The following is a 129,312-nucleotide window of genomic DNA, read 5'->3' on the forward strand; positions in this document are numbered from 1 at the left end:
TGTTAAAGCTCAGGCCTTTCTGAAGTGTGTTTCAGATCTAGAGCTTTCAGGGGTAATTGTACCAGTTCCGCTTCTGGAGCAGTATCTGGGTTTTTATTTAAATTTATTCATTGTCCCAAAGAAGGAAAATTCTTTCAGACCAGTTCTGGATCTGAAATTTTTGAATCAATTTGTAAGGGTCCCAAATTTGAAGATGGTGACTATAAGTACTATTCTGCCTTTTGTTCAGCAAGGTCATTACAGGTCACATTCCGATTCATCCAGACCACTATCGGTTTCTGAGATTCTCTTTTCTAGAAAAGCATTACCAGTTTGTTGCTCTTACATTTGCCCTGGCAACAGCTCCAAGAATATTTTCGAAGGTTCTCAGTGCCCTTCTATCTGTAATCAGAGAGCAGGGTATTGCGGTGTTTCCTTATTTGGACGATATCTTGGTACTAGCTCAGTCTTTTCATTTAGCAGAATCTCACACGAATCAACTTGTGTTGTTTCTTCAAAAATATGGTTGGAGGATCAATTTACCAAAGAGTTTCTTGATTCCTCAGACAATGTTCACCTTTTTAGGTTTCCAGATAGATTCAGTGTCCATGACTCTGTCTTTAACAGACAAGAGACGAATGAAATTGGTTTCTGCCTGTCAAAACCTTCAGTCTCGATCATTCCCTTCAGTGGCTATGTGCATGGAAGTTTTAGGTCTTATGACTGCAGCTTCGGATGCGATCCCCTTTGCTCGTTTTCATATGAGACCTCTGCAGCTTTGCATGCTGAATCAATGGTGCAGGGATTATACTCGGATATCACAATTGATATACTTAAATCCCAACATTCAACTCTCTCTGTCCTGGTGGTTGGACCATCATCGGATTATTCTAAGGGTCTCTTTTGTTAGACCTTCCTGGACTGTGATTTCAACAGACACAAGTTTCACAGGTTGGGGAGCTGTCTGGGGGTCTCTGACAGCACAAGGAGTTTGGAATCCTCAAGAGGCGAGGTTACCAATCAATATTTTAGAAATCTGTAAAATTTTCAGGGCTCTTCAGGCTTGGCCTCTATTAAAGAGAGAATCATTCATTCGTTTTCAGACAGACAATTTCACAACTGTGGCATATGTCAATCATCAGGGTGGGACTCGTAGTCCTTTAGCGATGAAAGAAGTATCTCGGATACTTTTCTGGGTGGAATCCAACTCCTGTCTAATTTCTGCGATACATATCCCTGGTGTAAACAATTAAGAAGCGGATTATCTCAGTCGTCAGTCTTTACATCCACGGGAGTGGTCTCTCCATCCAGATGTATTTTGTCCCGAAATAGATCTGATGGCTTCTCATCTAAACAAGAAACTTCCCAGATACCTATCCAGGTCCAGGGAACCTCAGGCGGAGATGGTGGATGCATTAGCAGTTCCTCAGTTTTACCAACCTGCTTATATTTTTCCGCCTCTAGTTCTTCTTCCAAGGGTGATCTCCAAGATCATAATGGAACAATTGCATGTGTTTCTGATAGCACCAGCATGGCCTCACAGATTTTGGTATGCGGATCTTGTCCGGATGTCCAGTTGTCAACCTTGGCCACTTCCTTTAAGGCCAGACCTTCTGTCTCAAGGGCCGTTTTTCTATCAGGATCTCAAATCACTAAATTTGAAGGTATGGTGCTTAGTCATAGAGGTTTCTCTGACTCAGTGATTAATACTATGCTACAGGCTCGTAAGTCTGTTTCAAGGAAGATTTATTATCGGGTTTGGAAAACCTATATTTCATGGTGTTTTTCTCATAAATTCTCTTGGCATTCTTTTAGAATTCCTAGAATTTTACAGTTTCTTCAGAATGGTTTGGATAAAGGTTTGTCTGCAAGTACTTTGAAGGGACAAATCTCTGCTCTTTCTGTTTTATTTCATAGAAATATTGCTAAACTTCCTGATATTCACTCTTTTGTTCAAGCTTTGGTTCGTATCATGCCTGTTATTAAATCAATCTCTCCTTCTTGGAGTCTTAATTTGGTTTTGAAGGCTTTACAGGCTCTCTCTTGTGAGTTTCCTTTTCTGATTTTCCATCAGGATAAGGCTGTTCTGCAGACTTCCTTTAAATTTTGACCTAAGGTTGTGAATTAGAACAACATTAGTAGGAAAATTGTTGTTCGTTCCTTGTGTCCTAATCCTAAGAATACTCTTGAAAGATCTTTACATTCTTTGGATGTTGTAAGAGCTTTGAAATATTATGTTGAAGCTACCAAAGATTTCAGGAAGACTTCTAGTCTATTTGTTGTTGTTTTTTCTGGTCCTAGGAAAGGTCAGAAAGCCTCTGCCATTTCTTTGGCATCTTGGTTAAAACTTTTGATTCACAAGGCTTATTTGGATACGGGACAGTCTCCGCCTCTGAGAATTACAGCTCATTCTACTAGATCAGTTGCCACTTCTTGGGCTTTTAAGAATAAAGCTTTGGTTGATCAGATTTGCAAAGCAGCAACTTGGTCTTCTTTGCATACATTTACTAAATTTTACCATTTTGATGTATTTGCTTCTTCTGAAGCAGTCTTTGGTAGAAAAGTTGTTCAGGCAGCTGTTTCAGTTTGATTCTTCTGCTTATGATTTAAGTTTTTTTCTTCAAGTTATGTTAAATTTATGAGAGAGAATTATTTTTTTGTGGATTAAATTTTTTCAGCGGAAATAGCTGTTTTTATTTTATCCCTCCCTCTCTAGTGACTCTTCTGTGGACTTCCAGATCTTGGGTATTTCTATCCCATACGTCACTAGCTCATGGACTCTTGCCAATTACATGAAAGAAAACATCATTTATGTAATAACCTACCTGATAAATTAATTTCTTTCATATTGGCAAGAGTCCATGAGGCACACTTATTTTTCCAGTTCCTCTTTTTGTATTCTTTTTTACTTCTTATTTTATCACCCCACTACTTGGCTTTTCGTTAAACTGAATTGTGGGTGTGGTAAGGGGTGTATTTATAGGCATTTTGAGGTTTGGGAAACTTTGCCCCTCCTGGTAGGATTGTATATCCCATATGTCACTAGCTCATGGACTCTTGCCAATATGAAAGAAATTAAGTTATCAGGTAAGTTCTTACATAAATTATGTTTTTTTGCTTTATTAGTAAAGGCACATAGGGGTGTAACTTTGTACATTTGGTCCAATTATCAACCGGTAAACAATCACCTGTCCCTTTAATCTGTAAGATCTACATGTCAGTTTAAAAGTATACATAGTAATCAGTATAAAAGTTCCCTTTATTTGTATGTATTTTTAAGGTTATTTATTTCATATAATGAAATAGAGGATTGTAACATCCATTAAACAGATAGAGTGTGTACCTAAATGCTGTAAGCGCCCTCTCCAAAAAAAAACATTTGTAAATTAAATATTCCAGACAGGAGGTACAAGGACACGGTATACAACTAGTATGCCTAATTATCATTATGCCTCCCTAGTAACACACAAGGTCACTTTTGGGCCTCAGTAGGAAATATCCACACTGTTGAAGGTCAACTGCAGTAAAGGAGATCACTTTTGGGTCTCAGATGACAAACCTCATTTTTAAAGGGACACTTAACACCTGATAAAAATAATTAAAAAGAATGTTTTCTTATGAATTCAAATCAAGTAACCACTACTGTCTGCTTTATTTGTTCAGCTTACCCCAAAGTGTTGAAAATAATTGATTTGTAGATGAATGCTAATAAGGTGCTTGATTGTCCCATGTAAGGTGCCATATTAGAACGCACGTTACACTGGGGCACAACAGTCATGTGACTCAATGCAGAGTCACATGGCACGCACTTCATATCTCCCTATAATGTATGCATGCATATAGGAAACACAGCAGCAGCAGCACTCAATATTATGCAGACAGAGCTTGTGCTGCAGTTTAGTTACTGAAATAAAACATTTTATTATTATGCTTTTCTATGTAAAAAAAAGCTTACTTTTCAAACATTACCACTCTGACATTCCTAAGTGTGCACTGTGAATGAACGGCACTCGGCAGGGTTATAAATGTAATTCTGACAAGCTCCGGTCTGGAGAGGGAGGGGCCGAGGGGGGAGAGAGAGCAGAGAGACTCCAGTCCGTGGGAGAAAAGACTGAATAACTCATGAGGCAAATACTTTTTCCTGGAGATTTGTTCAATACAATATTTTATTTTCATACATCTACATTACAAATATACAGTAATATATGTATATTTGTAATGTAGATGTATGAAAATAAAACTAAAAATTGTATTGAACAAATCTCCAGGAAAAAGTATTTACAGCATGAGTTATTCAGTCTTTTCTCCCACGGACTGGAGTCTCTCTGCTCTCTCTCCCCCCTCGGCCCCTCCCTCTCCAGACCGGAGCTTGTCAGAATTACATTTATAACCCTGCCGAGTGCCGTTCATTCACAGTGCACACTTAGGAATGTCAGAGTGGTAATGTTTGAAAAGTAAGCTTTTTTTTACATAGAAAAGCATAATAATAAAATGTTTTATTTCAGTAACTAAACTGCAGCACAAGCTCTGTCTGCATAATATTGAGTGCTGCTGCTGTGCTTTTTTTATGCATACATTATAGGGAGATACAGTATGAAAAGCGTGTCATGTGACTCCTGTGCTGGTAAAATATGGCGGCATACATAGCTGCATCAAGCCCTGAATATGTATACTATTAGAAACAATTTTCTTGAAATGTTTTGTGTAAGCTGAAGCTACAGCATAAAGAGCTGTACTCGGTTTTTTATTATTATTCAGTAGAAGTTAGTTTAAATGATTTTTTGCAGTCAAGTGTTTAATGTCCCTTTAAAGTGATAGTATAAGTTTTATACGTTTTATCACAAAAAAACCTAAAATATGCAAAAATAAGGATGAAGCATACCCCAACTGAAAATTGGTGGCCACTCTTGGACCACAGGTGTTGAAAATAAATACGGGGTAAATTTAGGGGGTTATAGCTGCAGTGGCCCTCTAGAACTCAACATATTAGTGAGGTTCTATATAAACATTAGTGTTGGTTATATGGACCACTTTTGAAACTATGGGAAAACATGCTAAAACTATTGTACATAGGGGGCGGAGCCTGGCTGCTGCCATGATAGCACTAAGCGCATAAACGAGTATCACAACATTTTATTTCTTTGGGAAGAATACTTAAATAGCTAAGTGGCTTGCTATGCATTAAACAGCACCGTTGCTGTATATAGATATAGAAAATTATCTCCTATCATACGCCTAGATTTAGAGTTCTGCAGCCAAAGGGGTGCGTTAGCTACTCGTGCTTTTTTTCCCCCGCACCTTTTAAATACCGCTGGTATTTAGAGTTCACAGAAGGGCTGCGTTAAGCTCCAAAAAGGGAGCATACAGGCATATTTACCGCCACTGCAACTCTAAATACCAGCGGTGCTTACGGACGCGGCCAGCTTCAAAAACGTGCTCGTGCACGATTCCCCCATAGGAAACAATGGGGCCGTTTGAGCTGAAAAAAAAACCTAACACCTGCAAAAAAGCAGCGTTCAGCTCCTAACGCAGCCCTATTGTTTCCTATGGGGAAACACTCTCTAAGTCTGCACCTAACACCCTAACATGAACCCCGAGTCTAACCACCCCTAACCTTACACTTATTAACCCCTAATCTGCTGCCCCCGCTATCACTGACCCCTGCATTATATTATTAACCCCTAATCTGCTGATCCGGACACTGCCGCAACCTACATTATCCCTATGTACCCCTAATCTGCTGCCCCTAACAACGCCGACCCCTATATTATATTTATTAACCCCTAATCTGCCGCCCCCAACGTCGCCGCCACCTACCTACAATTATTAACCCCTAATCTGCCGACCGGACCTCACCGCTACTATAATAAAGTTATTAACCCCTAATCCGCCTCACTCCCGCCTCAAAAACCCTATAATAAATAGTATTAACCCCTAATCCACCCTCCCTAACATCACCGACACCTAACTTCAAGTATTAACCCCTAATCTGCCGACCGGACCTCGCCGCTACTCTAATAAATGTATTAACCCCTAAAGCTAAGTCTAACACTAACACCCCCCTAAGTTAAATATAATTTAAATCTAACGAAATAAATTAACTCTTATTAAATAAATTAATCCTATTTAAAACTAAATACTTACCTGTAAAATAAACCCTAATATAGCTACAATGTAAATAATAATTATATTTTAGCTATTTTAGGATTAATATTTATTTTACAGGCAACTTTGTATTTATTTTAACTAGGTACAATAGCTATTAAATAGTTAATAACTATTTAATAGCTACCTAGTTAAAATAATTACAAAATTACCTGTAAAATAAATCCTAACCTAAGTTACAATTAAACCTAACACTACACTATCAATAAATTAATTAAATAAACTACCTACAATTATCTACAATTAAACCTAACACTACACTATCAATAAATTAATTACATACAAATACCTACAAATATATACAATTAAATAAACTAACTAAAGTACAAAAAATAAAAAAAGAACTAAGTTACAAAAAATAAAAAAATAATTTACAAACATTATAAAAATATTACAACAATTTTAAGCTAATTACACCTACTCTAAGCCCCCTAATAAAATAACAAAGCCCCCCAAAATAAAAAAATGCCCTACCCTATTCGAAAATAAAAATTGAAAAGCTCTTTTACCTTACCAGCCCTTTAAAGGGCCTTTTGCGGGGCATGCCCCAAAGAATTCTGCTCTTTTGCCTGTAAAAAAAACCATACAATACCCCCCCCCCCAACATTACAACCCACCACCCACATACCCCTAATCTAACCCAAACCCCCCTTAAATAAACCTAACACTAAGCCCCTGAAGATCTTTCTACCTTATCTTCACCACGCCGGGTATCACCGATCCGTCCAGAAGAGGGTCCAAAGTCTTCCTCCTATCCGGGCGATGTCTTCATCCAAGCGGGGGCTGAAGAGGTCCATCATCGGGCTGAAGTCTTCATCCAAGCGGGGGCTGAAGAGGTCCATCATCGGGCGGAAGTCTTCATCCAAGCGGGGGCTGAAGATGTCCATCATCCGGCTGAAGTCTTCTATCAAGCGGCATCTTCAATCTTCTTTCTTCCGGCTCCATCTTCATCCCACCGACGCGGAACATCCATCCTGGCCGACGACTTCCCGACGAATGATGGTTCCTTTAAGGGACGTCATCCAAGATGGCGTCCCTCGAATTCCGATTGGCTGATAGGATTCTATCAGCCAATCGGAAATTAAGGTAGGAGGGGGATCTGCGGTATGGAAAAGTCACGGCTGGAAAGTGAGCGTTAGACCCTTTCCTGACTGACTCTAAATACCAGCGGCGGCAAAAACCAGCATTAAGACCCCCTAACGCTGGTTTTGACGGCTAACGCAGAACTCTAAATATAGGCGATAGTTAGTATTGCATTTGTGGCATGTATTTAGACTGTAAGACTGTGCATCTAAGGTTTCAATTACATATGTATTCAGTTATCTTGCATTGTAAACTCATCCACATTGTTTAGTCTGTATTGATCTCATATTGTAAACCTTCAATTTATTTCAATAAAAAATTTAAAATGGAAAAAAAAAACAAAAAAACTATTGTACATAATGCTGTAATAATTAGCACACTTCTAAACATAGAAAAACTTGTATAGATTGATTGGAATAGAGAGCATGAACTTATAGCTATTGTAATTGTAACACAACAATCATTCTGCGTTTTTCTAATTGCTATAAAAAAAATAATATATCAGTGCAATAAATATCACCCTAAACAAACATGCACATAATCGTGATGTACCTTCATGTATAAACTTGTCCAACAGTGGCTAGTATATATGATAAAGAACATTTTACTATAAGAGTATATTAGGACTGAGAACGACTTGTAATCATATGCTAAATTTTAATGCACACTCCAGATCTTCTTGATATAGCCTCTGCCTCTGATCCTAACATATCTAATAGAGGATGTGTCTCTTCCCTTAGACCACAGAATAGACTGCTAATAATACTGCCAGATGGACAGCCCTGGACACAAACACTTAGAAATAATACTCAGGGTCGATACAATGGTGTTTACAGTATAAGTCATCCACCCAGGTATACTGAACTCGCACAGCTGTATACTAGTAATTGTCAGAAAGGGTACACCACACAGTAAACACATTATCATTTTTAAAGTATAGTATTCAGCATCAGACTAATAAGTCATCATTAAAAGCAGTGACTCTACCAGGCTAAATCATAGGACATGGACTCGTCTAAACCAGATTGCAATTGTCTCCACACTTATCCAATGCCAGAACGCTGATGTAGGAGGACACTACAAACAAATCCAGGCAAGCCTCGTGCACCATAACTCACACTGTTGTACGAGGCCCTAAATCCTTGAAAATCACTGATCATTCCACTCTCCCACGGACAAGAGATCAGAGCATTTAGAGAAGTCGCCATCTCAGCATTTGCTATCAGGTCCCCTAGGTTAGTTATAGAGACAACAGGGTTGCACGCACAGGAGCCGGCCGCTCTCCCCCGCACGACCACATGTAACGAGATACTCATGTCCTGGTAACCTTTGAAAGAGCAACTGCTGAAAGCGCTGTCTGGCAGGCATTGATCAGCAAAGGACCCCCGGTCTCCTCCTGTATGTAGCACGGGTATAGATAAATCTCTGCTGAAAGAAGAAGAGTGCACCTCATAGTGTATTACAGATGGTTAAAAGTGTCACGAAATAAGAGAGTAAATGCTCACCAGATGTAGTTGCACCGTACTGTGACTGGTGCTGGAACGCAGGCTAGCCCTTAATACAGCGGCTAGTAAACTATCAGCTAGTCCCTTAGCTGAAAGCAGGAAGGAATATCCCACTTCAGGTATTCAAATGCAGGTATTACTGCCAATCCCAGGCTGCTAGGCTTTAAGCCGATCTGGATGCAATGTTTACACACCGGTAATGGTTTGTGTATAAAGAACAACTTCCCAGATTATTAAAAGAACAACTCTAATGTCTCTTTGGATGCAACGCGTTTCTCAACCGTTCAAGGGTCGTTTCCTCAGGCAAATGTAAAAAGACAGATACAAACATGCTTTATTAGCCTCATTAAGTACACAGTTGCGCTAAAACAGGAAGTTGTCAAATCAGAATGGAACCAATAGGCATATACATTGTCATCTCTAAAAATGTGTTACATTATATCAATTACTAACCATTTAAAACAGCCAATGGACCTGTATACAATACCGATTTATGCAAGACAATTGTAAGACTATACTTCAACTATATAACTGTTATAACCCTAATTTCACTATTCAACTATGACAGATGAGTAGCAATGGTGCCCAGCTCCTCCATGATAGTAGATACTAGCAAACGATTAGGCAGGTATATAGTGGACCACAAAGTTGAAAACTGTTTCCTGTTTATACAGATAGAGCAACACTGTTCGTTATATAGAATCTTGCAGTTACTACCTAAAACCGCGTTACAGCAAGCATCTAAAGACACCTGCTGGGGGGTAAGTGGAAGGGACCGAGGCCCCAAAGTAATCTCCGGTATACTCAAATAACGTAACACACAGCTCAATTGACACAGGACCCTCTCACAACTTAGTCTGGTCACTATTTGGATCCAAGAGGAGTAGGATATAAAGAAATTCTCTTATGAGCCGGAGCAGCTCTGAATATTGCGACATCAGATGGACGCTGCCCGGAAGTCCCCCCGACTTTCTCTGTTTTGTCAAGCTTGGATACGAGATGTCCCAGATCCTTGGGCTGTGGACATAGTATCTCAGGGTTACCAATTAAAATTCAAGACTTTTCCTCCCAGGGGCAGATTTCACCTCTCAAGATTATCTGCAGACCAGGTAAAAGGGAGGCATTCTTGAACTGTGTTCAGGACCTTTTTGATTGTTCTAGTTCCACTTAAGGAACAGGGTCTAGGATTTTATTCAAATCTGCTTATGGTTCCCAAAAAAGAGGGAACTTTTCGATCTATTTTAGACCTAAGGTGTCTCAACAAATTTCTCAGGATACCATCCTTCAAAATAGAAACCATTCGTTCTATTCTTCCTTTGGTTCAAGAGGGTCAGTTTATGACGACTATAGACCTGAAGGATGCATTTTTTCATGTTCCCATCCACAGGGATCATCACACGTTCCTGAGATTCGCCTTTCTAGACAAACACTTTCAGTTTGTGGCTCTTCTGTTTGGCTTTGCCACAGCTCCCAGAATTTTCTCAAAGTTTCTAGGGGCTCTTTTGGCAGTGATCAGGTCTCGGGGAATTGCAGTGGCACCATACCTGGCTGATATATTGATTCAGGTGCCATCTTTTCAACAAGCAAACTCTCATACAGAGACCTTGTTGTCTTTTCTACGTTCCCACGGATGGAAAGTGAATCTGGAAAAGAGTTCCCTTGTTCCAGCTACAAGGGTAGATTTCTTAGGGACCATAATAGATTCCCTATCTATGAATTTTTTTCTGACAGAGGTCAGAAAATCCAAAATTCTCTCCTCTTGCCTCTCTCTCCTCTACAGTCTACTGTTCGGCCATCAGTAGCTCAATATATGGAGGTAATTGGTCTTATGGTCGCCTCCATCGACATTATTCCCTTTGCTCAATTCTATTTGAGAGCTCTGCAGTTATGCATGCTCAAACAATGGAATGCTTCTGGAGACCTTCCTGGGTGATCGTGACCATGGGCGCCAGCCTGCTCGGCTGGGGAGCAGTCTGGGACTCGTTAAAGGCGCAGGCACTATGGACTCGGAGGAGTCTGCTCTCCCCATAAACATCTTACAGTTGAGAGCGATTTACAATGCTCTGTTGGCTTTGCCGCAATTGTCCTTAGCCCGGTTTATCAGATTCCAGTTGGACAACATCACCTCAGTGGCTTACATCAACCACCAGGGTAGGACTCAGAGTACCTTAGCCATGAAGGTGGTGGCTCAGATTATTCAGTGGGCAGATGCTCATAAGTGTTGTCTAACTGTCATCCACATTCCAGGAGTGGACAACTAGGAGGCGGATTTCCTGAGCAGACAGACATTTCATCCTGGGGAGTGGGCTCTCCATCCGGAGGTGTTCTCCAGGTTAACCCTCAGTTGGGGGGTACCGGAGTTGGATCTGATGGCATCTCGGCAAAACGCCAAACTTCCAAGGTTCAAGGTCTAGAGATCCTCAGGCTGCCCTGATAGATGCTCTGGCGGTTCTTTGGGTTTTCGGTCTAGCATACTTGTTTCCTTTTCCGTTTGCGCTCCTTCCACGAGTCATTGCTCGTATCAAGCAGGAGAGAGCATTGGTAATTCTAATAGCTCCTGCATGACCTTGCAAGATCTGGTATGCAGACCTAGTGAAGATATCATCTCTGCCACCTTGGAGATTGCCTCTTAGGAAGGACCTTCTAACTCAGGGTCCATTCCCCCATCCAAATCTTGTTTCTCTGAAGCTGACTGCTTGGAGATTGAATGCTTAGTTCTGAGACCATGATTCAGGCTCGCAAGCCTCTTACCCATAAAATATACCATAAGGTATGGCGTAAATACCTTTATTGGTGTGAAAGGGCTACTCTTGGAGTAGGGTCAGGATTCCTAGAATTTTGTCTTTTCTCCAGGAAGGTCTTTTCTCCTGGAATTATACCCCTTCAGTGGAAGGGGTTTAATTGGAGTTCTAACATGGGCATATAACAGGGGCTTCAGTGGGAGGGGTTATAATTGGAGTTCTAACATGGGCATAAAACAGGGGCTTCAGTGGTTTGGGCTATAATTGGGGTTCTAACATGGGCCAATAACATGAGCTTCAGTGGAAGGGGTATAATTGGAGTTCTAACATGGGCATATAACAGGGGCTTCAGTGGGAGGGGCTATAATTGGAGTTCTAACATGGGCCTATAACATGGGCTTCAGTGGAAGGGGTATAATTGGAGTTCTAACATGGGCATATAATAGGGGCTTCAGTGGGAGGGGCTATAATTGGAGTTCTAACATGGGCATATAACAGGGGCTTCAGTGGAAGGGGTATAATTGGAGTTCTAACATGGGCATATAACAGGGGCTTCAGTGGGAGGAGTTAAAATTCTAGCTTTGATGTGGGCATATAACTAACAGAGGCTTTAGTGGGAGGGGTATAATTTATGTTTAAATATTTTTATTAAGTTTTTTTCCAACATGAATATAACAACAAGTGCAAGTACATCAAAACCCCAGTAATTGGGGGGTAACTTGTATCACATGTTCATATGAATGCCTCTCAATATAACGTAGAAAAAGGGAAAGACAAAAAATAAAAAAAATAAAATAAAAAGAAGGAATGGGAAAGGTAAGGGAGTTGCCCTGAGGTTTCAAAAAAGGTTAAAATTAAATAACATATAGGCAGGATTGGACACATATCTTTAAAAATAAAGAGATATAGACAAAAAAAAAAAAAAAAAAAAAAGAAAATAAAAATAGACTTCAAAAGTAGTAGGGGGGGGGAGAACAGGTTTTGTACTCACATCAAAGTAATATGCAACACTATCATGTATCTCATTTTGCAAAAGAAAGAAGCATTTAGAAATTATTCTGTAGAAGTTAGTTCCTCTCGAGCCAACACACCGCTGCTATTGTATATATGTTTTCTATCGATCCAACACCCAAATCAGGCCTCCACACTATATAGTGGTTAAGTGGTAGTGGAGTTATTCAGGACCCAATAGAACCACACCTTCTCAAATGACTCTCTGGTATTCATGATACATGAGGCAGATTCGTACATTCTAAACATGTTATTTATTTTATTCCTCACCTCCATCCATGTTGGTACCCCCGTTTTCCAGTGGTATGCTATTGCTATTCTTGTGGTCATGGATAAAATTCTAATAAAGGCATTCATTTCTTTATTAGATTTTTTAAAACCTGTGTGTAATAAAGCTTGAGAAATATCAAGCTCTATCTCTTCCCCTAGGATCGAGCTAAGTAAAGTGGAAAGGGAATGCCATATCTGTTTTACTCCATCACAGTCCCACCACATATGTCTAAAGGTGCCTATATTCCCACATCCCCTGTAGCATAGATTGGATGCCGCCTGTGACATGTGAGAGGTAACATTTGGTGTTAGATACCAGCGAAATGCAATCTTGAGGGTATTTTCACGTAAATCTGCACTGATCAACCCTCTTCCCATGGAGCTAAATATATTCTCCCACGTATGTCTATCATAAGTAACATTAATGTCACCTTCCCACCTGCGCATCAGAGTTGTTTTAGGGGCATTGTGGTCTTTCTGTATAGCAATATATAGTATAGAGATTGTATGTTTAGGTCTAGAGGTTTGTGAGTATATACTTTCCAGTGTTGTGGGGGGAAGAGGCCCTAGCACTGCCCATGTATTTACGAATGGAGGTGGACAACTGTAGATATTGAAACCACCTTATCTTCATCGGGGTCAGTTTATCTTGAATCTGAGTGTAGGTCATCAGTGTGTTATTAAGTAAGGCGTCCGCCACCCTATAGAGCCCTTTATTGGCCCATTTATCTATAGAGGTATGAAGCTCTTGAGGCATAATTTTCCTGAGTGGAATCATCACTGATCTCGGATGTAGCATGTTGTGGTGGTCTGCTATCCATTTTTTAACTTGTTTGGTGGATGCATAAATTGGTGATCTAAATATATTTGTATTGTTTGTTTGGTTATTCCATAACACATCGTCTGCATGTGGTAGTCCCTCTATCCCTGCTTCTATTTTGGGCCAGATAATGTCCTCTAGTCTCCTCCCCATTAGAGTTGTTTGTGAAATTCTGGCTGCCTTGTAGTAGTCAATTAGGTTTGGGACACCCACCCCCCCTAAAGTTTTATGTTGTGTCAAAACCACTGAAGGGATTTTTGCTACCCCTAACATAGGCTATTAGTTCCTTTTGTAATGTAGATAGTTCCAGAATCGGAATTGGTATAGGTAGTGTGCGGAATAGGTAAAGTAAACGTGGGAAAACATTCATTTTGACTGCGGAAAGTCGGCCATACCAAGAAAAGGAATGTCTCTTCCAACTCTGGAGGTCTTTTCTTATAGTTTTAAATAACGGCGTGTAATTATATTTATATAGTTGGTGATATTGAGCTGACAGCTGGATCCCCAGGTATCTAAGTGAGTGTTTCACCCATTTAAACTCAAAATTAAGCTCTATGGTTTTCTTTGTATGAGGGGGTAAAGCCATTGGTAATGCCTCACATTTCTCAAGATTGATTTTATATCCCGATATCTGTGAAAATTTATTGAGAAGGTTGTATAAATTCGGGAGAGACAACAGGGGTTTCGTAACTGTAACCAAAATATAATCCGCAAAGAGGGTGAGCTTGTATTCATGGTTAGCTATTGTGGCGCCTGTAATGTCTGGAGACAGTCTTATTCTAGCTGCTAGGGGCTCTATGCAGAGAGCAAATATCAGGGGAGACAGAGGGCACCCCTGTCTTGTCCCATTCCTTATGGGAAAAGGCCTAGACCTATATCCTGCCGATACTACCTGTGCAGTGGGATTAGAATAAATCGCTTGGATTGCTTTAATAAAGGGACCATCAAACCCCATATGCCGCAGTACCATCAACATGTAGCCCCAATCTACTCTATCAAACTCCTTCTCTGCATCCAAAGATAGGAGCAGAGAAGGTGTTTCCCCTCTTCCCAGATGTTCTATGATATTTATCATTCTTCTTATGTTATCCGGGGCCTCTCTATTTGCTACAAAACCCACCTGGTCCGGATGGATAAGTGAGGGTAATATAGTTTTTAAGCGATTGGCCAATATTTTGGTGAATATCTTTAGATCCTGGTTTATGAGCGATATAGGGCGATAACTGGCGCAAAGTTAGGGATTTTTCCCTGCTTTAGGAATGACCACAATTTTAGCCCCTAATAATTCCTGCGGTATTTCCCGGACCTCTAAAAAATGATTACAAAATTTTGTGAGATGAGCCAATAGTGTTGTACGAAATAACTTATAATAATCTCCCGGGAAGCCGTCTGGTCCCGCTGCCTTTCCCACTTTCAATTCTTTTATAACCTGTATAACCTCTATTGAAGATACGGGGGCATTTAGGATATTTTTATCTTCGTCTGAGATAACTGAGAGATGAGCGTCAATTAAAAAGTTATGTGTGTCTTTTTCAATGGCTGGTGAGTGTTCAGTTTTGTGTCCATCATAAAGTTGGCCATAGTATCTTGCAAACTCATCTACTATCTCTTGGGGAGATGCTGTTGTTTCTCCATTAGCTAACTGTAAAGAGGGAATAGTCATGACCCTATTTCTCTCCTGTAATTTATGCGCCAGATATCTGTCTGGTTTATTGGCAAATATGAAATATTGTACTTTTAGTTTGTGTAGTGTTTTAGTTGCATTGGTAGTCAGTAAGTTAGCTAATGTGGTTCTTTTTGTCTGTAAGGTTCTCAAAGTAGTCTCATTATGTGTAAGTCTGTGTGACTTCTCTAAGGTGGCTATCTCTTGGTGGAGTGTAGATATCTGTTTTCGAAGTTGTCTGATATGTGCCGCTTTCCCTTGCATTAACATTCCCCTTAGATATGCTTTATGAGCCGCCCATGTATATAAAGGGTTGGAGGTGGTATCTACATTTATGTCCCAGTATTCTTTAAGATATTTTAGAATATGGTCCTGTGCCAGGGGCTGCTTAAAGTATTGTGGGTCATAAGACCACGATTTTTCCCGTTTATGATCTTATACCCCATCTAATGCTAACGTCAGTATAGAGTGGTCAGACCACACGCAGGGGTGAATCTCAGAGGATAGTAGGATCGGGTGAAAGATTTGGCTGGTATAGATATAATCAATTCTTGTATAAGATTTAATAAGCAGAATAATAGGTAGTGTCGTTTGTAGTTCCATATAAGGCCTGCCAGGTATCTAAAGAGTGTGGGACGCCAGGTGTTCCTGAATGTGTTTTATGTCCCGATTGTGTTGCTGTTTCTTATGTGACAAAGTCTCTCGTTTGGGTGTCTGGATCGGAGACAAATTAATGTTAAAATCTCCAGCTACTATGATCCTATTTTGGGACCACTGAGTTAGAAGATATGATATATGGGCAAAGAATTCTGTCTGTTTTGTATTAGGTGCATATACATTGCAGAATACTATGTCTGTGTTATCAATTTGACCTTTAACTATTAAATATCTTCCTTCCTCATCTGTGATTATAGATTCAAGTTCAAAGTTAAGGGCCGAGTGAATTAAGATGGACACTCCTCTTTTTTTGGTAGAGGCTGTGGCATGGTAGTGTTGTTGAAAGTGTCTGGACCAATATTTAGGAACCTGATTATTAAGAAAGTGAGTCTCCTGTAGGAAGAGAATATTAGCTTTGATATTTATATATTGGTTCATTGCCACTCGTCTCTTCACATCAGTGTTGAGGCCTCTCACATTGTGAGAAATTAATTTAATTTTTGGGGCCATCTAAGTGGGTGTAAGACGTACCATAAATATATTAGAACACAGATTAAGAAGGTGTGTGCATCCAAGCTCTCCTGACCAGAGTAAGCTTCCATCCATTCTATGACTAGTTCATGTGGGCTTGTGTGGTGTGTTACAACAATATGTGGCTCTAAGAGGAGGGTATAGTAAGTAGTGTGAGTACAATAACAAAGTAAGAAGTTAACCACAAAAAAAAACATGATAATTCCCTCTGACGAGGGCAAGATAATAAGACAAATAACCTTAACATTTTAAATTTAAATAACTGTGCAAGTGCTATATCTATGCGATAGAGAACAAAAACAACGGGCGTAAGCCCTATCTCTTCTACAGGCATATGGTAACTGCAGTTCATCTCTCTCCCAACTCCCTGCTTTACCCCATTACCTGCATATATCTTCATATATAACCTGAAGGTCCATACAGGGAGTCCCGTATCATAACTATTAAACTTACAAAACTTCCATAGCAGGTTTCAAAGTTACCACCTACTCATTAGAGAGTCACATTAAAGGATGGTTCATGGTATATCGCTATGCTCCTCCTGCTTTTGTAACCCTGTGCTTTTCATTTCTTTAACTTCCAGAACAATTTTCCACCTGAAGAGAAACTGTATTTCACTTATTCTTAGAACGTTTTCTACTGACTGTTTTCCATCTAGGAATGGTGTTTGATTTCAGAGATGCCTGGGGTTCCAGCTGTAGGGCCGAGACCGGCAGGTCAGGCATTTTTGGTGTTTTGAGCCCCAGTCTTTGGCATAGGTCAGGGATGTCGGCAGCTTCCTTGATAGTCACAGTCAAATTATCCTTCAAGATATATAGAGCGAAGGGGAACCCCCATTTGTATTGAATCTGTTGTTTTCTCAATAGCTGAGTTAAGGGACGAAAAGAATTCTGTCTTTGGAGAGTTCTAAAGGATAGATCTTGATAGAATTGAACAACTGACCCCTGGAATTTGAAAGTAGGAGCATTTCTAGCTGCCGAGAGTATTAATTCTTTGTCCTGGAAGAGTAGCATCTTCACTATCACATCTTGTGGTGGAGCCTCCCCCTTAGGTTTAGCCCTCAGAGCTCTGTGAGCTCTTTCCATTGTAAAATCACTGTCTCCTCGATTTCCTGTTATGCTTCTGAAGAGTTGTTGTAGATAAGTGGGTAGTTCCTTACCATCTACTGTCTCCGGAATACCTTTTAGTCTCAGGTTGCTTCTTCTACTCCTGTTCTCTAGGTCTTCAATCTTGTCTTGCATCTCTATGAACAGTTGGTGATGTGAGGCAATAGTTTGTGAAAGTCCATTCACATCCTCAGTAATTGCTTCTGTATGTTCTTCGATTGTATCCATTCTTCCTCCTAGTTCTGCAATGTCAGACCTGATCTCTGTTAGACTAGCTGTAACTGCCGTGTGCATAGAATACATTTTAGACCATAGTTTATCAAAGCTAGTTGAGATGTCTTGTTTTGAAACTAAGAATTGCAAGTCTGCTTTAGTTACTGGGGTCTGATCTGTGTTTGATACTGCAGACTCTGAATCTGAGTCCATATCATCTGGGTTTTCAGTATCTGGTTGGTCTGTCTGTTTCATTGTTTTGGAAGACTTGAAGTATGTGTTCAAGGACGTAGATTTACTTCTTTTGTCCATAGAGGGTTTCCTGGCAGACATTTCGGGAGACCTGTGAAAACCCCTAGGTTCCCTCTATGAAGTACTGTCGTGAGTCAGGGAGCAGATGTCAATGGGAGTATGATCCGTTTGGTGCAAAAAAGGAAACTTGTGAGGTTCTTAAAGGTTGGAGGGGAAGGCTCCCACCGCACTGTCGCTATCTAGAGACGCATAAGGATTATAAAGGTGGTCTTGGTGTAATGTTGATGTTCTCTACCCCGCTATGGGTACTATATTCCGGGACACATGTCCCCAGATACTTTCGTATGACTCATGTTAACAGGCTAGCAGGGTATCCGTCCACACTTGCACAGCATAAGGTCAGCAGCTAAGCGTTCAGCATATTATTAGACTTTAGTCACACCGCCTCTGTAAGAATTCACCCCGCTCCCGGCCTATCTCTACTCCCCAGGGGCACTGTCCTCACAGGACGATCACGGAAAAAGGGCTGCAGGATATGACCCACCACCACAAAGGATGGCAGGAAAAGGGAGGGGAGAGAGTAGTACCGTGCTGGTATTAATTTATTGCTGCTCAGATGAGACTTCTAGGGCTCCGGCTGTTCTGTGTCAGATTTAATGTGCAAAACCAGATTGGGGGTCAGCAGTTTCTGCTTCACACAGTCGTGTGTGTTGATAGCTGCAAATTATTTGGAAAAGGAGAAAAATAAACAGCAATATAGGCTCTCAGTTCTCTGCAGCTTGTTTGAAAATCAACTGAGTAAATGAAGGCTGCACTATTTAAAAGAGATTGCTGTTCTATAGCAAAGGCTGCAAGATAAGATGGCCTCCTTTCCCGCCACTGGCCGTCCTGCTAAACTGTAGTGTGAGTCCTTCAAGTGGCCTTATAAACCCCAAAAAAGTTATATTTCATCAGCAAAGTGTCCCAAAGTGTAAGGTTAGTTATCTGAACGTGTGGAGCTAATGTCCTCCTGTTATGTAATGGGAGATAGGTCCCGGAGTGTTTAAAACTGGTTGCTGTCAATAAATGCGTTCAATCTCACCATTTGTAGTCTCCTGGGGTCCTTCTCTATTGCATCCCTGTAATCAGGTGGGTCACTCGCTTCTTTGAGCCCCTTTTCAGGACCGGAGGATCCGGAGTAGGCCGCAGCCGCGGCCTTTCCTAGAAATCTGCTGGTTCTCGTTTGCGGGTATACCGGAAATCGGCAGGGATCCACTCCAAAGTTACATCAGATAATCTCTATGAGTGCATCTATCATCTAGAGGGCTTTTTAGGGTGATATTCCGCCAGAAAAGGCGTAAAACCAGTGTTATTTATCACTTTCTATGCAGAGCTAAACAGAAGTGCTGCCACTCTCTTTGCTGGCAAGCTCCGCCCTCGGAGGGGTATAATTTAAAGGAACATTCCGGTCATCATTTAAATGCACATAGATTAATTACATCTTTGAATAGAAACATATTTGTAATATATAAATGTATTGTCAAAAATGCTTCTAGTAAAAGTTATCACAGTTTTAGTGTTAGAATTTTTTTCTCCACGTGCATATGAAGCATAGCTAGATATTCTTAGTGCACCAGCATTTTAAATACTGCAGCTGCACAGAGCACCAGTGGAGTTTGTATAATGTCAGAAATGTACCTTTTTTTTTTTTTTTTTTTTTTTTTTACCTTTCCCCAGTTTTGCTTTACCAACACTGTCATATTTATATACTTGTTACCTCTATGATTACCTTGTATCCAAGCTTCTGCAGATGGCCTCCTTATATCAGCTCTTTTGACAAACTTACATTTCAGGCAATTAGTGCTGACTCTTAAATAACTCCACTGGGGTGAGCACAATGTTATCTATATGGCACACATGAACAAACAGTACATGTTATTAGCTATTCACAGCCAGACTGTGAGATAAGAGGTGGACTGCTGAGTCTTAGAAATAAGCCTATAATCCTACCTAGGTTTAGCCTTAACAAAAATACCAAGAGAAAAAAAGCAAATTTGATGATAAAAGTAAATTGGAAAGTTGTTTAAAAGGACATGTCCTATCTGAATCATGAAAGTTTAATATTCAGTTTACTGTACATATTGAATATATCATTCAAATATTCACAGTATATGTTGGAAAAAGTATGGAAAGTACGGAAAACCCTAGGCTAATGACTACAACAAAAGCTAATTAGCTTTGGAAAGTGGCATACCTGGTATCCAATAAATGAGATTGGATGTGGGGGTTAAAGCTACTTTGACTTTGATGTGAACCATGCCTTTTCAAAAAAAGAGCTCTCAGAAGACCTGCGATGAAGAATTTTTGAGTTGCATAATGCTGGAAAGGGTACAAAGTTATCTCAAAGAGCTTAGATATTAACCTGTCCACTGTTAGACAAATTGTCTATAAATGGAGAAGATTTAGTACTGTGGCTACTCTCCCTAGAAGTAGCCGTCTTGCCAAGATGACTTAAAGGGCACATCGCACAATTCTTAATGAGGTTAAAAAAGAACCCTAGAGTGACAACTAAAAACTTGAAGAAATAATTGGAACTGGTTACCATTTCTTATGGAAAACAGTCATACGGCAGGACACCACGAACAAAGCTGCTTTCCCAAAAATACATTGCTGCACGCCTGAAGTTTGCCAAAGACCACCATAACACTACACCATGTTACTGGAAAAATGTTTTGTGGACTGATTAACCTAAGGTTGAGTGGTTTGGGAAGAACACACAGCACTATGTATGGCGTAAAAAGGGCTCCACATACCATCTTGAAAATATCACCTCAACGGTTATGTATGACGGAGGGAGCATCACAATTTAGGCTGCTTTGGGGCCTGGACCACTTGCCATAATTGAGGGAAGAATGAATTCCAAAGTTTATCAAGATATCCTACAGGATAATATCAGACTGGGGGTGCACCAGTTGAAGCTCAACAGATGGGTGATTCAGCAGGGCAATGGTCCTAAACATCAAAGTAAATAAACTACAGAATAGCTTTAAAAAAAGAAAATCTGCCTTTTGGAGTGGACCTTAACCCATAAAGATGCTGTAGAATGACCTCAAGAAAGCTGTTCACACCAAACATTCTAATAATATGGCTGAGCTGAAGCAGTTCTGTAAGGAAGACTGGTCCAAAATTCTTCCTGAGCGTTGTGCAGATCTAATCCGCAGCTACTGGAAACGCTTGTTTGACGTTATTGCTACCAAAGGAGGATCAACTAGCTATTAAATCCAAGTGTTCACTTACATTTTCCACAGCAGTATTAATGATTAATGGGATGTGTTCAATAAAGACATGAAAGATTAGAATTGCTTGTGTGTTGTTAGCTTAAGCCCATTGTGTTTGTCTATACTTGTGACTTTGATAAAGATGAGAGGACATTTTATGACCAATTTATGCAGAAAGCCAACTAATTAAAAAGTGTTTACATACTTTTTTCTTGTCACTGTGTGTATATATATATATATATATATATATATATATATATATATATACATACACTCACCGGACACATTTTTAGGTACACATGTTCAATTGATTGGTAACACATATTGCTAATCAACCAATCACATGGCAGTAACTCAATGCATTTAGGCATCTAGACATGGTGAAGATGACTTGCTGAAGTTCAAACAGAGCATCAGAATGGGAAAGAAAGGGGATTTAAGTGACTTTGAACGTGGCATGGTTGTTGGTGCCAGACAGGCTGGTTTGAGTATTTCAAAAACTGCTGATCTACTGGGATTTTCACGCTCAACCATCTCTAGGGTTTACAGAGAATGGTCAGAAAAACAGAAAATATCCAGTGAGTGGCAGTTGTGTGGATGGAAATGCCTTGTTGATGTCAGAGGGCAGACTGGTTCGAGATGATAGAAAGGCAACAGTAACTCAAATAACCACTCGTTACAACCAAGGTATACAGAATACCATCTCTGAAAGCACAACATGTTGAACCTTGAAGCAGATGGGCTACAGCCGCAGGAGTCCACACCGGGTGACACTCCTATCAGCTAAGAACAGGAAACTAAGGCTACAATTTGCACAGGCTCACCAAACTTGGACAATAGAAAACTGAAAAAACGTTGCCTGGTCTGGCGAGTCTCGATTTCAGCTGCAACATTCAGATGGTAGGGTCAGTATTCGGTGTAAACAACATGAAAGCATGGATCCATCTTGCTTTGTATCAACGGCTCAGGTTGGTGGTGGTGGTGTAATGGTGTGGGGGATATTTTCTTGGCACACTTTGGGCCCCTTAGTACCAATTGAGCATTGTTTAAACACCACGGCCTTCCTGTGTATTGTTGCTGACCATGTCCATCCCTTTATGACTACAGTGTATTCATCTTCTGATGGCTACTTCCAGCAGGATAATGCACCATGTAACAAAGCTCAAATCAACTCAAAATGGTTTCTTGAGCATGACAATGAGTTCACTGTACTCGAATGGCCTCCACAGTCACCAGATCTCAATCCAATAGAGCACCTTTGGGATGTGGTGGAATGGGAGATTCACATCATGGATGTGCAGATGACAAATCTGCAGCAAGATGCTATCATGTCAATATGGACTAAAATCTCTGAGGAATGTTTCCAACACCTTGTTGAATCTATGCCATGAAGTATTAAGGCAGTTCTGAAGGCAAAAAAGGGTCCAACCCGGTACTAACAAGGTGTACCTAATAAAGTGTCCGGTGAGTGTGTGTATATATATATACCAATCATCAAAGAAAAGCACTCACCAGATTTTCATCAAGATTAAATGTAGCCTTTATTGCTCACATATTAAAATCATATACCCATCTCCAAAAGTTTTGGTGTCTAACGGACTCCTTTTTCAATGGTAATATAGCGTAGACAGCAGTATGAGTTGTGTATATAGGTATAGGGAAATAAGAGAGGGGAGCGCCAACTTAGGCTAAGGTAATATAAGGTAGATAAAATATCTACCTTATATTACCTTAGCCTAAGTTGGCGCTCCCCTCTCTTATTTACCTATTAATTTTTTGGGGGGTTCACTAGGGAACCCTCTGAGGAGAGCTAGAGGTACTTCCTTCTTTTGCGCAGGGTACACTCCTTTTATATATGTATAGGGACCATGGTATTAGTGGGACAGTGCTAGGGAGCATGATATTAGAAAGAAATGGTGCTAGGGACCTTAGCATTAATATGACAGTGTTAGGGAGCATGATAGTAGAAAGAAATGGTACTAGGGACCTTAGCATTAATATGACAGTGTTAGGGAGCATGCCACTTTAAATTAAAAGGACAATGTACAGGTGGCCCTCGTTTTACAACGGTTCAATTTACACCGTTTCAGAATAACAACCTTTTTTTCCAGTCATGTGACTGCTATTGAAAAGCATTGAGAAGCAGTGCATTGATTAAAATACCCAGTAGGTGGAGCTGTCTCCTTGTGTTGCAGCAAAGCCAAGCAAGCTGAAATTAATCAGTTTAACCAGACCTGAGCTATCGAGCAGATTTCAAAGGAAATCAGTCCAGATTGGAATGCACAGAAAGAACTGTTTGCAGAAAAATGCAAGTGAAGTCTGTGTTGTGTGATTATTTTATTAGGTTTATAATGCTGTTTAGCAAATGTTTTTGTTCATTTAACTTAGTTTAATTATATATTCTGTGTTGTGTGATTATTTTATTAGGTTTATAATGCTGTTTAGCATTTAAAGTCTTCATTTCAAAGCTTTAAAAATAATGTATTAGGTGTTACTTATGACAATTTTGAGAGGGGCCTGGAACCTATCTCCCTCACTTCCCATTGACTTACATTATAAACTGGGTTTCAATTTACAACGGTTTCGATTTACAACCATTCCTTCTGGAACCTAACCCCGGCGTAAACTGAGGGCTACCTGTACTGTGAATTTTTTCTCTCTTTTTTAATAAGTTCCCAATGATCAAATTTACCTGCTGAGGTTAAATTGTTAACAAATAGCTACTTTGCTATTATTTTGTCATTTGAAATAGCTGATTTTTCCTGTTTTACCCCAGCTATACTGAAAATTGCAGTGCTTAAAGGGACAGTCTACACCAGAATTTTTATTGTTTTAAAAGATAGATAATCCCTTTATTACCCATTCCCCAGTTTTGCATAACCAACACGGTTATATTAATATACTTTTAACCTCTGTGATTATCTTGTATCTAAGCCTCTCAAAACTGCCCCTTTATTTCAGTTCTTTTGACAGACTTGCAGTTTAGCCAATCAGTGCCTGCTCCCAGATAACTTCACGTGCACGAGCACAGTGTTATCTATATGAAATATGTGAACTAAAACCCTCTAGTGGTGAAAAACTGTTAAAATGCAATCGGAAAGAGGTGGGCTTCAAGGTCTAAGAAATTAGCATATGAACCTCCTAGGTTAAGCTTTCAACTAAGAATACCAAGAGAACAAAGCAAAATTGTTGATAAAAGTAAATTGAAAAATTGTTTAAAATTACATGCCTTATCTGAATCATGAAAGTTTATTTTGGCCTAGACTGTCCCTTTAAGTACAGTGCTGGTTATAGAAAAACGATGTAAGCAAAGTTTTAATAGAATCATGCTCCCAGTGGGAGTGTGACACAGAAATACTAAAATGTTAATTTTCCATTATTCTTAACAAGCTTTTGGTCTTTGAGTAAGTAAGATAAGGGGGTCTGCTCTCCCTGCAAGCTCAGGCTATTTTATTTGGTTTGTGGTTTCAATGAGCAGAACTAGCTATTTCATTTACAAAAATAAACATAAAGAACAATTTCCCCCATACATTTTAAACTCTGCAGCTGGTATAACAAATCAATTTAAACAAGCGATGGGGAATCCAATTTTTCAGTACTCTGTCCATTTAATTTGCATGATATTGATCAGTGGGTGCATGCATTTCACAGTGATTTGACTCATTTGTTAACATTCAAATGAACGCAGGCCTCCCCTTAATTAATGTGTGCTGTTTAAACTATAGCAATGAGGGCAAGTGCTGGGCTGTCACCAAAAGCATAATGGTTGTTTTTTTATTAGTATCCTTTAAAGGGGCATAACACCTGAATTTCTTTCTTTCATGATTCAGATAGAGTGTACCATTTTAAATAACTTTCCAAATGTATTTCTATGATCTCATTTGTTTTGTTTTCTTTGTATCCTTTGTTGAAAAGTATACCTAGGTAGAATAAGAAGCTGCTGATTGGTGGCTGCATATATATGCCTCTTGTCATTGGCTTCCAGCTAGCTCCCAGTAGTGCATTATTGCTCCTTCAACAAAGGATACCAAGAAAATGAAGCAAATTAGATAATAGAAGTAAATTGGAAAGGTAATTAACATTGTATTCTCTGAATCATGAAAGAAAATAAATGGGTTTCATGCTCCTTTAAATGTACAGATTGATTAAAGGGACACTGAACTCAAATGTTTTCTTTCATGATTAAGATAGAGCATGCAATTTTAAGCAACTTTCTAATTTACTCGTTATCAAATTTTCTTAATTCTCTTGGTATGTTTCTTTGAAAAGCAAGAATGTTTAGATGCCGGCCCATTTCTGGTGAAGAACCTGGGTTGTCCTTGCAGATTGGACAGCACCAATAAACAAGTGCTGTCCATGGTTCTGAACCAAACATTTGCTGGCTTCTTAGCTTAGATTCTTTCTTTTTCAAATAAGGATAGCAAGAGAATGAAGAAAATTTGCTAATAGGAGTAAATTAGAAAGTTGCTTAAAATTGCATTCTCTATCTGAATCATGAAAGAAACAGTGTCCCTTTAAATTATCTGTTACACTTACATTATTTATTTCTTATTATTTTTTGGTAATTGTCAAGATCTCATGTGTTTATTGCATGGCAGATTGGAAGAGAGTAATTTTTCCTGAATGTTTTTGCTGCCCAATTTCAGTATTTTTACTTACATATATATATATATATATATATATATATATATATATATATATATATATATATATATATATATATTTCCCACTGCTAGTGGCTAAATGTTTTTCTAAGAGACTCTTTAGAATAGTTTCTAGGTGGTTAACTGGTTAATGGATTGATTTTAAAACATAGAGCGTTAACTGGCTGCAGATATCAGGATTATTCTTATTGTCTAACCTAACTGCCCTTTGTTGCTATTAGAAGATTTGGCATTTGCTTGATAGACAGATTTTAGAGCAAGCTTGGATGTAGGCATTCCAATGCAAATGTCATATTGCACAGCACTGACCTACAGAGAGCTTTATCGGTATGTGGGGGAAGTTTGTTGTATGTAAATATGGGATACGACAAAGCTCTAAGAGTTCTTTTTAAAAAGCAGATACAAATGATCTGTGACTTGTTATTTCTTCACAGTCGCACCACACAGTGAGGTAGCTGCTAAAGACTCTGTGTCTTTAAATGCAGCGAAGGATGCAGCGGTTGGAATGGTGGGGGGTGTGAGCAGTGGAGGGGGGACACAGCTTTAAATACAGAGAGGGGAGATAACCAAGAAGAGAAATTGAAAGGAAGAATGGAGAGAGGAAATAGGAAAAGGAAGATGGGGAATATAAGATAGATCGTAGACAGAGAACATACAGAGCAACTAGGAAGTAACAGACCAAATAAAAAGGAAGAAATGAAATAAAAGCTTTTAGCAGCAGAAGAGGATCTGTAAAGATAAAGAGAGGCACAGAATTTTGAGCTTAACATTTTAGTCTGTGCTATGTTGCTGTTAGAAGCTCATTTCCTGGATTTTCTGTGACCCCCATGTTAGGACTGGCCATTTGGGCTGAATACTGGATTGTAAGCAGCTGAGAGTGGTGTTACATGCAGAAACTGTAACCCAGCAGCAGGCTGCAACTGGGAAACTCATTACCATGGAGAAAGAATTGTCACCCCGACAGAAAGAGTTAATTCGGGAAAGCTGGCAAATAGTGAGCCAGGACCAGCTACATCATGGCACTGTGCTGTTTACCAGGTGAGACTGGCATCAAAGAGGTCCTACAAGTACCCCATTATTTACTAGTATAGAGTGTGGCACCATTATGTTCAACAGGTTATAAACTGGCACCATTTTGTTTGCCTGGAAAAAGAATTGCACTGGTTTTCAACAGGTTAGGCACTGGCATGGGGCAGACAGGTAAGTGACCAGTACTATTTTATTTAGTAGGTTAAAGTGCAGTACTGTTCTATATATTAGCACCATAATGATTAACCAATGGGCAGCAGTCACCAATATGATTGTTCAGTAAAACTGGCACTGAGCTATTTACAAGATAATGCCACTTTACTTTTAAGCTGGTGAAAACCTTATTTACCAGGTAAGAAGCTGTGCTGTGTAACACATGAAAGGCTCACAGTACCGTTCAGTAGTTCACTCCATTCTTTGTCAGTGTGCTGTAGACTTGGTATTGTACTGGCACTATGGTGGGCAACAGGTTAGAGACCAAAACACCCAACATATGAGAGCTGTTATATAGGGAAAGCACTGGTACCATATAAGATACGTGGTTAGAAACTTGTGCGCTGCTCAGAAGGTGGGAGGATGGCATGCTCTGGCATATGGGTAACTGCTCAGTAATTCTTAAACGTAGCTAGAAGGGAACAAATGATGGTTCTCACTGTGCATATAAGCAATTGAGCACCTAATGCCATTGTACTGCTCCATTAATAAGCATAACATATGTGTTTAGCAGTAAGTTCTGCCCCTCTATAGTGACGCATTCTATAAACTATCCCTATATGGGGGTTAAGATGTCTCTTTGTCAGTGTTTGATCTCTATAGGTCTGTCGGAAATGTTGGAGACTTCATGGGTATATCTGTTTCTGGTAATCTCGCAGGCCTGGCTCTGTCTCTTTGGTAATATCTCCCTGGTCCTGCTACCATATGTGGGTATATAGCTCTGAGTCTCTCTATAAAACACTTTTAGAACCTACAGTCTCTTTCTGGGCATCAAATATTGTACATTGTTCTTTCTTTGCTGGGAATCCTGTCTTAAAGGTCTCTGACATGTTTTTTTCTCTTTCTCAGGCTGTTTGAGTTGGAGCCAGAGCTAGTCTTCCTCTTTCAGTACAACTCTGCACAGTTCTCTGAAGTTCAGAAATGTTTGCACTCTCCAGAATTCATGGAGCACATCCGCAAAGTGAGTGTGTGATTCCAAATGTGCATAATTAGTGTGAGATCACATGTGCACAATGTGTGACAAAGTAAGATGTACAACCTGATTTGAGGAGACTCAGGAGAGCCATGGGCATTTGTTAATTAGCTGTGTCAATCAGAATGACCACAAAATGACATACAGCAGCCAGTCATCAACACACACACCATCACATACAGCAGCCAGTCATCAACACACACAGCATCACATACAGCAGCCAGTCATCAACACACACAGCATCACATACAGCAGACAGTCAGTAACACACACAGCATCACATACAGCAGACAGTCAGTAACACACACAACATCACATACACCAGACAGTCAGTAACACACACAGCATCACATACAGCAGACAGTCAGTAACACACAACATCACATACAGCAGACAGTCAGTAACACACACAACATCACATACAGCAGAGAGTAGACTATACACAACATCACATACAGCAGACTGTAAGCAACACACACAGCATCACATACAGCAGACAGTAAGCAGCACATACATCACATACATCAGACAATAAGCAACACACACAGCATCACATACAGCAGACAGTAAGCAACACACACACAGCATCACATACAGCAGACAGTAAGTAATACACACACAGCATCACATAAGCAGACAGTAAGCAACACACACAGCATCACATACAGCAGTCAGTAACCAACACACACACAGCATCATATACAGCAGACAGTAAGCAACACATACATCATCACATACAGCAGACAGTAAGCAGCACATACATCACATACAGCAGACAATAAGAAACACACACAGCATCACATACAGCAGACAGTAAGCAACACACACACAGCATCACATACAGGAGACAGTAAGCAACACACACAACATCACATACAGCAGCCAGTAAGCAACACACACATACAATATTACATACAGCAGAGAGTTAACTACACAAAACATCACATACAGTAGACAGTAAGCAACACACACAAAATCACATACAGCAGACAGTAAGCTACACACAGCATCACATACAGCAGACAGTAAGCAACACACACAGCATCACATACAGCAGACAGTAAGCAACACACACACAGCAGACAGTAGGCAACACACACAGCATCACATACAGCAGACAGTAATCAACACACATGCAGCATCACATACAGCAGACTGTAAGCAACACACACACAGCATCACATACAGCAGACAGTAAGCAACACACACAGCATTACATACAGCAGATAGTAAGCAACACACACAGCATCACATACAGCAGACATTAAGCAAGACACACAGCATCACATACATCAGACAGTAAACTACACACAGCATCACATACAGCAGACAGTAAGCAACACTCACACACCATCACATAAGCAGACAGTAAGCAACACACACAGCATCACATACAGCAGTCAGCAACACACACAACATCACATGCAGCAGACAGTAAACTACACACAGCATCACATACAGCAGACAGTAAAAAACACACACACTGCATCACATACAGCAGACAGTAAGCAACACACACTGCATAACATACAGCAGACAGTAAGCAACACACACACAGCATCACATACAGCAGACCGTAAGCAACACACACACAGCATCAGATACAGCAGACAGTAAGCAACACACACACAGCAGACAGTAAGCAACATGCAGCATCACATACAACAGACTGTAAGCAACACACACACAGCATCACATACAGCAGACAGTAAGCAACACACACAGCATCACATACAGCAGATAGTAAGCAACACACACAGCATCACATACAGCAGACATTAAGCAACACACACAGCATCACATAAGCAGACAGTAAGCAACACACACAGCATCACATACAGCAGTCAGTAACCAACACACACACAGCATCATATACAGCAGACAGTAAGCAACACATACATCATCACATACAGCAGACAGTAAGCAGCACATACATCACATACAGCAGACAATAAGAAACACACACAGCATCACATACAGCAGACAGTAAGCAACACACACACAGCATCACATACAGGAGACAGTAAGCAACACACACAACATCACATACAGCAGCCAGTAAGCAACACACACATACAATATTACATACAGCAGAGAGTTAACTACACAAAACATCACATACAGTAGACAGTAAGCAACACACACAAAATCACATACAGCAGACAGTAAGCTATACACAGCATCACATACAGCAGACAGTAAGCAACACACACACAGCAGACAGTAAGCAACACACACACAGCAGACAGTAGGCAACACACACAGCATCACATACAGCAGACAGTAATCAACACACATGCAGCATCACATACAGCAGACTGTAAGCAACACACACACAGCATCACATACAGCAGACAGTAAGCAACACACACAGCATCACATACAGCAGATAGTAAGCAACACACACAGCATCACATACAGCAGACATTAAGCAAGACACACAGCATCACATACAGCAGACAGTAAACTACACACAGCATCACATACAGCAGACAGTAAGCAACACTCACACACCATCACATAAGCAGACAGTAAGCAACACACACAGCATCACATACAGCAGCCAGCAACACACACAACATCACATGCAGCAGACAGTAAACTACACACAGCATCACATACAGCAGACAGTAAAAAACACACACACTGCATAACATACAGCAGACAGTAAGCAACACACACACATCATCACATACAGTAGACCGTAAGCAACACATACACAGCATCAGATACAGCAGACAGTAAGCAACACACACACAGCAGACAGTAAGCAACATGCAGCATCACATACAACAGACTGTAAGCAACACACACACAGCATCACATACAGCAGACAGTAAGCAACACACACAGCATCACATACAGCAGATAGTAAGCAACACACACAGCATCACATACAGCAGACATTAAGCAACACACACAGCATCACATACAGCAGACAGTAAACTACACACAACATCACATACAGCAGACATTAAGCAACACTCACACAGCATCACATAAGCAGATAGTAAGCAACAAACACCACATCACATACAGCAGTCAGTAACCAACACACACACAGCATCATATACAGCAGACAGTAAGCAACACTAAGCAACACACACAACATCACATACAGCAGACAGTCAGCAACACACACAGCATCACATACAGCAGACAGTAAGCAACATACACACACAGTATCATATACAGCAGACAGTAAGCAACACACACAGCATCACATACAGCAGACTGTAAGCAACACACACAACATCACATACAGCAGACAGTAAGCAACACACACAGCATCACATACAGCAGTCAGCAACACACACAACATCACACGCAGCAGACAGTAAACTACACACAGCATCACATACAGCAGACAGTAAACAACACACACACTGCATCACATACAGCAGACAGTAAGCAACACACACTGCATAACATACAGCATACAGTAAGCAACACACACAGCATCACATACAGCAGACAGTAAACTACACACAGCATCACATAAGCAGACAGTAAGCAACACACACAGCATCACATACAGCAGTCAGTAACCAACACACACACAGCATCATATACAGCAGACAGTAAGCAACACATACATCATCACATACAGCAGACAGTAAGCAGCACATACATCACATACAGCAGACAATAAGAAACACACACAGCATCACATACAGCAGACAGTAAGCAACACACACACAGCATCACATACAGGAGACAGTAAGCAACACACACAACATCACATACAGCAGCCAGTAAGCAACACACACATACAATATTACATACAGCAGAGAGTTAACTACACAAAACATCACATACAGTAGACAGTAAGCAACACACACAAAATTACATACAGCAGACAGTAAACTACACACAGTATCACATACAGCAGACAGTAAGCAACACACACACAGCATCACATACAGCAGACAGTAAGCAACACACACACAGCAGACAGTAGGCAACACACACAGCATCACATACAGCAGACAGTAATCAACACACATGCAGCATCACATACAGCAGACTGTAAGCAACACACACACAGCATCACATACAGCAGACAGTAAGCAACACACACAGCATCACATACAGCAGACATTAAGCAACACACACAGCATCACATACAGCAGACAGTAAACAACACACACACTGCATCACATACAGCAGACAGTAAGCAACTCACACTGCATAACATACAGCAGACACTAAGCAACACACACAGCATCACATACAGCAGACAGTAAACTACACACAGCATCACATAAGCAGACAGTAAGCAACACACACAGCATCACATACAGCAGTCAGTAACCAACACACACACAGCATCATATACAGCAGACAGTAAGCAACACATACATCATCACATACAGCAGACAGTAAGCAGCACATACATCACATACAGCAGACAATAAGAAACACACACAGCATCACATACAGCAGACAGTAAGCAACACACACACAGCATCACATACAGGAGACAGTAAGCAACACACACAACATCACATGCAGCAGCCAGTAAGCAACACACACATACAATATTACATACAGCAGAGAGTTAACTACACAAAACATCACATACAGTAGACAGTAAGCAACACACACAGCATCACATACAGCAGATAGTAAGCAACACACACAGCATCACATACAGCAGACATTAAGCAACACACACAGCATCACATAAGCAGACAGTAAGCAACACACACAGCATCACATACAGCAGTCAGTAACCAACACACACACAGCATCATATACAGCAGACAGTAAGCAACACATACATCATCACATACAGCAGACAGTAAGCAGCACATACATCACATACAGCAGACAATAAGAAACACACACAGCATCACATACAGCAGACAGTAAGCAACACACACACAGCATCACATACAGCAGCCAGTAAGCAACACACACATACAATATTACATACAGCAGAGAGTTAACTACACAAAACATCACATACAGTAGACAGTAAGCAACACACACAAAATCACATACAGCAGACAGTAAGCTACACACAGCATCACATACAGCAGACAGTAAGCAACACACACACAGCAGACAGTAAGCAACACACACACAGCAGACAGTAGGCAACACACACAGCATCACATACAGCAGACAGTAATCAACACACATGCAGCATCACATACAGCAGACTGTAAGCAACACACACACAGCATCACATACAGCAGACAGTAAGCAACACACACAGCATCACATACAGCAGATAGTAAGCAACACACACAGCATCACATACAGCAGACATTAAGCAAGACACACAGCATCACATACAGCAGACAGTAAACTACACACAGCATCACATACAGCAGACAGTAAGCAACACTCACACACCATCACATAAGCAGACAGTAAGCAACACACACAGCATCACATACAGCAGCCAGCAACACACACAACATCACATGCAGCAGACAGTAAACTACACACAGCATCACATACAGCAGACAGTAAAAAAACACACACTGCATCACATACAGCAGACAGTAAGCAACACACACTGCATAACATACAGCAGACAGTAAGCAACACACACACAGCATCACATACAGCAGACCGTAAGCAACACACACACAGCATCAGATACAGCAGACAGTAAGCAACACACACACAGCAGACAGTAAGCAACATGCAGCATCACATACAACAGACTGTAAGCAACACACACACAGCATCACATACAGCAGACAGTAAGCAACACACACAGCATCACATACAGCAGATAGTAAGCAACACACACAGCATCACATACAGCAGACATTAAGCAACACACACAGCATCACATACAGCAGACAGTAAACTACACACAACATCACATACAGCAGACATTAAGCAACACTCACACAGCATCACATAAGCAGATAGTAAGCAACACACACCACATCACATACAGCAGTCAGTAACCAACACACACACAGCATCATATACAGCAGACAGTAAGCAACACTAAGCAACACACACAACATCACATACAGCAGACAGTCAGCAACACGCACAGCATCACATACAGCAGACAGTAAGCAACATACACACACAGTATCATATACAGCAGACAGTAAGCAACACACACAGCATCACATACAGCAGACTGTAAGCAACACACACAACATCACATACAGCAGACAGTAAGCAACACACACAGCATCACATACAGCAGTCAGCAACACACACAACATCACACGCAGCAGACAGTAAACTACACACAGCATCACATACAGCAGACAGTAAACAACACACACACTGCATCACATACAGCAGACAGTAAGCAACACACACTGCATAACATACAGCAGACAGTAAGCAGCACACACAGCATCACATACAGCAGACAGTAAACTACACACAGCATCACATAAGCAGACAGTAAGCAACACACACAGCATCGCATACAGCAGTCAGTAACCAACACACACACAGCATCATATACAGCAGACAGTAAGCAACACATACATCATCACATACAGCAGACAGTAAGCAGCACATACATCACATACAGCAGACAATAAGAAACACACACAGCATCACATACAGCAGACAGTAAGCAACACACACACAGCATCACATACAGGAGACAGTAAGCAACACACACAACATCACATACAGCAGCCAGTAAGCAACACACACATACAATATTACATACAGCAGAGAGTTAACTACACAAAACATCACATACAGTAGACAGTAAGCAACACACACAAAATCACATACAGCAGACAGTAAACTACACACAGTATCACATACAGCAGACAGTAAGCAACACACACACAGCATCACATACAGCAGACAGTAAGCAACACACACACAGCAGACAGTAGGCAACACACACAGCATCACATACAGCAGACAGTAATCAACACACATGCAGCATCACATACAGCAGACTGTAAGCAACACACACACAGCATCACATACAGCAGACAGTAAGCAACACACACAGCATCACATACAGCAGACATTAAGCAACACACACAGCATCACATACAGCAGACAGTAAACAACACACACACTGCATCACATACAGCAGACAGTAAGCAACTCACACTGCATAACATACAGCAGACACTAAGCAACACACACAGCATCACATACAGCAGACAGTAAACTACACACAGCATCACATAAGCAGACAGTAAGCAACACACACAGCATCACATACAGCAGTCAGTAACCAACACACACACAGCATCATATACAGCAGACAGTAAGCAACACATACATCATCACATACAGCAGACAGTAAGCAGCACATACATCACATACAGCAGACAATAAGAAACACACACAGCATCACATACAGCAGACAGTAAGCAACACACATACAGCATCACATACAGGAGACAGTAAGCAACACACACAACATCACATGCAGCAGCCAGTAAGCAACACACACATACAATATTACATACAGCAGAGAGTTAACTACACAAAACATCACATACAGTAGACAGTAAGCAACACACACAAAATCACATACAGCAGACAGTAAGCTACACACAGCATCACATACAGCAGACAGTAAGCAACACACACAGCATCACATACAGCAGACAGTAAGCAACACACACACAGCAGACAGTAGGCAACACACACAGCATCACATACAGCAGACAGTAATCAACACACATGCAGCATCACATACAGCAGACTGTCAGCAACACACACACAGCATCACCTACAGCAGACAGTAAGCAACACACACAGCATCACATACAGCAGATAGTAAGCAACACACACAGCATCACATACAGCAGACATTAAGCAAGACACACAGCATCACATACAGCAGACAGTAAACTACACACAGCATCACATACAGCAGACAGTAAGCAACACTCACACACCATCACATAAGCAGACAGTAAGCAACACACACAGCATCACATACAGCAGCCAGCAACACACACAACATCACATGCAACAGACAGTAAACTACACACAGCATCACATACAGCAGACAGTAAAAAACACACACACTGCATCACATACAGCAGACCGTAAGCAACACACACACAGCATCACATACAGCAGACCGTAAGCAACACACACACACAGCATCAGATACAGCAGACAGTAAGCAACACACACACAGCAGACAGTAAGCAACATGCAGCATCACATACAACAGACTGTAAGCAACACACATACAGCATCACATACAGCAGACAGTAAGCAACACACACAGCATCACATACAGCAGACCGTAAGCAACACACACACACAGCATCAGATACAGCAGACAGTAAGCAACACACACAGCAGACAGTAAGCAACATGCAGCATCACATACAACAGACTGTAAGCAACACACATACAGCATCACATACAGCAGACAGTAAGCAACACACACAGCATCACATACAGCAGATAGTAAGCAACACACACAGCATCACATACAGCAGACATTAAGCAACACACACAGCATCACATACAGCAGACAGTAAACTACACACAACATCACATACAGCAGACATTAAGCAACACTCACACAGCATCACATAAGCAGATAGTAAGCAACACACACCGCATCACATACAGCAGTCAGTAACCAACACACACACAGCATCATATACAGCAGACAGTAAGCAACACACACATCATCACATACAGCAGACAGTCAGCAACACGCACAGCATCACATACAGCAGACAGTAAGCAACACACACAGCATCACATACAGCAGACTGTAAGCAACACACACAACATCACATACAGCAGACAGTAAGCAACACACACAGCATCACATACAGCAGTCAGCAACACACACAACATCACACGCAGCAGAAGTAAACTACACACAGCATCACATACAGCAGACAGTAAACAACACACACACTGCATCACATACAGCAGACAGTAAGCAACACACACTGCATAACATACAGCAGACAGTAAGCAACACACACAGCATCACATACAGCAGACAGTAAACTACACACAGCATCACATAAGCAGACAGTAAGCAACACACACAGCATCACATACAGCAGTCAGTAACCAACACACACACAGCATCATATACAGCAGACAGTAAGCAACACATACAATATCACATACAGCAGACAGTAAGCAGCACATACATCACATACAGCAGACAATAAGAAACACACACAGCATCACATACAGCAGACAGTAAGCAACACACACACAGCATCACATACAGGAGACAGTAAGCAACACACACAACATCACATACAGCAGCCAGTAAGCAACACACACATACAATATTACATACAGCAGAGAGTTAACTACACAAAACATCACATACAGTAGACAGTAAGCAACACACACAAAATCACATACAGCAGACAGTAAACTACACACAGTATCACATACAGCAGACAGTAAGCAACACACACACAGCATCACATACAGCAGACAGTAAGCAACACACACACAGCAGACAGTAGGCAACACACACAGCATCACATACAGCAGACAGTAATCAACACACATGCAGCATCACATACAGCAGACTGTAAGCAACACACACACAGCATCACATACAGCAGACAGTAAGCAACACACACAGCATCACATACAGCAGATAGTAAGCAACACACACAGCATCACATACAGCAGACATTAAGCAACACACACAGCATCACATACAGCAGACAATAAACTACACACAGCATCACATACAGCAGACAGTAAGCAACACTCATACACCATCACATAAGCAGATAGTAAGCAACACACATAGCATCACATACAGCAGTCAGTAACCAACACGCACACAGCATCATATACAGCAGACAGTAAGCAACACACACAACATCACATACAGCAGACATTCAGCAACACACACAGCATCACATACAGCAGACAGTAAGCAACACACACAGCATCATATACAGCAGACAGTAAGCAACACACACAGCATCACATACAGCAGACTGTAAGCAACACACACAACATCACATACAGCAGACAGTAAGCAACACACACAGCATCACATACAGCAGTCAGCAACACACACAACATCACATGCAGCAGACAGTAAACTACACACAGCATCACATACAGCAGACAGTAAGCAACACACACAGCATCACATACAGCAGTCAGCACCACACACAACATCACATGCAGCAGACAGTAAACTACACACAGCATCACATACAGCAGACAGTAAACAACACACACACTGCATCACATACAGCAGACAGTAAGCAACACACACTGCATAACATACAGCAGACAGTAAGCAACACACACAGCATCACATACAGCAGACAGTAAGCAACACACACACAGCATCACATACAGCAGACAGTAAGCAACACACACACAGCAGACAGTAGGCAACCCACACAGCATCACATACAGCAGACAGTAATCAACACACATGCAGCATCACATACAGCAGACTGTAAGCAACACACACACAGCATCACATACAGCAGACAGTAAGCAACACATACAGCATCACATACAGCAGATAGTAAGCAACACACACAGCATCACATACAGCAGACATTAAGCATCACACACAGTATCATATACAGCAGACAGTAAACTACACACAGCATCACATACAGCAGACAGTAAGCAACACTCACACAGCATCACATAAGCAGACAGTAAGCAACACACACAGCATCACATACAGCAGACAGTAAGCAACACACATACTGCATCACATACAGCAGACAGTAAGCAACACACACACTGCATCACATACAGCAGACAGTAAGCAACACACACAGCATCACATACAGCAGACAGTAAGCAACACACACAGCATCATATACAGCAGACTGTAAGCAACATACACACAGCATCACATACAGCAGACAGTAAGCAACACACACACACAGCATCACATACAGCAGACAGTAAGCTACACAAACACAGCATCAAATACAGAAGACTGTAAGCAACACACACACAGCATCACATACAGCAGACTGTAAGCAACATACACAGCATCGCAAACAGCAGACAGTAAGCAACACACACAGCATCACATACAGCAGACTGTAAGCAACATACACAGAGCATCACATAGTGCAGCCAATTAGCAGCACACACAGAATCACAGCAGACAGTAAACACACATATACAGCATTACATACAGCAGACAGTAAGTAATACACAGCATCACACACTGCAGCCAATTAGCAGGACACAAACAGCATCACACATAGCAGCCAGCCAGCAATACACAAAGCATCATACACACAAGGTTGCTAGGTGTCCAGTATTTAACCGGACAGTTTATTATTTTAGCAGGCAACCCTACACACAACAGGATACAACATCAGATATAGCAGCCAGTCAGCAACACTCACAATATCACACAGCAGACAGTCAGCAACACTCACAGCATCACATACAGCAGTCAGTTACCAGCACTCACAGCATCACACACAGCAGTCAGTCACCAGCACTCACAGCATCACACACAGTAGCCAGTCAGCAGCACTCACATAATCACACACAGCAGCCAGTCAGCAACACTCACAACATCACACAGCAGACAGTCAGCAACACTCACAACATAAGATACAGCAGCCAGTCACCAGCACTTACAAGATCACACACAGCAGCCAGTCAGCAACACTCACAACATCACACAGCAGACAGTCAGCAACACTCACAACATCACATACAGCAGCCAGTCACCAGCACTCACAAGATTACACACAGCAGCCAGTCAGCAACACTCACAACATCACACACAGCAGCCAGTCAGCAGCACTCACATAATCACACAAAGCAGCAAGTCAACAACACTCATATAATCACATACAGCAGCCAATCAGCAACACTCACATAATTACATACTGCAGCTAGTCAGCGACAATCACAACATCACATATAGCAGCCAGTCAGCGGCACTCACATAATCACATACAGCAGCCAGTCAGCAAAACTTACATAATCACATACAGCAGCCAGTCAGCAACACTCACATAATCACATACAGCAGCCAGTCAGCAACACTCACATAATCACATATAGCAGTCAGTCAGCAACACTCACATAATCACATACAGCAGTCAGTCAGCGACACTCACGACATCACATACAGCAGTCAGTCAGCGACACTCACGACATCACATACAGCAGCCAATCAGCAGCATGCAGACATATAGTGCCTTACCCGGCAGATAGACAACAGCACATTCGTAGTCATTGTTGTAATTAATATTAGCTTCACTTGTAACTCTCCAACAGATCCTGCAGCTGTATATGGGGAAAGTGGACACAATTTACAGACTGGACATGAATAAGCAGATTGAGAGACCTCTAGAGAGTTTACAGTCTAAGCCATATACAGTTGTCAGTCAACAAAATAGTATGATATCCTGTCACAAGTCAGCAAAATAAATACCAGGATACTTAATTATGTACAGTAGGTAAAGGGACAGTCAATGTAAAATTGTTTGTTGTTTAAAAATAGACAATTATATTAATACATTTTTTACCTTGTATCTAAGCCTCTGCAGACTGCCCCTTATCTCAGTTATTTTGACAGAGTTGTATTTTAGCCAATCAGTGCTGACTCATAAATAACTCCACTGGAGTGAGCACAATGCTATCTATATGGCACACATAAACTAGCGTTGTCTGGCTGTGCAAAGCTAATAAAATGTACTGAGATAAGAGGCGGCCTGCAGGAGCTTAGAAAAAGGCAGAAGTTTAGAGGTTATAAAGTATATTCATATAACAATTTTTGTTATGCAAATTTGGGGAATAGGTAGTAAAGGTGTTGTCTATTTCTTTCCTATGACATGGAGAGTCCACAAAGTCATTCCAATTACTAGTGGGATATTTAATCATGGCCAGCAGGAGGAGGCAAAGAGCACCCCAGCAAAGCGGTTAAGTGTAACTGCCTTACCCATAACCCCCAGTCATTCTCTTTGCCTCTGTCAATGGAGGTTGTGCGAAGTTGGTGTCTGAAGGTTTGAATCCTTTTATTGGTACTTTTCTCTGCAAGCAAGGATGTGGGGCTATGCTGTGTCCATGTTAATCTCTTTATTAAGAGTAATGGTGACTTTGCTTTATGTGGAGGTTGTCTTTGCTTTGTTTCTAACATTATTGCTACCCCTTTGATAGAAAGCCAGGGTTGATTACTCTGCTCATTCTTTATCTACAGGTCCCTGTTGGCGGTCAAGTGAGGCTATCAGACCTGCAGCTGCTGTGCCTGCTCCGCAGCAGAATTTTCCTGAGGGTAAATCCTTTCATTTATATTTCTTAGGAGAAAGAGGAAAATTCAGGGAGGACCAACTAGTACCCTCAGAAAGTAATTCATCTTTTTTATATATCCACTGTGGGATATTTGTGGCTGAGCCGATTTTTTGGCTTTATGCTTGTAAGAAGGGAATTTGCCGCTTCCATTGCCGGTGCAGATCTAGCTAAGCCCAGGCTTTATGGGTATGGGATTAGGCTTTGTGGATAAGCTAAGATTCCCCTTCTCTTTCCCTTTACGGTCCGTTTTTCACGAATATTTAATGTGTCTATGGCGCACTGTATGTATTTACTACTTCCCTCTTTGTCTAGGGTGCACAGTATTTAATTCCTAATTCCCTCTTTTGATTAGAGGGTTCGAGTATTTTTATGGCACAGTAAAATAGCACCCTATGGCCTAGATTTAGAGTTTGGCGGTAGCCGTCAAAACCAGCATTAGAGGCTCCTAACGCTGGTTTTAGGCTACCGCCGGTATTTGGAGTCAGTCAGGAAAGGGTCTAACGCTCACTTTCCAGCCGCGACTTTTCCATACCGCAGATCCCCTTACGTCTAGATTTAGAGTCGTGGCTGAAGTGAGCGTTAGAAATCTAACGACAAAACTCCAGCCGCAGAAAAAAGTCAGTAGTTAAGAGCTTTCTGGGCAAACGCCGGTTTATAAAGCTCTTAACTACTGTGCTCTAAAGTACACTAACACCCATAAACTACCTATGTACCCCTAAACTGAGGCCCCACCACATCGCCGCCACTCTATAAAAATTTTTTAACCCCTAATCTTCCGCTCCGTACACTGCCGCCATCTACGTTATCCCTATGTACCCCTAATCTGCTGCCCCTAACACCGCCAACCCCTATATTATATTTATTAACCCCTAATCTGCCCCCCACAACGTAGCCGCCAGCTACCTACACTTATTAACCCCTAATCTGCCGTCCGCACGCCACCGCCAGCTACATTATAGCTATGTACCCCTAATCTGCTGCCACTAACACCGCCGACCCCTATATTATATTAATTAACCCCTAATCTGCCCCCCACAACGTCGCCTCCACCTGCCTACACTTATTAACCCCTAATCTGCCGAGCGGACCGCACCACTATTATAATAAAGTTAGTAACCCCTAATCCGCCTCACTCCCGCCTCAATAACCCTATAATAAATAGTATTAACCCCTAATCTGCCGATCGGAGCTCACCGCTACTCTAATAAATTATTTAACCCCTAAAGCTAATTTTAACCCTAACCCTAACACCCCCCTAAGTTAAATATAATTTTATTCTAACTAAATAAATTAACTCTTATTAAATAAATTATTCCTATTTAAATCTAAATACTTACCTGTAAAATAAACCCTAATATAGCTACAATATAAATTATAATTATATTGTAGCTATTTTAGGATTAATATTTATTTTACAGGCAACTTTGTATTTATTTTAACCAGGTACAATAGCTATTAAATAGTTAAAATAATTACAAAATTACCTGTAAAATAAATCCTAACTTAAGTTACAATTAAACCTAACACTACACTATCAATAAATTAATTAAATACAATATCTACAATTATCTACAATTAAACCTAACACTACACTATCAATAAATTAATTAAATACAATATCTACAAATAAATAAAATGAAATAAACTAACTAAAGTACAAAAAATAAAAAAGAACTAAGTTACAAAAAATAAAAAAATATTTACAGACATTAGAAAAATATTACAACAATTTTAAACTAATTACACCTACTCTAAGCCCCCTAATAAAATAACAAAGCCCCCCAAAATAAAAAAATGCCCTACCCTATTCTAAATTAAAAAAGTTCAAAGCTCTTTTACCTTACCAGCCCTGAACAGGGCCCTTTGCGGGGCATGCCCCAAAGAATTCAGCTCTTTTGCCTGTAAAAAAAACACATACAATACCCCCCCCCAACATTACAACCCACCACCCACATACCCCTAATCTAACCCAAACTCCCCTTAAATAAACCTAACACTAAGCCCCTGAAGATCTTCCTACCTTATCTTCACCATACCAGGTTCACCGATCGGTCCTCGGAAGTCTTGATCCAAGCCCAAGCGGGGGGCTGAAGAGTGACGTCCATCCTCGGGCTGAAGTCTGGATCCAAGCGGCGGCTGAAGAAATCCATCATCGGGCTGAAGTCGGAAGTCCATCATCGGGATGAAGTCTTCTATCAAGCCGCATCTTCAATCTACTTTCTTCTGGAGCGGAGCGGAGCCATCTTCTTCCAAGCCGACGCGGAACATCCTCTTCAAGCGACGCCTACTCGCCGAATGACGGTTCCTTTAAATGACGTCATCCAAGATGGCGTCCCTCGAATTCCGATTGGCTGATAGGATTCTATCAGCCAATCGGAATTAAGGTAGGAATATTCTGATTGGCTGATGGAATCAGCCAATCAGATTCAAGTTCAATCCGATTGGCTGATTGGATTGAATCAGCCAATCAGATTGAGCTCGCATTCTATTGGCTGTTCCGATCAGCCAATAGAATGCGAGCTCAATCTGATTGGCTGATTGGATCAGCCAATCGGATTGAACTTGAATCTGATTGGCTGATTCCATCAGCCAATCAGAATATTCCTACCTTAATTCTGATTGGCTGATAGAATCCTATCAGCCAATCGGAATTCGAGGGACGCCATCTTGGAGTAGGCATCGCTTGAAGAGGATGTTCCGTGTCGGCTTGGAAGAAGATGGCTCCGCTCCAGAAGAAAGAAGATTGAAGATGCGGCTTGATAGAAGACTTCATCCCGATGATGGACTTCCGACTTCAGCCCGATGATGGATTTCTTCAGCCGCCGCTTGGATCCAGACTTCAGCCCGAGGATGGACGTCACTCTTCAGCCCCCCGCTTGGGCTTGGATCAAGACTTCCGAGGACCGATCGGTGAACCTGGTATGGTGAAGATAAGGTTGGAAGATCTTCAGGGGCTTAGTGTTAGGTTTATTTAAGGGGGGTTTGGGTTAGATTAGGGGTATGTGGGTGGTGGGTTGTAATGTTGGGGGGGGGGTATTGTATGTGTTTTTTTTACAGGCAAAAGAGCTGAATTCTTTGGGGCATGCCCCGCAAAGGGCCCTGTTCAGGGCTGGTAAGGTAAAAGAGCTTTGAACTTTTTTAATTTAGAATAGGGTAGGGAAATTTTTTTATTTTGGGGGGCTTTGTTATTTTATTAGGGGGCTTAGAGTAGGTGTAATTAGTTTAAAATTGTTGTAATATTTTTCTAATGTTTGTAAATATTTTTTTATTTTTTGTAACTTAGTTCTTTTTTATTTTTTGTACTTTAGTTAGTTTATTTCACTGTATTTATTTGTAGATATTGTATTTAATTAATTTATTGATAGTGTAGTGTTAGGTTAATTGTAGGTAATTGTAGGTAGTTTATTTAATTAATTTATTGATAGTGTAGTGTTAGGTTTAATTGTAGATAATTGTAGATATTGTATTTAATTAATTTATTGATAGTGTAGTGTTAGGTTTAATTGTAGATAATTGTAGATATTGTATTTAATTAATTTATTGATAGGGTAGTGTTAGGTTTAATTGTAACTTAGGTTAGGATTTATTTTACAGGTAATTTTGTAATTATTTTAACTAGGTAACTATTAAATAGTTCTTAACTATTTAATAGCTATTGTACCTGGTTAAAATAAATACAAAGTTGCCTGTAAAATAAATATTAATCCTAAAATAGCTATAATATAATTATAATTTATATTGTAGCTATATTAGGGTTTATTTTACAGGTAAGTATTTAGATTTAAATAGGAATAATTTATTTAATAAGAGTTAATTTATTTCGTTAGAATAAAATTATATTTAACTTAGGGGGGTGTTAGGGTTAGGGTTAAAATTAGCTTTAGGGGTTAAATAATTTATTAGAGTAGTGGTGAGCTCCGATCGGCAGATTAGGGGTTAATACTTGAAGTTAGGTGTCGGCGATGTTAGGGAGGGCAGATTAGGGGTTAATACTATTTATTATAGGGTTATTGAGGCGGGAGTGAGGCGGATTAGGGGTTAATAACTTTATTATAATAGCGGTGCGGTCCGCTCGGCAGATTAGGGGTTAATAAGTGTAGGCAGGTGGAGGCGACGTTGTGGGGGGCAGATTAGAGGTTAATAAATATAATATAGGGGTCGGCGGTGTTAGGGGCAGCAGATTAGGGGTACATAGCTATAATGTAGCTGGCGGCGGCGTGCGGACGGCAGATTAGGGGTTAATAAGTGTAGGTAGCTGGCGGCGACGTTGTGGGGGGCAGATTAGGGGTTAATACTATTTATTATAGGGTTATTGAGGCGGATTAGGGGGTTAATAGCTTTATTATAGTAGCGGCGGCGTGCGGACGGCAGATTAGGGGTTAATAAGTGTAGGCAGGTGGAGGCGACGTTGTGGGGGGCAGATTAGGGGTTAATAAATATAATATAGGGGTCGGCGGTGTTAGGGGCAGCAGATTAGGGGTACATAGGGATAATGTAAGTAGCGGCGGTTTACGGAGCGGCAGATTAGGGGTTAATAATAATATGCAGGGGTCAGCGACAGCGGGGGCGGCAGAATAGGGGTTAATAAGTGTAAGGTTAGGGGTGTTTAGACTCGGGGTACATGTTAGAGTGTTAGGTGCAGACGTAGGAAGTGTTTCCCCATAGCAAACAATGGGGCTGCGTTAGGAGCTGAACACGGCTTTTTTGCAGGTGTTAGGTTTTTTTTCAGCTCAAACAGCCCCATTGTTTTCTATGGGGGAATCGTGCACGAGCACGTTTTTGAAGCTGGCCGCGTCCGTAAGCACCGATGGTATCGAGAGTTGAAGTTGCGTTAAATATGCTCTACGCTACTTTTTTGGAGCCTAACGCAGGCATTCTGTGAACTCTCAATACCAGCGGTATTTAAAAGGTGCGGCCAGAAAAAAGCACGCGTAGCTAACGCACCCCTTTGGCCGCAGAACTCTAAATCTAGGCGTATGTTTGCTATATAGGCTATGGCCGTTGGTGCCTGTTATATGTCATCAGGCTGTTATGCCTGTCAGACTTTCTCCTTATTGTGACAGGTATTTTATTACATCCCGTTCCGGAGTTGACCACCATAGTAAACGGATGCTTGCCACAGCTTGTCAATTGTGCTGTGGGACGCTTAGTAACTTTTGAGCAGTTTATATATAACTTTTTCCTGCTCCTCTCAGGATCTGCTGCCAGTGTTCTGTTGAGAACTCCAATCTGTCGAAAACTCCAATCTGATATCACTTCCAGTATTTCCATACATCTGATTGGTCTGTGAGTGAACCCCCCCCCCGTTGTAAACCTTATTCCCCAAGGTTTACTTGGGGTGTATGCCAAAGGGTCTGCGGTGGCCCCCTAGACAGAGGCAAAACAGATATTAAAATAAAAGAGTCACCGGAAGTGACGTCAGAATGGAGTTTTTGACGAATTGGGGTTCTCGACAGAACACCGGCGTATAGACGCCATTTTGGATCTGATCGCTAGTACGATCTGAGCGCGCGTTTTAGCTGATGCTTTTATCTATAGCGTTTTTTTCAGCAGTAATGGCATCTCCTGCTGCTAGGTTCTGCAGCTTACGCGCCGAGTATTCCCTAGAAGGTAATCTTCTTTAGGAGTTTAAGATGTCCCCTTGTATTATTTACTCATGGGCTTGTTTCTGTATGGTGGGGTTAATGTCCCTTCTGCGACGTTTCTCTCACTTTATATTTAATTAGCGCCTATAAATTGGTCTTAATAGGCTTTAGCAAAATGGCAATTTACAGCGTGAATCTGTTATTAATTCACCTTTTTGCCTGTATCTGCTCTAAATTGAGGACTCCTCCCTCTTTTAGTGTTTAAGAGTGCGTACTGGTGTTTTCCCTATATCAATGCATGTTAGGGGAACAATATACTCAGAGTCTTTCCTATTGCCGGTAGCAACTTATGTGAATAGGAATACTGTTATTTGTTTGTTTGTCACTTTTTATTGGAGAGTATTCGCTATGTGAACATTCCTACTGGATGTATAGGCTGATCCTAATTTCATGAACAAATTAGGTCTTAAAGGGACATGAAACCCAAAATGTTTCTTTCATGATTCAGATACAGAATACAATTTTAAACAACTTTTAAATTTACTTCTATTATTTAATTTGCTTCCTTCTCTTGGTATCCTTTGCTGAAAGGTTTATCTTGGCAAGCTCAGGAGTAGCAGAGCACCTAGGTTCTAGCTGTTGATTGGTGGTTGCATAAATATATATATATATGCATATATATATGTTTAGTTAGAAACCATTAGTGCATTGCTGCACCTTCAACAAATGATACCAAGATAATTAAACAAATTAGATAATAAAAGTAAATTAGAAAGTTGTTTTAAATTGTATTCTCTATCTGAATCATGAAAGAAAAAATGTGGGTTTCATGTCCCTTTAAGTCACTTAGGCGAGCTCTGATCCTGTGGCGTCTCTGTGGACTTTAGGGTCCTTTATGTTTACTCCTAGTCTTGCTTGAGATTGTACAGCAAGGGAGTTAAAATTACATTTTCTTCTTTTCAAGACATATATTTATTTCCTGTTCTAAGAATACCTGTTAATCAGTTATTCCTTGGTATTCGGAGCCATCTTGTGGTGCTTTGATGTTATTACATCTATGATTAAAGGGACACTGAACCCAAATTTTTTCTTTTGTGAATCAGATAGAGCATTATATTTTAAGCAACTTTCTAATTTACTCCTATAATCAAATTGTCTTCATTCTCTTGGTATCTTTATTTGAAATGCAAGAATGTAAGTTTAGATGCCGGCCCATTTTTGGTGAACAACCTGGGTTGCTCTTGCTGATTGGTGGATAAATTCATCCACCAATAAAAAAAGTGCTGTCCAGAGACTGAACTAAAAAAACCCTTAGATGCCTTCTTTTTCAAATAAAGATAGCAAGAGAACGAAGAAAAAATGATAATAGGAGTAAATTAGAAAGTTGCTTAAAATTGCATGCTCTATCTGAATCACAAAAGAAAAAATTTGGGTTCAGTGTCCCTTTAATTTTCAACATCTGAGTGGAATTTTTCCTAGTTGTCTATGGAATATATAAAGGGGAGAATTTATAAATCACTAGATATGCTCTCTAGTGGCTCAGTAGCCATTCTCTGAAATACAACATAAGAGACCAGAGTTTTCAAAACCCCATAGGGGCATATCAAATTCCTGGATTAAGACTCATTAACTGAGTCTAATAGGGTTAATAGGACCTTTAACATGCATCTTTGATGGTCCCCTAATGTATTCAGGCACACGTTCTTTGGAAAATGTTGTATGTCACCTTGTGGTGTCTAATGTTTTCTGTACCTTTTTATTTTACTGTTTCTACATTGCTGTAAGTAGGTTGCTCTTACAAGGCCCTTCCAAGGGCTAGATGATTTCTATATAATTTTTCTCTTTTTCAATGAAGAATTTCTACAATTTGGAACATGTATCTCCAAATTATTTAGTGTTCTTTAAACACATATATAATTTTTCCCATCTCAGGGAAGGAATTGTTAATATTCGTGACATGTATTGTTCATGTTCCATTCCAAATTACAAGAGAAAGACTCTGTTTGGACCTGGTCTGGCAGAGATCATTTCAGAGATTACAGGTGGAAACTGATCTTTCCTACTTCAGGACAAGAATAATAGACCTAGAGGTCATCAAACTTCTAATTTTCGTTCCTTTAGTATCTTTACGGGACAAAAGTCCTCCTTTTATTTTTCCTCTTCCAAACCAGATCAACACAGATCTTCTTGGTAATCCAACCAGCCCTGGAACAAGGGAAAACAAAACAAGAAGTCTTCTACTGATTCTAAATCAGCATGAAGGTTCCGCCCCCGATTCCAGTGTGGATCAGTTGGGGGACAGGCTCTCTCTTTTTCGACTAGCCTGGATACGCGATATCCCAGTCCCTTGAGCAGTGGACATAGTATCACAGGGTTACAGAATGGGATTCAAGTTTTGCCCTCCCAGGGGCAGATTTCTCCTGTCTAGACTTTCCGACCTGCAATTAGGATGTACAATCGTTTCATAGACGATTTGCTGTTTGTTTGGGACAGTGAAAGATACTCGGTAGATGAATTTATGCAATATTTGGGTCAGAACGAATTCAATTTGCGTTTTACATATGAAACAGACAAACAAAGAATCCATTATTTAGATGTAGAGCTCAGGGGGTGGCAATCAGGTGAAATTACATCTGAAGTGTACAGAAAATTTATTTCAGGAAACAGTATACTGCATGCCCAGAGTTGCCATCCCAAACAAGTACCATATTCTGTGGCCAAGGGACAGTTCATACGTCTCAAAAGGAACTGTACCCGAGCAAAAGACTATAAATTTCATGCCGATGCATTGCAGGATAGATTGAAAGAAAGGGGATATAGTGTTAGAGTTCTCAAAAAAGCCAGGAATGAAGTAGAAAAAATAAAAAGAGAATCCCTTTTGAGAGATCGTATAAAACCCAATAGTCAATCTGAGTGCAAATTGACATTTGTTACGGACTATTCAGAACAATACCACACCATCTGAAATATAATTCGGGGACACTTTAAATTGTTGGCAGCTGATGATGGTTTAGCTGATGCAGTCAGTAAGGGCTGCAGATTTTCGTATCGAAGAAATAAATCGATGGGTAGCATTTTGTCTCCCTCACAACTTAAAAAACCTGCTCCAGCTATACAATCATCTTGGCTTAGACATAGGGGCACATACAGATGTGGGAATACCCAATGTAAGGCGTGTGAACATGTCCATATAGGCTCATCTTTCCAGTCCTGTACAACAGGGGAAAGATTTGAAGTGGCAGCCTGTGTGAACTGTAGATCTACCTATTGCATCTATCTTGTATGGTGCACAGTTTGTAACCTTCAATATATAGGTTTAACAACAAGGGAGGTACGTTCACGGATACGTGAACATTTATCAACCATCAGAGTTGGTAAAAGCAGCACCCCCATAGTAAATCATTTTGTTAATACACATAATAAAGATTGCGCAAGCTTTAGCTGGATGATAATTGAGAAAGTCCAGGCCCGGGGGAGGGGTGGAGACAAGTTCCAGATTTTATCCAGGCAGGAGATGTACTGGATATTCAGACTTCAGACCAAGGTACCCTTTGGTCTGAACTCTGAATATGACTTTATCAACCATTGGAATTGATCTTATCATCCGCCTATCCCCCGGGTCCCTTCAACAAATAATTATTGTCACCTTCATAAACCAATTATTGTCACTCTTATGTATCCCAGCCCCATGTATCTTTGCTCTATATTAACTGATAGCACTGATGTGTATTGAAGAGTACCCTTAATTATACTTGATGATAAAAGCCACATGTTTAAGATATATTAAGTTACACCTAAAAGCATATATTTTCTATATTTCTTATATTCCCTTTGTTCCTCAGTTTCTCTTCTTTTCTTATCTTATCTTATCATTCCTTATCTAAGGCCCTGTAGAGTACAAATGTCATATCCCCAGTATTTGATAATATACAAAAAACTAATTAGGCAGTTTAGTTCCTTTAAATGGGATTCCAGTTAAACATTTTTGGAAGTACTTTTTCTCCAATTTTTATATCTATTTTTGTACCTATATTTATATCCATTTACCCATCAGTATGGGCCATCTCAAATCATTTATGAGGGTAGAAACTATGCTATGTATTAACAAGGTTGGAAAATAATGTTTGAAGACATAGAATTTAAGATATTGTTGAAGTGCATATTTCACATTGTAAGGATTAAAGTATATATTCTATCACATTGTTTAATGAAGGAAAAAAGTATATTATGTAATGTACCTTTAAAGCCCTAATTGATGTTTAAAATTTCCACCAATCAAATCCCAGTGTGGGGTTTTTAAACCATAGTGTGTGTATGGTGTTTTAGGACTATGAGTACGGCGCAAGCCGAAACATGTTAGTCTATTTTTTTCTCCAGTAGGGCATGTACCCTCCATGTTTTAATTATATTTAAATAAAGAGACTTTTATTTTTATCACAGCAACTGACTATTTGTTTATTTTAGACTTTCCTCAACCCAAATAAAGAAGGAGGCCTTCTAAAACTGTGTAAAGGACCTATACTCTCTGGTAGTTATTGTTCTTGTCCCTCTAGCAGAACAGGGTCTAGGATTCTATTCAAATCTGAGGTTTGCCTTTCTGGACAAGCACTTCCAATTTGTTGTTCTTCCATTCGGGTTGGCCACGGCTCCCAAAATATTCACAAATGAATATTCACAAATGTTCTGGGGGCTCTATTGGCTGTGATCAGATCCCAGGGAATTGCTGTGGTGCCTTATCTAGACGACATGTTGGTTTAGACGTCGTCTTTTCAACTAGCCCTATCTCATACAGAGAGGTTGTTGTCTTTTCTATGTTCCCATGGGTGGAAGGTAAAGTTAGAGCAAAATTTCTCTTGGTCCATCTACCAAAGTATGTTTCCTAGGGACTATAATAGATTCCCTGTCCATGAAGTTTTTTCTGACGGAGGTCAGAAGAGACACAAGATCTTGCTTCCTGCCTTTCTCTCCAGTCTGCTTTTCGTCCATTTGTGGCCCAATGCATGGAGGTGATTGGTCTTATGGTGGCATCCATGGATATCATCCCTTTTGCTCGGTTCCATATATGACCGCGGCAGTTTTGTATGCTCTGTCAATGGAACGGAGATCATTCAGATTTATCTCAGAAGATAATTCTGGACCCTCTAACATGAGACTCTCTCTCGTGGTGGGTGTCACAGGAACATCTGTCTCGGAGCACTTGCTTTCTGAGACCTTCCTGGGAAATTGTGACTACGGCGCCAGCCTGTCAAGCTGGGGAGCTGTTTGGGGCCCTCTAAAGACTCAGGGCCTGTGGTCTCGGGAAGAGTCCTCTATTCCCATAAACATCTTGGAGTTGAGAGCTATCTTCAATGCCCTATTAGTGTGGCCTCAACTGTCGGTCCGGTTTATAAGATTTCAATCGGACAACATCACCTCAGTGGCTTACATCAACCACTAGGGAGGGACTTGGAGTTCCTTAGCCATGAAGGAGGTGACTTGAATTCTGCAGTGGGCGGAAGCCCACGATTGTCTCCTATTTGCCATCCACATTCCAGGAGTGGACAACTGGGAAGCAGATTTTCTGAGCAGACAGACCTTTTATCCCGGGAAGTGGGCTCTCCATCTGGAAGTGTTTTTCACAGATATCCCTCAAGTGGGGGTTCCAGAGATGGATCTGATGGCATCCCATCACATCATCAGAGTTCCAAAGTACGGTTCAAGGTCAAGAGATCCTCAGGCCGCTCTGATAGATGCTCTAGCGGTTCATTGGAGGTTTCCTCAGGTTTATCTGTTTTACCTCCGTTTGTTCTCCTTCCACAAGTCATTGCTCGTATAAAACAGGGGAGAACATAGGTGATACTAATAGCTCCTGCATGACCTTGCAGGATCTGGTTCGCTGATCTAGTGAGGATGTCATTTCTAACTCTTTGGAGGTTCCTTCAGAGGAAAGACCTTCTACTTCAGGGTCCTTTCCTTCATCTAAACCTAGATTCTCTGAAGCTGACTGCTTGGAGATTGAACGCCTATTTCTGTCTAAACTTGTTTTTTTCTGAAGTGGACATTGAAATTATGATTCAGGCTCAGAAACCGGTTACTCGCAAGATTTCCCATAAGATCTGGCGTAAATATCTTTTTTGTTGTGAATCTAAGGTGCCAGCAGGAGGAGGCAAAGAGCACCCTAGCAAAGCTGTTAAGTGTAACTGCCTTACCCATAACCCCCAGTCATTCAGCAAAGAAAATGGAAAAAGAAGAAACACAAGGGTGAAAAGGTGCCTGAGGTTTACACAAAAACACTGCCGATTCTTTAAAAGAGAGGGCGGGGTTGTGGACTCTCCATGTCCGGAAAGAAATTGAATATCCCACTAGTAATTGGAATAACGTTGTGGACTCTCCATGTCCGGAAAAAAAGAAATTTATCAGGTAAACAAAAATTTTGTTACTTTTAAGCAATAAAAAAAAATGAAGTAGAAATTTGAGCACAGATAAATGTAAAATTATGCATCTAGGAAACAAAACTCAGCAAGGTATCTCCCACCATTTGTCTCTAGCTGTTGCTTAATTAGCAAGCTCTGTAAGGCACATTACAAATAAAGATAATATCAATAATACTAAAATGGTACAAAATATAGGGAATCAGCTGGAAGTGCCTAAAGGCAGCTACAATGAACATTAACATCCATAAAAAGGGGACGAAGCAGAAACGAGTGTAAGCGTAATTCTGCTGTTATATAAACCTCTCTAGTGTCACCTTACCTGCTGGTCCAGAGCAGAACCTGACGCTTATCCAATTAGCAGCACTTCCTATCTTCTCCACCACCTTTCAGGATGATTGACAGGCCCTGCTCTTGTGCAATTGGTTGCTCAAGAGCAGGGTGTGGAATTGCACAAGAGAGCAATTCTGAAATCTTAAAATTCTTCACATGATGCTGCATCTTAAGTGGTGATTAGGTGGACAGGTTCTCTACTTGAGGTGGCAGAAAGGATAAGAAGCAAGAACTGTTTCTTAAATGTGCGGTTGTAGGCTCATGTAAGTCTGCAAGCTCTCAGAAGCTGCCAATGATACATTTTCCCCTAAGACGCTTAACTAGTGAAAACATTTTTTGGTTATGGTAGCTATGTAAAAAAGCATAGCCATAGTATTCTACTGTCAATTCACTTGCAGGTTTTTTTAAATGTCAGGGATTATAAGAAAGCTGAACTTGATAAATGTTGTTCTTTCAACCTTATCTACCATGCTACGCACAGTATCAAATCCTGCAGCTACTCTGTAGCATATACAATGTCATATTGAAAGTGTTTTAAATGTAGCATTCAAAATGTCACGGCATTTCCAATGACATTTAAAACCATATCATTTTATAGTGACATTTGAAATGCCTCAACATTTTCAGCACAACATTTAGATCTGTAGTGTTTTAGAGCAAACCATTTAATAGGATAGTCATATACTACAGCTAGTCAGTCACAGATATACACTGTCACATGCTGCAGATAGTCAGTTACAGATGTACGCTGTCACATGCTGCAGATAGTTACAGATATACACTGTCACATGCTGCAGATAGTCACTCACAGATATACACTGTCACATGCTGCAGATAGTCAGTCACAGATATACACTGTCACATGCTGCAGATAATGAGTCACAGATATACACTGTCACGTGCTGCAGCCAGTCAGTCACAGATATTCACTGTCACGTGCTGCAGCCAGTCAGTCACAGATATTCACTGTCACGTGCTGCAGCCAGTCAGTCACAGATATACATTGTCACATACTGCAGCGACTCAGTCACAGATATACACTGTCACATGCTGCAGCCAGTCAGTCACATATATACACTATTACATGCTGCAGATAGTCAATCACAGATATACACTGTTACATGCTGCAGATAGTCACAGATATACACTGTCACATGCTGCAGATAGTCACTCACAGATATACAATGTCACATGCTGCAGATAGTCACTCACAGATATACAATGTCACATGCTGCAGATAGTCAATCACAGATATACACTGTCACATGCTGCAGATAGTCACTCACAGATATACAATGTCACATGCTGCAGATAGTCAATCACAGATATACACTGTCACATGCTGCAGATACTAAGTGACAGATATACACTGTCACATGCTACCGCCAGTCAGTCACAGATATTCACTGTCACATGCTACAGACAGTCACAGATATACACTGTCACGTGCTGCAGCCAGTCAATCACAGATATACACTGTTACATGCTGCATATAGTCAGTGACAGATAAACACTGTCACATGCTACAGCCAGTCATTCACAGATATACACTGTCACATGCTACAGACAGTCACAGATATACACTGTCACATGCTGTAGCCAGTCAGTCACAGATATACACTGTCACATGCTGTAGCCAGTCAGTCACAGATATACACTGTCACATGCTGTAGCTAGTCAGTCACAAATATACACTGTCAGATGCTGCAGATAGTCAGTCACAGATATACACTGTCACATGCTGCAGATAGTCAGTCACAGATATTCACTGTCACATGCTACAGACAGTCACAGATATACACTGTCACATGCTGTAGCCAGTCAGTCACAGATATACACTGTCACATGCTGTAGCTAGTCAGTCACAGATATACACTGTCACATGCTGTAGCTAGTCAGTCACAAATATACACTGTCACATGCTGCAGATAGTCAGTCACAGATATACACTGTCACATGCTGCAGATAGTCAGTCACAGATATACACTGTCACATGCTGCAGATAGTCAGTCACAGATATACACTGTCACATGCTGCAGCCAGTCAGTCACAGATATACACTGCCACGTGTTGCAGATAGTCACTCACAGATATACAATGTCACATGCTGAAGATAGTCACTCACAGATATACACTGCCACATGCTGCAGATAGTCACTCACAGATATACACTGCCACATGCTGCAGATAGTCACTCACAGATATACACTGTCACATGCTGCAGATAGTCACTCACAGATATACAATGTCACATGCTGAAGATAGTCACTCACAGATATACACTATCACATGCTGCAGATAGTCACTCACAGATATACACTGTCACATGCTGCAGATAGTCAGTGACAGATATACACTGTCACGTGCTGCAGCCAGTCAGTCACAGATATACACTGCCACGTGTTGCAGATAGTCACTCACAGATATACAATGTCACATGCTGAAGATAGTCACTCACAGATATACACTGCCACATGCTGCAGATAGTCACTCACAGATATACACTGTCACATGCTGCAGATAGTCACTCACAAATATACAATGTCACATGCTGAAGATAGTCACTAACAGATATACACAGTCACATGCTGCAGATAATCACTCACAGATATACACTGTCACATGCTGCAGATAGTCAGTGACAGATATACACTGTCACATGCTGCAGATAGTCACTAACAGATATACACTGTCACATGCTGCAGCCAGTTAGTGACAGATATACACTGTCATATACTGCAGCCAGTCAGTCACAGATATACACTGTCACATGCTGCAGCCAGTCAGTCACATATATACACTGTCACATGCTGCAGCCAGTCAATCACAGATATACAATGTCACATGCTGCAGATAGTCACTAACAGATATACACTGTCACATGCTGCAGATAGTCACTAACAGATATACACTGTCACATGCTGCAGATAGTCAATCACAGATATACAATGCCACGTGCTGCAGATAGTCAATCACAGATATACACTGTCACATGCTGCAGATAGTCACTCACAGATATACACTGTTACATGCTGCAGCCAGTCAGTCACAGATATACACTGCCACGTGTTGCAGATAGTCACTCACAGATATACAATGTCACATGCTGCAGATAGTCACTCACAGATATACACTGTTACATGCTGCAGCCAGTCAGTCACAGATATACACTGCCACGTGTTGCAGATAGTCACTCACAGATATACACTGCCACATGCTGCAGCCAGTCAGTCACAGATATACACTGCCACGTGTTGCAGATAGTCACTCACAGATATACAATGTCACATGCTGCAGATAGTCACTCACAGATATACAATGTCACATGCTGAAGATAGTCACTCACAGATATACACTGTCACATGCTGCAGATAGTCACTCACAGATATACACTGTCACATGCTGCAGATAGTCACTCACAGATATACACTGTCACATGCTGCAGCCAGTTAGTGACAGATATACACTGTCATATGCTGCAGTCAGTCAGTCACAGATATACACTGTCACATGCTGCAGCCAGTCAGTCACATATATACACTGTCACATGCTGCAGCCAGTCAATCACAGATATACAATGTCACATGCTGCCGATAGTCACTAACAGATATACACTGTCACATGCTGCAGATAGTCACTAACAGATATACACTGTCACATGCTGCAGATAGTCACTCACAGATATACAATGCCACGTGCTGCAGATAGTCACTAACAGATATACACTGTCACATGCTGCAGATAGTCAATCACAGATATACACTGTCACATGCTGCAAGTAGTCAATCACAGATATACACTGTCACATGCTGCAGATAGTCAGTCATAGATATACACTGTCACATGCTGCAGATAGTCAATCACAGATATACACTGTCACATGCTGCAGATAGTCACTCACAGATATACACTGTCACATGCTGCAGATAGTCACTCACAGATATACACTATCACATGCTGCAGATAGTAAGTGACAGATATATACTGTCACATGCTACCGCCAGTCAGTCACAGATATTCACTGTCACGTGCTGCAGCCAGTCAATCACAGATATACACTGTTACATGCTGCATATAGTCAGTCACAGATAAACACTGTCACATGCTACAGCCAGTCAGTCACAGATATACACTGTCACATGCTGTAGCTAGTCAGTCACAGTTATTCACTGTCACATGCTACAGACAGTCACAGATATACACTGTCACATGCTGTAGCCAGTCAGTCACAGATATACACTGTCACATGCTGTAGCCAGTCAGTCACAGATATACACTGTCACATGCTGTAGCTAGTCAGTCTCAAATATACACTGTCACATGCTGCAGATAGTCAGTCACAGATATTCACTGTCACATGCTACAGACAGTCACAGATATACACTGTCACATGCTACAGACAGTCACAGATATACACTGTCACATGCTGTAGCCCGTCAGTCACAGATATACACTGTCACATGCTGCAGCCAGTCAGTCACAGATATACACTGCCACGTGTTGCAGATAGTCACTCACAGATATACACTGTCACATGCTGAAGATAGTCACTCACAGATATACACTGCCACATGCTGCAGATAGTCACTCACAGATATACACTGTCACATGCTGCAGATAGTCACTCACAGATATAAACTGTCACATGCTGCAGATAGTCACTCACAGATATACACTGTCACACGCTGCAGATAGTCACTCACAGATATACACTGTCACACGCTGCAGATAGTCAGTCACAGATATACGCTGTCACATGCTGCAGATAGTCACTCACAGATATACACTGTCACATGCTGCAGATAGTCACTAACAGATATACACTGTCACATGCTGCAGATAGTCACTCACAGATATACACTGTCACATGCTGCAGATAGTCACTCACAGATATACACTGTCACATGCTGCAGATAGTCACTCACAGATATACACTGTCACATGCTGCAGATAGTCATTCACAGATATACAATGCCACGTGCTGCAGATAGTCACTCACAGATATACAATGCCACGTGCTGCAGATAGTCACTCACAGATATACACTGTCACATGCTGCAGATAGTCACTCACAGATATACACTGTCACATGCTGCAGATAGTCACTCACAGATATACACTGTCACATGCTGCAGATAGTCACTCACAGATATACGCTGTCACATGCTGCAGATAGTCACTCACAGATATACACTGTCACATGCTGCAGATAGTCAGTCACAGATGTACGCTGTCACATGCTGCAGATAGTCACTCACAGATATACACTGTCACATGCTGCAGATAGTCACTAACAGATATACACTGCCACATGCTGCAGATAGTCAATCACAGATATACACTGTCACAAGCTGTAGCTAGTCAGTCACAGATATACACTGTCACATGCTGCAGATAGTCACTCACAGATATACACTGTCACTTGCTGCAGATAGTCACTCACAGATATACACTGTCACATGCTGCAGATAGTCACTCACAGATATACACTGTCACATGCTGCAGATAGTCACTCACAGATATACAATGTCACATGCTGAAGATAGTCACTCACAGATATACACTGTCACATGCTGCAGATAGTCACTAACAGATATACACTGTCACATGCTGCAGATAGTCACTCACAGATATACACTGTCACATGCTGCAGATAGTCACTCACAGATCTACACTGTCATATGCTGCAGATAGTCACTCACAGATATACACTGTCACATGCTGCAGATAGTCACTCACGGATATACACTGTCACGTGCTGCAGATAGTCACTCACAGACATATAAACAACCTGCAATGTTAAGAAACCACCTGTTGTCATATGTGATGTCAGGATCTAATTTAAAGGGACACTAAATATATTTTATTCACCTCCCTGTAAATATGGGTGCTGCCATTTTGGAACCTAGGTTACACTGCAGGTATCTGAAGCAGAGTGACTGCACATGTGCAACAAGGTCAGCACTGGAATGCAGTGAAAAAAATATGGCGGCGCCCACAACTAGAGGGAGGCGGGGAATAATCTCAATACTATGTTTATAAAATGCATTTAGTGTTGCAGAATGACAGTTACGTTACATTGGGTAGCTGTAAAAAGGTTTGAGTATAAAGACTGGTTAAGGCTGCAGAGATTAAGTAGAAACATATTCTGAATGTCTTGCACATATCCTGTAGTCTGCAAGGCTATAACTAGCAGTCAGAATAATAACTGCTTCCTGGAGATGTTAAGGTTGGCTCAGAGAGTAATGGAACAGTTGCTATGGATAGACAAATATAAATAAATAAACACACACACATACATATATATATATTTTCTCGAAATTAACTTGTTTTATTTTTGTATGTTATGTACTTTATATATATTATTTCATCCTTCAGCTAATTCATCTGTCTAAAGAAATATTTCAAATATAGTAATAATAATAGATGTATTTAACCAAATAATAGAATTAAAATAATATGGCAATAATTGGCACAGGAAAATAATTTGATATAGACAACTGGTCATCATGGACTGAGAAATTTGGTCAATAAATAACAACCAAAGATATTTCAAGTATCAAGTTAGTGCCTGTATTTTTAACAGCAGTTGTAGCAACAAAATATCTAGTAAAAAATAAATTAAAAATAAATTAGCTAGCACGTGTGGTGTTGGCAAATATTTAACTGTGGCCCATAGAGATATGTTTGTAATAGGGGTAAATAATTAAACCATAAAAAAGATGAATTACAGAATATGATTTTAGTTTTAAGCAGTCAATAGAAATACTATCAGTTATAGAGCAGACTAATAAGGATGTGAGTTTACTGAAAAATATCTTCCCAATGTAAAAAGACATATGTTATAGTGATGATGATACAATAATTGTAAATAAACCGATTCAGTGATATTTGGAACAGTAAATCCATAAGCCAATTAACAGCTGGGCATATAATACATGTATATAACAGAAAAATCAATGAAGAATCCAGTACTTCCTAGAAATAAAATAATAATAAAAATAGGCTGAATTCCAGGTTCAAATTCAGAGTCAGATACGATACCTATGCAGCACTATAAAATGAATAGTTTGATACATAGCGGAGGTTTAATAAAAGTTCAATTACAGTTGGAAAGTCATTGCTTTTATCAAACAGGAGAGATCGTTGGTGATTCTAATAGCCCCTGCGTGACCTCACAGGATCTGGTATGCAGACCTAGTGGAGATGTCATCTCTCCCACCTTGGAGACTGCCTCTGAGGAAGGACCTTCTGATTAAGGGTCCCTTTCTTCATCCAAATCTCGTTTCTCTGAAGCTGAATGCATGGAGATTGAATGCTTAGTTCTGTTGAGACCATGATTTAGGCTTGCAAGCCTGTTACGAGAAAGATTTACCATAAGATATGGCGTAAATATCTTTATTGGTGTGAATCCAAGGGCTACTCTTGGAGTAGGGTCAGGATTCCTAAGATTTTGTTCTTTCTTCAGGAAGGTCTGGAGAAGGGTTTGTCAGTCAGTACTCTGAAGAGTCAGATTTCTGCAATGTCTATTTTGTTGCACAGGTGTCTGGCGGACGTGCCAGATGTACAATCTTTTTGTCAGACCCTGGTCACAATCAGGCCTGTGTTTAAACCTGTTGCTCCTTCTTTGAGCCTTAATCTTGTTCTTAAAGTTTTGCAGCAGGCTCCGTTTGAGCCAATGCATTCCATAGATATTAAGTTGCTATCTTGGAAGGTTTTGTTTATTATTGCTATCTTTCATGCTGATAAGGCGGTTCTTCGTACTCAGTATGGTTTACTTCCTAAAGTTGTTTCGGATAGAAATATTAATCAGGAAATTATTGTTCCTTCTCTATGTCCTAATCCTTCTTCTTATAAGGAACGTTTGTTGCACAACTTGGATGTTGTGTGTGCTCTTAAATTCTATCTACAGGCGACTAAGGATTTTCGCCAGTCGTCTGCCCTGTTTGTTTGTTTCTCTGGGGAACGTAAAGGTCAGAAAGCTACTGCTACTTCTCTTTCTTTCTGGTTGAGAAGTATAATTCGTTTGGCTTATGAGACTGCTGGACAGCAGCCTCCTGAGAGAATTACAGCTCATTCCATGAGAGCTGTTTCATCTTCTTGGGCTTTCAAAAATAAAGGTTCTGTGGAACAAATTTGCAAGACTGTAACTTGGTCTTCTCTGCATACTTTTTCCAAATTTTCCAAATTTGATACTTTTGCCTCGGCTAAGGCTTCTTTTGGGAGAAAGGTTCTTCAAGCGGTGGTGCCTTCTGTTTAGGTCTGCCTATCTTGTCCCTCTCTAGTCACCTGTGTCCTCTAGCTTGGGTATTTGATGAAGCCGTGGACTCACCATATCTTAGGAAAGAAAAGAAAATGTATGCTTACCTGATAAATTTGTTTATTTCCGTATATGGTGAGTCCACAGCCCGCCCTTTTTTCTAGACAGTTATTTTTTAATAAATCTTAGGCACCTCTTCACCTTATGTTACTCCTTTTTTTCTCCATTTCCCTTCGGTCGAATGATTGGGCAATTGGGGGTTGTGGGAAGGGGAGTGATACTGCTCTTTGCCTCCTCCTGCTGGCCAGGAGTGATATTCCCAACAGTAATTGATAAAGCGTGGACTCACCATATCCGGAAAGAAACAAATTTATCAGGTAAGCATAAATAGTGGTAACAAAAATACTGCAAATTCTCTGGTATTTTTCGCTAAAAATTCCAGTACTGAAGGGGTTAAAGTGACACTGTACTCAAGAATTTTTCTCCCTTGTCTGAAAACCCCCCACAATATTTAAACATGTTGAAATAGTTTTTTTTCTTGAAAATTAAAGTAAAAACTCTATATTTATACTGAAACTAATACAGCAGTATCAGTATACTGCTCATTGGGGGTAGCTATTTGCTAAATGCTGATTGGCTTATAGGTACTTCCTGCTGATGTTGATATGCTAATCATTTCCATCTAATGCTAATGTTTTGTCATATCGATTATAAAATCTTTTTTGAGTACTAAAATGGTAAATTGTAAGAGAGACGCGGTTAGTAAATGTGAATTTGCACATCAAGTCATTATAAGGTTGGTACATTTAGGCTAGTATGTGTATAACACTAAGTTTGTGTTGTTCCCTAGGTCATGACAGTGATTGATGCTGCAGTTAGCCAGCTGGACTCTCTGCCATCGCTGGACGAGTATCTGACTAATCTGGGGAGGAAGCACCGGGTTGTAGGGGTCAAACTGGAATCCTTCAATGTAAGGAACCTACATTCTCCAACAAATATCACGATCTCTGAATCTTATAATCTGTTCATGACACCATCCTAGACATGTATACCATACTAGACTTCTTTATACCTTTACATTTAAATTGTCCCTTTACATCTTGTTGACTTTTGAGCCCTCCTAGGCATTACTTCTGTTGTAGCATAGATTGGCCAGGAGTGTACTTATAGACAATTCTGATGCAGGAGTATAGCTCCCGAGTACATTCACACACCGCTGCTCAACACTGGAGACTGAGGTGCCTTTGGTGCTTTCCATATAAGCAATGCTGTACTTTATTATTATTATTATTATTATTATTCTTGATTTATAAAGCGCCAACAGATTCTGCAGCGCTGCCCATGGGTACAAGGATAAAAGTACAATGGAGAAACAATACAATAAAAGACAAAATTTTACAGACAAATACACGGGGAATTGAGGGCCCTGTTCCCGTGGGAACTTACAAACTAGATGGGTAGGAGGATGGGAAACAGGAGGTGGGGGCTGCAAAGGTGAGAATGATATTAGTGAAGAGATAGATGAGGGCAACTGTTAGGTAAGTGAAGTTCATTTGTTAATGAGTCGGGTGATAAGCTTCCCTGAACAAAAAGGTCTTTAGGGAACGTTTAAAGGAGGAGAGGTTAGGGGAGAGTCTGACAGCACGAGGAAGTGCGTTCCAGATGGTTGGTGCCACACAAGAGAAGTCCTGTAGTCTAGCATGAGGAGGTGATGGTAGAGGACGCAAGGAGCAGGCCATTGTTGGATCTTAGGGGGCGGGCTGGAGTATATTTGTTGATGTGTAAGGACAGGTAGGGTGGGGCAGCATTGGTGAGGGTTTTGTAGGTCAGGGTGAGAATTTTGAATTTAATTCTGCTGTGAATGGGGAGCCAGTGAAGGGATTCACAGAGAGGAGCAGCAGAAACGGAGCGTCGAGAGAGGTGGATTAGCTTGGCAGATGCATTTAAGATGGATTGAAGGGGATAGAGGTGGGGGAGAGGGAGGCCAGTTAGTAAGTTATTACAGTAGTCAATTCGGGAAATTACCAGGGAGTGGATTAGCCGTTTAGTAGTTTCATCACTCAGAAATGGACGAATTTTGGAGATATTCCGTAGGTGGTTGTGTCAGGATGAAGAGAGCAATTGGATGTAGGGCATTAAGGACAGATTTAAGTCAAGTTTGACTCTGAGGCAGCGGACTTGGGGTGATGGGGAAATAGAGGTGCCGCCATCAGTGATGGAAAAATTAGAAACTGGAGTAGAGTTAGAGGGGGGATTAGAAGTAGTTCGGTCTTGGACATGTTTATTTTTAGGTGGTGAGAGGCAGTCACTGATGTGAGAATTGACAGAAGGAGAGAGTGCAGGGGTGGAAAGGTAGATCTGGGTATCATCAGCATAGAGGTGGTAGTTGAAGCCATAGCTGTTGATAAGTTTACCCAGTGAAGAAGTCTAAATAGAGAAGAGTAGAGGACCCAGGACAGAGCCTTGATGTACTCCAACAGACAGAGGCAATGGAGAGGAGGAGTCACCAGCAAAAGAGATGGAGAAGGATCTTTTAGAGAGATAAGAGTGAATCCAGGAGAGGGCAGTGTCACAGAGCCCAAGAGAGCTGAGAGTCCATAGGAGAAGGGGATGGCCAACAGTGTCAAAGGCAGCAGAGAGGTCAAGTAAGATGAGTATAGAGTAGTAGCCTTTGTTTTTAGCAGAAAGGAGATCATTAGTAATCTTGGTGAGGTTCAGTCTCAGTTGAGTGTTGGGGAAGGAAGCCAGATTGCAGGGGGTCGAGCAGTGAGTTGGAGGACAGAAAGTGGGTTAGACGTTCGAAAACTAGTTTTTACAGGATTTTTGAAGCTAGCGGGAACAGTGACATGGGGCCGTAGTTTGCAGGAGAGTTAGGGTCAAGGGAGGGTTTTTTAAGGATGGAGGTGACCTTTGCATGTTTGAAGGAGGCAGGGAATGAGCAGGTAGAAAGGGATAGGTTGAATATGTGGGTAAGAGCCGGAGTGGGAGACAGAGAAGGTATTAGATGTGAAGGAATAGGGTCAAGTGGGCAGGTAGTGAGGTGTGAGGAAGACAATAGGGAAGCCACTTCACTCTCAGTGGTTGGGAGGAGGGTGCAGAGAGTGGCAGACTGGGTGACTGGGAGCGAAGTTGGGAGATTGCAGGCTTGTGTTGGGATGTTTCTTCGGATGGTAAGTGTTTAATTGAAAAAGTAGTCACCCAGGTCTTGAGCACTGAATGCAGATGAGGGGGGTAGTGCAGGTGGGTAGAGGAGAGAGTTGAAAGTGGAGAAGAATCTTTTAGGGTTTAAGGAGTGAGTGGATATAAGAGAAGAGAAGTAGGTTTGCTAAGCTAAGTGAAGGGCAGAGGTGTAAGAGTAAAGGATGAACTTATAGTGCAGGAAATCAGGTTTAGAGCGGGATTTCCTCCAGGCAAGCTCAGCAGTGCGGGATCATTTTTGCACATGGCGTGTTTGCTGGGATTGCCAGGGCTGGAGCTGATGACGTGTGGCTTTGCGAAGTTGGGGCGGAGCGAGAGTGTCAAGTGCAGAGGAGAGAGTATTGTTTTAGTGGATTATAGCAAGGTCAGGGCAGGATATCGTGGAAGTGTGGGGGAGACATATTTGAATAAGGTTGGAGAGTAGGGGAGGGTCTACAGTGTGCAGATTTCTACAGGTGCGGGGGCGAGGGGGGGGTAGCTTTAGCCTGTATATTAAGATTAAAGGTGAGCAGATGGTGGTCTGAGATGGGAAATGGGCGACAGGCAACATCAGGGAGAGAGCAGAGATAGGAGAATACCAGATCAATAGAGTGTCCATCGAGGTGTGTAGGGAATAGGGTGGATTGTGAGAGGCCTGAAGGAGTTAGTGAGCGAGAGAAGTTTAGAGGCAGCAGGGGCAGATGGGTTGTCAAGGGGGATGTTGAAGTCCCCTAGGATTAGAGCAGGTGTATTTGTAGAGAGAAAGTAAGGAAGCCACGCAGCAAAGTTGTCAAGGAATTGGGAGGTTGGTCCAGGTGGGCGATAGATAACTGCCACTCTGAGAGAGAGGGGGAGAACAGGCGAATTCAGTGGACTTCAAAGAAAGAAAATGAGAGAGATAGAAATGGAGATAGGTACTGATAGGAGCAGGAGAGTAAGATGCCAACACCGCCACCATGTCTCTCACCTGGCCTAGGTGTGTGGCTAAAGTAAAGACCACCATGTGTGAGAGCAGCAATGGAAGCAGTGTCAGAGGAAGATAGCCAGGTTTCAGTAATTGCTAAAAGGTTGAAAGCGTTGGAAACAAACAGGTTGTGAACAGTTGTAAGTTTGTGACAGACAGAGCGAGCATTCCAGAGGGCACAGGAAAAGAAAGGGAATAAGCACTGTGGGTTAATGGAGATGAGATTGTAGGTATTACATGACTTAGAGTTTTTGCAGTGGGAGACAGAGCAAGAGTGTAAAAGTGTGGTGATTGCTGCAGGACCAGGGTTAGGAGAGACGTCACCAGCAGCAAGCAGTAGTAGTGAGAGTGACAGAAGGTGAGATTTGTAGGAGCGGGTATGACTAGACACAGGAGAGTTAGAGGGGGAAGTGTTTCTAAGGAAACAGAGTAGTTCATGAGAGGACAGCATAGTGTGGGGATTGTTGTTATAGGGACATGCAGTGAGTTTTAGGAGAAGGGCAGACAGAGAGAGCAGAAAAGACATAGAGAGCATTGTGTAGGTGTATAGTTATTAAGTTTACCGAGCCTTTGGCCTGTACTTTATTTATGTAGCTGGGGTTAATCATAAAGGGACTTTTATGCCCTTTTAAGTTTTTTATCCCCCTCCTACAGCTAGTGTTCTTACTATAGCCTGTGTCTGCCTTTAGATCCCTTGTGCAGTAGAGTTTTTGTGTTCCTTTTTAGTTTCTGTTCATTTTTAATGCTTTAACAATGATTTCCCCTATTGAACTGCATAACAACTGGGAAAATGTAGTGTATCTCTTCATAGAGTAGGTTACAAAACCTACCAGAGGTCTTTGGGGAAGTCTCCATCAGCTGCCCCTTTCCTATATGTAGATTTGCACTGCAGTAGGAAGATGCAACCCTTCTAAGTATAGTATGCCTGCTGTTGTACCAGTGTATATGGTGCTCTTAGCATTCTCACCGTCCCTAACAAAAGTATTAGTGCAGCCATCATTTCCTTCCATAAGGCAGGGAGAGTCCATGACTTCATTTCTTACTGTTGGGAAATACAACACCTGGCCACCAGGAGGAGACAAAGACACCCCAGCCAAAGGCTTAAATATTGCTCCCACTTCCCCTATCCCCCAGTCATTCTTTGCCTTTCGTCACTATAGGAGGTGCTACAGAAGTGCCAGAAGATTTGGATAGTCCTGTAATGAGTAGGACTGGAATTTTAAGTAATCATATCAACCTCTCAGTGAGAGTATTAATGAAAGTTAGAGTCTGGAGATGCAGGGATAGTTTTTCTGCGAACCCATCTAGACTGTCGCCAACAGCTCCTGAGCAATCAGTGTTGAAGAGTTTCACTGCTTGCTGCTACTCACTCAAGTCCATGTTAGAAGCGCTGCTGCAAGACTGTCACACTTGAGAGGCTGTGTCTGTTCCACAGAAGGGATTCTGGAGGGTAAGACCATTTTTTATATATACACTTTAAACGCTGAACAGGGTCACAGTGTGGCTCCTTTATACCTCGATAGGATCAAGGGTTAATATCTCCTTCAGGGAGATTATTTGAACAGCTTGGGGATTTATATCTGCTTAATGTGAGAGTTTTTTAGGCTCATAAGCTGTGTTTTTTTGGCTTGGAACAAATAGGTTTCACTTTCATTTTTTAAGTGTTGCGCAGCAGCTCATAATAGCTTAGCGCCCTTTTTCATAGCAGGGGAAGTCCTGTCTTACGCACCACGTGACCGAGTGTGGTCTCTTTCATTTCCTAAGATCCTGCTGCAGACATCACTCCTAAGGAGAGCGTTTTCACTGTTAGCTGTCTGAGTCTAGGAGGTGGTGAGTGTCCCAGTCATTGGGAGTATTAAGGTGCCGTTTTTTAAATAAAAGCATTTCTTTTTATTTGTCCTTCTGTGGGTATATACAAAGCTATGGAGGACTCTGATACTACATTAGAAGGTTCTGCTCCTTCTGTACTGATTAATAATTTCTGTTTATATTGTGAGGAGGCTGTAGTTTGCCCGCCTGCTCAATTTTGTTCCATTTACCTAAACACTGTTCTAAAGTCTAAGAAGGGTGGAGTCTGAACACAGTGTAATTATTCTTTAGATTTTTGGTCAGGTAATATTGGGTTACAATGTTTGTATAGGAGACTACGAATAACTAGTATAGAATTTGTACATGACATACCTGTGTAATTATTGACTCAGTGTGATCGTATTCTTCCCTAATAAAAAATATTTTAACATAAAGTCTAAGAAGGGAGACAAGCCTGCTAATACTCATAAGCCCTATTAGCCCTTCTGAGCCATCTACTTCTCAGGAATCTGCGTCCTGCGAAATTACTACCCTTTCTACATTACCTGCTCCACATGCAGTTCCCTGTGGCTCATCTAATCCTCCATCTGGCGGGGGCCTTTTTCCAGCGAACTTTACCGGACAGTTACAATCAGCAGTGTCTGCGGCTCTGAGTGCCTTACCTTGCTCTAAGAAACGCAAAAGAAAGGTTAAACATAATTCTCCTGACCTAGAGTCATCTAAATATTTGTTGGATTTAGCTACTATATCACAGCTATCCGAGGAGGAGTTAACCTCTGTAGCTTCAGAGGGTGAACTTTCTGAGTAGGAGACTTCAGTTTATAAACCTCCTTCAGCGGAGGAACCCTCTTTTAGATTTAAAATTGAGCATCTGCGTTTTTATTGAAGGAAGTCCTGTCTACACTAGAGGTTTCAGAGGCTACACTCCCTGAGGAACCTAAGATTCCTAAATTAGTCAGGGTTTATGAAGATAGGAAGGTCCCTCTGACTTTTCCTGTGCCAGTCAAGATGGAGAACATTATTAGTAACGAATGGGAAAGAGTAGGAACTTCCTTTTCCCCCTCGTCTACTTTAAAAAAATTATTCCCAGTCCTTCACTCTCAATTAGATTTGTGGGCTCCATCCCTAAGGTCTCTACGCTGGCTAAGCATACTACTATCCCTCTGGAGGATAGTTCTTCTTTTAGAGAGCCTATGGATAAGAAAATGGAAACTTTTCTGAGGAAGATGTTTCAATATACAGGTTTTTATTTCAACTGGCGGCAGCTGTAGCCGCGGTTGCTGGAGCAGCTACCTACTGGTGCGACACTCTGTCGGAGCTCATTGAGGTAGAGACTCCCCTCAAGGATATTCAGGAGAGAATTAAAGCACTAAGAATTGCTAACGCCTTCATCTGTGACACAAATATGCAGATTATTCGCATAAATGCAAAGGCTGCTGGCTTTGTGGTTCTAGCCCGCAGGGCTCTCTGGTTGAAGTCTTGGTCTGCGGATATGACTTCTAAATCTAGACTCCTTTCTCTTCCCTTCAAGGTGAAGATTTTATTCGGTCCAGGGCTGGACTCTATTATCTCTACGGTTACCGGAGGGAAAGGTGTCTTCCTACCACAGGATAAGAAGAATAGGCCTAAGGGACGGCAACTGTCTAATTTTCGCTCCTTTCGTGCTGACAAGTCACAACAACAGCAGTCCTCTTCAAAGTCTGAGCAGCCCAAGAGTACTTGGAAGCTGGCTCACTCCAGGCATAAGCCCATACAGACTAAGAAGCCCGCCGAGAACAAATCGGCATGAAGGGGTGGCCCCCGATCTGGTATCGGATCGAGTAGGGGGCAGACTGTCTCTTTTTTCAGATGCTTGGTTCCAGGATGTACAGGACTACTCTCCAGTCTGTCTACAAGACCAGAAAAAAGGTCTGCCTTCTTAGGTTGTGTATGGGATCTCTCCTCTCTAGGAGTAATTGTCCCGGTACCTACAGCAGAAAGAGATTTGGGGTTTTATTCAAACCTTTTTGTGGTTCCAAAGAAGGAGGGAACTTTTCGTCCAATTCTGGACCTAAAGTGCCTAAACAAGTTTCTGAGTGTTCCCTCTTTCAAGATGGAGACAATACGGTCAATCCTTCCTCTGTTTCAGAAAGGATAGTTTATGACCACAATAGAACTGAAGGATGCATACCTTCACGTCCCGATTCATAGGGAACATTTTCAGTTCCTGAAGTTTGCTTTTCTGGACCAGCACTTCCAATTCATAGCTCTTCCGTTTGGCCTAGCTACTGCTCCAAGGATATTTTCAAAGGTTTTGGGGGCTCTTCTAGCCATTGCCAGAACACAAGGTATTGAGGTAGCACCTTACCTGGACAATATCTTAGTACAGGCACCATCTTTTCATCTAGTGGAAGAACATTCAGAGTTCCTTCTCAATCTTCTTTGATCACATGGATGGAAGATAAACTTGGAAAAGAGTTCTCTTACTCCAAGTACAAGGGTGAATTTTCTGGGAACTATAATAGACTCTGTATCCATGAGAATTTTATTCACAGATCAAAGACTCGCCAGAAACAGCAGTTATGAAACAGCAGTCTAAAGGGGATGGCCGCGAGTCTGCAGGGGATGGCGTTGCACCAGCAGCTATTGTGAGCTGCTGGTACAATGTTAAATGCGGAGAGCGTCTTGCTCTCCGCATTCAGCGAGGTATTGTGGACCTGATCCGCACTGTCGGATCAGGTCCGCAAGACCTTTGATAAATAGGCCCCTTAGTCTTAGCCAAGAGAGGGTTTTCTGAGAGTGTTATCAACACTATGGTTGAAACTCGTAAGCCAGTTTCTCGTTGTATCTACCATAAAGTGTGGAGGACTTATTTGTACTGGTGTGAAGAGCATGGCTTTTCCTGGCATAAGGTTAAGGTTGCCAGTATTTTAGCTTTCCTCCAGGATGGACTGGAGAAGGGTTTATCTGCTAGTTCCCTGAAGGGACAGATATTGGCCCTGTCGGTGTTACTACACAAAAGATTGGCTGAGCTTCTGAATGTGCAATCCTTTGTTAAGGCTCTGGCTAGTAGGATCAGACCCGTGTTTAGATCTGGGGCTCTGCCTTGGAGCCTGATTCTTGTTCTAAGTGTTTTGCAGCAGGCTCCGTTTGAGCCTATGCATTCTGTGGACATTAAATTGTTATCTTGGAAGGTTCTTTTTTTGTTGGCTTTTGTCTCTGCATGCAGAGTTTCTGAGATTTCTGCTTTGCAATGTGATCCCCCTTATCTGGTTTTTCATGCTGACAAGGCGGTTTTACGCACTAAACTAGGGTTCCTCCCTAAGGTGGTGTTGGCTCGTAACATTAATCAAGAAATTGTTGTTCCTTCCTTGTGTCCTAATGCTTCATCAGCGAAGGAACGTTTGCTTCATAATCTAGATGTGGTACTTGACTTTCTATCTTCAAGCTACTAAGGAATTCAGACAATCTTCCTCTTTGTTTGCCATCTATACAGGGAAGCGTAATGGACAGAAGGCTACTACAACTTCTCTATCTTTCTGGTTGAGGAGTATCATCCGCTTAGCTTTTGAGACAGCGGGACGACAGCCTACTGAGAGGATAACGGCTCATTCCACTAGAGCAGTGGCTTTCTCTTGGGCTTTTAAGAACGAAGCCTCAATGGATCAGATTTGTAAAGCGGCTACCTGGTCCTCCTTACACACTTTTTCTAAATTTTGCAAGTTTGATGTGTTTGCTTCGGCTGAAGCAGCTTTCGGGAGAAAAGTTTTGCAGGCTGTTCCCTCCCGTTATTCATTCAGTGTCCTCTGGAGCTTAGCTATAGTTTTCCCAACAGTAAGGAATGAAGTTGTGGACTCTCCCTGCCTTATGAAAGGAAAACATAATTTATGCTTACCAGATAAATTCCTTTCCTTCCTGGCAGGGAGAGTCCACGACCCTTTTCGTAACTAATTTTTTTTTATAAGCTGCTCCCTTTTTTACCCTGATGTTTCTCCTACTTTTCCTTGTTCCCTCGGCAGAATGACTGGGGGATAGGGGAAGTGGGAGGGATATTTAAGCCTTTGGCTGGGGTGTCTTTGCTTTCTCCTGGTGGCCAGTTGTTGTATTTCCCAACAGTAAGGAATGAAGTCGTGGACTCTCCCTGCCAGGAAGGAAAGGAATTTATCTGGTAAGCATAAATTATGTTTTTATGTAGATGAGCACTGGATGACAATTTTTAGTACTTCTGTTTCTTAATGTTCTTTATTTTAGCTTTGATGGATTGATATAGGTGATGCACTTTGGATTTCATCTGCTCTAAGACTATCCTAAGCAGTGGCACGTGTCTAAAGATTCAGTATGTTATTCATTTTACAATTTTCTACCCAAAAAGCATTTTTTATGGTTTCTCTGCTCATCCTCCAATGGGTCATCTTTTCCTTCAGCAAAGTTTTGGAAGAATGGACATAGGCTCTGTTTGTTATGCTAATCAAGCTAAAATATTGTGGGCAAGATTACAAGTCGCGCCGTATGGGTTTTCCACACGCAATATGGTCTTTTGGCAATCAATTTCCATTGCGCAGGTATTACAAGTCTTGAGAAATCACGATTGCACTCGCACAATCTATTAACCTTTTAAGCAACAATCCTTTCCATTCTCGAAGAGTTGTAGTTAACATTTTTCCGTAACATAAAAGTTTCACAAAACACTTAAAAAATACATTACAAAGTACAGTTACGCTCATATTAACACTGTCTAATAAAAAATATTTTATAAAAATATTGCACACAAAAGTTATAAGGGATAAAAGAGAGGAGATCTCGGGTGTTAGAAAAAAATCAGACGCAGGGATTTTACATTGACATACATACACATACTGTGACAGACCCTTCTGTCAGGACTGAAGGAGTTAATTGTGTTTAGCTAAGAAACTAATTTCTAAAGACAGAGTTGCTGGCTCCAGCTATAATCTAATTAGTGCTAAGCATTCTATTGTTTGATCACCTCCAGAGAGAAAACGCCTAAGTGATAAGAAGGGCCAAGAGTGTCTTGTGGTTGAAGTGTTTAAGTAATATAATTCTATTGTATCATGTCAAAGGGCTTGTTCCCTCCATGTAATGTACAACAGTCTTTCAACCCCCATCTGGGGTCAAAATCTGTATAAATACTAGGCATCTAGCCTTTAATAAATGTCATTCTGTTTTAAACCTGAAAACTGGCTGGGTTGTGAATTGCTGATTCCCTATGCAGGACATTGTTCATCTGGTATTAACCTTGGTATCCTGTTGGTACCGTAACAATTGGTGGCAAGAGACGGAATGAACCTTATCGCCCAGAAGAGCAACTACACAAGCCAGTAACCTCAGGAAGAGGGGGATTATTACAATACTGACTAAGATGGAAAAGAGAAAAGTAAATTTTGCAGCTTTTAAAAACTTCCTGGAAACAGAAGGAGAGATTGATGGGTACCTTGCGGATTTTGAGAGGCAATGTGCACTACACAAGGTACCCGCAGAGGACTGGGTCACGATATTATCTGGAAAATTATCCGGCCGGGCCAGAGAGGCTTTTCGGGCCATTCCAGATGAGGAAGTCAGGGATTATAATACGGTAAAAGAGGCTCTGCTCTCCAGGTATGCGGTTACACCGGAGGCATACCGGAGGCGGTTCAGAGACACTGTTAAATTAGCTGGAGATTCCTACCTTGAGTGGGCATGTAAGGTGCACCGCACAGCAGCTCACTGGATAGCGGGGTGCCAAGCCATATCTGGGGAAGAGGTGCTGCAGCTATTCCTGTTGGAACATTGCTTCGACAAGTTACCCGCAGGAGTTCGAGAGTGGGTTCGGGACCGTAAACCCTCCACCCTGCAGGAAGCGGCTCGCTTGGCAGATGAGTATACGGATGCCCGCAAACTGGACACTGCTACCACTAAGCCCCCTGCTAGAGTGGAGTACAGACCCCCAGTCACCCCAGCAGCTGCCAGTTACCAAACCCCGGCGCACCGCTATACCACACGGCCTCCGGCCACGAACTACCCTCAGAGAGCCCTGTTCAATTTGCGGGGCTACTCACAACCGATTCGATGCTTTGGATGTAAGCAACTAGGGCACAAAAGACCAGAGTGTCCCCTAAACGCAGCGAACCAAGCGCAGTCCTGGAGAAGACCTGCCGGCGGAATCCCACGTAATCCTCAGCCTGCGGCCCGCTACGTAGAGGCGCAAGAATGCTGGAGCATCCTACATGAGGCAGACCTTGTGCAAGCTGCCCACCGGAATAACCGGCAACTGGTTAAAGTGAATGGGAAGAAGGTCAGTGGTCTACGGGATACTGGTGCTACCATGACCTTGCTTCAAAAGAACTTGGTGTCTGAGAAACAGTACACTGGAGACACTGTGGCTGTGAGGGTAGCAAGGGGCGATGTGTTCAGCCTACCTGTTGCCAGGGTACATTTGGATTGGGGAGTGGGCGCTAGACCTGTGAATGTGGGGGTCAAGAAGGACTTACCTGCTGATGTTCTTCTTGGAAATGACTTGGCCCCCCTTGTTTCTGCCTACGCTCCTATGGGTCCCGCTGATGTTAACTCTGTGACTACCCGTGCCCAGATCCGTGCAGCAGAGACTGACCCACCTGCTGCTAAGCCCCAGGACGCTGAGCTCAGTAAATCTCTATCCGCTATTGATATGTGAAGGTCCCGTTACAATGCGCTGATGAAGGAGAAGAGGAGCGCAGAGGAAAAAGCACGTTTAGAACGTGAATCTCTGCTAGACAAGCTGCACCGACAGACTGCAGAAAACACCAGCTTGAGAGTGGGACATGAAACCTTAAAGACAAACTTAGCGACACTTGAGGAGAAGCTGACGCTGGCTCATAGTGAGGTGCAGCAACTCAAGGGCACCCTATGTCAGTATGAAGGGATTGTGGATACCTATAAAGAGCAGGTACAGAAAACTCGTAAAGAAGCTGATGGGATTTTGAAGGACTGTTTAGCCCTAGTCTGGGCACTGAGGAAGTTGAACCCTTCTTTGTATGGACAGGAATTCTCTCTCATAACGGGAATACAGATGGATTGTCCTGGCAAACTGACATGCCTACCACCTCCTAGTCCGGTCATCCCCAGGTTGACCCGCCAAAGGGTCAAGCCGGGTCTGCCGGAGTGTTCCACAACGGGGGAGATATGTGACAGACCCTTCTGTCAGGACTGAAGGAGTTAATTGTGTTTAGCTAAGAAACTAATTTCTAAAGACAGAGTTGCTGGCTCCAGCTATAATCTAATTAGTGCTAAGCATTCTATTGTTTGATCACCTCCAGAGAGAAAACGCCTAAGTGATAAGAAGGGCCAAGAGTGTCTTGTGGTTGAAGTGTTTAAGTAATATAATTCTATTGTATCATGTCAAAGGGCTTGTTCCCTCCATGTAATGTACAACAGTCTTTCAACCCCCATCTGGGGTCAAAATCTGTATAAATACTAGGCATCTAGCCTTTAATAAATGTCATTCTGTTTTAAACCTGAAAACTGGCTGGGTTGTGAATTGCTGATTCCCTATGCAGGACATTGTTCATCTGGTATTAACCTTGGTATCCTGTTGGTACCGTAACACATACGTAGAGAAACATGGATTTATATGTATAGACATATGTATAACTAGAGAGATAATGATAAGATTTTACATTACAATCTTATGCACATTAAACAATATCTCAGATGAATTTTCAAAGAGATATTCACATATAGATCTCAAGATATCTAGACACATATATATTCATATACATCTCGCTATAAATAGATATATCAGTCCAAAATCATCACATATATAGAGAAATATGTATTTAGAAATAAATAGAACATATTCCGTTACGAAAACATTCTCACAATATGAAATATTCGCATTTTCATGTACACTTTTTGAGGAGAATATGTCATGGGCTTTATTTGTGTTTTTTTTTTCTATTTGTCTTCTCCATTGACTTCTATGAGGAATACATGAACGCGCTCACAATTTGACTGTTTGGGTTATGCAGGCTAATCGCTGTGCAACTCAAAATGCGAAAAAGCCATAGCGCATGCAGTGTTTTCACAACTGCGGTAAACAGATTTGCTGCGCAATTTGTACTCTTGCCCTGTATAAGGGGAATTATTATTTTACATGTTTAATGTAAGAAAAAGGTTTTGAATCTGGGTGGATTGTTTAATGATAGACATTTTTTTCATTCTATTATCTGTAGACTTGTTTTTAAGAAGTTTTATGCCTCTTCCATTAACTCTCCTTCCACAAGTCTTCTTTGCTCCTTTTGTAAGATGTTGCTAAAGTAAATACAAGTGGAACGTATTATTTATATTCGTATTTTGTGAATCAACTTTATTTAACTCAACAAAGTGTATAAGATACATTGGTAAATCTGAGTGTCTAAAAAACACTAGTATTTATCATTACTAAAAATAAACTGTAGTTTCAGTTATCACTTATTAAAAAGAAGTGTGCTAAACTCATCCTGTCTGTGCCGTGGCAGCTCGCTAAAGTCAGAGCCTCCGGCTGCCCACGCAACAGCGATTTTCTTCAATGAGTTGATGTTTCCACCTCTAAACCAATAGCTGTGCGTATGATCTGACAGTTTTCTGTATCCTGGCATGACTATTAGTTTAGAGGTGGAAATGTCACCTCATTGGTAAAGAGCGCTGTGTTGTTGCCGGCGGGAGGCTCTGACTTTAGCGAGCTGCCATGGCACAGAAATGGTGAGATTAGCACACTTTTTTTAATAAGTGATAACTGAAACTACAGTTTATTCTTAGTGATGATAAATCCTAGCGTTTTTTAAACACTCGGATTTACCATCATTTTAAGGTAGTTTTCCCATGTAACTGTTAGTTCTAAATATATTTCTATCTTTTGTTTTAAATAGTAAAGCTCTTTTAATTCAAGGCGCTCGATAACTCTACAAATTCACATTTTTAAACAAGGGAATCTCTACTCTTCCATTTTTTTGGGGGGAGTAAGGTACCATATATGTAGAATTCATTTCTAACGCTGCCAAAGATATAGAAGTTTTTAAATGGATTGAAATATCTAAGAGCTTGTTTGTGGTAAAATAAGCATCCTCAGATCTCTTTCCCAGATTTCTATATATGGCAGACTATAACAAGAGAAAACACATACTAGAATCTTATATATTAATGATAGAGTATGGCTGATTGGTGGGGTTCTTAAGCACAGGCGTTTAAAATTAGTTAGAGGTCTGGTCATATTTCTAGCTTGAGGTTGTTTGCAAAAAAACTACAAACTCGTCTATAAATAAACCAGTTTTTAAAATGGCTCTATCCTTGATCAATGAGATTGTCCTGTGACTTGATTTGTTCCTTTTCTATTAGCCTATATATATATATATATATATATATATATATATATATATATATATATATATATATATATATATACAGGGAAATCAGTAGTGTGTGAAAGAAAGCAGTGAGTAAGTATGTGATGTCCTAATTCTAATTCTCCATTTTTAACTAAAGAGGTTAGTGGAGAGGGTCTAGAGAAAATATGTGGCAAGTGGAGTAGAATTTTGTCCCAAATTAAAAAAGTCTCCTTGAGTAATGAGTTTGTAGTAGGTAGCTTTGTTCCTAGATTTTTAATGGCCCAACAGGCCCTACTATTATGTGAAGAATTAATTATGTTGTGCACTAGGGCCACCCATCATTTATAGTGTTTATGGATACTCCAATCTAGAATACACTGAAGGAATATTTCATATCTATAGTATTATAGATTTGGCATTCCCAATCATCCCTGTATTTTTGGTACCATCATAATCTTCTTTTTTATTCTAGGATGTTTTTTTGCTCCAAGTGAAGTCACTAAAAGCCTGTTGCAGTATAGAAAGATAATTCTCGGGAATAGGAATCTGTAATGTTTGGAGGACATATAAGATTCTAGGGAATATATTCATTTTTTTTAAAAAATTTAGTCCAAGCCAAGATAGTTTTTTGGACTTCCATCTCGAAAAATCTGCTATTATATTGTTCTTTAGTGGCATAGTTGAGTGCAAAGAGTAATTCAGTGAAAGAGACAAGATTAATACCCAGAGAAGTTTGGCACCATTTAAATGGAGATACCCTTCTAACTTGATCTAGTATGATGGGGTCTAATGTAATGTTTAAGAATTCTGATTTAGAGAGATTTAGTAAGAAATTTGAATGGGTGTTAAATGTCTGGAAATCATCGACTAGAAGAGGTATATAAACCTCCATATTTGTCAGTGTAAACAAATAATGATATAGTATAACATTGTGTACCTAAATTGAGACCTATAATTTTGGGGTTTTGTCTAATTCGTTTTGCTAATGTTTCAATTACACATACAAACAGTAAAGGGGACAATGGGCATCCCTGTCTGGTCCTATATTAGATCGGGAAAGAGTGGGATAATATACAGTTTAAGAGAACCTTTGCGTTCTGTTGTGTATATAGAGAGAATATACGCTGTATTATAATATTTCTGAATATGCTCCAGAGTAACCTTGAGAAAGTCCTATGCAACATGGTCAAAGGCCTTCTCTGAGTCTGTAGATAGTATGATTAAAGGTATCTTGCACTCTTGTGCATGGAATATTAAGTTCAAGGCCCTGACCAAGTTGTCTTTCGCCTCACTTTTGGGTGAAAATCCCACTTGATCGGGATGAATACGTTCTGGTAATAAGAGGTTTATTCTATTCGCTAGTAATTTAGAGTACATTTTAATATCTGAATGTAATAATGAGATGGGGTGATAGTTCGAAGGGGATTCTGGAGATTTATTTGGTTTTAAAAGTACAACTATAAGGGTGTCTAGAGCTGTTTTTTAAAAAAGGGTGAGTGTCATCTATAGTATTGAAATATGTCAGTAGATGAGGGGATATTACTTCTTGAAACATAGTGTAATATTTATAAGTGAAATTGTTTGGTCCAGGAGATTTTCCAGATGGTAATTCTTTAAGAACCTTCTGCAATTCTTCTAAAGAAATAGGCTCATTGAGGCCCCGATATTCAAAGCATTGACAGTCCATCGGTCTGTCGATATTTTCTAAAAAAGTGTTGGCCAGTGGGGATGTGTCTCCTATAGGATATAATAGGGAGTGCTATGTCAGCTAAACATTGCTGACATCACCACTTGTCAGCACTTTCAGCGCGCCTACACAGCGCAGACAGTGCTCTCACTGAAACCAAACACGGTTTCTGTGTAGGAACACTTCAAATAATGCCTGTGTGACCTTACATTCCTTAAACCTACACTAACTTCCTCACACTGCAAAGTATAGCCACTTGAGAGATTGGAATATATCACACTGCTAGTGATATATCCTAATCAAATTACAGGTTACACCCCTGGAACCTGTACTTTGATTAGGATATGTGTGTGGAATCCATCGGAGTATTAACCCCATCACACTGCTCAACAAACACAACTATCCAGCAGCAGCTCTGTAATATCAATCTATCTAAGTTGTGTTTACAATAAAGTATGCACCAATCATGTCCTTTACATCCTTGTATTGCGAAGGTAACAATATTGTGCTGAATTAGATACTTTTTCTTACACTCTGTAATATTGATGCTTTCACTATAAATACAGTGGCTTTATATTTAATAAGTATTAGTGTTATTGTTTGCAGTCTTGGACTAGCAATACACCATCATAGAATTATATATATAAAGTACTCTGCATTTATATTTAGTTACCCTTGTATTCTAATTGGTTATAGCTAACTCCCACTATTTGCGTATATCGCTAATTTTATTACCCTTATAACCTCAATCTAGAGCGTGGTGTTAAGTGCGCACTTCATTAATCCTTTAGGCACAGGCTTAATATAGATTACTCAGAGCGTAGAGGTGATCCTTCCCAGATCTAGACAATACATCTAGTATTATGATAACTTGAGAAACCTCTCTGACTAGGTCTATTGTTGGTCCATAGCATCTTACTTCTTATTTATATCACGTTTACTCTGCCACTGGTCGTAATTTTAAGTTGTACCCTTTTTTTCTTATTAAAAGTTATATTTTAACAATTCTGTCTAATACCCATATTTAGTTCTGGAGACATATGTCCTTCTGTGCCACATAATTACATTTTACCAAGTGTAAATTGGACTCAGGAGTGCTTTATGTGTGTACACTTTGGTGGGGTTGCCCCTCCTATTTCTCCAACATTGGTGTGTCCGGTCCACGGCGTCATCCTTACTTGTGGGATATTCTCTTCCCCAACAGGAAATGGCAAAGAGTCCCAGCAAAGCTGGTCACATGATCCCTCCTAGGCTCCGCCCACCCCAGTCATTCTCTTTGCCGTTGCACAGGCAACATCTCCACGGAGATGGTTAAGAGTTTTTTGGTGTTTAAATGTAGTTTTTATTCTTCTATCAAGTGTTTGTTATTTTAAAATAGTGCTGGTATGTACTATTTACTCTGAAACAGAAAAGGATGAAGATTTCTGTTTGTAAGAGGAAGATGATTTTAGCAGACAGTAACTAAAATCGATTGCTGTTTCCACACAGGACTGTTGAGATGAAGTAACTTCAGTTGGGGGAAACAGTTAGCAGACCTTTCTGCTTAAGGTATGACTAGCCATATTTCTAACAAGACCATGTAATGCTGGAAGGCTGTCATTTCCCCTCATGGGGACCGGTAAGCCATTTTCTTAGTCAAATATAAAAGAATAAAGGGCTTAAAAAAGGGCTTAAAAACTGGTAGACATTTTTATGGGCTAAAACGATTGCTTTATTGGGGCATATTATGCAGATTGTAGCTTATAATTGGCATTATAATCTTGGGGAACGTTTAAAAAACGGCAGGCACTGTGTTGGACACCTTTTTTAGTCTGGGGGCCTCTCAGCAAAGCATATAGCTGGGACTGTATAGGGGTTAAATTTGAAAACGGCTCCGGTTCCGTTAATTTAAGGGTTAAAGCTCTGAAATTTGGTGTGCAATACTTTTAATGCTTTAAGACACTGTGGTGAAATTTTGGTGAATTTTGAACAATTCCTTCATACTTTTTCACATATTCAGTAATAAAGTGTTTTCAGTTTGAAATTTAAAGTGACAGTAACGGTTTTATTTTAAAACGTTTTTTGTGCTTTGTTGACAAGTTTAAGCCTGTTTAACATGTCTGTACCATAAGATAAGCTATGTTCTATATGTATGAAAGCCAATGTGTCTCCCCATTTAAATTTATGTGATAATTGTGCCATGGTGTCCAAACAAAGTAAGGACAGTAATGCCACAGATAATGATTTTGCCCAAGATGATTCCTCAAATGAGGGGAGTAAACATGATACTACATCATCCCCTACTGTGTCTACACCAGTTATGCCCACACAGGAGGCCCCTAGTACATCTAGTGCGCCAATACTTATTACCATGCAACAATTAACGGCTGTAATGGATAACTCCATAGCAAATCTTTTATCCAAAATGCCTACTTATCAGAGAAAGTGCGATTGCTCTGTTTTAAACACTGAAGAGCAAGAGGACGCTGATGATAACTGTTCTGACATACCCTCACACCAATCTCAAGGGGCCATGAGGGAGGTTTTGTCTGATGGAGAAATCTCAGATTCAGGAAAAATTTCTCATCAAGCTGAACCTGATGTTGTGACATTTAAATTTAAATTAGAACATCTCCACGCACTGCTTAAGGAGGTGTTATCTACTCTGGATGATTGTGACAATTTGGTCATTCCAGAGAAATTATGTAAGATGGACAAGTTCCTAGAGGTTCCGGTGCCCCCCAACGCTTTTCCTATACCCAAGCGGGTGGCGGACATAGTAAATAAAGAGTGGGAAAGGCCCGGCATACCTTTTGTTCCCCCCCCTATATTTAAGAAATTATTTCCTATAGTCGACCCCAGAAAGGACTTATGGCAGACAGTCCCCAAGGTCGAGGGGGCGGTTTCTACTCTAAACAAACGCACTACTATTCCTATCGAAGATAGTTGTGCTTTCAAAGATCCTATGGATAAGAAATTAGAGGGTTTGCTTAAAAAGATTTTTGTACAGCAAGGTTACCTTCTACAACCAATTTCATGCATTGTTCCTGTCACTACGGCAGCGTGTTTCTGGTTCGTATGAGGAGGTTATGGACAGAGTTCAAGCACTTAAATTGGCTAACTCTTTTGTTTTAGATGCCGCTTTGCAATTAGCTAGATTAGCGGCGAAAAATTCAGGGTTTGCTATCGTGGCGCGCAGAGCGCTTTGGCTAAAGTCTTGGTCAGCGGATGTGTCTTCCAAGACAAAATTGCTTAACATTCCTTTCAAAGGTAAAACATTATTTGGACCTGATTTGAAAGAGATTATTTCAGACATCACTGGGGGAAAGTGACCAAGATAATTCAATGGGCGGAGGATCATTCCTGCCACTTGTCTGCGATCCACATCCCAGGAGTGGAAATTTGGGAAGCGGATTTTCTGAGTCGTCAGACATTCCATCCGGGGGAGTGGGAACTCCATCCGGAAATCTTTGCCCAAATAACTCAATTATGGGGCATTCCAGACATGGATCTGATGGCGTCTCGTCAGAACTTCAAGGTTCCTTGCTACGGGTCCAGATCCAGGGATCCCAAGGCGACTCTAGTAGATGCACTAGTAGCACCTTGGACCTTCAACCTAGCTTATGTATTCCCACCGTTTCCTCTCATCCCCAGGCTGGTAGCCAGGATCAATCAGGAGAGGGCCTCGGTGATCTTGATAGCTCCTGCGTGGCCACGCAGGACTTGGTATGCAGACCTGGTGAATATGTCATCGGCTCCACCATGGAAGCTACCTTTGAGACAGGACCTTCTTGTTCAGGGTCCATTCGAACATCCGAATCTGGTTTCCCTCCAACTGATGGCTTGGAGATTGAACGCTTGATTTTATCAAAGCGTGGGTTTTCAGATTCTGTAATAGATACTCTGATTCAGGCTAGAAAGCCTGTAACTAGAAAAATTTACCATAAAATATGGAAAAAATATATCTGTTGGTGTGAATCTAAAGGATTCCCATGGAACAAGATAAAAATTCCTAAGATTCTATCCTTTCTACAAGAAGGTTTGGAGAAAGGATTATCTGCAAGTTCTCTGAAGGGACAGATCTCTGCTTTATCTGTTTTACTTCACAAAAGACTGGCAGCCGTGCCAGATGTTCAAGCATTTGTTCAGGCTCTGGTTAGGTTCAAGCCTGTTTACAGACATTTGACTCCTCCCTGGAGTCTAAATCTAGTTCTTTCAGTTCTTCAAGGGGTTCCGTTTGAACCCTTACATTCCGTAGATATTAAGTTACTATCTTGGAAAGTTTTGTTTTTGGTTGCAATTTCTTCTGCTAGAAGAGTTTCAGAGTTATCTGCTCTGCAGTGTTCTCCGCCCTATCTGGTGTTCCATGCAGATAAGGTGGTTTTGCGTACTAAGCCTGGTTTTCTTCCGAAAGTTGTTTCCAACAAAAATATTAACCAGGAGATAGTTGTACCTTCTTTGTGTCCGAACCCAGTTTCAAAGAAGGAACGTTTGTTACACAATTTGGACGTAGTCTGTGCTCTAAAATTCTATTTAGAGGCTACTAAGGATTTCAGACAAACATCTTCCTTGTTTGTTGTTTATTCTGGTAAAAGGAGAGGTCAAAAAGCGACTTCTACCTCTCTTTCCTTTTGGCTTAAAAGCATTATCCGATTGGCTTATGAGACTGCCGGACGGCAGCCTCCTGAAAGAATCACAGCTCACTCCACTAGGGCTGTGGCTTCCACATGGGCCTTCAAGAACGAGGCTTCTGTTGACCAGATATGTAAGGCAGCGACTTGGTCTTCACTGCACACTTTTGCCAAATTTTACAAATTTGATACTTTTGCTTCTTCGGAGGCTATTTTTGGGAGAAAGGTTTTGCAAGCCGTGGTGCCTTCCATTTAGGTGACCTGATTTGCTCCCTCCCTTCATCCGTGTCCTAAAGCTTTGGTATTGGTTCCCACAAGTAAGGATGACGCCGTGGACCGGACACACCAATGTTGGAGAAAACAGAATTTATGCTTACCTGATAAATTACTTTCTCCAACGGTGTGTCCGGTCCACGGCCCGCCCTGGTTTTTTAATCAGGTCTGATGAATTATTTTCTCTAACTACAGTCACCACGGTATCATATGGTTTCTCCTATATATATTTCCTCCTGTCCGTCGGTCGAATGACTGGGGTGGGCGGAGCCTAGGAGGGATCATGTGACCAGCTTTGCTGGGACTCTTTGCCATTTCCTGTTGGGGAAGAGAATATCCCACAAGTAAGGATGACGCCGTGGACCGGACACACCGTTGGAGAAAGTAATTTATCAGGTAAGCATAAATTCTGTTTTCCCCCTCTTTTTTAGTACATCCCTGGAACGCCTACACCTACATCATACTCTAAATATACTCCCCTGGAACACCCAGCTAACTCTCTAATACCACCTACACCTATGTCACATCTTAAGTACACTACCCTGAAACACCCAACTAACTCCCACGCAATACCTACACCTACGTCATGTCTTCCCTATACTTCCCCTGGCACGCACGGCTAACTCCTACAGAATGCCTATACCTACGTAATGTCTGCAATCTACCTGACTAATAAAGTATACAAAGAAACAAAACCTCCCTTTTAAAACTATAGGAGCTACTGTATGTTGCTACATTTATATACAATGTTACAATGAGTGAATGAATCATTTTATTATTTTAAACTTAAATATATCATTTAAAATATATATTTATTTTTAACATAATAAAATGAACAAGACAAAATAACTACATATTAAATTATATACAATACTTAAACTAATATGCATTATACATGACATGACTACGTGGGGGGGGTTAGAAGTTAATTAGTTTTTTTAGTGTAGGTGTAGTTTGCGTTGGTGGGTAGTGGTGGTGTAGGGGTTAATAGGTTAGGGGGCATTGGCAATATAGGGATGAAGTAGTGTATGGGGTGCTTGCAGTTGGCTATTGGTGGTATAGGGGTTAATAGGTTAGGAAGTTTATTGCAGTGGGCTATTGGCGGTATAGGGGTTAATAGGTTAGGAAGTTTATTGCAGTGGGCTATTGGTGGTATAGGGGTTAATAGGTTAGGAAGTTTATTGCAGTGGGCTATTGGCGGTATAGGGGTTAATAGGTTAGGAAGTTTATTGCAGTGGGCTATTGGTGGTATAGGGGTTAATAGGTTAGGAAGTTTATTGCAGTGGGCTATTGGCGGTATAGGGGTTAATAGGTTAGGAAGTTTATTGCGGTTGTCTATTGACGTTATGGGGTTCGTTAGTACAGCGTTAGTTTGCGATGGTTAGGTAGGTTTAGGGGTACATAGGTTGTGTGCTATATATTTAAAAGGGATCCTTTATTGAACATTGCCAGTGTCGATTGCGATGCTGCTTGGAATATTTAGCATCGCCACCCATTGTGATGTATAGTAAAACGCCCCTCTGCGATGCTGCCTTTAAAGAGTAATCCAAAAAAACCAGAGATCTGAGCACTCAGGGGCAAGATAAAATCCAGGAGTCTTTATTGAACAAAATATAAAAGCTGCATCAAGGTGCAGGTAAGCAGGAGTAGCAGTCCTGACGCGTTTCGCGCCCCCTAGTGGCGCTTAGTCATAGGAGCTAGTGCTAAACATATCTGAAGTGTACTTAAAGGGATCACTGTCCAATCAACAGCCAGTTACTGCAGCAATCGGACATCACCCTGAAGGGAACACTGACAGCATTTTAAGAAATATTAAAATCAACAAGTGTAATAAAATTGAAGGTACAAAAGAATCTTTGAATGCATACTAACAGGCTGTTATGGATAGAAACATTAAAGACATATTAATGTATGTCTGTAAACTTATATAGCTAATTAATTATCTAAACTTTGTAAATGCAAAATGCCTAATGAACAGTAAACTGAACAAATCCATGGCTAGAAACTAAACCTAGGACGATATATTCAAATATTGTTAGCAAGCATTAGGGCATGGTGGCAATATTAGAGGTATATAAGTATATAGTTAATCTACAATCAGCAAAATTTGAGTCATGTTTGGAAAATAATGGATGTTTTGGAAAATAAGGGATATTGTTTTACAGATCTATGATATGTATATATAAATATGCTGTTGGCTTTGTTAGCAATCGTCAATCTGGAAAGGGAGAACATCAAAAATAGGAAAAAATGCCTATATGCAATTGAGGATTGTTATTAATAATAGTTATTATGTGTTTTTGAATTAAGGAATGCATATTTGAGCATTAGTCTATAAAATAAGAAATGTCCCATTCCAGATTGATACCCTTAGGGTGTCTGGTTTCTAATTTTAGAATCCAGAATAACTCCCTTTTTGTAAGGAGTTTATGTCTATCCCCTCCTCTGGTAGGTCTGTGAACTACTTCAATGATTTGCGCTCCAAAATTGGGAACACCAGTTAAATGCAAACCATTAAAGTGTTTGGCAACTGCTGAATTTTTATTGAAGTTTTCAACATCTTTCAAATGTTCCCTAACTCTATCTCGAAACTCACGAGAGGTTTGGCCTACATATTGATGATGGCAAATATTGCAGTTAAGTACATATACTACCCACTTGGTTCTACAAGTGGCATAGAAGTTGATTGCATAAGTTTTCAGCGTGCTTTTAGAGTGAAAGTTATTGCCTATAATGATCGACTTGCAGGCTTTGCAGTTGAAATTATGGCATCTGTAATTTCCCCTTCTACTGCCATGTAGCCAAGTGGGGGAGGACAAATTATTGGTCTGTATCATACTAGGTGCCAACTTTGAGCCCAGAGTTTCTGGCTTTCTAGAAACAAATTTAAAGTTAGACACTGAGTTAGATATTAAAGGATCATTTTTAAGTAGTGGAATGTGTTTCTTTAGGATGTTAACTACTTCATTGTACTGGTTGGAAAATGGGGTACTGAACACTATTGCGTTTTCTGAAAAAGATCTATGTGATTTCGTTTGTTTTGAAGTACAATCCATTTTTGCATCTTCCTGTGCTTTATCTAATAGACTTGAGTTGTAACCTCTGGCTAGCAATCTCTTTTTTAGTTCATTGGATTGATTAGAATAAATTTCATCGTTGTTAGTGTTTCTCTTTAGTCTTAAAAATTGACTTTTTGGAATAGACTTTAGCAGGTGGGGAGGATGAGCTGATTGAGCATGTAAAATGGTGTTACCAGCAGTTGGTTTTCTATAAGTACTCGATATAATGGTTCCATCGTCCTCCACTCCCTCCAATGTCAAATCCAAAAAATTGACTATATGGGAATTGAACTCGCCTGTAAATTTTAATTGGTTAGTATTGGTATTCAAATATTCCAAAAAATGAGCAATGGAAATGCCCCCATGATCCCTATCCTCAATTATAAAAATCATGTCATCAATAAATCTGTTATAAAAAACGGTGTCGTGTATAAATGGATTTTGATATGAGTAGATATGTTGGAGTTCCCACCAACCCACATATAAGTTGGCATACGAGGGGGCGAATTTCGCCCCCATTGCCGTTCCGCATAATTGAAGATAAAACTCTTTATCAAAGATAAAATAATTGTGGGTTAGTAGGAACTCCAAACAATCACAAATGAAGATTTTCTCTTCCTGTTTATAAGCGGTGTCCCTATCCATGAACCATTTTATGGCTCTGACTCCCTGATCATGGGGGATACAAGAGTATAGAGACTCAATGTCTATTATCACCCAATTGTAATCTTTCTTCCATTTTATACTTTTTAAGTTATCCAATAAGTTGCTGGAGTCCCTGAGGTAGCTGTGTAAATTCACTACTAGTGGCTGGAGAATACAATCTAACCACTCAGACATAGGCTCCAAAAGGGAGCCTATGCCTGAGACTATAGGCCTACCAGGAGGAGAAGAGATGTCCTTGTGTATTTTGGGGACATGATGGAAGATTGGTATGACCGGGGACTTTGGTATTAAAAGTTCAATATCTTTTCTTTGAAGTATTCCCAAGGCCAAACCATCCTCCAACAGGTCCCCAAGTTTACTCTTAAAAATATTAGTTGGATCTGAAGGCAATTTGCGATAAATAGATGTGTTTGCAAGTTGCCTATTTGCTTCTGATAGGTAAGCCTTCTTGTTCATAAGAACAATCGCGCCGCCCTTGTCAGCATTTCTCAAGACCAAGTTTTTGTTAAGTTGTAATTTTTTTAGGGCAATAGATTCTTTATGTGTTAGATTAGTATGATGATGTTTTTTATCATTTATTTTATTAGCCAATTCTAGCAAATCTCTTTCAACACTTTGTTGAAAGGCATTGATGTAAGGCCCTCTGACTTGTATGGGATAAAAATCCCTGTTTTTTATTATAGGAGGAGTTATGGAGTGCGTTCCGAGACCATTGAATTGATCCCCACTGCAAGATAGATCTCTCATAACCTCCAAAGTACAGCAGTCCTTAAAGTCTTTCAGTTGATGACATTGACCAGAAGGGAGGTCATTATTTTGATTGATGTTGGTTTGACAATTGTCCTCTGGAGATGTGTCTGAAAAGAATTTTTTAAGAGTTAGTTTGCGGACAAATTTGTTTACATCCAAGATGGTATCAAAGACTGAGAACTTGTTGGACGGAGCAAAACCTAATCCTCTTTGCAATAGTGAAATTTCCTCATCAGTTAGGTTGTAATCTGAGAGATTTACAATATTTAAATTGTTGTCTTTTATTTCTTGTTCTTGCGTGTGTATTTTTTGCCTATTGTTCCGCCTTTTGGATCGTCTTGTCCTACGCCTAAAGGGCCACTCTTTTTAGTAGTAGTTGATGATATTTTCGTTGGTATTTCCTCATCTGAGTCTTCCATAGAGGAGGCTGAAGTAGAGCCGCTTTCAGGTGCCGAGGAATGGATGGAATTAGATTCCGGATCAGAAGATTCTTGTTCAGTAGAAGAAAAGGACACCTTCTTTGCTTTATTCTTATTTTTATTTTTCAGTATAGACCTTGGGTTGTCTTTATCTTTGACTTCTTTCTTCTGTCCTGTGTGGCGCCTGTATCTTCTATTGCCATATTGAGGCCAAAAATACACTCTATTATTTTCATAGTCCTTACGGTCTCTATCAAACTTGTTCCTCTTGAATTCAGCCAGTTCAGCATCTAATTTTTGTATGTGTTCCTTCATTTGAACCTTTAGATTATTCATAAGAACAATCGCGCCGCCCTTGTCAGCATTTCTCAAGACCAAGTTTTTGTTAAGTTGTAATTTTTTTAGGGCAATAGATTCTTTATGTGTTAGATTAGTATGATGATGTTTTTTATCATTTATTTTATTAGCCAATTCTAGCAAATCTCTTTCAACACTTTGTTGAAAGGCATTGATGTAAGGCCCTCTGACTTGTATGGGATAAAAATCCCTGTTTTTTATTATAGGAGGAGTTATGGAGTGCGTTCCGAGACCATTGAATTGATCCCCACTGCAAGATAGATCTCTCATAACCTCCAAAGTACAGCAGTCCTTAAAGTCTTTCAGTTGATGACATTGACCAGAAGGGAGGTCATTATTTTGATTGATGTTGGTTTGACAATTGTCCTCTGGAGATGTGTCTGAAAAGAATTTTTTAAGAGTTAGTTTGCGGACAAATTTGTTTACATCCAAGATGGTATCAAAGACTGAGAACTTGTTGGACGGAGCAAAACCTAATCCTCTTTGCAATAGTGAAATTTCCTCATCAGTTAGGTTGTAATCTGAGAGATTTACAATATTTAAATTGTTGTCTTTTATTTCTTGTTCTTGCGTGTGTATTTTTTGCCTATTGTTCCGCCTTTTGGATCGTCTTGTCCTACGCCTAAAGGGCCACTCTTTTTAGTAGTAGTTGATGATATTTTTGTTGGTATTTCCTCATCTGAGTCTTCCATAGAGGAGGCTGAAGTAGAGCCGCTTTCAGGTGCAGAGGAATGGATGGAATTAGATTCCGGATCAGAAGATTCTTGTTCAGTAGAAGAAAAGGACACCTTCTTTGCTTTATTCTTATTTTTATTTTTCAGTATAGACCTTGGGTTGTCTTTATCTTTGACTTCTTTCTTCTGTCCTGTGTGGCGCCTGTATCTTCTATTGCCATATTGAGGCCAAAAATACACTCTATTATTTTCATAGTCCTTACGGTCTCTATCAAACTTGTTCCTCTTGAATTCAGCCAGTTCAGCATCTAATTTTTGTATGTGTTCCTTCATTTGAACCTTTAGATTATTGTAGGCTTCATTGTTTTTATGATTTTTTAATGAAACCTTATCAATTAGGATAGTTTCTTTTAGTTTCTTCCTTCTTCTCTGCTTATCTTTGATAAGAATTTTTATGAGAGTGTTGGAACAAAGAGTGAGGGTATCAGTCCACTCATCTATGAGGTCCTGATCTTCCAGCTGGTAGGTTGGAAATTTTCTTAAACGCAGGCCTCTGGGAATTCTATTAGATTCTAGATAGTGGTCAAAGGTAACTATATCCCACATGAGTCTTAAATCTGTGGTCAGTAATTTTTCATGGATGGTGAACTGAGATTTGATATCTGAAGTGGTTTCCATTCCCTCATTTTGTTTTTTGAAAACAGTGTTGAAGTAGTCTTTTCTATTTTCCAAATCGAAAAAAGAGCCTGTAGAGCAAGATGGTTTGTCCTGCATTTTTTATCTAGGTGTAAAGACTTATAAAACACCTAAAGAGATTGTTGTTTGTATTATATATATTATAATCAATGGATTTTTAGCAAAAGAATATGCTATGCACCCTTCTATAAAGTTATAGAAGCACCACTAGTAATAAAAATGGCCAACATTTATTGTTTTGACCAGTTAAGTAGCCTGTTTAATTTTTAGCCTCTTTTAATGTAAGTAATACTATAAATAAAAGTATTGACAGATATTGGTTTGAATATGTATATTCTTAATTTCCCAGTTGTCACAAGATTTAACAATGCTTGTATGCCTATTAGAGTGTAGTTGCATGCAAAAGTAGACGAAGGTTGACGGTGTAATATCTACAGAGTGTCTCTGTTATGATACAATACAGTTCAATTCGTTACAAATAGGCAAGTAAACTCTTTTACCTGGTCCTTATGTCCACGGGCTTAGGAGGAAGAGTCACTGTGTCAGGGTAGCCGGTACTGAGTCCCAGTGATGTCCGGAGTGTGACAGCTGATCTGCGGTATAGTCCGGTCCGTGCAGGCGATGAGAGAAAGTTCCGGCGTGTGACGTCATCAGCGTTCGCCGCGACAGGAAGACGGAGGGTCCGCTCAGTGTGAGATATGCATAGGCTTGAGGAAAAACACTTGACAAAACAAGGTGCAGGCTGTAAACTAAATTACATTACCAGTGGTGCGGTGCTTCAGAGGTGCGGTGGGAACAAAAACCGCCAATATAGGAATCCAAAAGTCTGCACTTTTTAATATTTTGACGGCATTCTCGATATAGCGTCGGATCCCTTTTGAATATATCGCCGCCTCGCAGCACTTTCGATCATTGAGGCCCTAGTCTTTCTTTTTGGGACAGTGTTAGCTTTGGTAGATTTAGGTTATATAGGTAATTATTATTGTTCTCAATATGGTTCTTGGCAAGGAGATTAGTAGTTGGAGTGAAAGCTGGTAAATTATACAGAGCTCTAAAATATTTTAAAATGTTTCAGCACCCTGGTTTGTTATTTCCTTCATAGGATTGTTCTTTAAGAAATAATGATAATCGTTTGTAGTCTTTATTTAGTATAGAGGCTAAAGTAGAGTGCTTTTAATTTAGGGTTTCGAGAAGACCATCATCTGCTGGCTTAGACTGTGTTTCTAGCTTTTCAATTTCTTTTATAAGGTTAGTCATTTTTTCCTTTGAAGTTTGTTAAGTGATGATTTATAGGCCATACTTTCTCCACACAGTATTTTGGGGAGATATATTTACCCAGTGGTTTATGTTGAAAAAGTTTTTGTTGCAGTATTGGATCTGATAATAAGCTATTATCTAATTTCCATATGTAATATCTAATCAGCCATATAAAGGAGCAATCTACTATGGCATGATCTGACCATGTTATTTTGGCCGAGCAAAATAAATACTAGTAACATCTGTGAAAATGTATTAAATCCTCGAGTATATTTTATGAGGGTAAGAATAAAAAGTATAGTCTTGTTTTGTTGGGTGTAATGTCCTCTTGGCCAGCTAATTGTTTGTGTAAGGTATTATATAAATAAAAAGAGTAAAGCGCTCAACTTGGGAATGAACAATAGCATATTAGCTTGTTCTATGGCTAGTTACCACCCAAGAAGCATCTTCTTTTTACTCAACATGTGCCTTTCACAGAGAAGAACTTTCCTGTAGTATATCAGTCTGATCCTGACTTAACAGTGCAGTCCAGCCCCGAAATAACAGGCAATTCTTCTCTAAATGAAAGGGCAAAACCCCAGACATATGTTTCAGCCTATTGTGGGTCTCGTCAGTGAGGTGCAGCCATATCCCTCTAGGCACACTGAGCAACGGGTCCACGTCCCGCATCACCCTTAGGGAGACTTCTGTCAGGGTCATAATTTGCATAAATAAAAAGAGAGAAGCGCTCAACCTGGGAATTAACAATAACATAATAGTTTGTTCTTTGGCTAATTACCACCCAAGAGGCAGCCTCTTTTTGCTTATATTTAGAAACTACAGATGTTAAAAGGAAGAGCATTCAGAGGATGGGTCACCCTTTAAAGGGACATTATACGCTCATTTTTTCTTTGCATAAATGTTTTGTAGATGATCTATTTATATAGCCCATAAAGTTTTTTTTTAAATAAATGTATAGTTTTGCTTATTTTTAAATAACATTGCTCTGATTTTCAGACTCCTAACCAAGCCCCAAAGTTTTATGTGAATACCGTCAGCTACCTTCTCCAACTTGCTTCTGTTTGTGTAAAAGGTCTTTTCATATGCAAAAGAAGGGGGAGGGGAGAATGTCTTATTTGCCACTTGCAGTGGGCTTTCCAGCTACCTTTTTCAACTGAGCTAAACTGACAGCTTCTAAGTAAGTTTTTAAACAGTTTTATACTGGATTTTTATATCAGTATCTGTGCATCTTATTCTTTATAGTAGTGTCTATTACATTTATATGAAAATGAGTGTATACTGTCCCTTTAAGTATTTTATGGATTGATAGACTGATTCTCTAGAGTTACTTTGCTTAAATAAAGGGTTATCAGTTAGTTAGTTCTGTTTTAAGAGCAAACATTGTAGGTTTCTGTGCTGTTTGTTTGAGTAATGTAGCTAAATACAGCCAAGAAGTTAGTCTAAAAGGCTGCTCATGTGAAAATTCTTAACAATGTTGCATTTTTTTGAGCTAGCTTCCTTATTTATTTATTTATTTATTCACTTTCTTGGATATTATGTTTAAGGCCAAATCTACAACCTATTATGTTCAACGTTGTAAAATGGACAGTGGCTTCACAAATTTCCTCTCATATATTACATATTAGTGTTATTTGGTTTTAACCAGTATCCTATATTATAACAGATTAACAGGGGCAAAATCTATTTTCTTCCTCAATATGTTAAGGGAAAGTCTAAAGATGTTGCCTTATAGTGCAAGCATTTTGACTTTGTAGGAGGTATGTGGGGGCTGGTAAGTTTTCTTTAAAGGATAAATGACGTTTAATTAAATAAAGGTGCAAACAGGGATGCATGATTGTCTTCATCAGGCCTCTTTTTTCTTTAAGATTTGATGAATAGAATACCTGTTTGGGTTTTTCTTCATTGTATTCTACTTCTCCAATCTCTTCAATATTCAGAGGAGAGCACATTTTATCCAGTTCATGACCACTTTTCCAAGAGTCTTTACCAAATTTATTATTGCTCCACTGGCAAATGAGATCTGTACAATATCCTGGTAAACAGTGTAGATGGCTTCCTGTTACAGCTAACATCGTGGTCCAGGTTCTTCAGAGCATCCTAGTTCAGTTGCAGCAGTAAAAACTTCCCCCAAATGATCCATCATTCTTTTTGCGAGAGGTCGGTGGTGGTAAGGAAGTATGAGTTTCCTATAGTCCGTTTGGACTGCAGCCACAGACATTTGCAAAGGCTAAACACATAGTTGAATGATGCATTCAGAGGAAATATTAGTCTAAGAATAACATGTAGATGTATTTTTTAAAGTTTCATTAGCTATTTAAAACTTTATATTTATTTTGACAATATTTAGTGTCTATAAAACAATGGGAGCTGCCATGTTGTAACTTAGGTTACCTTCTCTGCTGTGGCCAATTAGGGACAGTTATAAATAGATCACTAGAACATGCAGCCAATGGTTGTGGAATATAACAGTGTTCCCTCTTTCTTCTCTCTCATACAATTTAAATAAATGTACTGTCTTATTTATAATGCTGTATTTAACAATAATACAGTATATTCTTATACTTCCATGTTTTCTTCTGAGATGTGTGTCATTGTCATATACCCCTACAAAAGCAATTATGCACTATAAGTCACGAAACAGCAACATATCTATAGACTAATAACATTACTAATAAAACAAATTAGTATGTAGCAAAGAAAATATAATCCCAATGCTAAACATCAAATACCAAGATTAAATTATCCATTAGCAGCAAATTTATTGTAAACGCATTTGCTGTTTTTTTCTGATTATATTATTGTATTCTTCTATATTACTTTACAGCACTAATCTAATAGGAACATATGAAATTTATGGATTAATATAATTTTTTGTAGGAAGAAATTAATTTAACTAGATGAAATACTGTATCTTTTTAATTTAGTCACATAGCAGGTTTTTATTCTACTAATGAAATATTACTAAGATATACAAAGCTATGATTTAGATAACTTAAAGGCAATTGATTTAAAAAAACACCAGGAATTTTCTTATGTAGATAAGGCATAATTTAGCCATCTATATTAAAGGGACATTCAGAGAGAGCATACTATTTTAAACAACTTTACAATTTATTTTTATTATCATATTTGCTTCATTCTCTTGGTATCCTTTGTTGAAGGAGCAGCAATGCATTACTGGGAGCTAGCTGAACACATTGGGTGAGCCAATGACAAGAGGCATATATGTTCAGCCACCAGTTAGCAGCTAGCTCCCAGTAGTGCATTGCTGCTTTTTAAACAAAGAATACCAAGAATACAAAGGAAATTTGATAACAGCAGTAAATTGCAAGCTCTGTCTGAATCATGAAAGTTTAATCTTGACTTTACTGTCACTTTAAGATGCAAAAGATACATTATAAACATAAAGGGCTAGATTACAAGTGAGACGCAAACTGTATTGCGCAAAGCGATATCGCATAATATTACAAGTTGAGCGAAATCACGATTACGCTAGCGCAATCTCCATTTAAGATTTAATCCTTACCGTGATCTCAGAGCTGTGGTTAACTGTTTTCCGAAACAAAAAAGTTGCACAGAACACTTCAAAATGACATTACAAAGTACAGTTACACTCACATTAACACTGTCTATTAAAAATTATTTAAAAAAATATTAGACAGAAAAGGACTCAAAGATATGAGATCTCAGGTGTTAGAAAAACAAAAAAACGAGCAAAGTAACATAGAGACACATACACATACATTGCTAAAGATGTATTTGTATGTGTATATATATATATATATCCATATATGTGTACATATCTATTTATGTATTTATATGTGTGTATATATATGTATTGACAGACATATAAACACATAAATATTTATGTACACATATAGGCTTATATATAAGTGCATTAGAGCCCTTTGCCATTAAGTAGATGAAAAGATTACTTCTATGGGGAATGCAAAAATGCAACCATGTTTGCGTGATCTCGGGTGTTTTTTTTTGTACTGCTTGTTCTCCATTGATTTTTATGGTGGAATACTTGCACGAGAAAACTTAGGATTTTTGCGCTATTCGAGTTACCGCTTGCGCAAAATATTTTTTTTTTAAACTTGTAATACGAACGTAACCCGACTAGCACAAAAAGCTTAACTCTAGCTGAGTTTTCGTGATCTTGAAAAAAAATACCGCGTCACTTGTAATTTAGCTCAAAGTATAGAACCTGTTTAATTCATGAACAGCGGTCTGGATATATGTATACCTATAAAAGGCTAGATTACGAGTGACGCGCTAACTGTAGAGCGCAAGCGATATTGGGTGTTTCTCGGCTTTTCATGAGGCGGAAATAATACGCGTATTACAAGTTGAAAGTAAACGTGTTCGTTCGCACACAATCGTTATTTACACTCACCGGGTTAGATGAGAACTCTTGTAAAGGGTAGGGGAAGAATTATTTTTCCCCATTAAAGACAACATAAATACATGTAAAAGTTACACTCATATAAACACTGTTTGTTAAAAAATATTTAAAACGTTATAAGTGTTCAAAGATATATGGGTATAAGGTCTTTAAAAAAAGGGCTTTAAAGGTCTTTAACATATATATGCATACATAGACATGTTTATTTATAGATATATATATGTATAGATGTGTGTACATATGTATTTATGTGTTTTACTATATATGTACTGTACATATTTCACTTTTCCTATGTTCTTTACATACAGCATAATTTACTGAAATGTATTTTACATTAACATTATCAGATATATATAGAAATATTTACTTAATCATAAAAAGTACATTATTTTCAATGTGAAGAACATAGGAATGTAAAATATGCGTAACGCGTGACGTATCGGGGTTCACAATTTAGGACTAACACGGTCAGGTTAGCGCATATGAATAAAGGGTAAAAATACATATATTCTATGGATTATTAAGAATATTTTACAGTATGTATAATTTTTAATAGTTTTTAATAATATTTTAAAAATATTTTATACTGTATTTAATATTTCAATGACGTGCATTGCAGTTAGCAATTATTCATGTGCGCTTACCAGCTAAGCGTATGTTCCTATGTTCTTCACATAGAAAATAATGTACTTTTTACTATTAAATGTATATATTTTTATATATATTTGATAATGTTAATGTCGCACACTAACGTTTTACATTCAACATGTAATAAAAGCACAACGCAACGCATACAAAAAACCTCTGTCTAGCAAAGTTAATACAGAAGAGCAAAATAGCCCTCCACTTGTAATGTAGCCCAAATGGAGCAAACTAAATAGCCCCTATATGAGTTTTCATGGTGAAAAAGAAACTTTGCTATGCACATTTATTATTTTAATTGTTTTTTTTTTTGTGTCATTTAAATCTGAAAAAAGGTCGTTTTCTTTACTGCTTGCTTAGAGGCTGGAGTGAATTCCATGGAATTTAGAACCTTAAACTTCCTACATCTTACACAGTGATAATAATAATAACTACTTATATAGCGTTTTTTTCTCCTGATTGAACTCTTTACACACGGTACATTTACAGAAGTTACAGACTTTATTCCTGAAAGGCTTGTGTGCACAGGTAGGTCCTGAGTCTTTGTTTAAAAATGTCCAGAGAAGTGGATTCTTTTCCTGTGCTGGGAAGAGAGTTTCACAGAGATGGGGCAACATGGCTAAAAGTTCACAATCCAAATATTTGGTGAATTAGTGACACGTTTAGCTTCAGAGCTCATACTGATCACAGAGTTGGGATATAGGCATTACAAAGCATTGTAGAACAGCAGGCCTAAATAGTACCTACCATTTTATTTTCAACCAGTGCAGGAATTGGCGCATGGGTGTCACATGAAAAAAAGGTTGACTGTCCAGTTGGCAGCCTTACTACAGGGCTTTGTACTAACTGACGCTGATGGATTGCAATAGGCCAAATGTGATGTCACCAAAGCATGACTAATTTTGGTAAGCTCCACTGCAGGAATCTGTTGCTAGATCCCGGCACCGGCTATGTTCTTTAAATGAAAGAATGAGGCTTGTACTGTGGCTGATATTAGGGAAGGTTCACTATCAAGCATAACACCAAGATCTATTACTAGTTCTCAGGTTTGTAGTTTTGGTTTTCCACATTCTAGAACAATTTGTTGATCTTGTTGAAGCTTAGATGTAATCATGTTATCTCTAGCTGTTACTTCTTTTTTTTCCTGGGTTTAGTTTCAACCAACTGGCATCCATCCATCCTAGGAGATCAGCAAGACATTGACTGTTTCTATTGGAACATTTGAGTTTGGATTGAAGGAGGTGTATATTTGTGTGTGATAGCTTAGGCTATGTTGCCTTATGATATGTCCCATTGAAACCATATACACTGCAAAAACCATGGGAGATAAGATGGCGCACCCACACACAAAGGGGACAGGTGCAGAGGTGCACACTCGGAATGAAACTCTATGGGTTCTGTCACACATAAATTATTTGAACCATCTTGAGCCCAGCCCACCTGCAGTTCAGTAAAATGTCATGTTCTACAAAGTCAAATGCTACAGAGAGGTCAAGGAGGATTAGTATTGAGCACTCGCCTATCTCTTTTGCCATTAAGAAATCATTTAGTACTGATCATTTGCTTCTTAAATGACCATTAAATACAGTAGAATTGCATAATTAATAAGTACATAGTAAAAAGACAACACAATAACATCGTTAATCTCAAATAAGCAGTCGATTTTTTTCGGACAAATTTATTATTTCCCCCATTTCCCGACCCCCTGTCTCATGTGATACCTATCAGCCAATTACAGACTAGTATACATATACACTGTGAACTTCTGCACATGACTAGCCACAATTTGATAATGGAAGTAAATTGAAAAGTTTCTTAAAATTGCTGCTCTATCTGAATCATGAAGTGTAATTTTGACTTTAGTGTCCCTTTAAATTGGCCTTGCATTTTCATCAAACCATGTTTCTTTGATGCACCCTATGTCTGCTGCTTTTAATAAGGTTGTAGTAGATAATGGCAGTTCCATTTCTTATACAGAGTACAGTATTAATGCAGTAATCCAGAGGGTGGGGGAGCTATATATCCACACGGATTTAGTGTTATGCACTACTGTTTAATTAAAGACATGATGTGTGTGCTTTGTGTTTTATTGTTAAATGGTATAAGATGGTTATGAAGGAATACTGTAGCAAAATGTAAACATCAGAACTGAGCATAGAGTGCAGATGATAGGTGAACAGCAGATAGAACTGGATATCAATGTGAATAACTAATTCAGATGGGTTGTAAAGGGATGGAAAGAAAGTAAAGACCTCTAACTCGAGCAGAGGGAGGCTGTTTCTATGATATAAGTCATATTTATTGTTTCTTGATCATAGTAACATAGTAGATGAGGTTGAAAAAAGACTGAAGTCCATCGAGTTCAACCTTTACAAATCTAATATACTTATAAAAAGCTCCAGTTGAGCTTAACTTAATCCCACTAAAAGGTGACCCATTTAATACTAGCAATAATATCCATGAATTTTGTTTCTAGCCAGAAATGTATCCAAAATGTTTTAAATGTATCTAGGGTATTGGCATTCACTACCTTCTTTGGTAATAAGTTCCACAATTTTATTGCTCTTACAGTGAAAAAACGTTTCCATTGTAAGAGATTAAATCTCCTTTCCTCCAAATTTAAATTGTGTCCTCTTATCACAAAAATGTTCTTAGAATAAACAGACCTTCTGCCATCTCTGTATATGGGCCTTGAATATATTTATATAAAGTAATCATGTCACCTCTCAAGCGCCTTTTTCTAGAGAAAACAGACCCAGTTTGGTTAGCCTCTCCTCATAGCTTAAATTCTCCATTCCCCTTATTAGCTTTGTGGCCCTTCTCTGAACTTTTTCTAGTTCTGCAATATCTTTTTTTTTGCGATCGGTCCCCAGAACTGAACTCCATACTCAAGGTGAGGTCATATAGCTCAGCATGCTAAGGCACTGTGGCTGAGCTCTGTAGTAACCCAAGGGTTGCAGGTTTGATCCCCGGTGAGGCCAACTCAGCCTTTCATCCTTCCAAGGTCAATAAAATGAGCAGCGCCTTGAGACCCTTACGGGTGATTAGCCGTGCTTTACAAGTACAACATACATACATACAGGTCTTAGCAGGGCTTTATATAGTGACAGAATTATGCTTTCCTCCCTTGAATCAATGCCTCTTTTAATACATGCTAGTATCTTATTAGCCTTTGAAGCCGCTGCCCTGCATTGTGCACCCATTTTTAGCTTGTTATCTATTACTACTCCCAAATCCCTTTCCTCCTCTGTTTGGCTAAGTCTTGTCCCATTTAAAAAATACATTGCCTGCTTATTTTTACTTCCAAAATGTAGAACCTTGCATTTCCGTATTAAATCTCATTTTCCATTTACTTGCCCATACTTCTAATTTTTGTAGATCCCTTTGTAACAAAAGTTCATCCTGCTCTGACCTAATGACCTTACTTAACTTAGTATCATCTGCAAAAATAGAGCTGTCGCTATTTAATCCTTGCTCCAAGTCATTAATAAAAATATTAAAAAGAACAGGGCCCAGTACTGATCCCTGGGGGACTCCACTGATAACCTTTGTCCAATCTGAGCATTTACTACTACTCGTTGCTCCCTATCTTTTATCCAGTTATTTATCCATGAGCTAACATTTTTAGCTATTTTTAGTCCCTTAATTTTGTGCATTAATCTCTCATGTGGCACTGTATCAAACGCCTTTGCAAAATCTTTGCAAAGTATTTCACAACTGATTCCCCTTTATCTATAATGATACTTATTTCTCATAGAATCTAATTAGATTAGTTTGACATGATCTATTTCTCATAAAACCATGCTGATTTGAACTCATATAGTCTTCTTTACACGAATATGCTCATCAGTATAATCCCTTATAATCCATTCAAATATCTTCCCCACTATTTATGTCAGACTAACTGGTCTATAGCTTCCTGGATCATCCCTGCTTCCCTTTTTGAAGAGTAGCACCACATCAGCTTTATGCCAATCCTGGGGTACTATGCCTGAGGATAATGAGTCTTGAAAAATTAAGTAGAGTAGAGGTTTGTCTATAACAGTGCTAAATTCCCTTAACACCCTTGAGTGTATTCCATCTGGGCCTGGAGTTTTATTTACCTTAATATTATCCATTTTTTTTCCTGATACCCTCTAGACATAACCCAGTTAATGGTATGATCTGGCATGTTCTAGTTTGTGTTAATAAGAAGCCTCTAAAATTAGAGGTAAGGGGGAGAGTATTAGGTCTCTTAAATGTCCTAGGATGGTAGACCTACGTATCCCTGCATAGTCAGTGCCTAAATACCTGATAAATATGTATCCAAAAAAAATAAGGAGAAAGGAAAGGAGGTATATATATGGCACACTTGAGTCAAGAGACTTAATTGTCTATATGGTGATGGATAGGGAGGACTGATGGAACTAATAAGATATAACTTTTATTGGTATATATTAAAAAAATATTAATAAAAATATGACAAAAATATGTACAACACAGAGGATTGAATAGATTTGGTGTTTGTATCCTTTATATGTATCAGTGTGAGTTTACTTCACTGAGACCACTAGTTGATAGTGATGGTAGAGGGGTTTATTGGTCTGTAAATGTAATATCAAATAGTTTGCAGAAAATCCTAGGTATGACGATTAATTGCAAGGTTCCTGAATAGAAAAGTATGGCTACAAAATATCACCGTGCCCCATTACAAATGTATCCAAGGTCTACCTCTTTCTTTAGAGAGGTACACAATTAACCTGACTATTAACCAGACCCCAAATATCTACTGTGTATATAAAATTGAATGATAACAAAATCATCCATAAATATTACATGAAAAATAAAGTATTAAGTATATAAAATGTGTGTTAACAAGAAAAACACAAAGGTATGTCTCACGCAGGCTTCTCCTGTAACATGAGGTATAGAAATATATACCCTTATCTATGGCTACTATCTATAAGAAAAAGAGCGTTTGCGATATATTTAAAGTCTCACAAATGGGTATCTACCTCTAACCCAAAATGAGAATGACTAGGTATGGAGAAAATAGCAGTATTTTCCTCACATAGTGCTAGCAAGCAACGTAAACCTACTTACTTATATCCTTGTTAGGAATTCCTCATATACTATTGAGTATATCGGTAAATAGTTAGCTTTTTAAATTAAGACCCAAAAGTAGAGACTATGTGCCAATTAAGGCCAACAAAATTAAGTATTAAGCTCTTTTGAACAGAATAGATGCAGGCGTTCACACGGCTTCTCCTGCATCTATTCTGTTCAAAAGAGCTTAATACTTAATTTCCCCCTTCCGTCTCTTCTTACGTCACCAATGATGAATCCAGTTTCCTCCATTTATGGCTTCCCCCCCCCCCCAGAGCAAACATTGCCCGAGGCCACGCCGTGATTGGAGGAAGCTGGATTCTTCATTGGTGACGTAAGAAGAGACTCGCTTCAGGCGGGGGAAGCACTGGAACAGCTTCCAGAATAAAAGGTAAGTATTTTAAAAAACGGTGAAATGTAAACTTTGATGAATGAAAGTGCCCCTGTTTTTAATAGTATTTATAAAAACAGGGCTCTGGTTCATCAAATTTTACCTTCACTTTAAATAGTTGAATTTTGCTTTCTTAAAATGAAGTCTTAGTTAAACCTTTAAGACGCTGCTTATGAAAAGAGATTTCAAATGTGATCATGTTATGATCACTGCAGTAATGTTCAGGACACTGCTAGATTTGAATTACAGGAGTGACAGAGACACAGAAGGAAGAAAATAACAGACGTCCGTGAGTTATGGTTCTAATATCCTGTTTCTTTTGTAGACGGTGGGAGAATCTCTGCTTTTCGCTCTGCAGACTGGTCTCGGAGACGCTTTTATTCCTGAAACAAAAGCAGCGTGGACCCAACTGTATGCACGCGTGGTTAAAACGATGAGTCGTGGCTGGCAGCGAGGAGAATCTGGACCTACAGAAGGAGACACCTGACAGAAGAAAGATGGATACAGTTCCAGAGCCCAGAATACAGCACACAGAACCAAATGACTTCACTTTGAGGAGGAGCAGTGTCTCAGAGATCCATGCACACACACCAATCTACCTTTCACATACACATCCATTGCTCTGTATATATACAAGCTACGGAACACATGCTGCCCTGCACATTCACTGACCCTCATTCCAGTCCATCATAAGTCTCATGTGAAGTGCAATGCATGGCTTTTCAAAGTCATTCAAAACCATTTGAAAAGGCCATGATAACCCATTTATCACTAGGTGTACAGCGTTTTCCACACTAAGTTCACATGTTAATAATAAATACACACTTTTATTTTATGAGTTGAAAATATGGTTCAAATCACACTTTTAAACTTATACACCAATTAAATCAGATCATCAAATTGTTAAAGGAACAAAAAAAAAAGTTAGACTTTCCTGATTCAGGCAGAGTATGTGATTTTAAACAACTTTCCAATTTACAACTATTATCTAATTTGATTTGTTCTTTTGTTATCCTTTGTTGAAAAACATACTTGAGAAGGCTCTGGGCTGCAATGCACTATTGAGAGAAAGCTTCTGATTGGCAGTTTCCATGTATGCCTCTTGTTTAATTGTATGCTGTATCTGAATCATGAAAGAAAAATGTGAGGGTTTGCACTGCATATAGCACTATCTGTAGATACACTTCTTGTTGTACACATACTTAAAACACACCATGTATATTTAAACTAAACCCAATACAAAAATGAGAACAAATATTTGTTTAGCCACACAGAGGGGACCTTTCATTAGTGTGCAACAACTGCAAATTCTAGTTACGTGAAGTGATGCAAATACACAATACACATAAAAAGAGACTAGGCGGTAGATTTATTAAGAGGAGAGCGGACATGATTCGCTGTAGCAAATCAAGTCCGCTCGACCTCACTAAATGCCAACAGCATACAAGATCGGCATTTAACATTGCACAAGCATTTCTGGTGAAATGCTTGTGCAATTGCCCCCCCCTGCTCACTTGGATCGGGATGATTTCAGTCCGCCACCTACGACTTTTGCTTCTTAACTTCCATTTCAGGCGGACCTGAAATGATGGGCTCCGAAGTAGAATCTGCTGCTTAATAAATGGACCCCATATAGTTGACTAACACATCTATAATATTAATTCAAAACTGAAATGTGCATGAGTGTGTTTAAATTTTAATAGAAACACAAAGTTTGAATATATTTTTATTAGCAAAAATGCTTCTAGTTAAAGATATTACTGTATTAGCATCATATATACATATGCTCTACATACCCCATGCATCAGCATTCACAAACAACACCTGGTCAGAGAGCGCATGTGCCACTGAAACTGTAATAGATTTTACTAGAAGCATTTTGTCTAATAGAAATATGTTGCAAATTCCAACTGCAAATAAACGTAATTTCCGTTAAACATAGAAATTAAACCCAGGAAATTCTATATCTTGCCTTCTATCCATATATAATACTCCCCAGTGAGAGAGATCCCCTGTAAAGGGAAGTAGACTGAATTGATAGCAAAATGTATCCTCCTTATTGACTTCCTACATTCTTAGCATGGGAAGGGATCTTAGTAATAATTATCTAGGGATATGTATATTTTATTCCATTTCTAGTTATCCTGGCTAACTCCATCTAATATTCAGTAGTGAGACAAATACAAGGTACTAAGTAATACCAAATTGGGTGGGAAAAAAAGACAAAACATTTAAAATCTAGAATATTTTTAGGACATAAAATAGTTTAAAGGGATAGTCTAGTCAAAATTAAACTTTTATGATTCAGATAGAGCATGCAATTTTAAGCAACTTTTTAATTTACTCCTATTATCAATTTTTCTTCATTCTCTTGGCATCTTTATTTCAAAAAGCAAAAATGTAAACTTAGGAGCCTGCCCATTTTTAGTTCAGCACCTGGTTAGTGCTTGCTGATTGGTGTCTAAATGTAGCTGCTCAGTGGAACGTGGAGAGGACCTTAGTCATGTCCTTCCCTTCACCTTGGAGTGAGTTTCTCTCACTAAGGAGTATTAGCCAGGGTGAGCCAAGATAAAAGTTATGTACAGGTGAGCACTTGTAAACATATTACTGCTGGGGATGCATATTTCCCATATGCTGCTGCTCATATTACACTGGTTGATAATACCATGTCCAAGAACATCCCCTAAATAAATCATTTTAAATTGTAATATTACCGAATACCACTTCCTGTAGCGTCTGAACACTAAATACATTTTATAAGGATAGTATTGAGGTTGTTCCCCGCCTCATACTAGTCATTTTAATGCTGATGTGTTTGCACATGTGCAGTAACTCTCCTTCAGATACCTGCGGTGTAACCTAAGTTCCAACATGGCGGCACCCATAATTAGAGAGAGGTGCATGAAATCTATTCAGTGTTTAATGTCCCTTTAAGACTTATAACATATAAGCCAATATAAATATCGTGTAATCACATGGTATTTACTGTCCCTTTAAATACAAATAAATATTAAGATTTGTTGAAAAGTGAGAAGAAAATACCCAAATTCAAGGTGGCTGTTTTCCTGTTATTACCTTCTCAGTATTATCTTTCCTATCTTAATCTTCTACTGGGAAACTATTCCCTGTGTCTGACCAGATGTATTGTGTAGATTCTATAGTGTTCCAGTGAAGAATAATTTTACCACTATGTACACACCATAGCAGTCTTTCAGATGAAACGTATGTTGGGGAATAAAAAAATATTTATATGTGACTGTTTCACGTTACAAAGACGGGTGAATAGCAAATATGTACTAATGTATGTGTTAATCAGTATGTGTGTATGTTTGTATCTTGAGGTAGGTGACTGTGTATATATGATTTTATATCTGTATTTAGTCTGTGTAACTCTATAAAGGGTGGTGTATATTCATATATCATATGTGGCTGGGTACATTTGCATGGATAGAGCTGTGGATTAATAATTAACTGCATACAGACCAGCTTGTATCTGGCTGTATATGTGAGGCTCTACTGTTTAGTTTAAAGAGTATTACATGTCTATATAGTCTTATTACCAAACTATATAGAAAGAGATGTACTATATATAGCCTCATGCTTATGTATACATATATAAATTATTATGCAGGTATATATAATGATGACACTGACTGTTAAACAGAGAAGTGTATATCAAACATATAACTGTATACAGAGCAATGCATAATGGTCAAGTATGTATGAGAGTTGTATCTTTCTAATCATATATGTGTGTATGTATGCATGTGTGTGTATATATATATATATGTGTGTGTGTGTGTGTATATATATATATATATATATATATATATATGTGTGTATAAAGTAAATAAAAATGTGTATATGTATATAGTTATACACTGTTCTGTATACATACAACTTTGCTCACACCTGTGTATGTATAATACATATTTCAGTTTATGTATGGTCCTGTGTAAGCAGTGTATATCCATGTATACAAATACATGCACATTTCAGAGCAGTGTCTATGTGTCTATATGTACAGTATATATGTGCAATCTATATGTTATTGTTTACATGATATATATTCCTCTAATAAAGATGTAAACATACAGTATACAACCACAGCTTAAGACACAAGTAAACCTCTTTATACATTTATATTTACAGAGCAGTGCATTTCATTGCATATCTGTAGACAGTTCAGAATGTGTAAACTGCAGAGCATTTCTCTTGTCATCACTGATAAATGATATTAAACTGGAATCATTTTTCTCTGTGTGAGTTTATTTTGGGGTGCAATGCATTTCCTGTGTCACTCTGCCGGCCTGTATTTGTGTATCTGTCAGTTATTTAACAGGGTATAAGGACATCTCTCAGCCTAACAGTATATACGCTTTCTTCTTTGTATAAAAGGCACACAGATATCTAGTTTTAGAAACAGAGAAAACGTGTAACTTCTCATTCATGAAGATTTGTAAACGTCCCTCATCTCAGCCATAATCTGCAATGTCAGCAAGTTAGATTCAGTAGCACACTGGTCAATGAGTAACAAATCCATCCCTATACACTTTATTGTGCTACTGGTAGACTATTGCTTTTAGTTTTCTGTACAAGGTGAGAACTTTGATACTACTGCACCCTCTATTCTTCTTTTTTGTTAAAGGATGTAATATGCTACTTTAATTGCTACACCTAAATCATGTAAGGAAGTTAAGTATTTAGGTTTTGTGCTGCCCTAGGCATTCAAAATTCTGCTGCTTCCTCCCCCCCCCAAGGTTTTAGGCCTTTTTCTGCCATATTCTTTGCTCAGTGTGTAACATTACATTTTTTTCATGCCATTTCCAAAGTAAATGAGAGCTGAGGACAACAGGCACAAGCAGGGGGAGGCATGCAGTTTGTATACCTGGGTGCAGTCACAGCTCTGGTCACATCAATCTCGGCCCTGAGGCTAAAGCTGCACCCAGTTAGTGTTTTATACCTCCCCTTGCTTGCGCCAGGCGTCTTCAGCTCCATGATATTTCTTTCATAAAATGATGATGGTCCACAGTCCTCCATAACATATCGGATATATTTCCAGCCATTAGGAGGATGTCAAGAACCCATATCAGAGCTTAAAATCCCTCCCACCTCTCTCTTTGTTTTGTTCTTGGCCTCATAGGAGATGGTTGAGAATAGAGATTGTTCCAGCTACTTGCTTATGGATTATAAATTGGGAGCTCAGACCTATGTGAGACCCAGAGTCCCTATGGAGTATAATTTACAAAGATAATAAAAGAGAGACTTCACAGCAGCTGAATGATCCAGGGACACAGAAATACCCTGTATGTGCACAGCATTTCCCTTACGGGACTTCAGCCATAACTACCCTCAGGTATTGCAGGGACTGATCCCCAGCATCTCCCTGAGGGACTTTTCCTACTGCAATCCTCAGCGGTACATGATACCTACACTGGATGGGCTCTCTATTGGATACTGCTGCAGCTACATTGATATGCCTGGTAAGCCAGTGGAGGAGTGCTGCGTAAAGTAAGTGCCTTTACACAGCACACAGTTGAAACAAAAAGGATGGCACTACTAATGAGATGTTATTCATGGGAGATATTACCTTAAATTTTCTGTCAGTACCTAAGATGGGGGTGACCAGTGGGGGGTGAGGGAGGGAATAGAGCTGTTTGGGAGCGATCAGGGGGTGGGAAGTGTCAGGTGGGAGGGTAATCTCTACACGAAAGTGTGGTGCACAACTGCAATTAGCGGCCGGCTAAATACCAAAGAGCAATTGAAAAGCCATATATCTTTGCTATTTGTGAAGCTTTTACAACCATTCGTGCCATGATTACACAAGAAGTGTGTAAATAATTTCAGTGAGAAAACCCAAAGTTTGTGAAAATATTAACAATTTTTTTTGGGCTGTAAATGCTTCTCTGGGATCCCCTTTGTTCAGAAATAGCAGACTTATATGGCTTTGGCATTGCTTTTTGGTAATTAGAAGGCCGCTAAATAACGCTGCGCACCAAACTTGTATTAAGCCCAGCAGTGACAGGGTTAATTAGGTAGCTTGTAGGGAGCTTGAAGGGTTCATTTTAGCTTTAGTGTAGAGATCAGCCTCCCACCTGACACATCCCACCGCCTGATCCCTCCCAAACAGCTCTCTTCCCTCCCCCATCCCACAATTGTCCCCGCCATCTTAAGTACTGGCAGAAAGTCTGCCAGTACTAAAATAAAAGTTTTTTGTTTTATTATTATTATTATTATTTTTAAATCATATTCTGCTGTGTAGGATCCCCCCTTAGCCCCCAACCTCCCTGATTCCCCCCAAAAAGCTCTTTAACCCTCCCCCCTCTAACTATTAGCCACCACTTTGAGTACTGGCAGCTGTAGACCAAAACTGATGATGTCAGACAGACTTTGTGTCCTCTAGATGCATAAGAATTGAGTATATTATGGTTTTGTGAGAAAAGTCCTTCATGCCACAGTGTTGGCTAAAAAAGAACTGCCATAAAACTTGTCCCACCCTTTCTGTAACATAGACTTTCAGCTTGAGTATTGATTCCATATGTTATGGAGGACTGTGGACCATTATCATTCAAGAAATAAAAATGTATGCTTCCTGATAAATTACTTTCTTTTGGAATGATTATGATCAACAGGCCCCTCCCGTTTAAATTTTTGGGCAACCCTTCAAATGACACCTCTACAGACCCTGCTTTGTCTTTCCTACCTAATGTTTCCTAGGTTCTACTCGGCTATAGGTTAAACTAAGAGAAGGAAGGGAGGTGGGAGGTATTTTCAGCTCTGATATGGGTTCTTGAACTCCTCCCATATGTTATGGAGAACTGTGGACCATCATCATTCCGAAACAAAATAATTTATCAGGTAAGCATAAATGTTGTTTTCTTTGCAGGGGGGAGAGCAGGCAGACTATGAATGTTATTGCCATTGCTGTGCTTGTACTTATGACAGGCTGTGTGTCCTGCGGACCCTGCAGTTATCTGAGGCTGAGGGAGCCCTAATTAAAAGTAAGTAGTGCAAGTCCCTAAGGTTGCAGCACAGCTCCAATCACTTTCAGTCCTGAGGATGAAGCGGCGCCCACTGTTTGTGTTTAAGAAGGTTTCTTTTCTAGGCTACTGGCTCCAGGCCCTAGAGCTGCTCAAGTTGAAATTATGCAAAAAGTGCCTCCCCCCAATCTTCCACAGATTTGACGCCCTATGCACGAACCTTGTTGGCGTAGGCCCAAACAATCATCTGGGGTTACTGTGTTCCTTTTTCAGAGAGGAATTGCCTGGTATTTCGGTGCTGGACTGACCATAATAGGCGGGATCTGACTGATATGCTACAGGAAAATTCTACTCTGTGAAAAGCATTACTGGGCTAAAAGAAGCTGCACCCTGGTTGTAAATCGCCATAGAACAGGCTAACAATGGTATTGAGCCGGTTGTTCGTTCCTGTGAGTGTGCTTCTTTCTGTGTGTATTTAGTTTCCCTATGGGAAAAAGGGGAAACCAGACGTGGACTCCTTGTTCAGTGTGCTTAGAGTAATATGGCTACACCTCACTTACGAGGCCCAATGAAGGCTGAAACGATCGCCTGGGGTTGCTTGGTATTTCGGTGCTGGACTGACCATAATAGGCGGGATCAGACTGATATGCTACAGGAAAGTTCTACTCTGTGAAAAACCTTACTGGGCTAAAAGAAGCTGCACCCAGGTGATAAAATTCCATAGAACAGGCTAACAATGGTATTGAGCTGGTTGTTTGTTCCTGTGAGTGTGCTTCTCTCTGTGTGTATTTAGTCTCCCTATGGGAAAAAGGAGAAACCAGACGTGGACTCCTTGCTCAGTGTGCTTAGAGGAATATGGCTACATCTCACTGACGAGACCTAATGAAGGCTGAAACGATCATCTGGGGTTGCTGTGTTCCTTGTTCAGAGATGAATTGCCTGGTATTTCGGTGCTGGACTGACCATAATAGGCGGGATCAGACTGATATGCTACAGGAAAGTTCTACTCTGTGAAAAGCATTACTGGGCTAAAAAAAGCTGCACCCAGATAGTAAATCGCCATAGAACAGGCTGATAATTGTATTGAGCCAGTTGTTCGTTCCTGTGAGTGTGCTTCTCTCTGTGTGTATTTAGTCTCCCTATGGGAAAAAGGGGAAACCAGACGTGGACTCCTTGCTCAGTGTGCTTAAAGGAATATGGCTACACCTCACTGACGAGGCCCAATGAAGGCCAAAACTATTGTCTGGGGTTGCTGTGTTCCTTGTTCAGAGAGGAATTGCCTGGTATTTTGGTGCTGGACTGACCGTAATAGGCAGGATCAAACTGATATGCTACAGGAAATTTCTACTCTGTGAAAAGCATTGCTGGGCTAAAAGAAGCTGCACCCTGGTGGTAAATTGCCATAGAACAGGCTAACAATGGTATTCGTTCTAGTGAGTGTGCTTCTTTCTGCGTGTGTGTGTGTGTATATATATATATATATATATATATATTTATATATATATGTGTGTGTGTGTTATGTCAGAAATATTTTGCAAACATATTTACATGTCCCTAAATTCATTTGTTGTTCTAGTTTTAAAAACTACCCCTTCACAGGTGTTATAAAATGGGCTGGCATATAAGATGACATTTCTTACTGAAAAAGAAATTCAAGAGAAGGAAGAAATACACTAAAAATAGCATGACAGTAAAGAGGTGATTTTAATTTCTGCTGTATCCGATTCATGACAGTTTAATGTTAGGTGGGCTATCCCTTTGAGCTATCATCTTAAGATTATATTGAATCAAACATCAATTCAAATTTTAAAATCCTTGTCTAAAATATTACACTTTGTGTCCTATTGTCAGCATCAATGTTTATCTTTTTTTTTTTTTTTTTTTTTTTTTTATTTTAATATTTTTATTGAGGACACGATAGCAAGTTCACATTACAGATAACATGAAAGCATAAGAGTTACATCAAATATTTGTATCATATCTGAAAACTAAATTATGAAAATTGGTAATACAGTCCTCTATTTTTCCTTTGCTGTCCTATATAGGCCTCATATGGGCTCACGCTGCTATAATGAAATCAAAATACAAAAGTAATAATAACAAAACAAAGCTTGCTTCCTAATAAAGGGAGCAGAAACCATAACCAAGTACGGCAAGTAAAATGAGATTATAAGTTGGTGACAACCCAACGGCATAAACAGCTATTAAAATAGATATATTTGGGCACAGGTGGTACAATTGGTATAATGGCTGGCGTGCAACGGAGCTAACTTGGAATACTTTGTTAAAAAATAAACATAAAAAATAAAAGGGTGTTTCCTTTATTGCCTAGAATTGTTATTGTAGGGCACTGATGTCTGTGTCTATAAAACCATCTGGGGTCCAAAAGTATGTGGTCATTTTAATGGGTTAAAGCCATAGCAATGCACAGGTACATAGCAGTTAGGATAGGATCTAAGCGGGTAACAAATGGTTATCCTGAAACCAGGGTCCATAGAAAATACAGATCTTAACAATTGTGTGAAGGGATCTATGACCTATATTAATATGCAACCCTTATCTACGGCTCTGGCCACTAGCCGCAGGTCGGGCGCCAATCTTGAAGTTGTACTGTTAGGTCTCATCAAATGTAACACGGTCGGTATACATATGAGGGCTGAAAGTAACTGTATATGAGTGTTGCTGCATCCATATATGTGTATGAGTAGGGGATTCCTGCTGTAGCAGTAAGGGGCACCTGACGGTGCGCCTGTGGAACCCAGCGGCCCCATCTCAGAATATTTCTGTAAAGCTTTGAAGCATTTAGGTATTATGTCCGTTCAATTACTGGGGGTGTTAGGTCAAACTGTAAACCCTGTTCATTCTAAATTACCTGATATTTGTCAGATTTTGACAAACATTAATATCTCCCTTCCCACTTTAGCATATTTCTATAAAGCTTTGGAACATTTAGGTATTATGCCAGTTCAATAACTGGGAGTGTTAGGTCTAACTGTACACCCTGTATATTCTAAATTGCATAGTATTTATCTGATTTTCACAAACCTCAATGTCGCCCCTCCTACTTTAGCATAACATTCTGAACTCTTTTTTTTTTTGTAACATAACATGGTGTGGTTAACAGATATAATACATTATAGGTGCCTAAAAAAGATAAAGATAAAATTATTGTCCTTGTCAACTTACATCATGACACAACCATCCAAGCCCCCCACAACAGTACACAAAACAACCATCAAAAGCACAGTGATCCACATGGCCTACGATAGTTACAGGTTATAAGATACTGTGTGACATTGTTATGCATGGCATTTGTTTTAAGTGACTCCAGGCAAGTCTAGTGGAGATCCATTCCTCTCTATGTTATAAATAGGCTCAGTCTCGTCTATGAAAACATTGAAGGGGGGTAGAAGGGTAGGCAGCGCAATGGTTATTAGCTCCCCAATCTCACTGCAACCTTTGGGTATAGGATCAGAGATTCTACAGACCGTCTCTTTATGAAACCAGGGGAGTGAGGATATTTTCAATCCCAAAAGTGCTCTCTGTTTGTGCTGCACTAAAATGCTAGCTGAGCCATGTCCCAGTTCAGGTGGTTGCTTGGTCTGTTTGATCCACAATACCCCAGAGGCCTGCGGAGGAGACGTAGCCTGTAGGACTCTCTTTGATCTTGGCAGAGCCGTAAGCATAGGGGAAGGATCGCGCTCAATACCGGTACCTGCTTTGACTCCCTCGGTAAAGGCTGAGCCGCTCAATAAGTTCTCTATCTTCTGAGGCTTCATCGATAGGTTTCCTGAAGGCCAGTATATGCGCTGCGGAGTGAGTGACTTGCTTCCTTTAGATGATCGCGTGGGTAAGATTTGGCGATCAAGAAGTATAGAGCATGCAGGACCCGGTGGGCCCGTTTTCTGTTTCATATAGTGCGCAGTTTGCAGCCGCTCGGCAAGTGCAGTGGGCTCCATTGTTGGAGGATCCTGGGGTGCATCGGTAGGTGCTATTGGGGATGTCGCTTGACACCAGCTTTGCAGCTGTTGCTCCGTTGGAGCTTTATCCATCATTCTGTGTAAGAGGGCCTCGATCCTCAGATAGCGAGTGTCATGGCGCTGCCACATGTTTTCCATTAGCGCCAACCAATATAACACTATGAGGTGCTACTTTTGTTGATGTAGTGCAATAATAGTTCCAAGGGTGTCAAATAGTGCTGATATGCCGTAGCCAGCTATGGTCAAGTACCTCGGCTTGCCGAGGGGGGAACGCTGCCTGGTATAAGTTGCCGCTACAGGCCTGTGACGTCCAATCCTGGGCTCCGATGTCACGAATACAGCTTGCAAAGCTATGTTATGCTCCCAACAGAGCTCTCTGTTAATGTGTTAATCAAAGGTAGTTCTGGAACTGTAAAGTTAAGTTAAAAATCGGTGGATTTATGTCTAATCTATCAGAGCTCATGGAGAGTGCGACCGCTCAGGATCGCTGCATGGACACGCCCCCATCAATGTTTATCTTTAATTCTTTTTTTTATTGCTAAAATGAATATTATTTATTTATAAGGCACCAACATATTATACAGTGCTGTAACATTGAGTATATAGTTATGTAGAACAATAATAGAAGACATTTACATGAATCATAAGGTTAGAGAGCCGGCCCCATTGTAAGCTGTAAACCTTCATAACATAAAGTGATCAGCAGGACAGGTGGGTACACAGGGAATTTGAGGGGGGGGGGGGGACATAAGTAGTAGAGACATCTTACAGTAAGTTGTACTATCCTTGTACAGATATGTTTTTAAGGAACACTTGATGTTTTTGAGACTAAAGTAAAGTAAACAGTAACAAAGCCTAAAGCTCTTTAGTGCAGATCAGCAGAACCCTCCTCTCTTTATCTTTAATTCTAATTTCACATATACATACTTTCAAAGTATAATACACAATGTAACAAATGGCACTTACAAGTTCTGATGAGTGATCAATGACATGGATTTCGATGGGGTGTAGCGCCAAAGACGAGCACCTATAGCTCTGAACAGTAGGCTAACTAGCTAGCTTGGAAAATGTACTAAGAAAATAAATGTGTTCAGAGCGCCTCAAATGGGCTAGGTGTTGTACAATGTGTAGAGGGTGTATTTAGAAATATATTTTTTTTTTCAGAAATTGCTTTTATTATCATATGTAACATATAACATATTGTGCTTGCATATTTTGCACATCATAACAGAAAGATAAATTATACAATGCAAAAAAATAAAAATAATAAATGTAAACAGTAAAGTCTGTGGTCCATTCTTGTTTTCCTGAAAACTTTGTATGAATTATTATCAGATATAAAAGGACAACAAATAGATATAAACTAAGAATAGTTGACTTGTACATTCAAAACTTCAACATCTCTCCTGAATCAGTAACTCTCCTGATATGGTCTGTGTTGGTATACTATTAGCTTGTCTTTGGCTATTTAGCTTGTACACCAGGATTGATATGGGGCCTGACAGTTGTGATGGTGTTGGCTTGCTCTCTGTGTTTTGCTTCTGTGTACATTATCCAAGGTTCCCATATTTCTATGAATGTGTCTTTAGTTGCCATTAAATCCGCTACTGAACTAGACATTTTGTATAAATACTCTATTTTTTGTTGAATTATGAAGAACCCTGGTGGTTCATTTTTCCAGTATCTAGCAAGGCATAATCTCGTGGCTGTACATAATTGAGCAATTAATTTATTTTATTTTGGTAGGAATCCTCTCATTGGGAGGTGTAGCAAAGCATGTTCCGGTAATAATGTTACTTCTCTGTCATATATGTCTTGCAATAATTTGTTTGTTTCTCGCCATAAGTGTTGTATTTTTTCACAGTGCCACCACATATGCATATAGGTGCCAATTTCTCTGCATCCTCTGAAACATAAATTACTATTTTGGTTTCCTATCTTATGTAGTCTAGTGGGGTATAAATACCATCTATAGGCTGATTTTAGGTAATTTTCCTGTAATGCGGAGTTAATCGTGAACTTTGTACCCTGTCTGAGTGTCTGAATCCAGTCTGTAATTGCCCATTTCTTTCCTAAATCAGCTTCCCATTTGTCCATTGTTGATGTTTTGTTCGTGTTATTATTTATATTGAATATTAGGTATAATTTAGTTATGGAGCCTTTTGGCCTAGTTTTAGAAAGACATATGGATTCAAAGGGGGTGGTAACGCGTGTGGTTGATGTACCCATAATTTCATGTACTCTAGAGCGTAACTGGAAGTAGTGGTACCACGTATGTGTGTCTAAAGGGTCTAGTTCATTGTATTGGTTATGTGTCATGAATGTCCCATTAATGAGGGTGTCTGCTATCCTGTACAGTCCTCTGTTAGCCCATTTATCCTGTACTATCTTATCAATGGAGGAGTTGAAATCAGTTAGAGGGGTTATCGGGATTTGGTGTTTGTGATTTGATAATAATGTGTTAATTTGTCCCAGATATATAATGTGTGTGTAATGGATATGAATCGCTTCCCCTGCTGAGGCCTGCTTTGTTTTGTGGACCATAGAAGTTTGGCTATATTATTAACTCCTATTATGTTAGCTTCTAATTGCACCCATTGTATGTTTTTATCTCTTGTACACCAAAAAGCTGTTTGTGCCATTCTGGCGGCGTTGTAATATGATATCAGATGGGGTATACCCATTCCTCCCCCGTCTCTATGTCTGGTCATAATATGCTTGTTAATCCTCGCTTTTTTATTTTGCCAAATAAAAGAGAGAATATCGTTTTGTAAACTATGTAATTCCCTTATTGGGATGGATATAGGTAAAGATCTGAACAGGTAAAGAAGTTTTGGTAGGATTGTCATTTTAGACACTATAATCCTTCCCAGGAATGATATTTTGTATTTCGTCCATTTGGACATAAGTTGCCGAATTTGTGCGAATCGGGGTTTGTAATTATATTTAAAAAGTGCATAGACATCAGTCGTGATGTGAATTCCCAAGTATTTTATAGTTTTGCTTGCCCATTTAAAGGAGAAATTAGTCTCTAACAATTTTTTAGTATGCAATGGTAGATGGATTCCTATGGCTTTGCATTTATCTTCATTTATTTTATATCCTGACACCGCTCCAAGCTGTTGTAGGATATTATATAAGGGTGGTAAAGAAAGTGTGGGTTTTGTAAGGGTTAAAATGACATCATCTGCAAATAATGCAAGTTTATATATTGTATTAGTTACTTTAATTCCTGAGATATCTGTACATTCCCTAATTTTAAGTGCTAGGGGTTCTATGCACAAGGCGAACAACAGTGGGGAGAGGGGGCATCCTTGTCTTGTTCCATTTCGGATTGGTATTGATTTAGAGTTATATCCTGCTAGTCTAATATATGCTTCAGGAGTTGAGTACAGTAATGAGATAGCGTTTAAGAATTCTCCTCGTATTCCTACTTTAGTCAATAAGGCGGTCATGTAGCTCCAGTTTACTCTATCGAATGCCTTCTCTGCATCCAACGAAAGGAGCAGAGAAGGCACTCCATGTACCGCAGCATAATTTATTAAATTGATGACTTTACGGGTATTGTCTGGCGCTTCCCTGGATTTAATGAAACCGACTTGATCTGAATGTATCAATTTAGTTAGGGGATCGTTTAGTCTATTTGCCAGGATTTTCGTGAACAGTTTTATGTCTTGGTTTATAAGGGAGATGGGCCTATAATTTTGGCATAACTGCTTATTTTTCCCCGGTTTAGGGATAACTGATATTCTGGCCAGGAGCATTTATTTTGGGATTTCACTTCCTTTCATTATAGAATTGAAGATAGTGACTAATTGTGGGGCTAATATATTTTTGAAGGTTTTATAAAATATTCCGGAATAACCATCTGGTCCTGGAGCTTTGTTTGGCTTAAGATCTTTTATGGCAAGCAAAACCTCTGTTACTGAAATGGGGTTGTTTAGCATTGTAACGTCAGATTGAGACAATTGAGGCATTGTACTGTCTGCTAGGAACTTATTTAGTGTTTCAGCCGCTTCTTGATTCACTTTGGGAGTCGGGAGATTATAGAGTGCATTATAATAGTCAGCAAAGGAGTTTGCAATTTCTAGGGGGTCATTTGTTACCTTTCCTGTCGGTGTATGTATCTGTGGTACCGCTGTAGCTCTAGTGATTTCCTTTAATTTGTTTGCTAACATTCTATCTGGTTTGTTGGAGTGGATAAAATAGTGTGTATCTAGTAGTTTTATGGATTTGTTAGCTTCATCTGAGAGGAGATTGTCTAGTTCTTTGTTTTTCTGTTTCAGTTGTTTGTTATTAGCATTGCTTGGGTGTGCTATCACTTCCCTTTTCAGGTTTGAAATGTCTGTTCTCAGTTTTCCTATATGTGATTGGTGGAGTCTATGCTGCCTTGCTGATTCAGTCATCAGGTAACCTCTAACGAAAGCCTTGAGTGCTCCCCATTGGTGTAATGGGTTAAGTGTAGATCCATTATTTGCTGCTATAAAGTGGGTAAGTTCATCTAATAATTTTTGTTTAACAAGTGGGTCCCCTATTATTTTAGGGTTAAATGCCCATGCTTTGGTTCTATTATGATTTCTTATCCCCTGTAGTGTGATCTCAACTATAGAGTGATCTGACCATGTGCAATTATGTATTTTCGCCTGCATGAGTAATGGAACCAGAATCTGGCTCAATAAAATGTAGTCGATTCTCTAATGAGTCGTGAACTGGTGAGTAATATGTGTACTCTCTCACACCTTTGTTTAAGGTCCTCCACCCATCAATAAAATTGTGATCAAGCAGGAAATCACCCAGGATTTTATGTTTAGTTTCTCTTTTCTGTTGCGTACGGGTTATATGTTGGGATCTGTCTATTAGATTATCTAATGTGAGATTAAAATCTCCTCCCACAATTATTTTATATTTATTCCACATGGTTAGTAGTTTGCTAACTTTAGTTAGGAATTGAGCTTGGTGGTCGTTTGGGGCATAGATATTGCCTATCATGATAGGGGTATTGTGTATGTATCCCCTAATTATCAGGTATCTTCCCTCTTTGTCGGTTATGATTTCTTCCTCTTTAAAGTTTAAGGAACTGTGTAATAGAATTGACACTCCTCTATGCTTCTTATGTGTAGTTGTATGGTATTGTTGTGAATATGCTTTATCCCAGTATTTTGGTGTGCTTGCTTTTGTGAAATGTGTTTCTTGTAGTAGGAAGAGAGGGAAAGATAAGTGGATAATCTGGTAGGGGGTGGGAGGGTGCTGGGTAAACAAGGATATGGGTGTGGGTTTGAAAGGGATAGGGTATGAATTATGAGGAATGGCTCAACGGTTTAGACAAGAGTGTAATGTCCGGAAACATTATGTAGGGTCAGTAAAATGCTGATCTATCCAACTCACAACCTTACCTTTTTTTTGTTATTGGAATAGGTAATAAAAATTAATATGCATTTTTTAAGTAACCATAATACCTTTACAGAACAGTGGATTGCCTATTCAGGTAGTTAAACAGCGATAGATAACAGGCCTGAAGAGTTTGTTTGTAAGTTCAGGTTTCTTCGTCCCCGGATTCTGAACTCTGATCAGTCCTGCTTGGGGTCTATGAGTTTTTGAGCCCTTTTCGGGGGTTTTTCTGTTTCCTTGCAGGTGTCCATTCCCTTTGAAAGGATTGTCTCTGAGGTTTAGGTGGCTGATCCTTGCTTTGTATGTCTGTTAAAATATGTAGCTTCCTAAGAATTTCCTGTCCCTCTTCAACTGTCGTACAGGAGTAGGGGTTGTTTTGATAGGTAAATGATAGTTTGAACGGAAAGTTCCATCTATATCTTATTTGCATGTTATTTAATATGGATAAAATAGGCTTGAGCTCTCGCCTTCTGCGTAGGGTGATCGGAGCTAAATCTGCAAAGATTTGCAAAGAGTGTCCTTCATACGAGAGTGTTTGTGCATTCCTGGCTGCCGTAAGTATTTGATCTTTGATATGGAAATAATGCATTTTTAAGATAATGTCTCTGGCCATGGAGGGCTGTGGCGGTCTGGAGAGAGCCCTATGCACTCTATCCATGAGTAGCATGGCGGTGTCCATTTCTGGTAAAAGGTGGCGGAATATCTTCGTGACTGTGTCTGGAAGATTAGTGTAGGTTTCTGGGAGGTTTCGGATCCTGAGATTCGACCTTCTCGACCTGTTTTCAAGGTCTTCTATTTGATCTTCCAGCCTTTTGATATGTGATGACTGCTCCTGAATGGCATTGTGTATTTGTGGTATTTCAACAACTACTTCATCAAGTTTCTCCTCCAGCTCCGCTATACGCCCTCCAATTTCTCGTATGTCTTGTCTAAGTTCAGATATGGCCGTTTTCAATTCTTCCTGAAATAGCACCTTTATTTGACTTAGTAACTCTTTATTTGTGGGCACTGACGGGGCTGGTTCCGTCATGTCTGATTGTGATGAGGGCGAATTGCTTATTGTTGGTGTTAGAGAATTTTCCAGATTTCTTTGCTTTAATTGTGCTCGTGATAGACAATCTTTGACCGTTTGTGATTTGTTTTTCATGTTGCAATGGTATGTTTGCGGCTCTGGCTGTTATGTACAGGCAATGCAAAGGTGTCAGCTACTGTATGACGTCCTCTAAGGATGCTTTGTTAGCTTATATTTAGCATGGATGTATTAAGAAATCATTAAGATGTGAGATTATGTTACATGTAGCTCTGTCACTGTGCAGCTGCTTCTTTAGTTAGCCCATACTACTCATATGCAGTGCAAGGTGCTATTTTATGCTGCAGTATAATGTTCAGGAGTGAAATCCCAACTCTGTATTGATGTGTATTCTTTACTGTAAAAATAAAACCCTTTCTGTTTAAATAAAGGGAGATATTTGTAATCAAGTGTCCTTTATAAGCTTTCCCAACCTTTGTCCCTTCAGTGTCTCTCTGACTTTCCTGACTAGGGTTGGGGGTCTTGGTACTTCTTAAAAGGACACAGTTGTGGGATGCAGAGGGGCCAATAAACTTTGCAGAATGTTGCTAAAAATGGCGATTTTCCCACCTCCCTTTCTCCTCAAGCTATTTCCACTTGTAGCATGTAAAAAAACCTTTTATTTTAGGTAGTTTAGTATCTGGGGTATGTTTCTCTATTTTCCCCAAGCTAACGAGGTTATTTTGTGTTGTTTAACTCCTACCTCCGGATCCAGTGTAGGCCGCAGCCGGGACTTTCCTGAATGGGCCCTGGAAGTCTGAACTGGATGGTTTCGTTTTTTCTGTAAAAGCCCAATTTTGGTCCCAGATCGATTGATTCCTTGTCCTGCTAGAGTGATCTGTTGTTTACCTCAGTTGATATAGGCTGATTTGAGGTTTTAATAAGGTTTTTAGCAGAGTTTGCAGAGGAGCTCTGACAAAGTGCAGCTTTCCTGTATGGCAGTTAGCTCCGCCCCCCGTATTTAGAAATGTTTTAATTGTAAATCTAGTACTTTACACAAGAATAAAACATGCCAAGGTGGGTACAGTGGTAATAAATGACAATAAAAACAATAAGATGTGGATCCACTCGAACAAATTAAATATTGAATATATCTATATAAAAACACTGAATATAAAATGATACAGAGGCAATAATAATGGTAGCCCCAATAAAAATATGAGAAAGTTAAAATTCCAAACAATGTCTGAAAGAAATCAATCCAATGTGTGGATTAAAATAATGCAGTAAATCAAATGAATGGATTGCTGATATCGACTAGGAGGAGGATACCGTAAGAGATATTATGTACCAGTGTTGGTGGTGATAATGTGTATAAAAAGTGAGTGAAAATGTATCCTTAGTGATTGCAAATATAAAGAAAACAGACAGTGTCAACTTGCTTATTCAAAAGTGAAAAAAATGATGTGAAAAATTGAAAAAATTACAAAGGAAAAAATGAAAAAATGCTGCTCAAAAAATGAAAAAAAGAGAACAAAGTCAGTGATCAAAAAAAAAAAAAAGGAAAAAAGAGAACAAAGTCAGTGATTGTAATCCAAGAAACAAAATCCTGAAAAAAAGGCTAAATGTGAAGATCGAAATAAAAGTCAAAAGTTAATAATGTGTAGAAAAGGAAACCTTCTTTTCCTAGTGGTGAGAGTCTGTCTGAGGTTCCTGATGGTGAGAATAAAGTCAACGGTCTTTTAGGTCAAACCCAATTAATGGGCTAGTCTTCCTGTTCCTGATGGTGAGAACCTTTGGTGGTTGGGAGAAACTCCAATCCAAAAAAAATAAATATATTTTTTTTTCTTTTTAAATCATAAAATCATAAATTAAACCTAAAAGCAAATAAAAAGCTGTGGTCTAAATACACACTCTACACATTGTACAACGCCTAGCCCATTTGAGGCGCTCTGAACACATTTATTTTCTGAGTGATCAATGACACAAGTGTCGAGCATTTTGATTCGTTAATGATAGTTTAAAATGTATATTTGATTCAGATTGGCTGATGTCATAAATCATGTGATTATGCATATTCCAATTAAAAATAGTTGAATAATTCACTAGTGTGTGGGTTGTTTAGGAGTTTGCGTCATAATTTGTGCGAAAAGTGTTGTGTTAAAATTGGTGCGAAGTGGAGAGTGGGACTATTAAAATAAATATAGTGCACATAGATTTTTCATAGGAAGTTAGCTATATTATATTGTGTATTTATTTCATTTTTATCTCTATATCTATTAGTGCGACAAGATTGGGGCAAAACTTTTCAACAAATTTGTAGAAATAATATTGTCCCCTTGCTTTGCAATGAGAGACACATTTGTAGCATAATCCATAAGTAGTAATGTCTCATTTGTATCCCTATATCTACTAGTGCACCAAATGTGGAGCAATAATATTGTTTGATTTAGAAAGGGTATACAATTTTAATAGTTTCTAATTTACTTTTATTATGTAATGTACTTCATTCTATTGCAGCATCAAACCATAAGCTTTCTGTGTTTTCAGACTCCCATTGAGATCTATGGCATCCGCAACCTCAAGGGTGGCGGATTGAAAACTAGGTACGTTGCGTCGGAATAGACGTGAGCGTACCTGTTAAATGTTTGATAAATTGGGAAAAGTGTCAAATAGAGTCGAATGTGAATTCGAAACATCTGTAATGACGCAAGCATCAATCTGCGTCGGATTGACATCGCGGGATCGTATATTACGTCACAAATTTCAACATTTGACAATCTTGACGCTTTGTTAACTACGGCGAATCAATCTCACGTCATATTCAGCGCGGAATTCAATCGTATTATCTGTTGAAGCTTTGATAAATCGAGGCCCAGGACTTTAGTCCATATCACCTGTTGAATGACTGCAGACACAGCCACAAGTTTGAGTAACACAGTAAGGAACAACATATGTGATAAAGAGATTCTTTGTTAGAATGTGATTTAGTCATAGCTAAATCAATGTTTTTCCAGTTTATTTTTGCCATTAGAGGGACATTATACTCAAAATGTAATTTCCTATAAAAGGTTTTCTTATACACTGTGAAAAACTTTACAATACACTTTACATTACTTATTTTACCTTATTTTCTGTTATTAAATTGTAGTTATTCCGGTGCCCCTAGAGAGGTTGCAGTGCATTCCATAGATTTAAGAAATCTGCACAATGATTGCTTGATCTGTGCAGGAGCCCATTTATATTTGTCCCTCATTGGCCAGCAATGGAGAAAAGAAACAACACTCAAGAGACTTCTAAGTTCCTAAATTTAGATATCAAAATTACACTGCTAAGAGTTTAGTGAATGTATGCAAACAGAACCACTTGGATATCTGTTAACCCCGTCCTGCCGGGACTCATTTGTCTACATCGGAACAAAGTTCTGATGTAATCAAATGAGTAAAAATTTAAATCATGTGATTGTACATTTGATTGTGTGATTTCAATGATGGGATCAGGTCAGGGGGAGTGCATATGATGATAGGCACCCCCACCCAGCCCCCGATCCCATATAGAACGCGGCAAAGGTTTCAGGACAGACGACCCAGCAACTGTAATCACCTTAATGGAATAAGCCTAGTCCTTAAAAGGAAACTTATTTTTCTAAAGAAAAATAAAAAGCTTCCTGGTAGAAGAATGGACAATAAAATTAAAACCATTCATCCTTTCCTTAGTAGTGTCCAAATAATATTTGAGACCTCTGACAATTTCAAACCTTGAAAGAAGGTTTCTTCCTAGAATTTGAAGATAATGATGGAACCTTCCTATAACCAACAAATGCCTATTCCAAAAGATAACCTGGTATAAGTACACATAAATGGTAAGAGTCCACAAGACATCATATATCAGATTAAAATCCAGTCCACTATGAGGAGGCAAAAACAAACAACATAAAACAAACTTTTAATCCCTCCCACTTTCCCACACATACATATGGACCAAGAGAAAGGAGAAAATATAAAAACAGCAAGATAAAGCAAGGTAAATGATGTTCAAAAGAAAAACAGGATCGGTCTCATGGGCTCTCACCATTGTGAAAGAAATTAATTTATCAGATAAACATACATTTTGTTTTCTTTCATAAGATGGGATATTGAGAGTCCATTAGCCATCACATGATTTCATACACCCAAGCTGAGAAGTCCACAAGACCACCATGAAATAGGGCGGGAAAAACAGTAAAGGGAGGCGTGTCACTAACTGGCCCAATGGCCTGCAGAACTTTCCCTTAAAAAGTTGTGTCAAAATGATCGAACTTAGCAAATGTATGTAATGTAGTTGCTTACAAATTTGCTCAATGGAAGTTTTGTTCCTGAAAGCCGAAGAGGCGGTGACTGCTCTTGTAGAATGACTCTGGGGGAAGACTTCCTTCTTCCCTTTGCAAGGGCAAGAAGAATAATTTCTAAATTCATTTGTAGCTTCAAGATTACATTGCAGGGCTCTAACCACATCTAAGTTGTGAAGAAGTCTCTTCTTAGCATTTTTAAGTGCTGGACACAGAGAATGAACCACAATTTCCTGATAACGGTTATCCGAAGATAACACCTTGAGTAGGAAAGAATAATTGGTTATTAATCAGGTAAAGAGAATCACAGAATAGAGAGAATTCAAACACTCTTCTGGCTGAGAAAATATCCAAGAGAATGAAAAACTTCCAAAATAAAAGCTCAATATCAAGACCATGCGTAAGCTTGAAAGGTTGAGCCTGAAGAACTCTCAAAACTAGGTTAAGGTTTCACAGATAAGAATCTGGCCTGGACAAATTAAAACAGCAATATGGAATATATAGTTACCGGCGCCTAGGTGGATTGCAAGCTCACTATAAAGGATTTCCTAACAAAATCAATTAAAAGAGATTAAAAATATATATATAGGAGCGCAAAAAGCTAAAGTATTACACAGGTCTAAGTAAATAAATATATCTAGCATTGTAGATCTATAGTCAGTTGTTAGTTTGATGCTAGATATATTTATTTACTTAGACCTGTGTAATACTTTTAGCTTTTTGCGCTCCTATATATATATATATATATATATATATATATATATATATATATATATATATTAAATTAAAACAGCACTTTGGAAGGTTGGTCTTCCAACCTTAAATACGAAGGAACTGAAGAACTTTGCTTGTATGTTCCTGTGCCATTTGGAGAGAGGGTGTCTGTACCAGAATATCCCTTAGATATGGAGGTACAACAATCTTTCTTGAGGAGGATGGGACTAAAAGCCTATGTGGTACCCATGGGAAACGATGTTCAGTACCCAATGATTCTGAACCGACTTCCCCTAAGCCTCCTGATAAAGGTTCAATGTGCTCCCCATCAGAAAGTTGTCTGGCTCATGGGCTGCCCCGCCCCTTCATTAAGATTTGGAGAAGAGGCAGGGTTTTTGGACCCTCTAGACTTAAACTTGGAGGAACAGGCTTCCATGAAGAGGAGTCTAACTTTTGAGGCACTGTGGAGGAGGATCTTTGAGGAGTGCTAGTGTCCAGTGGACTTAATTCTGTCCTTAGCTTTTTTGTTTTGCTGCATCGCCTCCAGTGACTGTTGCAATAATAGCATCCAAAGAAAATGTTTCCCTGGAAAGGAAGGTTAAGAGGTCTTCTTCTAGCCAAAACAGTCATAGCAGCACTTTTCGCATTATGTGAGAGTCACAATTAAAATAGCTTGTAGTCTTGACCAGCTTAAGGCGATTGCGAATTCCTTTAAGGGAAGCTTCTTGAGAAATAGGATCAGAAATGTTGTCACACCAGACATGCAATCTACACTGACAGCTGGACAAAACATGCATCCTGTCACCTGAACGGATTGCCTGTGAAGGCTTTCCTGCTTTCTATCCATGGGATCCTTGAACAAGGTGCTGTCCTCTAAAGGAATAGTAGTCCGCCCAATGGACTGAGTGTTCCTAGCCTAACTTTGGAATTGTTTCCCAAACCTGCCATTTTTTCAGAGAGAAAAGGGAATATGTTCTTAAATTTGGTGGAAGGAACAAAAGAAACCTAGTTTGTTCCATTCCTTAGTGATTAGGTCAGAAACAGAATCAGGTACTGGGAAGGATGACAGCTTTTTAGGAGCTGCCTTAAAGAATTTATAAATCTTTTTGACAGATTCTTTTTCTGTAGTTGGAGGATCTTCAACCTCCAAGGCTATTAAAACTTCCTGCAAGGGTGTGTGTATACTCCAACCTAGAATTAAAGGACACTACTCCTGCTACTTAATCAGCAGTGGGGGCCTGAGTTTCTGAAAGAGGAGATTTGTGATTCCACTGTACTGCTGATTTGTGCAGGGTACTCCTGAGGAATATATCCTGGATCTTAGATATTCTGTGGCACAGTGGTAAATTAATTTAAGATCTTATATTTTTGTAAAAGTTCTAATCCAAGTATAGGACATATGTTTATTTTTATTTTATATGGTAGTTACAGGTACCTCAGTCTAACATATAGCCAAGCAAAATGAGGTAGAAAAAAATATAAGAAAAAATAAAAGGAGCAGGGAAAAAAGCCCTGTGGGAAAAAACACCAACAACAAAAAACACAGGGTGGGGTCTTGTGGACTCTCACCACCATGAAAGAAATGAATTTATTAGGTAAGCATAAATTATTTTTTCTTTCATACAGGTGGTGAAAGTCAATGATACATTACTCCTGGGAACTAATACCCAAGCTGTCGAGTACTGAGATGTAAATGGCGGGATTTAAAAACAGAATTTATGTTTACCTGATAAATTACTTTCTCCAACGGTGTGTCCGGTCCACGGCGTCATCCTTACTTGTGGGATATTCTCCTCCCCAACAGGAAATGGCAAAGAGCCCAGCAAAGCTGGTCACATGATCCCTCCTAGGCTCCGCCTTCCCCAGTCATTCGACCGACGTAAAGGAGGAATATTTGCATAGGAGAAACCATATGATACCGTGGCGACTGTAGTCAAAGAAAATAAATTATCAGACCTGATTAAAAAACCAGGGCGGGCCGTGGACCGGACACACCGTTGGAGAAAGTAATTTATCAGGTAAACATAAATTCTGTTTTCTCCAACATAGGTGTGTCCGGTCCACGGCGTCATCCTTACTTGTGGGAACCAATACCAAAGCTTTAGGACACGGATGAAGGGAGGGAGCAAATCAGGTCACCTAGATGGAAGGCACCACGGCTTGCAAAACCTTTCTCCCAAAAATAGCCTCAGAAGAAGCAAAAGTATCAAACTTGTAAAATTTAGTAAAAGTGTGCAGTGAAGACCAAGTCGCTGCCTTACATATCTGATCAACAGAAGCCTCGTTCTTGAAGGCCCATGTGGAAGCCACAGCCCTAGTGGAATGAGCTGTGATTCTGTCAGGAGGCTGCCGTCCGGCAGTCTCGTAAGCCAATCTGATGATGCTTTTAATCCAAAAAGAGAGAGAGGTAGAAGTTGCTTTTTGACCTCTCCTTTTACCAGAATAAACAACAAACAAGGAAGATGTTTGTCTAAAATCCTTTGTAGCATCTAAATAGAATTTTAGAGCACGAACAACATCCAAATTGTGCAACAAACGTTCCTTCTTTGAAACTGGATTCGGACACAAAGAAGGCACGACTATCTCCTGGTTAATGTTTTTGTTAGAAACAACTTTCGGAAGAAAACCAGGTTTAGTACGTAAAACCACCTTATCTGCATGGAACACCAGATAAGGAGGAGAACACTGCAGAGCAGATAATTCTGAAACTCTTCTAGCAGAAGAAATTGCAACCAAAAACAAAACTTTCCAAGATAATAACTTAATATCAACGGAATGTAAGGGTTCAAACGGAACCCCCTGAAGAACTGAAAGAACTAAATTGAGACTCCAAGGAGGAGTCAAAGGTTTGTAAACAGGCTTGATTCTAACCAGAGCCTGAACAAAGGCTTGAACATCTGGCACAGCTGCCAGCTTTTTGTGAAGTAACACAGACAAGGCAGAAATCTGTCCCTTCAAGGAACTTGCAGATAATCCTTTCTCCAAACCTTCTTGAAGAAAGGATAGAATCTTAGGAATTTTTACCTTGTCCCAAGGGAATCCTTTAGATTCACACCAACAGATATATTTTTTCCATATTTTGTGGTAAATTTTTCTAGTTACAGGCTTTCTGGCCTGAACAAGAGTATCAATGACAGAATCTGAGAATCCTCGCTTTGATAAGATCAAGCGTTCAATCTCCAAGCAGTCAGTTGGAGTGAGACCAGATTCGGATGTTCGAACGGACCTTGAACAAGAAGGTCTCGTCTCAAAGGTAGCTTCCATGGTGGAGCCGATGACATATTCACCAGGTCTGCATACCAAGTCCTGCGTGGCCACGCAGGAGCTATCAAGATCACCGATGCCCTCTCCTGATTGATCCTGGCTACCAGCCTGGGGATGAGAGGAAACGGCGGGAATACATAAGCTAGTTTGAAGGTCCAAGGTGCTACTAGTGCATCTACTAGAGTCGCCTTGGGATCCCTGAATCTGGACCCGTAGCAAGGAACCTTGAAGTTCTGACGAGAGGCCATCAGATCCAAGTCTGGAATGCCCCACAGTTGAGTAATTTGGGCAAAGATTTCCGGATGGAGTTCCCACTCCCCCGGATGAAATGTCTGACGACTCAGAAAATCCGCTTCCCAATTTTCCACTCCTGGGATGTGGATTGCAGACAAGTGGCAGGAGTGAGTCTCCGCCCATTGAATGATTTTGGTCACTTCTTCCATCGCCAGGGAACTCCTTGTTCCCCCCTGATGGTTGATGTACGCAACAGTTGTCATGTTGTCTGATTGAAACCGTATGAACTTGGCCTTTGCTAGCTGAGGCCAAGCCTTGAGAGCATTGAATATCGCTCTCAGTTCCAGAATATTTATCGGTAGAAGAGATTCTTCCCGAGACCAAAGACCCTGAGCTTTCAGGGGTCCCCAGACCGCGCCCCAGCCCACCAGACTGGCGTCGGTCGTGACAATGACCCACTCTGGTCTGCGGAAGCTCATCCCCTGTGACAGGTTGTCCAGGGACAGCCACCAACGGAGTGAATCTCTGGTCCTCTGATTTACTTGTATCGTCGGAGACAAGTCTGTATAGTCCCCATTCCACTGACTGAGCATGCACAGTTGTAATGGTCTTAGATGAATGCGCGCAAAAGGAACTATGTCCATTGCCGCTACCATCAAACCTATTACTTCCATGCACTGCGCTATGGAAGGAAGAGGAACAGAATGAAGTATTTGACAAGAGTTTAGAAGTTTTGTTTTTCTGGCCTCTGTCAGAAAAATCCTCATTTCTAAGGAGTCTATGATTGTTCCCAAGAAGGGAACCCTTGTTGACGGAGATAGAGAACTCTTTTCTACGTTCACTTTCCATCCGTGAGATCTGAGAAAGGCCAGGACAATGTCCGTGTGAGCCTTTGCTTGAGGAAGGGACGACGCTTGAATCAGAATGTCGTCCAAGTAAGGTACTACTGCAATGCCCCTTGGTCTTAGCACAGCTAGAAGGGACCCTAGTACCTTTGTGAAAATCCTTGGAGCAGTGGCTAATCCGAACGGAAGTGCCACAAACTGGTAATGCTTGTCCAGGAATGCGAACCTTAGGAACCGATGATGTTCCTTGTGGATAGGAATATGTAGATACGCATCCTTTAAATCCACCGTGGTCATGAATTGACCTTCCTGGATGGAAGGAAGAATTGTTCGAATGGTTTCCATTTTGAACGATGGAACCTTGAGAAACTTGTTTAGGATCTTGA

The 129,312-nt window shown here is 39.9% G+C and overlaps 1 protein-coding gene across 2 annotated transcripts; it reads left to right on the plus strand.

Annotated features, from left to right (window-relative positions):
- Positions 1-26,304: 26,304 nt before the first annotated feature.
- Positions 26,305-106,441, plus strand: NGB (neuroglobin). 2 transcript variants are annotated; one of them, XM_053697371.1, is made up of 5 exons: positions 26,305-26,955; positions 28,009-28,120; positions 41,268-41,342; positions 62,798-62,917; positions 102,511-106,441. In XM_053697371.1, the coding sequence occupies exons 1-5, from the start codon at positions 26,855-26,857 to the stop codon at positions 102,670-102,672; spliced, it is 570 nt and encodes a 189-aa protein (XP_053553346.1). In that variant the 5' UTR covers positions 26,305-26,854; the 3' UTR covers positions 102,673-106,441. The 2 variants fall into 2 exon arrangements, with proteins under 2 accessions (XP_053553346.1, XP_053553347.1); XM_053697372.1 differs by lacking the exon at positions 41,268-41,342 and having other exon boundaries at positions 26,306-26,955.
- The last annotated feature ends 22,871 nt before the right edge of the window (positions 106,442-129,312 follow it).

Source organism: Bombina bombina, chromosome 1 (assembly GCF_027579735.1).
Source record: "Bombina bombina isolate aBomBom1 chromosome 1, aBomBom1.pri, whole genome shotgun sequence".
NCBI classification, from domain to species: Eukaryota; Metazoa; Chordata; class Amphibia; order Anura; family Bombinatoridae; genus Bombina; species Bombina bombina.

Excerpts from the sequence above, each read along its gene's own strand:
- NGB (XM_053697371.1), top strand. The coding sequence starts at position 26,855 with ATGGAGAAAGAATTGTCACCCCGACAGAAAGAGTTAATTCGGGAAAGC. Across the intron at positions 26,956-28,008 it reads GGCACTGTGCTGTTTACCAG|GCTGTTTGAGTTGGAGCCAG; the intron begins GTGAGACTGGCA and ends TCTCTTTCTCAG. Across the intron at positions 62,918-102,510 it reads TCAAACTGGAATCCTTCAAT|ACGGTGGGAGAATCTCTGCT; the intron begins GTAAGGAACCTA and ends TTTCTTTTGTAG.